This window comes from Thunnus albacares, chromosome 13 (assembly GCF_914725855.1).
Source record: "Thunnus albacares chromosome 13, fThuAlb1.1, whole genome shotgun sequence".
Taxonomy (NCBI): Eukaryota; Metazoa; Chordata; class Actinopteri; order Scombriformes; family Scombridae; genus Thunnus; species Thunnus albacares.
The window spans coordinates 30,264,416-30,405,714 of NC_058118.1; the positions used below are offsets into that span (position 1 = coordinate 30,264,416).

At 39.1% G+C, this 141,299-nt stretch overlaps 25 protein-coding genes and 1 long non-coding RNA gene across 28 annotated transcripts in view; 20 read left to right on the forward strand and 6 right to left on the reverse strand.

Annotated features, from left to right (window-relative positions):
- The window catches only part of LOC122996077 (neuronal acetylcholine receptor subunit alpha-9-like), a 20,030-nt gene extending 14,256 nt beyond the window's left edge, over positions 1-5,774 (forward strand). The window contains exons 2-6 of one of the 2 annotated variants that reach the window (XM_044371614.1): positions 45-190; positions 496-650; positions 749-995; positions 1,065-1,350; positions 3,649-5,774. In XM_044371614.1, coding sequence (XP_044227549.1) covers positions 45-190; positions 496-650; positions 749-995; positions 1,065-1,350; positions 3,649-4,397 — 1,583 coding nt within the window. In that variant the 3' untranslated portion in view covers positions 4,398-5,774. Of the gene's footprint in view, positions 191-495; positions 651-748; positions 996-1,064; positions 1,351-3,648 lie in introns of both variants that reach the window. The other variant, XM_044371613.1, reaches the window with a different exon arrangement.
- Positions 1-7,929, reverse strand: part of LOC122996078 — a 20,198-nt gene extending 12,269 nt beyond the window's left edge. The window contains exon 1 of the long non-coding RNA XR_006406927.1: positions 7,919-7,929. This is a non-coding gene — a long non-coding RNA (uncharacterized LOC122996078). The remainder of the gene's footprint in view (positions 1-7,918) is intronic.
- Positions 7,930-15,394: 7,465 nt separating this feature from the next.
- LOC122995979 (olfactory receptor 2K2-like) lies at positions 15,395-17,802 on the forward strand. The gene is made up of 3 exons (XM_044371456.1): positions 15,395-15,880; positions 16,928-17,154; positions 17,447-17,802. The coding sequence occupies exons 1-3, from the start codon at positions 15,504-15,506 to the stop codon at positions 17,800-17,802; spliced, it is 960 nt and encodes a 319-aa protein (XP_044227391.1). The 5' UTR covers positions 15,395-15,503.
- Positions 17,803-21,046: 3,244 nt separating this feature from the next.
- LOC122995514 (olfactory receptor 2K2-like) lies at positions 21,047-23,201 on the forward strand. Its single transcript, XM_044370800.1, has 3 exons — positions 21,047-21,423; positions 22,072-22,298; positions 22,794-23,201. Exons 1-3 carry the CDS (start codon positions 21,047-21,049, stop codon positions 23,147-23,149), a joined length of 960 nt encoding a protein of 319 aa, XP_044226735.1. The 3' UTR covers positions 23,150-23,201.
- Positions 23,202-26,897: 3,696 nt separating this feature from the next.
- Positions 26,898-27,842, forward strand: LOC122995825 (olfactory receptor 52L1-like). Its single transcript, XM_044371200.1, has 2 exons — positions 26,898-27,249; positions 27,379-27,842. Exons 1-2 carry the CDS (start codon positions 26,898-26,900, stop codon positions 27,840-27,842), a joined length of 816 nt encoding a protein of 271 aa, XP_044227135.1.
- Positions 27,843-30,226: 2,384 nt separating this feature from the next.
- On the forward strand, positions 30,227-31,261 carry LOC122995588 (olfactory receptor 146-like). Its single transcript, XM_044370896.1, has one exon. The coding sequence runs from the start codon at positions 30,230-30,232 to the stop codon at positions 31,172-31,174; it is 945 nt and encodes a 314-aa protein (XP_044226831.1). The 5' UTR covers positions 30,227-30,229; the 3' UTR covers positions 31,175-31,261.
- A 4,408-nt stretch (positions 31,262-35,669) lies between these two features.
- LOC122995585 (olfactory receptor 146-like) lies at positions 35,670-36,617 on the forward strand. The gene has a single exon (XM_044370892.1). It carries the CDS (start codon positions 35,673-35,675, stop codon positions 36,615-36,617), a length of 945 nt encoding a protein of 314 aa, XP_044226827.1. The 5' UTR covers positions 35,670-35,672.
- A 5,209-nt stretch (positions 36,618-41,826) lies between these two features.
- LOC122995565 (olfactory receptor 52K1-like) lies at positions 41,827-42,772 on the forward strand. Its single transcript, XM_044370874.1, has one exon. The coding sequence runs from the start codon at positions 41,830-41,832 to the stop codon at positions 42,766-42,768; it is 939 nt and encodes a 312-aa protein (XP_044226809.1). The 5' UTR covers positions 41,827-41,829; the 3' UTR covers positions 42,769-42,772.
- A 4,888-nt stretch (positions 42,773-47,660) lies between these two features.
- LOC122995541 (olfactory receptor 52K1-like) lies at positions 47,661-49,349 on the forward strand. Its single transcript, XM_044370835.1, has one exon. The coding sequence runs from the start codon at positions 47,664-47,666 to the stop codon at positions 48,600-48,602; it is 939 nt and encodes a 312-aa protein (XP_044226770.1). The 5' UTR covers positions 47,661-47,663; the 3' UTR covers positions 48,603-49,349.
- Positions 49,350-52,051: 2,702 nt separating this feature from the next.
- On the forward strand, positions 52,052-52,999 carry LOC122995483 (olfactory receptor 11-like). The gene has a single exon (XM_044370759.1). The coding sequence runs from the start codon at positions 52,055-52,057 to the stop codon at positions 52,997-52,999; it is 945 nt and encodes a 314-aa protein (XP_044226694.1). The 5' UTR covers positions 52,052-52,054.
- Positions 53,000-56,507: 3,508 nt separating this feature from the next.
- LOC122995561 (olfactory receptor 146-like) lies at positions 56,508-57,452 on the forward strand. The gene has a single exon (XM_044370870.1). The coding sequence runs from the start codon at positions 56,511-56,513 to the stop codon at positions 57,450-57,452; it is 942 nt and encodes a 313-aa protein (XP_044226805.1). The 5' UTR covers positions 56,508-56,510.
- Positions 57,453-60,534: 3,082 nt separating this feature from the next.
- LOC122995593 (olfactory receptor 146-like) lies at positions 60,535-61,479 on the forward strand. The gene has a single exon (XM_044370904.1). It carries the CDS (start codon positions 60,538-60,540, stop codon positions 61,477-61,479), a length of 942 nt encoding a protein of 313 aa, XP_044226839.1. The 5' UTR covers positions 60,535-60,537.
- Positions 61,480-63,417: 1,938 nt separating this feature from the next.
- LOC122995546 (olfactory receptor 146-like) lies at positions 63,418-65,262 on the forward strand. Of its 2 annotated transcripts, XM_044370847.1 has the most exons (2): positions 63,533-64,488; positions 65,220-65,262. In XM_044370847.1, exons 1-2 carry the CDS (start codon positions 63,557-63,559, stop codon positions 65,260-65,262), a joined length of 975 nt encoding a protein of 324 aa, XP_044226782.1. In that variant the 5' UTR covers positions 63,533-63,556. The 2 variants fall into 2 exon arrangements, with proteins under 2 accessions (XP_044226780.1, XP_044226782.1); XM_044370845.1 differs by lacking the exon at positions 65,220-65,262 and having other exon boundaries at positions 63,418-64,498.
- Positions 65,263-66,566: 1,304 nt separating this feature from the next.
- Positions 66,567-70,645, forward strand: LOC122995473 (olfactory receptor 146-like). Its single transcript, XM_044370749.1, has one exon. The coding sequence runs from the start codon at positions 66,570-66,572 to the stop codon at positions 67,506-67,508; it is 939 nt and encodes a 312-aa protein (XP_044226684.1). The 5' UTR covers positions 66,567-66,569; the 3' UTR covers positions 67,509-70,645.
- A 234-nt stretch (positions 70,646-70,879) lies between these two features.
- Positions 70,880-71,836, forward strand: LOC122995562 (olfactory receptor 146-like). The gene has a single exon (XM_044370871.1). The coding sequence runs from the start codon at positions 70,892-70,894 to the stop codon at positions 71,834-71,836; it is 945 nt and encodes a 314-aa protein (XP_044226806.1). The 5' UTR covers positions 70,880-70,891.
- A 7,186-nt stretch (positions 71,837-79,022) lies between these two features.
- LOC122995567 (olfactory receptor 146-like) lies at positions 79,023-80,090 on the forward strand. The gene has a single exon (XM_044370875.1). It carries the CDS (start codon positions 79,035-79,037, stop codon positions 79,977-79,979), a length of 945 nt encoding a protein of 314 aa, XP_044226810.1. The 5' UTR covers positions 79,023-79,034; the 3' UTR covers positions 79,980-80,090.
- A 2,628-nt stretch (positions 80,091-82,718) lies between these two features.
- Positions 82,719-86,331, forward strand: LOC122995826 (putative olfactory receptor 52L2). The gene is made up of 3 exons (XM_044371201.1): positions 82,719-83,296; positions 83,426-83,842; positions 86,183-86,331. Exons 1-3 carry the CDS (start codon positions 82,888-82,890, stop codon positions 86,329-86,331), a joined length of 975 nt encoding a protein of 324 aa, XP_044227136.1. The 5' UTR covers positions 82,719-82,887.
- Positions 86,332-88,318: 1,987 nt separating this feature from the next.
- On the forward strand, positions 88,319-89,263 carry LOC122995827 (putative olfactory receptor 52L2). Its single transcript, XM_044371202.1, has 2 exons — positions 88,319-88,670; positions 88,800-89,263. The coding sequence occupies exons 1-2, from the start codon at positions 88,319-88,321 to the stop codon at positions 89,261-89,263; spliced, it is 816 nt and encodes a 271-aa protein (XP_044227137.1).
- Positions 89,264-94,399: 5,136 nt separating this feature from the next.
- LOC122995592 (putative olfactory receptor 52L2) lies at positions 94,400-95,389 on the forward strand. Its single transcript, XM_044370902.1, has one exon. The coding sequence runs from the start codon at positions 94,400-94,402 to the stop codon at positions 95,342-95,344; it is 945 nt and encodes a 314-aa protein (XP_044226837.1). The 3' UTR covers positions 95,345-95,389.
- A 5,737-nt stretch (positions 95,390-101,126) lies between these two features.
- LOC122996016 (putative olfactory receptor 52L2) lies at positions 101,127-102,075 on the forward strand. The gene has a single exon (XM_044371529.1). The coding sequence runs from the start codon at positions 101,130-101,132 to the stop codon at positions 102,072-102,074; it is 945 nt and encodes a 314-aa protein (XP_044227464.1). The 5' UTR covers positions 101,127-101,129; the 3' UTR covers position 102,075.
- A 4,675-nt stretch (positions 102,076-106,750) lies between these two features.
- On the forward strand, positions 106,751-108,935 carry or6at1 (odorant receptor, family 6, subfamily AT, member 1). Its single transcript, XM_044371528.1, has 2 exons — positions 106,751-107,398; positions 108,307-108,935. The coding sequence occupies exons 1-2, from the start codon at positions 106,766-106,768 to the stop codon at positions 108,469-108,471; spliced, it is 798 nt and encodes a 265-aa protein (XP_044227463.1). The 5' UTR covers positions 106,751-106,765; the 3' UTR covers positions 108,472-108,935.
- A 622-nt stretch (positions 108,936-109,557) lies between these two features.
- On the reverse strand, positions 109,558-111,142 carry LOC122996011 (olfactory receptor 5B17-like). The gene has a single exon (XM_044371525.1). The coding sequence runs from the start codon at positions 110,971-110,973 to the stop codon at positions 109,996-109,998; it is 978 nt and encodes a 325-aa protein (XP_044227460.1). The 5' UTR covers positions 110,974-111,142; the 3' UTR covers positions 109,558-109,995.
- Positions 111,143-115,593: 4,451 nt separating this feature from the next.
- Positions 115,594-118,296, reverse strand: LOC122996014 (olfactory receptor 52N4-like). Its single transcript, XM_044371527.1, has 2 exons — positions 117,992-118,296; positions 115,594-116,590 (listed from the first exon to the last, which is right to left on the reverse strand). Exon 2 carries the CDS (start codon positions 116,571-116,573, stop codon positions 115,644-115,646), a length of 930 nt encoding a protein of 309 aa, XP_044227462.1. The 5' UTR covers positions 116,574-116,590; positions 117,992-118,296; the 3' UTR covers positions 115,594-115,643.
- A 2,634-nt stretch (positions 118,297-120,930) lies between these two features.
- On the reverse strand, positions 120,931-122,067 carry LOC122996012 (olfactory receptor 5B17-like). The gene has a single exon (XM_044371526.1). It carries the CDS (start codon positions 121,879-121,881, stop codon positions 120,931-120,933), a length of 951 nt encoding a protein of 316 aa, XP_044227461.1. The 5' UTR covers positions 121,882-122,067.
- Positions 122,068-127,730: 5,663 nt separating this feature from the next.
- LOC122995829 (olfactory receptor 52N5-like) lies at positions 127,731-128,678 on the reverse strand. The gene has a single exon (XM_044371203.1). It carries the CDS (start codon positions 128,676-128,678, stop codon positions 127,731-127,733), a length of 948 nt encoding a protein of 315 aa, XP_044227138.1.
- Positions 128,679-131,390: 2,712 nt separating this feature from the next.
- Positions 131,391-132,338, reverse strand: LOC122995571 (olfactory receptor 146). The gene has a single exon (XM_044370879.1). The coding sequence runs from the start codon at positions 132,333-132,335 to the stop codon at positions 131,391-131,393; it is 945 nt and encodes a 314-aa protein (XP_044226814.1). The 5' UTR covers positions 132,336-132,338.
- Positions 132,339-141,299: the final 8,961 nt, after the last annotated feature.

Sequence of the window (141,299 nt, forward strand, 5' to 3'; positions counted from 1 at the left end):
CACCACTTCCTGTCACCTCGCCTCTCTCTCTCGTTGTTCTCCAGTATGCTTGGCCGCTCATGGTCGCTACGCTCAGAAGCTGCTGACGGACTTATTCTCCAACTACACCAACGCTTTGCGGCCGGTGGAGGACACCGACCACATCATCAACGTCACGCTGCAGATCACCCTCTCCCAGATCATCGACATGGTAATCACATCCTAACTGCTGATCTAAGTCCATGTCGTGTATAATCATCAAACGCTTTTACTATTTATATCCTATTAATACTTTAGCTATATTGTGGGTACTTGTTGTTGTTATTATTGTTATTAGTAGTTTTATTGTTGCTTGTTTTTTGTTCCCTTGGATTTTATCACACTGCCGTTTTGCACTATGATTTAATGTTTACTTGCATGGACCACAGGAAGAGTAGTTGCTACCTTGGTCGTTGCTAATGGGGATCCAAATAAATAAACATAAATACGTGTATGTGTGTGGCGTTCTTCCTCCAGGATGAGAGGAACCAGATTCTGACCACCTACCTGTGGATCCGCCAGGTGTGGATGGACGCCTACCTCACCTGGAAGAAGGAGGACTACGACGGCCTCGACACCATCCGCATACCCAGCAGCTACGTGTGGAGACCTGATATCGTCCTGTATAACAGGTCGGTGTGACTTCCTGTCAGACTGCAGAACGTTGGCGGGGGAAACACTCTGATTATGTCAGAAATACTGAGTTATCCCTCTACTTTCTCCACCACAGTGCAGACGACGTGTTCTCCAGCTCCATGGAGACCAACGTGGTTCTCCGTAATGATGGCCAGGTCATGTGGGACCAGCCGGCCATCACCAAGAGCTCCTGCTCCGTGGACGTGGCCTTCTTCCCCTTTGATGTGCAGGAGTGTCACTTCACCTTCGGCTCCTGGACTCACAACGGCAACCAGATGGACCTGTCCAACGCCTTGGACAGCGCCGACCTGGCGGACTTTGTTCCCAATGTGGAGTGGGAGGTGAGTTCTTACCTTGTTCTTGTTCTCAGGACAAGGCTTCATTCCTGAACCATTTTTTTTTCAAACCAGGTTCTGGGCATGCCAGCCAAGAAGAACGTCATCCTGTACGGCTGCTGTTCTGACCCATACCCAGACATCACCTTCACCCTCCACCTGAAGAGGCGTGCCTCCTTCTACATCTTCAACCTCCTCATCCCCTGCATGATGATCTCCTTCCTGGCTCCGCTGGGCTTCTACCTGCCGGCTGACTCGGGTGAAAAAGTTTCTCTGGGTGTCACGGTGCTGCTGGCCCTCACCGTGTTTCAGTTGCTGGTGGCTGAGAGCATGCCGCCCTCCGAGAGCGTCCCGCTGATAGGTGAGGAGTCTGGTTTTTAAGTTTTTCATTTTTTGAGTTTCTAAGTCAAGCAGGTGGTGATCGAGGTGGTTTTAGTACATGTAAGATACCCTGTTAAGTAGTTCTATTACAACAAAGGGCTACACCAAGTTCTTTGGAAGTTGAAACCTGAAGGCAATCATTGTTGTGTTTGATTCAGGGACTTACAACAATGCTGTGTCTCAAATCATATACTTCTGTACTTACACTTAACATTTTGAGTGCATAAGTGCGTTCACACTGAGAAGTATGGAAAATGCAGTGCACTGTGAGTACCTGGATGGTGCACTCAAAACGGTCAAAAAGTTGAGTGTGGAACTATGGACACTTCTCGCCCTCAATGGTCGCCATCTTGGCTACGTAGCAGAAGGGGAGGGACCACTTTTCAAACTGGAAATGGCGGCCGGGTACATTGTAACTACGGTGAACATCGCCACATTATAAACATGTAAGTTAAACATGTGTTTTTTAGTTGTCAGATATAAGCCATCAGAATGTTTTTTGGGTTAATTTAGCAGTCTGTAATGATTTGGTAGCGCGAATGCTAACGCTAGCTAATGCTAATTTGCAATCGTCATTTCCGGTAAGTGCACGACGGCCGTGTTTGATTTGAGACAACACTACCCTGTAGAAATTCGCACACTACGCCAGTAAGTACATAGTGTACACAGTGTACTACATGAAAGTGTACTAACAGAAGTGTACGATTTGAGACACAGCTCAAGACTCAGTTCCCATTCAGAACTGTTTCCAAATTGTCAGATTCCTGAGAATCATTTTGTTTGACACAGTTATTGATGGCTGGATGCACAACGCAAATGACATAACAACAGGACGCACACTGTCAGGATCTCCCAGAGTTCTGATGTGGTCGCTGTGCATGGACGCATATACGAAACCATTCAACAAATGCAAGTAATAGGCAGTGATTTGAAGTCAGAATCAGTCTATACCGGCTGTAAACAACAGTACAGACAAACAAAGCATCTTTTATAGCCTGTCCAGTCTAAATAAAGTATACTTGCACCAGCAAGACCAGCTGCACATCAGCTCTACAGTGCTCAGCTGTTAATGAACGAGTTTATTGTACAAAGTGACAACTAAACATAAAGCCAGACAGCAGAGGTGTTAACTTAGACAGAAATCGTTGCTTCAGTAAAAGTCTCTACATTTTACAGAAAACCGCATCCTCACACTCTATTAAATAAAATATTTCTATACCACTTTGATTGGAAGCACCTTGATTTTCCATTCTTGACTGTGCAGGGAGATACCTACAAATTTGGCTGAGAAGGTTGTTTTGCACATAAACCAGCAGGTGATCCGGCGTCAGGCTGACCGGCAGAAAGCTCTGCACCGCCAGGGAGCGAGACGCCGGGCTGATGAGTCTGGTGGACTCAGTCGATGGAGGCGGTGGCGTTTCTTCTTCCTCAACTCTCGCTTTTTTTAAAATAACACATTGTAGCATTAACGTTACATCGCTTGAAAAGCCAGCGAGTCAGTTGGCTGAACCAGAGAACCAGTTGTTTCACTTGTGTGGTGAAAACTTTAAATTGTGTTTTTAGTTCTGGTGGTAAGACGTTGCATAACTGGAAGCCCTGACTGACCAAAAGTTGTTCAATAAAATGCTGAGATACAGTTATAAAGGAGAAGAAAGTTGCCAAGCAAGCAGATTTGTTGTTGTTGTTGTTGTGTGTGTTTGTGTTCTTGTTTGTAACCAACAGATAAACGGAACAGACAGTAAAGACCTCGGTGTGCAGTTTTCGGCTCGGCAGTAAACATCCCGTTTATGTTTGTTGGCTAACAGCACTGTAACGATCAGGAGGGCAGCAGGTCGATGAGACCTGTCAGCGTTTTTTTAAAAATACAACAATCACAGCTCGATGGTCTCTCAGTCATCAGAGCAGCGGTTCAATCTTTGAGTTTCAATGCTGCCAACAGCACCTCAGATTTCAGCCGAGATCCTTCTGTATAAGCACAAGAAACTCAAAAGATTAAACATCAGCCTTATAAACTCAAAGCTTTCAGAATTAAGTTCAAAAAGTTGTGAATACAACATCAGCAGTTCACAATAACTTTTCTTGTAATTCTTGTAAACAGGGACTGTCCTCACAAGAAAAGATAGCATTGGTTATTTGTTCTAATGCTTTAAATGACCTGTATTACCAATGTAAATCCATCACTTCCTGTTTTCTCCACCAATCACCAAGACAGACATTTGCCTTCAATACTACACATGGATTTTGAACTGTAAATTGTTTTCCATTTCCTTTCCAACAGGAAAGTACTACATTGCTACCATGACGATGGTCACTGCATCGACAGCGCTCACCATCTTCATCATGAACATTCACCACTGCGGTGGGGAGGCTTGTCCGGTCCCAGAGTGGGCCGAGCGCTTCATCCTCAACCACCTCGCCCGTATCTGTTTTGTCTACGAGGTCGGTGAGAACTGTTTCAGTACGAATTCATCCAGGAAACAACCTCTGTCACAGGAGCAATCTGACGCCCCGTCGGCCAATGGCGGAAACCCCAAAGAAACAAACTGGGATGTGAATGGGCGGGCATGGGGAGGGAGGGCGGAGGAGGACGGAGAGGGGGAGTCTCTGAAGCCCGGGAAGGATTTCACCAACCAGACGGACTGGAAAGAGGATCTGTTTGTGACCATCGAGCAGTCGGAGGAGGAAGGAGCTGCTGGAGGAAGTGAAGGGCAGGAGGAGGAGTCAAACAGTACCTGTGGAGGAGGAGGAGGGCGAGTTGAAGAAAAGAAAGGTGTAGGAGGTGAAGGAGGAGGCGGAGCCGGGGAGAACAGGAAGAAGATCTTGGTGAGAACCCAGTGTGTTTGCCAGCACCAGGGACTGTGTGGTGCCGTTGAGTACATTGCCAACTCATACAAGGACCAGCGATCCGCACAGATGCGCATCGGGGAGTGGAGGAAGGTCGCCAAGGTCATGGATCGCTTCTTCATGTGGCTCTTCTTCATCATGGCCTTCTTCATGAGCATCCTCATCCTGGGAAAGGCCATCTGATGGAGGCTTCGAAGAATCATGAGAGGGTGAGGGAAGAGAATCTGTTCAACGATGAAATTATTTGTGTAACGTTTTCTTGAAACAAGTGAACATTGATGGTTGTAATACTGTGTGAATTCCAGATTAAAGGCTTGATCCACCATTTTTTTGTACAGCACATCAACCCGCCATAAATGTACTGTATATTCTATCTGGTATGTTTGCAAACAATGATTTCCACCAGAGTTTAAAATATAGATTTGTGGGTTTGAAAGAGGCTCAGCCGCACAGATGGATAAACAGGTGGCTACATCAGAGTTTATGCAAAAAGATCAAAGATAATTTCAAATATTTTAAAAGAATCACATCAAATATGAAGATTTTTTTTAATTCAATAGTATGATCTGTAGCTTTGAAGGTTGCACTACTGTTGTGCCTGCTGTTACCAAGCAACCAAAACCGCTTGCATCTTTTTGGTTTTTAGCGGCGGTTGGCAACCAGCGTTGTCTGACCTTTCAACTGGATATTGTGATGTCCTTGGACAGAAAGGGTGAAGCAAGTCCTGTGGAGCTGATTAATTCATGTCACACACATGACCTGCAGTTTGCTTGCTGCGTTCAAAAAAGTTGAGATTTTTCCATCTTGGTGCGCTGTGGACGCGCCCGAAAAAACAGGCACGTTGCAACAAACACGTGCTGCGACGGCATTGCTTTCAGTTTAGGCGCACTCGTCTCACCTCTCCATTGAAAATAATGAATTTAAAACATCTTAACGGCCACCTAAGCAACACATGCAGCAACTTGACAGGGATCGTCTTGAGTTGATGTCAACTCGCACATCAACTCCGCAGAAAAGCAGCAATTTTGTCACATTTATTCTCCATATTGGCCAAAACTGGCCGCTGTACCCCGACGACTCCTTCTGTCTGGAGGACGTGTTGAAAGCTGGTGGTTGGAACTTGAGAGTTTAGTGCCCAGTCACGTAAAACTTTCAGGGTTTTTTTTGTTTCGCATAAAGAAAAAACCCAAGAATCGTACATAACACGTCCCCAGAAACATCTGCGATAGATTCCTGACATCAAATACTTTATGACAAAGTCAGATTTGCCACAGAAATTAATCAAATTATTAATGATTACAAACCAAACTGTTGGTGTTATTGATTTTACTGTGGATTTTCTTAAAACTGTCTGTTGGGATTCAGAGAAGAAAAGAGCAAACTAATTAGTGTCCTCAGATGCCTTCACATACAATATATATTAATTTAAAGAGCACAGCGTAAGTTAAATTAGCTAAACTCATCTATTTCTAAGGAAATCTCAAATAAACTACTAAAGAAAACAATGTTTTATGCAGCTGGATGCAGGAGTCTATTTTACACACACACACACACAAATATATATATATATATAAATGTGTATATGTACACACACACACACATATATATATATATATTTATATATATATATATAAAACCATCATCATTTTTCACTTGTTTGAAGAAAAGCCTGATTTTAAAGATGAATATTACTGAATGTTTTTAAGCGCCAGATATGATATTAAATGATGCAATGAGCCTCATTTTATGTTTGTGATGATCAAAAGATGAAAAGATTCTATTTGTTTACATGATGAGATGAATGACATCACAGTAAACACACAACTCACACTGTCACAGTTTTTTTTTAAACGTTATGTTCGTCGCACTGTATTTATACATTTTTCAATTTAATAATGAATGCAGGATTTTTTTGAATTGAAATCAGTGATCTGGGACTAATTGATCTTTAATTAATCAAATTATCTTTTAGGCCAGAATATAAAATGTGAGATATAAATACAATTACATTACATTTTACACTACATTTCATTTAGCAGACGCTTTTATCCAAAGCGACGTACATATGAGACTGATACAACAGAAGCAGGGATCTAGTCAGGAGACAATAACACGTGTAAGTATCATAAAGCTTAAGTTTGGGTCCGATAGGACGTAGATGCCAACAGGCAGTGCAACAAGGCAATGATTAGAGAAGAAGTATGGGGGTTTTTTTGTTTTGTTTTTCACCCTACAGTTCATCAAGTGCAGAGGTGTTTGCGAAAGAACTTGGTCTTTAGTCTTTTCTTAAAGATTGAGAGGGACTCTGCAGATCGAACAGAGTTTGGTAACTCGTTCCACCACCGGGGAACTACAGAGGAGAAGAGTCTAGCTGGTGACTTAGGGTCCTGTTGTGGTACCAGGTGCCTTTCGTTGGCAGAGTGTAGTGGGCGGGAGGGAGTGTAGACCTGAATGAGGGAGTTCAGGTAGGCAGGAGCCGTTTTAGTTGCTGTCTTGTAAGCAAGTGTCAGGAGTACAATACAAGTGGAGGCTTGAATCATTTGAAGTTTAGAAATTTAATTTGATGAATGACTTAAACTTCATGGGGGGGGGGGGGGACAGAATAACAACAATAACAACAATCATAACAACAACGACACGGAACATTCAGTCAAATGAGGGAATAATGGGGAGGTAGTGAGGGAACACTGACCTAAAGGTGGCCTGAGTTTTGCTAATTAGAGCTGATTTTCAGCTCAAATCCAATCAACACCAAAATCCAGCCCAATCTGGCAGCCAGAGACGACTCACAGCTGGTCCTCCGCTCGGTGTGACATCACTCAGCCACGATTGGCCAGGAATGTTGGGTTAATTGAATTAAACCAAATAATTTCTTCTAAAGAGATGATAAAACATTGTGATTTAAAAAGTTCACAGGAGCAGCCAAGTGTCTGTCTGAGGTTCTTGTTGCAGTTTAATGATGATTCATTCAGAGAAAATCCTGCATTATTTATCAGTTTTTGAGCCACACATGAGATGTTTACTTTGGTGTAACTCACTGCATGAACGAGTTCTGCAACATATCTGCACACTGAGTGATAATCATGAAGATAATGTGATGATGGTATTGAGTGATTAAGGATTCACAGTAAGAAATTATCTCAATGAGTATTTTCACAAGCCTGTTTAAAGTCATTATTTACTGAAATAAATCAGAAAGAGAACATTGGATTCAATTAGATCTTCTTGCTCCATGCAGTTCATCTGCTTTCACAAGACTTTACATTTTATATGTGATCTTTTTAAAAAGTAGAAACAACCTGAAAAACAGTATTTAAGTTTTACACTGTAAAATGTTTCACTCCATTCATATCCTGGTCACAATTGTTTAATAACCAAATTTAAGGAATTCTCATCAAAAATGCTTGACTGAAGTGGGAGAAGTTCAACTAAATGAAAGTTAAAATGTTTGTCACCTTTTCATTTTTTGCAGTGTTTCACAGTGTAAACAAGAAATGCCAAATGTATCAGTGTAGAACTATTTGTTATATATCCTGTTTGTGTGGTGTTGATCATTTGTCAAAAAAAGACGTATTAACACATGACACACTGTTAAAGCCATGAAATACATTAAAGCTTTCTTATTAAAAACAACTTTGTTTACTGTTGTTGTTTTGTGGAGACATTTTCTGTCAGAAGATGCACAAACCTTCTACCTACCCAACACTTTATTATTGTTATTTTAATTGGAGAGAAGGGGGCTTTGGGAGGGAGGAGGGGTGAATATAGGGGTTTTGGGTAGACAAGAGATTTTATACATAATTTTCCAAAATTGTCTCATACTGTCACAATACTCCTGCTCAATATTTCTTTTCAACAAAGGTAACACTTTTGATTTCATTCATAATCATTCATCGGTTTGTTTTTTTCTTTTGGTGCATATCTGTGCAAATCTTTGGACAATTTGATATTATGTCCATGGATTTACTAAAAATGTTAAAATATCAAGTGTTCATGCTCATCATGTATCACAGTCTGAGGTTTGTATTTGAGCTGCAGTCTGGTTTGTCTGCAGCAGAGGGCGCTGCTGCTGCAGCTGCTGTCTGTAGAAACCTGCTTCACTTGTAAAGCAGCAGTGGATCCAGATGTTTATCTGCCAACATGCTGCTTTGTTTCTCTGCTGCTGCTGCTGCAACAATAACTGCTCACTGATCTGAACTAGGGGTGTGCCCGAATACAAATATGTTATTCAGCAAAGCACAAATAGTGTGTTTTTTTACGAATATTTGTTTCATCTAAATATTTTTAAAAAATATTTGTTCTTGGGAAGAAAAAATAAACATGTCAAATACCAGCACGCAGGTTGGTTACATCACTATCTCAGTGTCTCTCCTCTGCTCTGCTGTTACGTCTATCTATGATCTGGGAGACTCCAGTTTGAGACCCGGTGTGGGGACCTCCTTTGTAAGGTAGTTTATTTATGAACATTTATTGTAACACTTTAATTTTCTAAAATTAAAAGCATAATAAAAACATGATTTTTAAGCCTCTTTCCACTTACAAATACAAATAATTTTGCTGCCTCAACAAATACAGATACAAATACAAATACTGGGCCCTCTGCACATCCCTAATCTGAGCTCAATGTGAAAGCAAAACTGTTTATCAAGAACTGCAGTAGAAAAATATAGATTTGATGAGTTACTGAATCAAAGTTTATTATCACACCTGCAGGAAGAGAAGATTGAACCAGAATGGTCACTGCAGTCTTTGCAAAAAAAAAGAAGATGCATGATTGTATGAGAGGATGTAAGGGAGAGAGAATACATGAAGGAAATAAAAGTTAGGTGGAAGTTTCTACTACAGCTAAAAGTTTTTGATTTGTAAACAAAACTTTTGTATTCTCAAACAGAAGTTTTTTTTAGGTTTTTTTTTCAGGTTAGTAATATAGAAAACTGTAATCATGTAAAAAAAAATCTGTTTCCCCCTTTAGGCATAAATTATATGAAAATGTATTGCTGAAATGTAAATATAATGGACAAATTAAGGGAAATTATTTTTGCACTTGTGACAGTTTCAGCGAGTCATACAACTGAATGGTTGAGTACAACCACAGCACTGGGAGACTGTAGATATGTGACATTAGTATGACTTCAGAAGATGAAATACTATTAAAATGTATGTGATCCATTTTAAGTTCATGGAAAATGTTAAGGGATAAAAGCAAAGCTGTTGTTTTATGGGTACACATTAACAACCTCAACGCATAACTTTTAAATGTAAAGATAATTGCTGATTAAGACAGAAACAAAGTGAGGCTAAATAAAGACTCAACTCCAAAATATGACATTTCTTCCTTCATGCATTTCAATCTGTATTCATTCACACTTTGAAAGCTACATGCAATTGGTTCATTTCTATACAATAATTCTGTTATCGCTTTCGCAGTTTCAAAGCTTTTACAGATTCTATGTATAACTCAAAGAGCAGACAGGACTATCACTGTTAAGACTGTTTGCAGACAGTTCATTCTAAGAAATTAGATATTAAAAAAGCAGCAACACTACGCTGCAGTAGCAGAAAATGAGCAGCAGATGGCGGTAAAGAACTGTAAAATTCAGCAGCAGCATCTCTGCATTGGACCTCTGGAATATATACTATATTTTTTTTTGCTATATTATACTATATGCTATTTTTCCATTTATTAAGTCGATTTGACACAGATAAGGCACATTAACAGACATTCCTGGTAATGTGTCAATGTGTAATGTATCTTCTATGTAATGGTCTACAACTTAAACACTGAAACATTAAGAACATTTTAGAAAATTCACAGTGTTACAATATGAGCATTAAAATAAAAGTCATCCCAGTTAAAATTTCAGATAAATGCCTAAGTCCAATTGCATGTTAAATGTTTGTTCTAACTATGTGTTGTGTCTGTCCTGCATTCACATTGACACAATGATGAAGTATACTATACAAAGCAAGCTTTAAATGGCATTATGCAGACTAAAATCGCACACACACTGTTGTTCCACACTGCAATGCTCAATGGAAACCGAAGCTGTTCACAGAAATAAAAAGGAAAAAAAAAATGTGACTGTTGGTATTGATGATGGTGCCAATGACATCTCAGGAAATTAAAAGTTTTAAAATTTTGGGAATTCTGTGAAGCTTTTAAATGTGCAATTAGCAGTAGTGTTTGAAGACTGACTTCTACCACGAACACCTCAGAACAAAACTACATCACACAAAACTACGGACAGGTGACAAATAAAAGGAAAAACTGGTCCAGGTCTGAATGCTGGACCCCTACAGTGAGGGGATCTGGTGGCTCTAGTATGCTGTGGGGGGCTATTCGCCGGCATGGTTTGGGTCCACTTGTCCTCTTAGAGGGAAGGGTCACTGCTAATCAATACAAAGTTGTTGTGAGTGATCACTTTTATCCTATGATGAAACATTTCTATCCTGATGGGAGTGGTCTCTTCCAGGATGACAATGCCCCCATCCATAGGGCACGAGGGGTCACTGAATGGTTTCATGAGTATGAAAATGATGTGAATCATATGCTATGACCTTCACAGTCACCAGATCTCAACCCAGCTGAACATCTATGGGAGATTTTGGACTGACGTGTTAGACAACGCTCTCCACCACCATCATTAAAACACCAAAAGAGGGAATATCTTTTGGAAGAATGATTTTCATCTCCCCAGTAGAGATCAGAGACTGTAGAATCAATAACAAGGTGTATTTATGCTGTTCTGGCAGCACATGGAGGCCCAACATCTTACTAAGACACTTTATTTTGTTTTTTCCTTTAATTTGTCCCCCATTTATATGTGTCTTGTACAATACCTTCCAAAACTGGGCTGTGAAAACACTAGCATGTAGTGTATACTCGATAGTAGGCTGACATAGTTTTTCAGTTGTTAGCACTGTTGTCTCACAGCAAGAAAGTCCTGCAAAAGCCCCAAAAGCCCCAGATTGGTTATCACCTAATCTTGTGTCAAAATCTAGTTTTAAGACCTTCATTATTTTAGTTTATATTGTGAGTTCATGTGGTGAATTTTCTAAACCCTTATATACTGTTCATATTCTGACCGAATTTTGAACCACAATTGTATTTGGCATTCATAAATACTGTATCAGTCATTAATAAATGGTTGATTAATCCTTCATTCATCTTTCAGAGAGCAGGGTGAGAGTGTATTCTTTAGGTTTGTTTGTGAAGAAAAAAAAAACTATTTTGGACGGTCTGAAAGCAGGACTGGCATAACTCTTTAAACCAGTCAAACATGAGATATGTAGTAGTAATAAGGTAACTGGGCTTTCTGTGTGCGTTTGAATATCAAAGTTTTCTTTTTTAAAACTTTGTTGTAAGCAATAAGCCAAAACAGTTACTAAGAGCTGTAAACTGTTGCATGTTTGGAGCTCAGGGGACTACACTGCCCTCTAATGGCCCACCAGTTTCATCACTGTGTGCTACGGTTGCCACAACAGCCAGTAATGAGTGTTAATGCTTCTGAAACCAATGCAATCATTAATGAGGTCCACTGTGAGCTGATTCCTGACAAAACACTTATCAACAGTTTCTGATGGTAATTAACCCTCTGGGAGCAAAGAGCAATAGATGTTTATCAGTGATTACAGGAGGCGGTAATGAAAGCTCCTGGGATCCACAAGGACTCACCTCACTATCACTGACTGATGATCCACAGAAAGAAAATCAAAAAAATTACTGGCCAGATATGTTGGAAATGTTGGTGACATTTCCTCTAGTGCCATCATTTTCCATTTACACAACACAAACACAAGAAATATCAATGACTCCATGACATTTCCCCTACAAAATACTTTGCATAATGCTTCTGTCTGGGAAAGGTTTGTTTTGTTTTGCTTTAATTCCAATTAAGAGTAGTCTTAATGCTATGACATAAAAACTTGTTTTAGAAAACAGTGTTCTTGGTGATTTTCAACATGACAATCCCCCTGCACAAAGACAGCTCCATAAACACATGGTTTTCCCAGGTGTGGAGGAACTTCACTGACCTGCACAGAGCTCTGACCTCAACCCCATCCAACATCAGCCAGGCCTTATCACCCAACATCAGTGTTGGGCTTCACTAATGCTCCTGTGACTGAAGCCACAAATCCCTGCAGCCAGGTTCCAACATCTGGTAGAAATCCTTTCCAGAACACACACTCTTGCAGGTTCAGAGAAAGCTCAGATAATGACCAAGTATGTGAAGGCCTTTTGTCAGGTTGGAGTCTCTCCAGAGAGACCGAGTGGCTCCCTGTCCGATGCCCCCTGAATGCCTCACTGCAGCTTTTAATTCAATTAACCTGCTGGTCAATGAGAGGACACCTGGGAGCTCTGGGGCCACCAGGACACTCATTACAGCCCAGTGATAACAGGAATACAAGAACCAAAACACACATGTACACAGGTTTCAATCCCGACACACAAACGGAGGCAGAAATGCATCCACTTCAAGTGAAAATATTTTTACTTGATTGAAAAAGTCCACTTCATGAAGAATTAGAAGTCTACCAGTAGTGGAGCTAAAACTTTCATCCTGAGGTTGGCACCACAGGGAGATACTCCAGCTGACATCTCCATCCTCAGAGGCTGCTGTCAGCACGGCAAAACAATGAATTCATGATTCTCCATATACAGTAATAAAAGCATAAACCATACAGGTTATATTTGTTAATATGAATAAATGATTCAAAGGAGTGGCTGATTAATATTAATAATATTATTCATCAATCTATGAGAAATATGAAATATGAAATATGTTAAAGTTACTACTTCCTTAAAGTAAGGCCACCTTCATTGTCATGGCTACTATAATAACTATGGAGTTAAGGTTAGGGGATGATCGTAGTTACGCTTTTTAAAAAGCTGTCCCGACTCCATCCACCCTCCTCCTCTGAATGAGGAAATCTGTCCACATATATATACGTCATCTGAACTGCACTACCGCTCCAGCTCATAATTATTACAGCTGCTAGATGATCTGTCACTCAAACGTAACTACAGGTCGTATTTTGGCGACTGACATTACGACCTGTTGTGTCGTTTTGTTTTGGGAGAACAGATTCAAACATTGAGTGCTAAACAGGAGGTACTGTGTCCTTTGTGTAGCAAGGTGAAAAGTAAGGGTGTGGGGATCAGGGTGGTGATAGACGTGTCGGACTTTAATGCTAGAGATTAGAGCTTCTGTTGAGTAAAGAGTATTTTTCTTCATTTGGCGAAGCTCAGATATCCTTCCACTTCCAGCCCCTGTGCTAAGCTAACTGTTACATCCCCAGTCTAGGGGAAACCTGGACCTAACATGTTTAGAGCCCTCGCTCTTCCCAATCCCAAGAATGGTTAGCCTGTCAACCATCAAAATTCACTGTAGCAGTTTATTTTATAGACTTCGGAGTTGAGCAATGCCCAAAAACAACAAACAAAAGTAAACCAAACCCCCACCCTAAACTTCCCTAACGAAAAATAAAATAGAAACAAAAGACAGAGTATAACCTAACTCCTAATCAAGAAAAAAAGGAGAAAAAGTTTACGCAAAAAAAGGGCTTCTCACTCCTACTAACTACGACTGCCACCCAAATTAGTGCAACTATTTATAATGTAAATGTACACCCTGGAGCAGTCTGTCTACCGAACACACAAAACTCATGATAACCCTGCATGTAACTCTTGGTAAGACAAAAGCAAACAAGCTGATTGTCGTTATCGAATTTCTAATTGTAATCCTTTACACTACATTACTCTAACAACTTAACTCAGTAATGAGGTACTGTCCAAAACTGTCACTGAAACAGACACCTTCTCCCATTGAAGCTTATTCAGCGAAGTTTCAGGCGCAGGACCACACTTCCTTCATAGGGTCCTGAGGGGGTCCGTTGTTGCCCAGGTGCTACGGCAGATTCCCCATAAGCTTCCCCACAATTCAGTCAGAAACTGGAAGAACTATGCACATCAGACGCATCTTGTTGATGGTATGGTCCTTGCTAGTGAATACCTCATTATCTACTTCACAACTGTCGGAGTTAGATACAAAAGTTTGAACTAAATCTATTGTCCTTATGAATATAACTGGATCAACTTTTCAGCTGCTTACAGTTCAGCTGTGTAGCAAAATATTTTTTAGAGACTGTAATCTCAAGTAAAACGAGACAATAGTTTATAAATGACTTACATTTACGTTTAAGTGACAGAGGCCCTCTAGTGACCACAAGAAGTATGACCGGAGCAAGGGACAAAATCAGATGGCGTCAGTATTTAGCGACAAAGTCCGAAGTTGGGAGGCTCAACAAAACTGAGGACTTTGCCATGGGAGACCACTGTTCATTTCCCGTTTCTAACCGCGAGTCAAGACTGTCTTTTAAAAATCATGATAACAGGCTTTGCCTTACCTTAAGGGCTGGGTTGCACCAACAAGGATTCATTTTTGAACCCGAACCGGAAACCGGAGGGTTTACTACTCTATCAATGTGTAAGTGGTGTGTGATAAATCCAAGATAATCAACATCATGGCATGTTGGCCAGCACATGACATATGACACATCTTTGACAATGGTGAGCTCTGTGTCTTACTGGAGAGCGAAACATATGAAGGTTTTCTCTTCGGGGATAATGGTCATCCATGCCGCTCATACCCCATGACTTCACTTTTGACCCCCCAAACACCAGCAGAGAGAAGGTACAACTCCTGTCAGATCACAGCAAGACGATTGATAGTCTTTGGAGTATGGAAAAGAAGATTCCCTGGCAGAGATGGATTAGAAATGTGTCATTCTGCAGTCATATGGTCACATGATGTATTTGGTTGTTTAATTTGTAGGACTTATTGGGCCTAGGCATTAATGCACTGACCAAGGACCCCATTGTCATTTCCCCTCATTTCCAGCTTGAAACTTGAGCTGCAGGAGATTGTTTAGGGTGGGGCTGATGCTGCGATGGTAAAACTGACTGTGGGCAGGGATCAGTGTTACGTGATTGACACTCAGAACACAAAGTAAATTTATATAAAGCTCAACACACTTTCTTCATCAAGTCAGAGCATCATCAGTGCTCTGACGAGAACCTTTACTGTGTTGTGATCATTACCTTTTCATCTGTTTGATGAAACATTGAGTTGAGACTGTCTATTCATTAAGTGTCATTAAGTTTTACTGCAGGTGACACTGTGTGATACATTTAAACTCTGAAATTATAAGCACTTTTCCTGATGCCTGAATAGTAACTTATTTAATGGTTTTGATATACATGTCTTTTACAGAACTGTACAGCCTTGGATGGAGAACGTAACACTGGTAACGCCTCTGAAACAACCTATTGTGTTCGAGTTGGAGGGCTTCTTTGTACCACCAGGCTACAGCTCTTTGCTGTTCTTCCTGGCTCTGTTTAACTACATGGTGGTACTGTTGGGGAATGGTGTGGTGTTGTGTGTCATTGTCATAGATAAGAACCTGCATAGACCCATGTTCCTACTGGTTTGTAACCTGGTAGTCTGTGACCTGCTGGGGGCCACAGCGGTGTTGCCTCGCCTCATGATGCACTTCTTGACCGGGCAGAAGAGGATCCCCTACATCCTCGCCATCGCCCAGGCCTTCTGTGTGCACACCTATGGTGTTGCAGTGCAGACTATTTTGGGTGCGATGGCTTATGACAGGTATAGAAAGGCACCAGTACTTAAACCAACTAAAGCTTTCTTTAATCTTTCCTCATGTTTATACTAGCCATCTAAAGATCACTTCCTAATGCACTGTGAGTTTAAATAAGCAAAAATGTATTAAAATGATATGATGTGTATATATACGAGGCTTCAGTCATCCAAATTAGCCAAATCAAGTGTATATCTTTCAAAGTTAGTCATTTTTGTTGTTTGTTACTATCTGTCCACTCCTGCTCTAACAGGAAAAACTCAAGAGAAACACAAAGAGATAATTTCATCCCAAAAACCCTGTAACTTTGGAAAATATACACTTAATTTGACTAACTCAGACTGCTGAAGCAGATAAATGTTTGAATACATTTTTACACAAAAAGTGCATTAGAAAGGGATCTTTTAATGGTAAGTATGAACATGGGAAATGATTACAGCAAGAAAAACCTTGTCCAATGTACATATGGACACCAGATTGTTGTTTTAAGACTTGGAAAAGGTGAACCTATCCTTTCAGAGAATTAATCACAGATCGAAGCTATACTTTTACTGTTATGCATGAATAGTACAGTTTCTGTTTCCAAATGCTCAGTTTAAAGGAGAATTCAGATGTCTACTGTCATGTCATACTAGATGTTTTTTGATGCTGTTGGTTTGTTACCTTGAAATGAGCTGTGAAAGGTTTTCATTGTGCAGCAGGAGGAGAGGTTTAGATCAAGTCTATACTTTAGTTTCTGAGAAGTTAGGATTTTCCTGGCCAACTATATGACACATCTTGAGATTTTGTAAAATGAAACTTGAGTTGAAACAATTAACTTTTATTTATAAGTTGTCTTTTATCCTAAATAATTAATTTATATTTTTAGTCTTTGCATAAAAACAGTTTTCTGTGTATCCCTTTCCTTTTGTAAAGCCTTCCTCCACCAGTCTGGCAACCTTCTTTGTTGATTTTGCATCCATTATTTTAAAAAGTGTAATTAGGTTTATATGTTTGTGTGTGAAAGAAACCTTAAATTTAATTAATAATGCATAAATGCTGCTCTCCCTTTGCAGGTACATTGCTGTGTGTGAACCGCTCAGGTATCACGCCATCATGACATCAGCTCGACTGCACTTCTGCTGCGCCCTGGCCTGGCTCATCGCTCTGCTGTGTATTGCTGTACTTTTTGCCTTCCACATGAACACACAGCTGTGTGGCAACATCATCCGGCACGTCTACTGCAGCAACCGCTCAATCCTGAACCTGGCCTGCAGTCCCACCCTCTCAAATAACATCTATGGTTAGTACATTGGTGAGAATAAAGCTACAGATCATGTGATGAGACCATTTAAACAGAGTCACAGTATAGTCTTGGTTCATGTTCAAGGGTAGTTTTTAACAGAACAAATTGCCATTTGTGAGCAGTAGTTCTGTAAGGTCAGCTGAGTGTATAATAAAACACATATATTTAATATTTAATCGTTTAAATGAGAGGTCCTTGCAGCAATAACTGTCCTGTTACTAGAGGACAAAATGAGTTAAATGGTTTACATGATACTTGTTAATTGTGATTTTCTAAAATGTTTTTCTAGGTCTGTCCATGACCTGGTCCTTGAGTACAGGCGTCTTCCTCATCATTGCTTTTTCCTACATCAGAATCCTGCATGCTTCCGTTAAACAAGGCCGATCTGACAGTGGCGCTCGAAGCAAGGCCTTTCAGACATGCGCACCGCACCTTGTTGTGTATCTGCTCTTTGAAATTGCTTCAGTGATCATAATTGTGAGTCACCGGTTCCCCTCACTCTCCCAAAACATCAAGAAGTTCTTTAGCATCCTATTTGTCATCATTCCACCAGCCATCAACCCCATCATCTACGGACTGGTCAGTAAAGAGTTACGTGGCAGCATCATCAAGCATTTTACCAGTCAAGCCTGTCGCAAAAAATGAGAGGGGTCAACTTTTTCAGATCATTATATTCTATTTATATATTCTATATTCATTATATATATAGTGTAGAATTTTTAAAGCCTGTTTTCAATAACTTAGTACATCCCCTTGTGGTCTGAGGTGCATACCATATAATCACTGTGTTCTGGTTCAGGACCTTTGCTGCATGTCATCCCCCTTTCTCTCTGCCCTCATCTGTCTGTATCTACTTTCAACTATATGAAAAATAAATATTAGTGCAATATCTTTGTTTTCATTTGTCAGCCTGATATTAAATACAAATAATGAGGGATGGAAAGACTACTGCAGAGTGAAGAAAAAAGAAGAAAAAAATATTTCTCATTCCAGTTGTCTAACAGTTGACAACGTACTTGGAAAGTTACCAATTCTCCAACTTTTTCAAGGTTTCACCTCCTACTGTTCTGAATCACATCTTCAAACTAGCATAATGCAAGCTCTCCACCAGCATGGCAGAAAGCAAGAAGACTAAGACAAAAGCAAGCAGCAGCCCAAAAGAAACAGCATTGAGTCTCAGATAAGATACTGTTTTAAAGTTTCTGTCTGTCCACCCAGAGGGTACATCCTAGCTAATCCCAGGGGTTGCAGAGTTCTGGGAGGGCAGAGTCAGTCCCCTCCTGTCCACAGACAGGCAGGTACAGTTCCTGAATAGGGTTACTCCATTAATCAAAGTATTTACAATTTAACAATTGCATGATTCCTAATTTTGCAATTTCGATAGTAGCTTTAGCATTCTGAAGGTGAAACAAGCAGAATGGTACAAACATGATAGTGTTATCATGGATGATGGGATTATTTTAGTGGTACATTTCTTGGCTTAAAGGCAGTGGAATAAAAGTCTGAAGTACATAACAATACATATTGTGATATACACAAATCAACGTCAACATTGTTGGGCATCAACCATGGGGTTACACAAAAAAAAGGCCTACATGTAAACTCTGAGGCCTGGCCACGAGGCCATGTCCTTCCTTTGTTCCCTTGAAACAAAGGAACAGCGCCAAAATGCTGCTCACAAACTCCATTTCCAATGATGCTTTGCAAAGTTCGCACCTAGGTGCTAAACAGGAAATGGTCTCAACAAACAGTCCCTCATTGGCAGAGACGCTCCTGCACAGAGGAGCGTCATGATGACACAGCCGTGACATCACCGCCCCTTTAAAACTGAATGCACACAGATGAAAAATGCCTTCCAAGTTGAACTGAGCTGGGGGGAAGTGAATTGAGCGGGGGGGGGGAGTTCTGTCCCTCCATGAGCCAGCTTCACTAAAAGGAGGTAACCTCGTATACATGTTTTTCCCCCATCGCCTGGAAGACTCTCCCCTCGCTGGACAAGACAAGACTTTGCCTGTGTTCAACCGAACACCATTACTGGGTCTGAGAGAGACCACTGCTGCAACTAGTGCTCTCATTTCCCTGCAGAGGGAAGAAAAGGATTTCTTCAGGAAGACGTGGATAACTTCTCTGCTCCGCTCTTCAGCCAAGTCGACTCCGCTGCTTTCTCCGCCACACCACTGAGAATCAGCTGCCGTGAGACCCGCCTCTTACACTTTCTGCATCCTTTTTTGTCTTTGTTTCCATGTTTTTCCAACAAGCTTTGAGTTGAGCAACGTCTCTTCTTTCTTTCACTCCAGTTGTTCCATTAAAACATTCTTCCAGCTGCTGCCAGACAGTCTCTTTCCTCCTTATTGAGCTATTTTCCATTTTTTTTACTTTTTATTACTTGGCCATATTGCTCCCTTAATTCGGCCAGCAAATTTTCTCAAAGGTAGAGAACTTAGAGTTTCTCTGCCAAGCCGTCATGAGTAGGCTAACTAACCGTTTAGCTAGCTAGCAAACAATGTAATGTTTTGTTAAGGAATACAGAGCAGCTGAATGTTAATGGTTTCCCCCTCTTTTATACACACTAGGTCCCGAAAGCACACAACTGTATTTATTTTTATTTATTTTTCGGGATTTACTCATTTTAAACCTAGTTTTATCTGATTAGAACTTATCTTAGATTAAATTCAACTTTATTGGTGCAACCTAGCTAAGTAAGTAGTAACCTCAACCCAAACCACTTGGGTTGATTGGGATGTTTCTCTAACCTTAACGAAGTGATCATTTTAACCCAAACCATAATCTTTCCCTAAACTTAACCAAGTGGTTTTTGTGCCTAAACCTAACCAGACCTTAACCACAACGTTGTCACATCAAAAACTACCATTATTATTTAACAGTGATTTGTAACAGTTTTGGCAAGCACAGACAAATTATGTTGTCCTGCTGGTTACTGCCGATAGGGGTGCAAGATTAGAAATGTGTCACTCTGAAGTCACATTGTCACATGACCTATTTCGTTGTTTAATTTGTAGGACTTATTGGGCCTAGGCATCAATGCACTGACCAAGGACCCCATTATTATTTCCCCTCATTTCCTGGCATCTCTATACTTTCATGGTCTACCAAGACAAGGCCTCTATCTTCAAATCAGAACTGAGCAGTAAAATGCAGAAGATGAAAGAATATCTACTAAACATGCAACAACAGTGCTGTCATGCCTTAAGCCGCTGAAACAACTTCCTGAAATGGCTGCATGTGACAGAGTTTACTTCCCCTGCAGGCAGGAATAACCTCACTTCATTACTATAAAGATGGTCATTCGTTCCCATATAATCACTCAGGTGGTAAGAGGATATTCTGCAAAACATTTTAAAACCAAATCCACTGACTTCTGTGGAAATAAATGACATATTCCCAGGAAGTATTCATTATTCATAAAATCACAGCCAAAACTAAGTGCCAGCTTGAAACTTAAGCCACAGGAGATTGTTTAGGGCGGGGCTTATGCAGCGATGGTAAAACTGACTGTGGGCAGGGATCAGTGTTATGTGACTGACACTCAGAACACAAGGTAAATGTATATAAAGCTCAACACACTTTCTTCAACAAGTCAGAGCATCATCAATGCTCTGACGAGAAAACCAGAGGGCAGTGCAGAACACTTCAGGCTTTGTACAAGAACCTTTACTGTGTTGTGATCATTACCTTTTGCTCTTTTCATCTGTTTGATGAAACATTGAGTTGAGACTGTCTGTTCATTAAGTGTCATTAAGTTTTACTGCAGGTGACACTGTGTGATACATTTAAACTCTGAAATTATAAGCACTTTTCCTGATGCCTGAATAGTAACTTATTTAATGGTTTTGATATACATGTCTTATACAGAACTGTACAGCCTTGGATGGAGAACGAAACAATGGTAACGCCTCTGAAACAACCTATTGTGTTCGAGCTGGAGGGCTTCTTTGTACCACCAGGCTACAGCTCTTTGCTGTTCTTCCTGGCTCTGTTTAACTACATGGTGGTGCTGTTGGGGAATGGTGTGGTGTTGTGTGTCATTGTCATAGATAAGAACTTGCATAGACCCATGTTCATATTGGTTTGTAACCTGGTAGTCTGTGACCTGCTGGGGGCCACAGCGGTGCTGCCTCGCCTCATGATGCACTTCTTGACCGGGCAGAAGAGGATCGTCTACACCCTCGCCATCGCCCAGGCCTTCTGTGTGCACACGTATGGTGCTGCAGTGCAGACTATTTTGGGTGCGATGGCTTATGACAGGTATAGAAACGGACCAGCACTTTAAATGATACACTCAGTGTTTTTAAAACTGTAGGCAGGTGCACATGTGAACATTAAACCAATGTAAGCTTCCTTTAATCTTTCCTCCTGTTCATACATTACAAGATCACTTCCTAATGCACTGTGAGTTTAAGTAAGCAAAAATGTATTAAAATGATATGATGTATATATATGAGGCTTCAGTCATCCAAATTAGCCAAATCAAGTGGATATCTTTCAAAGTTAGTCATTTTTGTACAAAATTCCTTCTTTTTTGTTACTATCTGTCCACTCCTGCTCTAACAGGAAAAACTCAAGAGAAACACAAAGAGATAATTTCATCCCAAAAACCCTGTAATCTTGACACATCTTGTGATTTTGTAAAATGAAACTTGAGTTGAAACAATTAACTTTTATTTATAAGTTGTCTTTTATCCTAAATAATTAATTTATATTTTTAGTCTTTGCATAAAAACAGTTTTCTGTGTATCCCTTTCCTTTTGTAAAGCCTTCCTCCACCAGTCTGGCAACCTTCTTTGTTGATTTTGCATCCATTATTTTAAAAAGTGTAATTAGGTTTATATGTTTGTGTGTGAAAGAAACCTTAAATTTAATTAATAATGCATAAATGCTGCTCTCCCTTTGCAGGTACATTGCTGTGTGTGAACCGCTCAGGTATCACACCATCATGACATCAGCTCGACTGCACTTCTGCTGCGCCCTGGCCTGGCTCATCGCTCTGCTGTGTATTGCTGTACTTTTTGCCTTCCACATGAACACACAGCTGTGTGGCAACATCATCCGGCACGTCTACTGCAGCAACCGCTCAATCCTGAGCCTGGCCTGCGGTCCCACCCTCTCAAATAACATCTATGGTTAGTACATTGGTGAGAATAAAGCTACAGATCTACAGCAAAACATGTGGTTTTGGTGGTGTGTCAGGCAGTGTTGGCTGTAGTTAACTTCTCTTTACTCAGTTATTAAGTCATTTTACCCACATTTAGTGCAGTTTCTCTTTAAACTTTTCTTCCTCCACAAACAATACTAGTGTAAAGCAAAGTACAACTTCACACTATAACCGATCAGTTTGTATTCTAATCATGTGATGAGACTATTTAAACAGAGTCACAGTATAGTCTTGGTTCATGTTCAAGGGTAGTTTTTAACAAAACAAATTGCCGTTTGTGAGCTGTAGTTCTGTAAGGTCAGCTGAGTGTATAATAAAACACATATATTTAATATTTAATTGTTTAAATGAGAGGTCCTTGCAGCAATAACTGTCCTGTTACTAGAGGACAAAATGAGTTAAATGGATGATAGAAGGTTTACGTGATACTTGTTAATTGTGATTTTCTAAAATGTTTTTCTAGGTCTGTCCATGACCTGGTCCTTGAGTACAGGTGTCTTCCTCATCATTGCTTTTTCCTACATCAGGATCCTGCATGCTTCCGTTAAACAAGGCCGATCTGACAGTGGCGCCCGAAGCAAGGCCTTTCAGACATGCGCACCGCACCTTGTTGTGTATCTGCTCTTCGAAATTGCTTCAGTGATCATAATTGTGAGTCACCGGTTCCCCTCAGTCTCCCAAAACATCAAGAAGTTCTTTAGCATCATGGTTGTCATCATTCCACCAGCCATCAACCCCATCATCTACGGACTGGTCAGTAAAGAGTTACGTGGCAGCATCATCAAGCATTTTACCAGTCAAGCCTGTCGCAAAAAATGAGAGGGGTCAACTTCTTCAGATCATTATATTCTATTTATATATTCTATATTCATTATATATATAGATATGTGTAGAATTTTTAAAGCCTGTTTCCAATAACTTAGTACATCTCATTGTGATCTGAGGTGCATACCATATAATCACTGTTCTGGTTCAGGACCTTTGCTGCGTGTCATCCCCCTTTCTCTCTGTCCTCGTCTGTCTGTATCTACTTTCAACTATATGAAAAATAAATATTAGTGCAATATCTTTGTTTTCATTTGTCAGCCTGATATTGAATACAAATAATGAGGGATGGAAAGACTACTGCAGAGTGAAGAAAAAAGAAGAATAGAAGACAAATATTTCTCATTCCAGTTGTCCAACAGTTGACACTGTACTTGGAAAGGTACCAATTTGCCAACTTTTTCAAAATAAAGATGATGAGTGATGGACAATATGTGTCTATATCCAAATTAAAATAAAGCCACTTTACTGGAACATAATGGAAGATGAACATGTTCAGGCTGTCAAACAGAACATGGATGAATGAATTAGTCTGGAAAAAAATTATTAAAAGTCATAGTTACCAGTGAGTGCTGAAACAAAAATGTCTGTGGATTATCTTGGTGTAATCCAAGGTGTGATACAGAGTTATCATTATTATTATTATTATGATTACAGTTAAATACAGTTTGATTTTTTGTTGTTCAGGTGGATAGAAAACTACACCTATAACAGCTTCACACTTCAGATGGAAGAGTTAGAGGTCGCAAAGGACTCTACATACCCTGTCTTTTTCTTGTTCTTTGTTTCCTACATAGTTATGAATATAGACATTTCTGTTCTGATTTTCATTGACAAAAACCTTCACCAACCTATGTACAGTATCTCCTGTTTTGCAACTTGTCAGTCAGTGACATAATTGAAAGCACTCATGTTGTGCCCTCTTTGCTTGCAGATATCTTGCTAGCTCCCTCTGAGTGACTCTTTAGTTATTATGAGTCAAAGCTTTTACCTCACCGTTGTTCGGTACCACTTCCCACACTGTACTCATGATTATGGCCTTTGATAAATATGTTGCCATTTCCAATCCCTTGCGCTATGCTGCCATAATGACTAAGTGGCATGTTTGAGTTTCCCTCTGTGAATGTGTTACATGTTTGTGGCTTCAACTTCACTGCGCTGCTTTTTACTGCTTGTAGTCAGTGTAGTCAAACGTGTTCATTTCATCAGTGAAAACCATGATGGAAAATATTTGCTGTTGCTGCTGTCTTTTTTGACATTGAAAAAAGATAACTAAATAAAAAGTAAGCTTTCTAACCAAAAACTATGACTATTGTAGTTTGGGCTGAGGGATTATTAGCAACATTACTCCAAATAAAGTAGTAGCTACTTTGGCAGATATGCCAGCATGTTTACAACTTGTCTGATAGTCTGACTCATGCTTGTTCCCTCATTGGACCTTTTTTTTTTAGAAACGTCTCTGTGCTGAGACTTATATAGCAATAAGTATGTTATCATCAATGATAAAACTGACGGCCGGTTAGGGTTAGGGTTAGTTGTCATGGCTATAGAACAAAGTTTTTCTTTAAGGAATAAAATCTAATAGTCAGCCTGACCCATAGCGTCACAATAGCTACATTTATGGGAAATAAATATGCCAGGCCCCTCTGAGAATCATCACTTTATTGTGGTGGAGGGGTTTGCGTGTCCCTGTGACCCCGGGGTCTGTGTTGGTGTACTCTCTTATTTTCTGGAGTTGCCCAGGGTGAGAGGCGCCCAGCGGGTGTTGGGATACTCACAGGTGAATATCTAAGTAGCTGAGTGCTGTAGTTTTGGAGTTTTCCCTGCGGAGCGAGAGGGTTGCCTCCTTGCAATTATGTGTCACTGGGTGGAAGGCTCTAACTGTTGTTTGTGTGTATCTGGCCTTCTTGGGGTCTCTGGGTGGAGCCCTGTATGGGGTCCTGGATGGGGCACAGCCTGGAGACTCCATAGTTCTGTTGGGGAAATTCAACATTCATGTGGACAAAAATGGAGAATTCTGGAGGAGGAGGGATGAAGGGAATCACTGGATTTAATTCATCAGGTCCAGCTGTGGAGGGGAGCCATGAACTAGCCAATGAGCTAAACCTGTACTTTAACAGATTTGACTCAACCGCCACCATCGGGAGATCAGCAGGATATGTCTCCACTAACACCCCAATCCACAAATCCTCTGCCCCTATCCATTACTCAGTTGCTGTCCTTCCCTTTCCTTTTCCATGCCCCACCACAGCTGCTGCGGAGAATAGTGCAGGAGGCAGAACCACTTCAACACCCCTCTCAACGGAGACAACCTCACCACAAACACTGCACATGATTAAAAAAACCCTCTCTGTTTCCAATCTATGATTCATCTTCTGACACACCCTACAGGACCCCAGCTAGCTGCACAAAAACTTCCAGATCATTTCACTGTCGAATTTCACAATAAAGGCCCTTTCAAAATATCACACTCCAAAATATATGCTAGCAAGCTGGGGTCCTCACAGAAACCTGTCTTGTAAATACTTTTTTTTGTTATTGGTTTTTTTCCACCTCTGCACTGTAAATATTTTTGCCACTCTTGTTTGGGAACTTGGTGTGAATAAAAAAATCACCACACTGAAGTTTTCTCGTCGTCTGAGCCATCATTGGTACCTCCTTGAAGCAAACCCGCGTACATATATACATATCTAGTCTAAGTTACTTTTTTAAGAAAAGATGAGTGGGATGTAAATGCCTCCGTCGTTCTTAATTGTTTGTTGATGTACCTATCTCAATTTCTCTATTACTTTACGAGTAAATCATCCATATTTATTGAATAATGCACTGCATTTTTACCCCCTGATCTACCTGTAGTGGTTTTGGATTAGCCTTACACCTTAACTTTAACCTTAAAGCAGGATAATTTAGACTGCTCATGAAGGTGAGTGAAAAGTTTTGGTAGAAGGGGGGGTGAACAGAGCGACAAACATTACTGACGTAGTAGTAACTGATTCCCCTGAAAGATGAAATCAGGTCTATAAATGTTGCATCAGAGGAGATCTTGATCAATGCTGGTGGATGTTACCAGCAATGAGCAGGGAGACACAAGAAAGAGAAGAGATTAGAAATTAGAGACACTCAAAGTAAGTATTACTGATCTGCAAGTTTCCTCAAAGTTTTCATACTTGAATTATATAATGTCTGATTAAAGTAAAAATATATGTTTAGAACATTCACACCTTCAGCTTTCATTGTTACTACTTTCATGATTTGTGAAACTACCTCTTATGGAAATTCAGGTGTTGCAGCAGCCCCAAAAGGCACAAACATGTAAAAAAAAATTTAATGTAAAACAATTATGAGAATTATGTGAATTACTTGGCTTGCTGATTGCTGTTTGGATGCAATAGCTAACAGGTGATTTTGGTGAGAGAGAGATAGCAAGCGAGAGAACGACAGCTGAGAGACTAAGTGGGAGAGACAGAAGCCTCTAGTTACTGATTACAGTGACAAACACAAGCAGCACTCTGAATTTCATGAGTTTGTTTTGCCTGTCTGTGTATTTTGGTGCCAAGTGCAGCACGCATGGTGCACAGGTGGGAAGAGAGAAACAGGTATTCCAAGCATACCTGGGGTAATCTGTAATTTTCAGTCATGTGTAGTTTAACAATCAGTACTATGTCTTAACATGATCTCTGATATTTAAATAGTCAGGATGTTAATTGTGACATTTACAGTATTATTTTGTTCTTTCAGGTTAATGGAAAACTACACCTACAACAGCCCCACATTACAGCTGGAGGGGTTAAATGTCTCAAAAGGCTCTGTCTACCCTGTGTTTCTCTTCCTCTTTTTCTCCTACTTGTTTATCATTTTTGCAAATGTTGGCATTGCTGTTCTAGTTTTCACTGACAAGAGCCTTCACCAGCCCATGTATCTCCTTTTCTGGAACCTGTCAGTCAATGACATCCTTGGAAACTCTATCTTAGTGCCCCGTTTGCTTATAGACATGTTGAGGCCTCCCTCTGAACGCCTCATTAATTATTATGTGTGTTTAGTTCAAGCTTTTATCTCACACATGTTTGGTACCACCACTCACACTGTGCTCATGATTATGGCCTTTGATAGATATGTTGCCATCTGCAATCCTCTACGCTATGCTGCCATAATGAACAACAAGATGGTGATCAAGCTGACAGTTTCTGCCTGGGGAGTGGCTTTTGTTTTGGTTGGGATTTTGCTCGGTCTGACCATACGGCTGAACCGATGCAGGACTCTCATCACAAGTCCCTATTGTGACAATGCTGCTCTATTTAGGCTCTCCTGTGAGAGTGTATTCATTAATAATGTGTATGGTCTCACTTTCACTGTCGTCCTGTTTACAGGTTCTATAGGCAGCATTGTTCTCACCTATACTAAGATTACAGTAGTTTGTCTAACTAGTAAGAACAAGTCTTTGAACAGTAAAGCCTTTAAAACCTGCAGCACTCATCTGACTGTTTATCTTATCATGCTGATCAGTGGAATATTAATTATTACTCTTCATCGTTTCCCTCAGTACTCACACTACAGGAAACTCTGTAGCATTTTATTTCATGTCATCCCTGGAGGCCTCAACCCCATTATTTATGGTGTGCAGTCCAAAGAGATACGGAAATTCTTCTCAAAATCGTTCAAGCACAAGAAAGTTTTGCCATCATTGTGAAGAGAATTTCCAGAAGGAATGTATGTATCAAATCAAATAACTATGAACTAAGAGTTCCCTACCATGTACTTCAGTTTGTCACTTGTAAATAAAGCTTAATTTATGTTTGATGCAAGGGTTTAATGGGAGTCCTGCTTAGGTTTTGATATGTAGTTCAGCACTAGACTTCACCCACTGATGGCACCACTGTGTTGTAGGGGTGTGCCCAAATACAAATACATTATTTGGCAAAGCACAAATAGTTTTTTTGTTTGTTTGTTTGTTTTTTACAAATATTTGTTTCATACAAATATTCTAAAAATTATTTGTTTTTGAGAAGAAAAAAAAAACATGTCAAATACCAGTGTGCATCTGTCAGCAGGTCTCAACAAGGGGAGTCATATCCACCTGCTACATGATGCACATTTCTTAATTTTGACATCACTTCCAGAGTTGGGGATGTTCCCCAGAGATAAAGCTGAACTACTAACACATGCAAAGTGCTCCCAAGGGACTCTCCCTAACCTGTTGTTCCCCTTCTCCATTCCACAAAGTTAGGTTGTAAAAAATAGGCAATAAATGAAAAGTTCAAATCAATAATTGCCTTTGAAGTTCTTCCCTACACATTACATGGTGTGCTGTCTCTGTGTTATGGGTGTATAAATAGGAAGAGGTCTGTCTGCAATGAGAAGATGAGTAAAGTTTTAGCTCAGTCGTCTGTGATCTGGGAGACTCCAATTAGAGACCTGGTGTGGGGACCTCCTTCGTAAGCTTGTTTATTCATGAACATTTATTGTAACACTTTAATTTTCTAAAATTAAAAGTGTAATAAAAACAAAAACAGGATTTTTAAGTCTCTTTCCACTTTTATTCAAACACAAATACAAATATTTTTTCTGCCTCAACAAATACAAATACAAATACTGGGCTCTCTGCACATCTCTACTGTATTGAGGCCATATCATGCTTGAATTATCCAGCCCACAGTAACAGTTTCACTTCACTTTGTAATACAGCAACAGTGAGATATGCACATACTTATAACTTGAATTACATCCAGGTAGATGATATTTTTCCTCATGACATTACTGAATAGGAGGCAGCAATACATGTGTTTATGTCATTAAGAAAAACCCTTGAATGACGAGGTGTGTCCAAACTTTTGACTGCTGTACATACAGTATATAGTAAATATAAAGTAAGTAAAGCTGTACACCCATTTGACATCATGTCAACTGCTAAATGTAACATAGAGTTAAATGTTTTTTGCAAGGAAAAAGAAGCACAAACTGCTTTATGTACTTACTTTTCTGGTACTTAGTGTACCAGCATAACATGCTAGTGTGCCCTGTTGTTTTCTGGCCTAAATACATAAGCTTACTTTTTTAAATAAAATATGAGTGATATATAAATCCAGCCTTCATTCTTATTTATTTGTTGATGCACCTATCTCAACTTTTCCATTACTTTCTTCCATCACTGAACATTTGCAAACATACTATATGGGTGAGAATAGTAACTTCCAAATTGGAGTTATTCTACAACATCTATTGAATAATGCACTGCATTTTAAAAGTTCCTCCTGATCACCTGTAGTGGATTTGGAGTTGCCTTACACCTTAAGTTTAATCTTAAAGCAGGATAATTTAGTATGCTCATGAAGGTGAGTGGAAACTTTTGGTAGAAGGGGAGGGTGAACAGGGTGACAAACATCTCTTTGTCTCAGAACAAAAAGTTTGCAGCTTGTTGACAGTTAACAGCCTGACATTATCTGACATAATGCTAACTGATTCCCCTAAAGATAAAATCATGTCTATAAAGGTTGCAACAGAGGAGATCTTGATCAGTGCTGGTGGGTATTACAAGCAATGAGCAGGGAGACACAAGACAGAGAAGAAAAGAGATTGAAACCAGAGACACTCAAAGTAAGTATTACTGGTCTGCAAGATTCCTCACAGTAATTTTCATAAATTGTGATCAAAATAAAAACATATGTTATGCACATCACTCAGAACTGGTTCTTACAATGTGCTGTCTGACCATGTTGGAAATCAAATGTGTTTATAGTTTTTCCAAACGGCTTCACTGAAAGGCGAAGAGGAAAGCTGACCATCACAGAGAGGAGAGGGGGACGATAATAATAATAATAATAATACATGATACTTATGTAGTGCTTTTCAAGAACTCTTCAAGAAATTTTCAAGAGCATCCTACCTGCATGCTAGAGCTAAGTGGTGCACTGCCAAAACTATCCGGATGGAAGTCAAGCACTAGAATTATTGTTCTGCATGTCGGAGTGTGTGGATTATTAAACTATTTTGACAGTAATTGTTTGGGTCAGGGAGCATACCGAACTAAACATCTTGTTACACCCATAATTAACAGTATTATTTTGTTCTTTCAGGTTGATGGAAAACTACACCTACAACAGCCCCACGTTACAGCTGGAAGGGTTAAATGTCTCAAAAGGCTCTGTCTACCCTGTGTTTCTCTTTCTCTTGTTCTCCTACCTGTTTATAATTGTTGCAAATGTTGGCATTGCTTTTATGGTTTTCACTGACAAGAGCCTTCATCAGCCCATGTATCTCCTTTTCTGGAACCTGTCAGTCAATGACATCCTTGGAAACTCTATCTTAGAGCCCCGTTTGCTTGTAGACATGTTGAGGCCTCCCTCTGAACGCATCATCAGTTATTATGAGTGTGTGGTCCAAGCTTTTACCACACATATGTTCAGTACCACCGCTCACACTGTGCTCATGATTATGGCCTTTGATAGATATGTTGCCATCTGCAATCCTCTACGCTATGCTGCCATAATGAGTAACAAAATGTTGATCAAGCTGACAGTTTCTGCCTGGGGAGTGGCCTTTGTTTTGGTTGGGATTCTGCTCGGTCTGACCATACGGCTGAACCGATGCAGGACTCTGATCAGGAGCCCTTATTGTGATAATGCTGCATTGTTTAAACTCTCCTGTGAAAGTGTATTCATTAATAATGTCTATGGCCTCACTTTCACTGTAGTCCTGTTTACAGGTTCTATAGGCAGCATGGTTCTCACCTATACTAAGATTACAGTAGTTTGTCTAACCAGTAAGAACAAGTCTTTGAACAGTAAAGCTTTGAAAACCTGTAGCACTCATCTAGTTGTGTATCTGATTATGCTGTTCAGTGGAATGTCTATCATTACTCTGCATCGCTTTCCTAAATATTCATACAGCAGAAAATTTGTTGCCATTTTGTATCATATCATCCCTGGCAGCCTCAACCCCATTATTTATGGCATGCAGTCCAAAGAGATACGAAGATTTTTGTCAAAGTTGTTTGATTCCAAGAAGGTTTTGCCATCATTTTAAGGAGAATATTCTATGTTTATTTGTACATTTATCAACATAAATAACATAAAATGTGACCCAAGAGTAGCCTTATGTATTCCATGTTCATGAGAATGTCCCATGTTCACAGGTGACCGACATGGGCCTGAATGTAATAGATGTTCATTTATATGTAAAAGTTTGCACTGCCAACCCTCCAGTCACAAGCTCACTTCTCTAACCTTTATGCCACCACTGCATATTAGAAAACAGGCACTGGAAGTGAAATCCTAATTGGAATTCTGATCGGTCTGACCATCTAGCTGAACCAATGCAAGACTCTGATCACAAGTCCCCATAGTGACAATGCTGCTCTATTTAGGCTCTCCTGTGAAAGTATATTAATCATTAATGTCGATGGCCTCATTTTCACTGTAGTCCTGTTTACAGGTTCTATAGGCAGCATGGTTCTCACAGTTTACAGTAGTTTGTCTGAGCACTCATCTAGTTGTTTATCTTATCATGCTGATCAGTGGAATATTAATTATTACTCTTCATCGCTTCCCCCAGTACTCAGATTACAGGAAACTCTGCATGAATGAAGGAGCAGTTGCTTCAATTTGCTGAGCATTATGCCGTGGTCATTGGAGACAAACGTTTCAGGAAGAATGGTCCAGGTATCTTTGGATAATTCGTAATTCATTTGTAATTCAAAAACCAAAAAACGGTAAATCTGTTATTTGTTTCAAAACAAAAAAATGTTTTTGGTGTCCGAATTAAATAATGAAAAACCAATCAAACCTGGCCCGTTTTTGGTTTTTGCCGATTCATTTTACCGTTATTCTTTTTTGGATTGAATATCAAGCAGGTCTGCAGACATTCAGCCAATTCGTTTTTGCGTTTGCAACCAAAAACGGAAGTCATGTGGTTTTTTCCTTTTTTCATTTTAAACCAAAGATGAAAAACTAAATCACGTGATCTATTCCTTTTTTGTTTCCCAACGAAAATCCAGAAAACCAAATTCAAAAGCAATTTTGGTTTAGAAATCAAGTATTTCTTGTCAGTTTTGTACGATAGGCGTTTTGTACGATAGGCTATGGTGGTGTCTTCACCATAGCAACGTTCGCTGAGGATCATGGGTAGGCTAATGTAGCCGCTTCCGCTATCGTAAAAAACTGACAAAAATACTTGATTTCTAAACCAAAATTGCCCGGTCTTTTGAATTTGGTTTTCTGGATTTTCATTGGAAAACAAAAAAGGAATAGATCACGTGATTTCATTTTTCGTTTTTGGTTTAAAATGAAAAAAGGAAAAACCACGTGACTTCAGTTTTTGGTTTCAAACACAAAAACGAATTGGCTTGTTGTTGAGCTTACTCATCCTTGAGTACAGATGATAGCTCTAGCTATTCCAAAACGAAGGCTGTGGTGTTTAAGAAAAGAAGGAAGGATGACTGTCATGTGTTGAAGACATACTGACTAACACGCCTCACATTCCAGTTCACTTTAGTTCATTTTCTTTATTATAATAAATCTTAATTTGCTGACATTTTTGATGTGTCCATTCCGGTTCTTTGTCATGGTCTATGCATATGCACCTTCCCATTCACGTAAATTAGAAAGCATGTCCAAACTTTTAATTGACACTGTATATAGTAAAAATAAAGAAAATAAAGCTAAACACACATTTGGCATCATATTAACCACTAAATGTAGCCTAGAGTTTAATGTTTTTTGCATGGAAAACGAGGCATAAATTGCTTTACTGGTACTTAGTGTACCAACATAGCATGTTAGCATGCCCTGTTGTTTCATAGGCTAAATACAAAGGGTTACTTTTTTTTAAAGAAAAGATGAGTAGGGTAAATATGCATCCATCATTCTTAATTATTTGTTGATGTATCGATCTGAACTTTTCTATTACTTTCTTCTGTTGGGCCTCAAACCATGAGGTCACACAGAGAAAGCCTACATGTAACCTGTGAGGCCTGACCACGAGGTGCTTGTTCCTTTGTTTTCCCCGAGACAAAGGAATAGCGCCAAATATGCTGCTTACAGACAATGGGAGTCCATTGCAAACTTAATTTCCAAGGATGCTTTGCGATTTTCACACCTCAGCCGGGAACAGTCAACATACAGTCTCATTGGCGGAGACGCTCCTGCACAGTGGAGCGTCCTGATGACGCAGCCATGACACCACTGCCCCTTTAAAAACTGAACGTGCCCTGAAGCACATGCCTTTCCCATGTCACTGAGCTAGGGCTCACTTCTGTTCCTCTGTGAGTCAGCTGACTAAAGGGGGTACCCCACGCACGTGTTTTCCGCTCATCGAAGATTCACCTCGTCAGACGAGACGAGACTTCGCCCGTGTTCACCCAAACACATTCCTGGATCCGAGAGAGACCGCTGCTGCAACCAGCGTCGTCAAATTCCCTTGAGACGGAAGAAACGCTTCTTCACCGAGTCGACTCTGCTGTTCTCTCTGCCACGCCGCTGAGAGCCAGCTGCCGTGCTTTTTGCCGACCGTGCGAGAACGGCCACCGCCTACATCCGAGCCCAGGACAAAGCCGGACATAACGACGGACTACACACACACCCTGCTCGCTTTCTGAAGTGACCAAGTAAGAGGCATAAGTCTGGGCAGAGGCAGTGTTAGTTGTGTGTTCTTATCAGCATCAGTTGCTGTTGTATAGCATTTAGCTTTTAGCTTTATTGTTGTTGTTTTGTTGTGTTGTTGACGGACCGCCGAGTCCAGTTTTCCTGCTTTACTCTTAGGAGTATTTCAAGTTTGCTGCCTGTTTAGTTGTGTTCACCACGCTAGACTGTTTTGTGTTTGTCCCGCTCGCTGTGTTTGTGCCATCGTGGGCGAGGAAGTAAGTTGCTTTGTCGGTCAGAAACCAGACAACGTGCGTTACAGACTGCCGTCCGTACACACGCTGTCTGTGGACAAAGGAAGCGCTTCTCTTCCTCTCACGATCACTTTCTCTCCCTCTTTCCTCTCCCTTCCGACCTACACATACACACACACACACACATACACGCACCGACATCTTTTGCACATCTGATGGTCAGATAACGTCGGACAAAGCTTCGCTTTGTCTTTCCTTATCCGCCATCAGACACGTGTGTTTTTCCGAGAAGTCGGTGAGTGCGAGACGCTGTCCACCAGGCGGCGCCATCTTGCTTCTGTCTAACCAAGACACCACCATACTCCTGCCATCCGGTTCTCGCGCGACATGACTTCCTCCCATAGTCACGTCCGCGTCGCAGACTGACGACGTTGTCACGTCAGGCCCCGTTGCCATCTTGTCGCACGCACGCACACACACACGCACGCGCACACACATACACCTGCATGTGTCCAACCCTGTACATAGCTGTTTGTGTTTGTTTGGTAGAATTAGATTTTAGGATAGTTGTTTATTGAATGAAGCATTTGTTAACTTTGTTAATTTTGCTAAGTTTAATAAACACTGTTATATCTTTAAAGGGAAGTTCTTCTGTCATTATTGTGTGTAATATTGTGAAAAGTGGCTGATTGAAGGAGTCAGAGCTCGAATTCAACCCTTCTTTGTTCACCCTTGAATATTGATATCTCTCAGATATTAACGTTCTAGGTGAACTCCCATTTATGAGATTACCTTGTTTGGTTATTGGTCCCGGTTTCCGGGTGGCGCCCCGTATTTGTTAATTCATATTAATAATTCTATTAATTGTCATAATTAGTTAATTATCCTTGATGATTGATAAATTGCAAATAATCAACTGTGTTCCTCACAGATCCAACAGTTGGTGCCCAAATTATTGATTAAGGTTAACAATATCTTATTTTCATAATTCATAATTATCTATGATAATTATGAATTATTATCTATGATAATTATCAATTATTGCTAATAACCAAACGCACTACTGCCCGTCCCAACACTTCCATCACTGAGAATTTCGAAACATGTTATGTAGGTGAGAATAGTAAGTACAATATCTATTGAATAACACACTGCATTTTTCATGTGCCTCCTGATCACTTGTAGTGGTTTTGGATTAGCCTTACACCTTAACTTTAACTTTAAAGCAGGATAATTTAGACTGCTCATGAATTAGAGTGAAAGGTTTTGGTGGAAGGGAGGGTGAACAGGGTGACAAACATTACTGACGTGATGATAACCGATTCCCCTAAAGATAAAATCAAGTCTATAAATGTTGCATCAGAGGAGATCTTGATCAGTGCTGGTGGATGTTACCAGCAATGAGCAGGGAGACACAAGAAAGAGAAGACGAGATTGAAACCAGAGACACTCAGGTATTACTGATCTACAAGTTTACTCACAGTTTTCATATCTTCTCAATTGTGATCGAAGTGAAAACATATGTTGCACATTAACTTCTTCAGCTTTCAGTGTTACCATAATGATTTGAAATACTATGAAAGATTTAATGTGATTTGTAATGGAATATTTATATAATAGTGTGACTTAAAACTATCTCTGATAACTTGATTACCAGTCACATTAACAGTATTATTTTGTTCTTTCAGGTTGATGGAAAACTACACCTACAACAGCCCCACATTACAGCTGGAAGGGTTAAATGTCTCAAAGGATTCTACATACCCTGTGCTTCTCTTTCTCTTTTTCTCTTACCTGTTTATAATTGTTGCAAATGCCGGCATTGCTTTTATTGTTTTTGTCGACAAAACCCTTCACCAGCCCATGTATCTCCTTTTCTGGAACCTGTCAATCAATGATATCCTTGGAAACTCTGTCGTAGTGCCACGTTTACTTACAGACATATTGCAGCCTCCCTCTGAACGCATCATCAGTTATTATGAGTGTGTGGTCCAAGCTTTCATCATACATATGTTCAATACTTCTTCCCACACTCTGCTCATGATTATGGCCTTTGACAGATATGTTGCCATCTGCAATCCTCTACGCTATGCTGCCATAATGACCAACAAAATGTTGATCAAACTGACAGTTTCTGCCTGGGGAGTGGCCTTTGTTTTGGTTGGGATTCTGCTCGGTCTGACCATACGGCTGAACCGATGCAGGACTCTGATGAGGAGCATTTATTGTAATAATGCTGCATTGTTTAAACTCTCCTGTGAAAGTGTATTCATTAATAATGTCTATGGCCTCACTTTCACTGTAGTCCTGTTTACAGGTTCTATAGGCAGCATGGTTCTCACCTATACTAAGATTACAGTAGTCTGTCTAACTAGTAAGAACAAGTCTTTGAACAGTAAAGCACTGAAAACCTGTGGCACTCATCTGGTCGTGTATCTGATTATGCTGCTCAGTGGAATGATTGTCATTATTCTGCATCGATTTCCCCAGTTGTCAGATAGCAAAAAAATTGCTGCCGTTTTGTATCATATCATCCCCGGCAGCCTAAACCCCATTATTTATGGCATGCAGTCCAAAGAGATACGAAGATTTTTGTCAAAGTTGTTTGATTCCAAGAAGGTTTTGCCATCATTTTAAGGAGAATATTCTATGTTTATTTGTACATTCATCAACACAAATAACATAACATGTGACCCAAGAGTAGCCTTATGTATTCCATGTTCATGAGAATGTCCCATGTACACAGGTGACCGACATGGGCCTGAATGTAATAGACGTTCATTTATATGTAAAGGTTCTGCACTGCAGGTTTAAAAAACTCAACATATTGGTTGATGTAACTTAAATATCATTTTCCAATTAATCCCTTAAATCAGGTTTTACAGAATTTTGACCAAGACACTAATAATTAACAATTACCATGTTCTGTCTGGTGGACAAACAATGTTTTTAGTTTACTGCTTATTGTATTACTGACAATATCCTCATATACAACATATCAGAGTCGGTCAGGGTTAGAACAATAAAGTCCTGGATTTAACTTTCAGAATTTTGTCACTGGTGTTTTCACAGTGCATGAACCTTTATTAGGACAGACAGGCATGCCATGCCTGAAATTTAGAAATATTACAAAGAGGTTGGATTTGTAGGGATAAAGGACATCTTTGGGTAAAAAGGGCAAGATGTTCATTGAGGCTCAGGGTGAGAGTGTGACTTTGTGTCCTTTTGATTTTAATAACTTGCAATTACTGCTGTTCAGTGAGAGAGACCCAGATACTGTTTTTGTATTGTTTGAGCATGTCTGTAAAGCTGATCTCACTTGGTGTCATTAGATATGATGGGTTAATCCTGAATGGAGACTTGCACATTTATATTATTAAAAAGAATCTGTGGAGCTTGTAAATCTACTGGACAGTTTTGAACTCAAACAACATGTAAATGAAGCCACTCATCAGCATGGTAACACTTTAGATTTAGTCATAACAAAAGGGTTAAATATTGATAATGTCTCAATATTTGAATGACCTATTTCTGATCATCACTGTGTTCTTTGATGCCAACGTAACCTTAACAAAGACTAAAAGGGTTCAGTTCAGCTATACAGCTGTGACTGCTCTTTAAATGACATGTTTGATCATTTCAACAATGGACTGTCATCTACTTTAAATACTGTTGCTCCAGGTTAAAAATAGATCAACTGGCAGATTCTTCCCATGGTTAAACAATAACTGTCTTAATGAGATCAAGAGAATCTGTCAGGCAGCTGAAAGAAAATGGAGGAAAACTAGGCTCACGGTTCACTGTAATATATACAAAGACGCCATGACTGTCTTTCTTTCCCGATGCCTTCAAAACAGCTGTTGTCAAACCCTTACTACAGAAACCCAACCTAGATGGTAATGCACTGACCAGCTATAGGCTGATATCCAACCTTCCATTCATTAGTAAGATACTTGAAAAGATAGTTCCAGTGCAAATAACCTCCTTTCTTAAAGAAAACAATATCCTGGAGGAATTTCAGTCAGGCTTCAGAACCACAGCACTGAAACTGCTCTTACTAAAATAACCAGTGACCTCAGACTAAACTCTGATGAAAATAAGGTCTCAATTATCATCCTCTTAGACCTAAGAGCAGCATTTGATACGATTCACCAGGATATCCTAATCAATCATCTGGAAAAGCAGGTTGGTCTTTCTGACTGTGTGTTAAACTGGTTCAAGACATACATCAAAGGGAGAAAGTTTTACATCAGTCTTGGAGATTATGTGTCTGAGGAACATGACAACTGCTTTGGGGTTCCACAAGGGAGCTGCCTTGGTCCATTATTATTCTCACTGTACATGCTGCCACTTGGTGACATCAACAGAGAGCACAATGTATGTTTCCATAGTTACACGGATGACACACAACTGTACATCTCCGCTGAACCAAATGATGCTGCAGCTATAAACTCCATTACTACCTGTCTTAAGGCAATAAGTAAATGGATGAGCAATAACTTCTTAAAGTTAAATGACAAAACTGACTTCTAGTTGGCTCCAAAACAAAAAGACAAATGCTTTATAATAATCTGGGGAAATTAATTCCCTGGATTAAATCTGAGGTTACAAGTCTTGGTGTTATTTTAGATTCAGATCTAAGCTTTTTACTTGCCGCCCAAAAAGACCCACTGAGAGACTCCAGCTCATTCAAATCTCTGCATCTCAGGTATTAACCAGAACCAAGAGGAGAGAACACATTAGTCCAGCTGTTCTGCATTGGCTTCCTGTAACATTTAGAATTGACTTTAAGGTCCTCCTCCTTACATACAAAGCCCTTAATGGGTTAGGACCAAGCGGCAACCTCTGTGGCTAAAAAATGAAGCCAATGCAGAAATGCCAAAAACCTGCATTCTATCTAATGGCCATCAGGGGACGACTCTACTGGCTGCAAAAGAAGTCTGATTGTATGGAAGCCTATGAGAAAATGACCCTACTTCTCTCTTGATTTATTACCTCAGTAAACTGTTTCCTAATGAGTTTATGGTCTCAATTGCTACTTTCAAGTCTTCTTCAATACAGCATCATGTTCATTTTGTAAATTATGGCCCCATTTAGAGTAAACTAGACGATAAAGCAGTGTATGCTTTAAGGTGTGGCTATGTTGTGATTGACAAGTCCTTACCACAGTGACAGCGTTGCTTATGTAACGTAACCATGGCATATAGGCGTAGTTGCTGCTATTCTACAGTGTGTTTTCAGTTCACTAAAGTTTATTGTAACATTTTGGTCTGCGTAGTCTCTCGGTGCGAAAAGGTGTCAGAAGCGACAACACAATCTTTGCCACAGGCAGTGAGGAGATCCCCTTATTGGCTAAACAGGCCATCTGAGGCCTAGGGAGGCAATATAGCACAGATCTCTCTGACAAGCACCTGGGCAAGGCAGTACGAAACCAACTCTCAGAAGGCCTGGCTAGAATCAACCAGAGCCAGCTCCCTGGCAAGCACAAGGTGTGGTGCTACAACTTCACCCTGTCTCAGTCTGTTTCGCACTAAAGCACTACTGCACTACTGCACTACTACACTTCTTTTAAAATGTTTTATTTTCCATCATATGTACATTCACATGTTTTTATGTTCATTTTATGTGAAAGCACTTGGTGTGTGTAATTTCTTTTGCTGTAAAGCACTTTGAGCTGCATTTTTTTGTATGTAAGGTGCTATACAAATAAAGTTATTATTATTATTATTATGATTATCATTATTATCTCATACTGCCTTGCTTTGATCTGCTCTGCTGGGACTGTCTTCTTAATTTTCTTCCCAGGTACCAGGGTTTTAGAAGGTGGGTTGGAGAATCAGCGAACCAAGCTGCTATGTGTACAGTATGTGTACGCTGTGTTTTTTTATGTGTTTGTGTTTGTGTGTGTGTTTTGGGTTTTTTTTTTTTTTTTTTTTGATAATAAAGTTTTTTGGGTTTATGTGGGGTTGGTAGTATGCCATTATCCCATTGGGTCTTTATGGGGGGTTGACAGCCCCTACTTAGTCTGCCTGTGTGTTTGTGTGTGTGCGTGTGTGTGTGAGATACTGTCTTTTGCATGTGTATTATTGCTTTATTTATTATGCTATCTTTAAGGTGCCTTAGAAGGTTGATTCCAGTTTACTTATGTTCATTTTCTTATACACGGTTCTATCCAGCTACTTCAAAGACCTCCAGGACTTTACAACAGGTTGGCAGCAGTAGGAAGTAGGACTCGCCATGGGGTGTTCTCCCCCATTCTATTTGTAGCGGCCTTTGAAGTCATCCTCTTCTGAGCAAGGCAGACCGCAGGAGGAATAAAACTGCAGACAGGGCAGAGGTTTCCCCCACTTAGGAGCTACATGGACAATGTCACAGTTGTCCTGTAAACAGCTCCATACACAAAAAGGCTTCTAAAGAGGTTAGACGAACTCATGGCAAGAGCATGAATGAAGATCAAGCCTTCCAAGTCGCGTAGTCTCTCGCTACGAAAAGGTGTCAGAAGCGACAACACGGTCTTTGCTGCAGGTGGTGAGGAGATCCCCTATTGGCTAAACAGGCCATCTGAGGCCTAGGGAGGCAATATAGCACAGATCTCTCTGACAAGCACCTGGGCAAGGCAGTACGAAACCAGCTCTCAGAAGGCCTGGCTAGAATCAACCAGAGTCAGCTCCCTGGCAAGTACAAGGTGTGGTGCTACAACTTTACACTGTACAAAAGGGTGATGAGGCCATTGAAGATGTGCGAAATCGTAATGGACAGATTATACAACTTCTACATCCGAAAATGGCTGGGGCTGCCACGGTACTTCTCTGAGACAGGACTCTCTGGGGAAAACTCACTCCAGCTGCAACATCAGGAGATCGTCGGCAGAATGTATGTGGAATTAGCAGGGCTTGGCTGGGGAGAAGCACCACGTCTCTGGTCCAAAGCCACGAAAAAAGAAAGGAAAGTAATGGTTGTGGAAGAGGTGACAAGGGCAGAGCAAGAGCTCTACAAAATCCAACGAGTGGCACAGGGTCGACAGGGATGCTGGACCACATGGGAGGGCACTCTAAATAGATTGGTCAGCTGGGCCGAACTGTGGAAGATCCAACAAGCCAGACTCAATTTCCTGCTTAGTGCAGTGGCCTGTACACTATCAATGAGAAGATTTCAGATTTGAATTATTTATGTATTATTTATCACTGAGAATTTGGAAACATACTATATGGGTGAGAATAGTAACTTCCAAATTGGAGTAAATCTTTTATCTATTGAATAACACACTGCATTTTTTTTTTGATCACCTGTAGTGGTTTTGAATTAGCCTTACACCTTAACATTAATTTTATAACAGGATGATTTAGACTGCTCATGAAGTTGAGTGAAAAGTTAGAAGAAGGGAGAGAGAAAGGGAGGGTGAACAGGGTGACAAACATTACTGACGTGATGATAACCGATTCCCCTAAAGATAAAATCAAGTCTGTAAATGTTGCATCAGAGGAGATTTTGATCAGTGCTGGTGGACATTACCAGCAATGAGCAGGGAGACACAAAAAAGAGAGGACGAGATTGAAACCAGAGACACTCAGGTATTACTGACCTACAAGTTTCCTCACAGTTTTCATATCTTCTCAATTGTGATCGAAGTGAAAACATATGTTGCACATTAACTTCTTCAGCTTTCAGTGTTACCATAATGATTTGAAATACTATGAAAGATTTAATGTGATTTGTAATGGAATATTTATATAATAGTGTTTATATGTATATAGTTAGCTAATGTTGCACTTATTACTGTGACTTAAAACTATCTCTGATAACTTGATTACCAGTCACATTAACAGTATTATTTTGTTCTTTCAGGTTGATGGAAAACTACACCTACAACAGCCCCACATTACAGTTGGAGGGGTTATATGTCTCAAAGGATTCTACGTACCCTGTGCTTCTCTTTCTCTTTTTCTCCTACCTGTTTATAATTGTTGCAAATGCCGGCATTGCTTTTATTGTTTTCGTCGACAAAACCCTTCACCAGCCCATGTATCTCCTTTTCTGGAACCTGTCAATCAATGACATCCTTGGAAACTCTGTCATAGTGCCCCGTTTACTTTTAAACATGTTGCGGCTTCCCTCTGAACGCATCATCAGTTATTATGAGTGTGTGGTCCAAGCTTTCATCACACATATGTTCAGTACCACTTCTCACACCGTGCTCATGATTATGGCCTTTGACAGATATGTGGCCATCTGCAGTCCCTTACGCTATGCTACCATAATGACCAACAAAATGTTGATCAAGCTGACAGTTTCTGCCTGGGGAGTGGCCTTTGTTTTGGTTGGGATTCTGCTCGGTCTGACCATACGGCTGAACCGATGCAGGACTCTGATCAAGAGCCTTTATTGTAGTAATGCTGCATTGTTTAAACTCTCCTGTGAAAGTGTATTCATTAATAATGTCTATGGCCTCACTTTCACTGTAGTCCTGTTTACATGCTCTATAGGCAGCATGGTTCTCACCTATACTAAGATTACAGTAGTCTGTCTAACTAGTAAGAACAAGTCTTTGAACAGTAAAGCTCTGAAAACCTGTAGCACTCATCTGGTTGTGTATCTGATTTTGCTGCTCAGTGGAATGTCTATCATTACTCTGCATCGCTTTCCCGAGTTGTCAGACACCAGAAAATTTGTTGCCATTTTGTATCATATCATCCCCAGCAGCCTCAACCCCATTATTTATGGCATGCAGTCCAAAGAGATACGAAGATTTTTGTCAAAGTTGTTTGATTCCAAGAAGGTTTTGCCATAATTTTAAGGAGAATATTCTATGTTTATTTGTACATTTATCAACATAAATAACATAACATGTGACCCAAGAGTAGCCTTATGTATTCCATGTTCATGAGAATGTCCCATGTTCACAGGTGACCGACATGGGCCTGAATGTAATAGATGTTCATTTATATGTAAAGGTTTGCACTGCCAACCCTCCAGTCACAAGCTCACTTCTCTAACCTTTATGCCACCACTGCATATTAGAAAACAGGCACTGGAAGTGAAATCCTATTTGGAATTCTGATCGGTCTGACCATCTAGCTGAACCAATGCAAGACTCTGATCACAAGTCCCCATAGTGACAATGCTGCTCTATTTAGGCTCTCCTGTGAAAGTATATTAATCATTAATGTCGATGGCCTCATTTTCACTGTAGTCCTGTTTACAGGTTCTATAGGCAGCATGGTTCTCACAGTTTACAGTAGTTTGTCTGAGCACTCATCTAGTTGTTTATCTTATCATGCTGATCAGTGGAATATTAATTATTACTCTTCATCGCTTCCCCCAGTACTCAGATTACAGGAAACTCTGCATGAATGAAGGAGCAGTTGCTTCAATTTGCTGAGCATTATGCCGTGGTCATTGGAGACAAACGTTTCAGGAAGAATGGTCCAGGTATCTTTGGATAATTCGTAATTCATTTGTAATTCAAAAACCAAAAAACGGTAAATCTGTTATTTGTTTCAAAACAAAAAAATGTTTTTGGTGTCAGAATTAAATAATGAAAAACCAATCAAACCTGGCCCGTTTTTGGTTTTTGCCGATTCATTTTACCGTTATTCTTTTTTGGATTGAATATCGAGCAGGTCTGCAGACATTCAGCCAATTCGTTTTTGCGTTTGCAACCAAAAACGGAAGTCACATAGTTTTTTCCTTTTTTCATTTTAAACCAAAGATGAAAAACTAAATCACGTGATCTATTCCTTTTTTGTTTCCCAACGAAAATCCAGAAAACCAAATTCAAAAGCAATTTTGGTTTAGAAATCAAGTATTTTTTGTCAGTTTTGTACGATAGCGGAAGCGGCTACATTAGCCTACCCATGATCCTCAGCGACCATTGCTATGGTGAGGACGCCAGCGACAGCCTTAACATATAGTCAGTATAACATTATGTAGTACTGCAGATTATTGGTTATGATCGGGATCAACGTACTTTACTGTACATTGAATTGTAAAGAAAATAATGTGTGCTATGGACAAAGAAATGAAGTGTATGAAATATAAGAAAGGTGATGAGAGAATAAATTAAACATAAATAATTAATAAATAATTACGTCATGTAACAGTAGAGGTTGAATAAAATGCACAATCTAAAGTCCAGTTTGATGAAAATTACGAAAGTGAAAGTGTAGGGCTTAAATGAGGGATTTGACGTGTAAAGTTCAGTTTCATAACCCCGCCTTCATCCCGTTTACACACACGCGTGGCTGTCGCTGGCGTCTTCACCATAGCAACGGTCGCTAAGGATCATGGGTAGGCTAATGTAGCCGCTTCCGCTATCGTACAAAACTGACAAAAATACTTGATTTCTAAACCAAAATTGCCCGGTCTTTTGAATTTGGTTTTCTGGATTTTCATTGGAAAACAAAAAAGGAATAGATCACGTGATTTCATTTTTCGTTTTTGGTTTAAAATGAAAAAAGGAAAAACCACGTGACTTCAGTTTTTGGTTTCAAACACAAAAACGAATTGGCTTGTTGTTGAGCTTACTCATCCTTGAGTACAGATGATAGCTCTAGCTATTCCAAAACGAAGGCTGTGGTGTTTAAGAAAAGAAGGAAGGATGACTGTCATGTGTTGAAGACATACTGACTAACACGCCTCACATTCCAGTTCACTTTAGTTCATTTTCTTTATTATGATAAATCTTAATTTGCTGACATTTTTGATGTGTCCATTCCGGTTCTTTGTCATGGTCTATGCATATGCACCTTCCCATTCACTTAAATTAGAAAGCATGTCCAAACTTTTAATTGACACTGTATATAGTAAAAATAAAGAAAATAAAGCTAAACACACATTTGGCATCATATTAACCACTAAATGTAGCCTAGAGTTTAATGTTTTTTGCATGGAAAACGAGGCATAAATTGCTTTACTGGTACTTAGTGTACCAACATAGCATGTTAGCATGCCCTGTTGTTTCATAGGCTAAATACAAAGGGTTACTTTTTTTAAAGAAAAGATGAGTAGGGTAAATATGCATCCATCATTCTTAATTATTTGTTGATGTATCTATCTGAACTTTTCTATTACTTTCTTCTGTTGGGCCTCAAACCATGAGGTCACACAGAGAAGGCCTACATGTAACCTGTGAGGCCTGACCACGAGGTGCTTGTTCCTTTGTTTTCCCCGAGACAAAGGAATAGCGCCAAATATGCTGCTTACAGACAATGGGAGTCCATTGCAAACTTCATTTCCAAGGATGCTTTGCGATTTTCACACCTCAGCCGGGAACAGTCAACATACAGTCTCATTGGCGGAGACGCTCCTGCACAGTGGAGGGTCCTGATGACGCAGCCATGACATCACTGCCCCTTTAAAAACTGAACGTGCCCTGAAGCACATGCCTTTCCCATGTCACTGAGCTAGGGCTCACTTCTGTTCCTCTGTGAGTCAGCTGACTAAAGGGCGTACCCTATGCACGTGTTTTCCGCTCATCGAAGACTCACCTCGTCAGACGAGACGAGACTTCGCCCGTGTTCACCCAAACACATTCCTGGATCCGAGAGAGACCGCTGCTGCAACCAGCGTCGTCAAATTCCCTCGAGACGGAAGAAACGCTTCTTCACTGAGTCGACTCTGCTGTTCTCTCCGCCACGCCGCTGAGAGCCAGCTGCCTTGCTTTTTGCCGACCGTGCGAGAACGGCCACCGCCTGCATCCGAGCCCAGGACAAAGCCGGACATAACGACGGACTACACACACACCCTGCTCGCTTTCTGAAGTGACCAAGTAAGAGGCATAAGTCTGGGCAGAGGCAGTGTTAGTTGTGTGTTCTTATCAGCATCAGTTGCTGTTGTATAGCATTTAGCTTTTAGCTTTATTGTTGTTGTTTTGTTGTGTTGTTGACGGACCGCCGAGTCCAGTTTTCCTGCTTTACTCTTAGGGAGTATTTCAAGTTTGCTGCCTTTTTAGTTGTGTTCACCACGCTAGACTGTTTTGTGTTTGTCCCGCTCGGGACTACTGCTGTGTTTGTGCCATCGTGGGCGAGGAAGTAAGTTGCTTTGTCGGTCAGAAACCAGACAACGTGCGTTACGGACTGCCGTCCGTACACACGCTGTCTGTGGACAAAGGAAGCGCTTCTCTTCCTCTCACGATCACTTTCTCTCCTTCTTTCCTCTCCCTTCCGACCTACACATACACACACACACACACACGCACCGACATCTTTTGCACATCTGATGGTCAGATAACGTCGGACAAAGCTTCGCTTTGTCTTTCCTTATCCGCCATCAGACACGTGTGTTTTTCAGAGAAGTCGGTGAGTGCGAGACGCTGTCCACCAGGCGGCGCCATCTTGCTTCTGTCTAACCAAGACACCACCATACTCCTGCCATCCGGTTCTCGCGCGACATGACTTCCTCCCATAGTCACGTCCGCATCGCAGACTGACGACATTGTCACGTCAGGCCCTGTTGCCATCTTGTCGCACGCACGCACGCACGCACACGCACACACATACACCTGCATGTGTCCAACCCTGTACATAGCTGTTTGTGTTTGTTTGGTAGAATTAGATTTTAGGATAGTTGTTTATTGAATGAAGCATTTGTTAACTTTGTTAATTTTGCTAAGTTTAATAAACACTGTTATATCTTTAAAGGGAAGTTCTTCTGTCATTATTGTGTGTAATATTGTGAAAAGTGGCTGATTGAAGGAGTCAGAGCTCGAATTCAACCCTTCTTTGTTCACCCTTGAATATTGATATCTCTCAGATATTAACGTTCTAGGTGAACTCCCATTTATGAGATTACCTTGTTTGGTTATTGGTCCCGGTTTCCGGGTGGCGCCCCGTATTTGTTAATTCATATTAATAATTCTATTGATTATCATAATTAGTTAATTATCCTTGATGATTGATAAATTGCAAATAATCAACTGTGTTCCTCACAGATCCAACAGTTGGTGCCCAAATTATTGATTAAGGTTAACAATATCTTATTTTCATAATTCATAATTATCTATGATAATCATGAATTATTATCTAGGATAATTATGAATTATTGCTAATAACCAAACGCACTACTGCCCGTCCCAACACTTCCATCACTGAGAATTTCGAAACATGCTATGTAGGTGAGAATAGTAAGTACAATATCTATTGAATAACACACTGCATTTTTCATGTGCCTCCTGATCACTTGTAGTGGTTTTGGATTAGCCTTACACCTTAACTTTAACTTTAAAGCAGGATAATTTAGACTGCTCATGAATTAGAGTGAAAAGTTTTGGTGGAAGGGAGGGTGAACAGGGTGACAAACATTACTGACGTAACCGATTCCCCTAAAGATAAAATCAAGTCTATAAATGTTGCATCAGAGGAGATCTTGATCAGTGCTGGTGGATGTTACCAGCAATGAGCAGGGAGACACAAGAAAGAGAAGACGAGATTGAAACCAGAGACACTCAGGTATTACTGATCTGCAAGTTTACTCACAGTTTTCATATCTTCTCAATTGTGATCGAAGTGAAAACATATGTTGCACATTAACTTCTTCAGCTTTCAGTGTTACCATAATGATTTGAAATACTATGAAAGATTTAATGTGATTTGTAATGGAATATTTATATAATAGTGTGACTTAAAACTATCTCTGATAACTTGATTACCAGTCACATTAACAGTATTATTTTGTTCTTTCAGGTTGATGGAAAACTACACCTACAACAGCCCCACATTACAGTTGGATGGGTTATATGTCTCAAAGGATTCTACATACCCTGTGTTTCTCTTTCTCTTTTTCTCCTACCTGTTTATAATTGTTGCAAATGCCGGCATTGCTTTTATTGTTTTTGTCGACAAAACCCTTCACCAGCCCATGTATCTCCTTTTCTGGAACCTGTCAATCAATGATATCCTTGGAAACTCTGTCATAGTGCCCCGTTTACTTTTAAACATGTTTCGGCTTCCCTCTGAACGCATCATCAGTTATTATGAGTGTGTGGTCCAAGCTTTCATCACACATATGTTCAGTACCACTTCTCACACCGTGCTCATGATTATGGCCTTTGACAGATATGTGGCCATCTGCAGTCCCTTACACTATGCTACCATAATGACCAACAAAATGTTGATCAAGCTGACAGTTTCTGCCTGGGGAGTGGCCTTTGTTTTGGTTGGGATTCTGCTCGGTCTGACCATACGGCTGAACCGATGCAGGACTCTGATGAGGAGCCTTTATTGTGATAATGCTGCATTGTTTAAACTCTCCTGTGAAAGTGTATTCATTAATAATGTCTATGGCCTCACTTTCACTGTAGTCCTGCTTACATGCTCTATAGGCAGCATGGTTCTCACCTATACTAAGATTACAGTAGTCTGTCTAACTAGTAAGAACAAGTCTTTGAACAGTAAAGCTCTGAAAACCTGTAGCACTCATCTGGTTGTGTATCTGATTTTGCTGCTCAGTGGAATGTCTATCATTACTCTGCATCGCTTTCCCCAGTTGTCAGACACCAGAAAATTTGTTGCCATTTTGTATCATATCATCCCCAGCAGCCTCAACCCCATTATTTATGGCATGCAGTCCAAAGAGATACGAAGATTTTTGTCAAAGTTGTTTGATTCCAAGAAGGTTTTGCCATAATTTTAAGGAGAATATTCTATGTCTATTTGTACATTCATCAACACAACATAAAATGTGATCCAAGAGTAGCCTTATGTATTCCATGTTCTTGAGAATGTCCCATGTACACAGGTGTAATATTGAGGGAGGGGGTAAGATAATTTACCTGCAACTTAAAGTAAAACATGCATATATTTGTCACTTTAAATTATGTAATTTCTTATCTGGAAACACACATGGTAGTTAATGTGTAAAAACTACAAATCAGCCTTCTGAAATGCATATCCACTTATTTCTACTTACTGTTAGTTTATGGTTATGTTGTGATGTGTTAACCACCATTAAATTGATGCCAATACCAATATCGATATTAGTGAGTTAAAGTTGGAGTGTGGGACTTTTATCTCCCCCTCCTGGCAGTGCGTGAAATTATAAGTTATGGGTATGTTGTGATGTGGTGACAGCCATTAAAAATTAAAAAGTGCCCTATTGACAACTGTGATGAAGACAATACTATTGAACATTTACTTTTAAAATGACAGAGGTCTAGAGATATGTGGGGGGAAATGGCAGGTGTTTAATATTACTGTGAATTATAATGCAGTGATTTATGGTATCTTTCTAGAAAAGATGCCCAGATTGCACCATATATTCTACTGGACAATAATATGTACTGTTGTAACAAAACAAAACAAAACAACAAAACTAACATTGTAAGATTATGTTTTATATTTTGGTTAACACTATTATTCACGGATGTAATATTGTTGACGATGTATTATTATGATTGATGATTAAAACTGATGATTAGTGTATTATTATTGTTAGTGGTGTATTTTATTGAACGTGTCCTTTTTACTTTTATGTATGCAAATTTTCCCTATGCAAAAAATTAATTAAGTATATTTAAAAAGTAACAGCCAGATATTTGAGAATTGACAACATATTGGTTGATGTAACATACATATAGTTTTTGTATGAATCCCTTAAATCAGGTTTTTACAGAACTGTGACCAAGATGGTAATTAGTTAACAGTTCACCTGTGGATAAACAATGCTTTTGGTTGACTGGTTATTACATTACTGACAATATTCTCATATACAACATTCAGACGGGTGACAAATTAAAGCAAAAACCAACATAAAGTCTCTTAGTAAGGTTTTGGGCCACCACATGCTGCCAGAACAGCTTCAATGCACCTTGGCATTGATTCTACAAGTCTGTGAACTCTACTGGGGGGATGAACACCATTCTTCCAAAAGATATTCCCTCATTTGGTGTTTTGATGATGGTGGTGGAGAGCACTGTCTAACAAGTCAGTCCAAAATCTCCCATAGGTGTTCAATTGGGTTGAGATCTGGTGACTGCGAAGGCTGTTCTTGTTTTCCATTGGAACAATTAATAAGAATGCTTCTTGTTTGGCACTGGCACCAAATTACTGCTTTCTGATTGGCTGCTGTTGGTGATCAATAACCAGACCTAAAGCTTGACTGTCAAATACCTAACTGTGCATTTGTTTAACACTCATAGATATAATTTCTATCTATATGGCTTTTTGGCTCCCTGCATGAGAAACTAATGATAATGATATTCCAATTATCCAGTTAAATCAAATCTGTTATTTGGCATCCAATTACATGCTTTTTTACTGATATAACACAGATTAATAATCAACATTAATATTCAGGGGAGACAATTAGCCTACATTTTAATTGATGGGGGCAGTAAAGGACCTGAATAATGGATAGGAGAGCGCTGGCCCAAAAAAGGTTGGGAACCACTGATATAAGATAAAGGTGATCACCAAGGTTGCCAAATTTTGACTTCAGCTTGGATTGAGATTTGTTCTCATGGGGGTGGAGGGTGAGCGTGGGCGGGTTATCCCCCGTATCTCACAGGTCTATCCAAATAAAAGTAAACTAGTCTATGCATGGGTGCCTGGTTATGTTTTAAATTGCTCCATCTGATAAACAGCCTTAGCTGACCTGGTGTGCTGAGCTCAGAATTGCAGTGATTTGAGCCAGTTGTGGCGAAGCAGAGTCTATGATTTGGCAGGAGATTTCAGAAGTTGATCCGAGAGAGATTAGAGCATGTTGGCAGCTGTGTAAAATGTAGAATTGTGTTACTAGATTTCAGCATTGAGGTTTTTTAGACTTCGCATAAGCATACCAACCTAAAAACCTATTATTGGGAATGGCAAGAAAGTTTCAGGGCATCAGAGACACAGTATCCCCGAAATCATAGTAACTCACTCTCACTCCTGCATGGCGTGGGAGGAGAGGGACAGATGCTGTGCTGCTGCCAGAGGAGCCACTGACTGAGATTACTCTGAGCAACATGCATGGGAATACATTATAACATAGATTTGTGTATATTTCTGGCTTTACCCCGATGGTCTGAATAACTTGGGGCTGCATGATGCTGCTGTTGCACTGTGCTGCTCTGTCTTGTCTGTCTGTGTGCTGTCGGTGTCTTCTTTTCGTGCTGCCTCACAGTCAATGTGTGAGAGCTGGCAGCCCTGTGATCACTCAGAACAACTTTGTATTGATTTGCAGAGACCTTCCCTCTAAGGGGACAAGTGGACCCAAACCATGCCAGCAAAATGCCCCCCACAGCAGTTACCAGGTTAAGTACTCTGTTATTGAGAAGGAAGCATTAGTACGTCATTTGGACCCTGCACCATTTTGAGGTGTATGTAGGAGCTGGGGTATCATCTCTAGAGGTTTATAGAGACCACAACCTGCTGACTCAGATGCCCAAATCAGAGACTTGTGAGATGGTCTTTGTTTTTGCAGGCCTATGAACTCAAGCATATTAAATCATATTAAAGGAACAGCTTATGTCATAGCTGATGCGTTGTCAGGATGAACAGGACGTGTACTCTGTGTTTTTCATGTGTGTTTGTGTTTGTGTGCCTTACATCATTTAGATTGCTCATGAAGTTGAGTGAAAAGTTTTGGTAGAAGGGAGGGTGAACAGGGTGACAAACATTACTGACGTAAGGATAACTGATTCCGCTGAAGATAAAATCAAGTCCATAAGACATTACAACAGAGGAGATCTTGATCAGTGCTGGTGGATGTTACCAGCAATGAGGGGGAGACATAAGAAAGAGTGGACAAGAGATTGAAACCAGAGACACTCAGGTATTACTGATCTGCAAGTTTCCTCACAGTTTTCATATCTTCTTTTAATCAGTTATGATTAAAATAAAAACATATGTTATGCACATTAACTTCTTTTAGCTTTCATTGTCCTTAATGATTCATGGAACTATAACTTCTTCAGCTTTCAGGGTTACATAATGATTTGAAATACAATGAAAGATTTAATGTGATATGTAACAGAATTTTTATATAGTTGTGTCTATATGTATATAGTTAGTTAATGCACTTATTACTGTGACTTAAAACTATCTCTGATAACTTGATTACCTGTCACACTAACAGTATCATTTTGTTCTTTCAGGTTGATGGAAAACTACACCTACAACAGCCCCACATTACAGCTGGAGTGGTCAAATGTCTTTAAGGATTTTACGTACCCTGTGTTTCTCTTTCTCTTTTTCTCCTACCTGTTTATAATTGTTGCAAATGCCGGCATTGCTTTTATTGTTTTCATCGACAAAACCCTTCACCAGCCCATGTATCTCCTTTTCTGGAACCTGTCAATCAATGACATCCTTGGAAATTCTATTATAGTTCCTCGTTTACTTATAGACATATTGCGGCCTTCCTCTGAACGCATCATCAGTTATTATGAGTGTGTGGTCCAAGCTTTTACCACACATATGTTCAGTACCACTTCCCACACTGTGCTTATGATTATGGCCTTTGACAGATATGTGGCCATCTGCAGTCCCTTACACTATGCTACCATAATGAGTAACAAAATGTTGATCAAGCTGACAGTTTCTGCCTGGGGAGTGGCCTTTGTTTTGGTTGGGATTCTGCTCGGTCTGACCATACGGCTGAGCCGATGCAGGACTCTGATCAAGAGCCTTTATTGTAGTAATGCTGCATTGTTTAAACTCTCCTGTGAAAGTGTATTCATTAATAATGTCTATGGCCTCACTTTCACTGTAGTCCTGTTTACAGGTTCTATAGGCAGCATGGTTCTCACCTATACTAAGATTACAGTAGTCTGTTTAACTAGTAAGAACAAGTCTTTGAACAGTAAAGCTCTGAAAACCTGTAGCACTCATCTGGTTGTGTATCTGATTTTGCTGCTCAGTGGAATGTCTATCATTACTCTGCATCGCTTTCCCCAGTTGTCAGACACCAGAAAATTTGTTGCCATTTTGTATCATATCATCCCCAGCAGCCTCAACCCCATTATTTATGGCATGCAGTCCAAAGAGATACGAAGATTTTTGTCAAAGTTGTTTGATTCCAAGAGGGTTTTGCCATCATTTTAAGGAGAATATTCTATGTTTATTTGTACATTTATCAACATAAATAACAGAACATGTGAACCAAGAGTAGCCTACTGTATTCCATGTTCATGAGAATGTCCCATGTACACGGTGTATAAGCAAACATAAGGTTGTCCAAAGAAAACCCACATGGGTTCCATTCTTCCAAAAAATATTCCCTCATTTGGTGTTTTGATGATGGTGGTGGAGAGCGCTGTCTAACACGTTGGTCCGAAATCTCCAATATTTGTTGAATTGGGTTGAGATCTTGTGACTGCAAAGGTCATAGCATATGATTCACATCATTTTCATACTCATCAAACCATTCAGTGACCCCTCATGCCATATGGATGGGGGCATTGTCATCCTGGAAGAGACCACTCCCATCCAGATAGAAAAGTTTCATCATAGGATAAAGGTGATCACCAGGGTTGTCAACTTTTCACTTCAGCTTGGAGTGAGATTTCTTCCTGTGGGGGGGTTACACTTTAGTCTCTCAGGTCTATCCAAATAGAAGTAAACAAGTCTATAAATGGGTGCCTGGTGTTTTAAAATGGGGGAACAAACTTGGAAAGATACATAATTGGTGAGGGCGTCTGGGGGTCATAACCCAGAAAAAAAAAAACTAATTTAAAATAAATTTCCTGCATTTCTACACCACCTAATCTCTTGGATTAAGTCAAAAAAACAGCCACCTGCGCTAATCTAGGTTAGTTAGACTGAGGATGCTATGAAAACCAAGAATGCATCAAGAACAGTATATAACTGGGTGGATCATGACATGAAATGATTATTAGAAGAATGGCTGTTTCATATTTGAAATGTTTTTCATTTCAAAAGCCTTAGCTAACCTGATGTGCTGAGCTCAGAGTTGCACTGATTTGAGCCAGTTGTGGTGAATCAGGGTCTCTTATTTGGCAGGAGATTCGAAAGGTTGATTTGAGAGAGATTTGTGCATGTTGGCAGCCATGTAAAATGTAAAATTGTAAAATTGTGGTTCTGTATGGGTGCCCTTCTAGTGAAAAAAAAGTCTAACATATTGAAGTTCAGAATCGGGTGCCCTTTCAATGAAAAAAAGGAATTAAGTGCCCTGTAGGGTGCACCCACGTTTGAGAAAACATGATGCCATGATGAGTGCCCTTTCAGTGAACAAAAAACATGGTAAAGTGCTCTTCAGGGTGCACTGTATGGGAGAAAAACATGGTGAAGTACCCCTCCAGTGAAGAAGATACTGTGCCCTATAAGAAAATTTGAAAACCAGTTATCCATTCTAGTTGACACGATAGCATGTATGGGTTTCTTGCTGCCAGTAAAAGAGAGCATGTCACGAACCAGGTGAAAAAAAACAAGTTACAAACATTACTAATATGATTGTTGAAACTGAAATCAATAACAAAAACATATCAAGATTCCTGACATAGTCTCTAGTTACGAGTCTCTTTGTTGTTATTGGTTTCAAATAATTGAAAGGTTTTATTTCCTACCGTTTCATATCCCAGATAATTTCACATATTTTCAGCTGTTTATGTTTTGTTGGTGATGCCTTTACTTCTGACAATGGCCGTGTGTAATTTTAAATTGCTGTTTACATTGTATTTACATCATTACTTTGTGTGGATTCCAGTAAAATAGCAACCACTTTGTGAAAGTTAATAGAAAAAAAAAATGATGGAAGCAGAGCTAGCCAAGCCAATAAGCAACCTTTGCAGTCCTGTGGCCAGCAGAAGCCCCCCTAGAAAGAGAGGAGGGGAAACATTTCACACAAAAAAAGCAACATAAAAGAATAAAATAAAAAGAATCACAGCTCTCTATATTAAACATCATAATAAGCATAGTGGTTATTAATTTAGTTATTTTTTATGGCAAATCAACAGCCCTTGCAGCTGAGGGTAAGGCTTGCTCCAGCACCCGTATGTGTGTGTGTGTCAGTGACAGTGTGTACATCACCCCTTGTCACAGGGTCAGTCAGAGACTCTTACGATATCTGACAAAAAAAGAAAATATTTGTCTGTACATGAAAAAAGAAAAAACAAGAGGCTCAAAGAAGAGAAGAGGCAAGGAGATACATGTATTTAAGCCTTTAGGCTCCATTTTTGGTGCCTGTATCTTAAGATAATCTGCACTAAACCACAGGAGAGCATTAGCCTCTTATATCAGCCTTAGCCACGCCATCTTGTATTTTGTATATCCACTGTCACTCTGGAGGTCTGTCTCTGTCTCGCTGAGCTGATATTATTATTATTATCATTATAAAGATAAAATGTGATGTGAAACTTTATTTTCTATTTTTTTCCAAGTCATCTGTGTGTTTACTGCCTCCTAATATACATGGAAATTATAAGAGTCAATTATTAAAATGAATAAATTTAATGGTACAAGGGTCTTCTTCAATTTAAGCCATCATCTATCATTATCATTTAAGCCATTATCTATCCATTATCTATCTAACATTATCTATGGAGCTGTGATGTTCACATCTGGTGTTATAAAGCATTTAACAGAACAATACAAGTTTAGGCAGAAATAGGCCCAGTTTGGCCTCTGCACTAAAGGGATAACGTTAATAACTTATTCTTTCCATCCCCTTTCCAGGAGCACTACTAAAGTACATGATTGGAAAAGGGTCACAGTTGCCAGTAAACATACTGTAGCTCCCACTAGTGAGTATAAAAGGGGAGTAAAATGATAGCCTTCTGCATTCTAAAAGTTAAGTCAATGTTTAATTAATTTCTTTATTTCATTGCCTTTCCAATCAGCCACCTCTACTTCTGGTGCGGAACGTGGTCATGTCATCCAAAAGACTGACAATGCTGGTAAGTTATGTGTTTTAGTCAAACCTATAGAAACAGCTACATTATGCTCTTGTTGTGGTGCCTTGTTCATTGCTCATAAATCAAAGGGGCCCCCAACCAAATTTTGATTAGGGCCCCCAAAGGACTAGGGCCAGTTCTGGATGGTGGAACTGAAAGTAGAACAACGTGACTTCTAGTCTAGTCTAGTTGTATATTTCAACTCATTAACAGCTGCGATGCCCAGTGTAATAATCCTTAATATTTCATCAGACATTATCCAAGGTAACAATGATTGATTCCCCAAGAGTTAAAAACATGTCTATAAAACACCGCAACAGAGAACATCTTGTTTGGTGCTGGTGAGTATTACCAGCAGTTAACCAGTAGAAGAAGGAGAAGACAGATTGTAACCCAAGAAGCGCAAATAGGTCTTACAGGTCTACAAAAAACTGTTTCTTCACAATTTTTATATTTTTTTTCATAATGTCTGATAACTTGTGTAAATAATATTTGCTCACTCAGCTTTAACTGTTACAGCAATAGTAAAAGACTATGGATTGTACACGCATTACCTTAGCATTAATTAATATCTGGGAAAAGCTAAAAGATTATGTTGTGTTTAATTGTACAATAAGTTTTGTTCCTAGAAAATTATTTCTCATTGGTAGATTGACTAGACAGTACATGTGACAGTAAGAACATTGTTTTGTTCTTTCAGGTTGATGGAAAACTACACCTACAACAGCTTCACGCTCCAGCTGGAGGGGTTAAATGTTTCAAAAGATTCTGTCTACCCTTTGTATTTCTTCTTCCTTTTCTCCTATCTGTTTATAATGGTTGCAAATGTTGGCATTGCTATACTGGTTTTCACTGACAAGAACCTTCACCAGCCCATGTATCTCCTTTTTTGCAACCTGCCATTTAATGACATCCTTGGAAACTCTATCTTAGTGCCTCGTTTGCTTATAGACATGTTTAGGCCTCCCTCTGAACGCCTCATTAGCTACTATGAGTGTGTGGTCCAAGCTTTTACCTCACACATGTTTGGTACCACCACTCACACTGTGCTCATGATTATGGCCTTTGACAGATATGTTGCCATCTGCAATCCTCTACGCTATGCTGTCATAATGACCAACAACATGGTGATCAAGCTGACAGTTTCTGCCTGGGGAGTGGCCTTTGTTTTGGTTGGGATTCTGCTCGGTCTGACCATTCGGTTGAACAGATGCAGGACTCTGATCACAAGTCCCTATTGTGACAATGCCTCACTTTTTATGCTCTCCTGTGAGAGTGTGTTTATTAATAATGTATATGGCCTTACTTTCACTGTAGTCTTGTTTACAGCTTCAATAGGCAGCATGGTTCTCACCTATATTAAGATTACAGTAGTTTGTCTGACTAGCAAGAACAATTCTTTGAACAGTAAAGCCTTGAAGACCTGCAGCACTCATCTGGTTGTGTATCTGATCATGGTGTTCAGTGGAATGTCCCTCATTGCTCTGCATCGCTTCCCTCAATACTCAGATTACAGAAAACTCAGTAGCATCCTGTTTCATATAATCCCTGGCAGCCTGAACCCCATTATTTATGGTGTGCAGTCTAAAGAGATACGGAAATTTTTGGCAAAGTTGTTTGAGCCCAAGAAAATCTTGCCATCATAATAATTTCCAAGTCTGATTTGTAAATTTTACAACACAAATGATATAAAATGTGAACTAAGAATGGCCTATTGTATTCCATATTCTTGTGTTTGTGCCTTGTAAAAAAAAAAAAATGGACAGGCAACCCATCCTCATTCTTTACATCACAGCACGGTAATAATACATCTTACATCTTTTCCTTCTGCCAAAATCTGAATTGACTGGGCCTGCTCAGCATTTTTATATATGCCACAGAGCATAACTTGATGTTAACTGTGTACTTGTACCATGCAGTGCACGTGTGTGGAAGCATCTGCATTGATTATGCTTCTCCACTCATTTATTCAAGTGCCCACCTGGTGCCCCCGAGGACAAAAACCGTGAAATTGCCCTCTAAGGTGCCCCCACTGTAGAGCAAACATGATAAAATGCTCTTTAAGGTGCCTGCACAAAGGAGAAAACATACCAAAGTTCTGTAATTGCTGACTTAGTTATGGGTAAATCAGGATGAAGTGCCCTATAGAGTGCCTCTATATGTGACAATCTGGAATGAAGTGCCCTCATGGGTTCCCTTTCAGTGGAAGAAAATGTGATACTGTCCTGTAAAGTACCCCACAATGAGTTGCCGTTGTAATGGGGTTCTGTATGGGTGTCCTTCTAGTGAAAAAGAAGTCTAACATACTGAAGTTCAGAATCGGGTGCCCTTTCAATGAAAAAAAGGAATTAAGTGCCCTGTAGGGTGCACCCACGTTTGAGAAAACATGATGCCATGATGAGTGCCCTTTCAGTGAACAAAAAACATGGTAAAGTGCTCTTCAGGGTGCACTGTATGGGAGAAAAACATGGTGAAGTACCCCTCCAGTGAAGAAGATACTGTGCCCTATAAGAAAATTTGAAAACCAGTTATCCATTCTAGTTGACACGATAGCATGTATGGGTTTCTTGCTGCCAGTAAAAGAGAGCATGTCACGAACCAGGTGAAAAAAAACAAGTTACAAACATTACTAATATGATTGTTAAAACTGAAATCAATAACAAAAATAAATCAAGATTCCTGACATAGTCTCTAGTTATGAGTCTCTTTGTTGTTATTGGTTTCAAATAATTGAAAGGTTTTATTTCCTACCGTTTCATATCCCAGATAATTTCACATATTTTCAGCTGTTTATGTTTTGTTGGTCATGCTTTTACTTCTGACAATGGCCGCGTGTAATTTTAAATTGCTGTTTACATTGTATTTACATCATCACTTTGTGTGGATTCCAGGAAACTAGCAACCACTTTGTGAAAGTTAATAGAAAAAAAAAATGATGGCAGCAGAGCCAGCCAAGCGGAGGGGAAAAATTTCACACAAAAAAAGCAACATAAAAGAATAAAATAAAAAGAAACACAGCTCTCTATATTAAACATCATAATAAGCATAGTGGTTATTAATTTAGTTGTTTTTTATGGCAAATCAACAGCCCTTGCAGCTGAGGGTAAGGCTTGTTCCAGCACCCGTATGTGTGTGTGTGTGTGTGTGTGTCAGTGACAGTGTGTACATCACCCCTTGTCACAGGGTCAGTCAGAGACTCTTACGATATCTGACAAAAAAAGAAAATATTTGTCTGTACATGAAAAAAGAAAAAACAAGAGGCTCAAAGAAGAGAAGAGGCAAGGAGATACATGTATTTAAGCCTTTAGGCTCCATTTTTGGTGCCTGTATCTTAAGATAATCTGCACTAAACCACAGGAGAGCATTAGCCTCTTATATCAGCCTTAGCCACGCCATCTTGTATTTTATATATCCACTGTCACTCTGGAGGTCTGTCTCTGTCTCGCTGAGCTGATATTATTATTATTGTCATCATAAAGATAAAATGTGATGTGAAACTTTATTTTCTATTTTTTTCCAAGTCATCTATGTGTTTACTGCCCCCTAATATAGATGGAAATTATAAAAGTCAATTATTAAAATGAATAAATTTAATGGTACAAGGGTCTTCTTCAATTTAAGCCATCATCTATCATTATCATTTAAGCCATTATCTATCCATTATCTATCTAACATTATCTATGGAGCTGTGATGTTCACATCTGGTGTTATAAAGCATTTAACAGAACAATACAAGTTTAGGCAGAAATAGGCCCAGTTTGGCCTCTGCACTAAAGGGATAACGTTAATAACTTATTCTTTCCATCCCCTTTCCAGGAGCACTACTAAAGTACATGATTGGAAAAGGGTCACAGTTGCCAGTAAACATACTGTAGCTCCCACTAGTGAGTATAAAAGGGGAGTAAAATGATAGCCTTCTGCATTCTAAAAGTTAAGTCAATGTTTAATGTTTAATTCCAATCAGCCACCTCTACTTCTGGTGCGGAACGTGGTCATGTCATCCAAAAGACTGACAATGCTGGTAAGTTATGTGTTTTAGTCAAACCTATAGAAACAGCTACATTATGCTCTTGTTGTAGTGCTTTGTTCATTGCTCATAAATCAAAGGGGCCCCCAACCAAATTTTGATTAGGGCCCCCAAAGGACTAGGGCCAGTTCTGGATGGTTGGACTGAAAGTGGAACAATGTGACTTCTAGTCTAGTCTAGTTGTATATTTCAACTCATTAACAGTTGCGATGCCCAGTGTAATAATCCTTAATATTTCATCACACATTATCCAAGGTAACGATGATTGATTCCCCAAGAGTTAAAAACATGTCTATAAAACATCGCAACAGAGAACATCTTGTTTGGTGCTGGTGGGTATTACCAGCAGTTAACCAGTAGAAGAAGGAGAAGACAGATTGTAACCCAAGAAGCGCAAATAGGTCTTACAGGTCTACAAAAAACTGTTTCTTCAGAAATTATGAAAAAAAATATAAAAATTGTGATCAAAGAGAAAACTTGTGTAAATAATATTTGCTCACTCAGCTTTAACTGTTACAGCAATAGTAAAAGACTATGTATTGTACACGCATTACCTTAGCATTAATTAATATCTGGGAAAAGCTAAAAGATTATGTTGTGTTTAATTGTACAATAAGTTTTGTTCCTAGAAAATTATTTCTCATTGGTAGATTGACTAGACAGTACATGTGACAGTAAAAATATTGTTTTGTTCTTTCAGGTTGATGGAAAACTACACCTACAACAGCTTCACGCTCCAGCTGGAGGGGTTAAATGTTTCAAAAGATTCTGTCTACCCTTTGTATTTCTTCTTCCTTTTCTCCTATCTGTTTATAATGGTTGCAAATGTTGGCATTGCTATACTGGTTTTCACTGACAAGAACCTTCACCAGCCCATGTATCTCCTTTTTTGCAACCTGCCATTTAATGACATCCTTGGAAACTCTATCTTAGTGCCTCGTTTGCTTATAGACATGTTTAGGCCTCCCTCTGAACGCCTCATTAGCTACTGTGAGTGTGTCGTCCAAGCTTTTACCTCACACATGTTTGGTACCACCAGTCTCACTGTGCTCATGATTATGGCCTTTGATAGATATGTTGCCATCTGCAATCCTCTACGCTATGCTGTCATAATGACCAACAACATGGTGATCAAGCTGACGGTTTCTGCCTGGGGAGTGGCCTTTGTTTTGGTTGGGATTCTGCTCGGTCTGACCATACGGCTGAACCGATGCAGGACTCTGATCACAAGTCCCTATTGTGACAATGCCTCACTTTTTATGCTCTCCTGTGAGAGTGTGTTTATTAATAATGTCTATGGCCTTACTTTCACTGTAGTCTTGTTTACAGCTTCAATAGGCAGCATGGTTCTCACCTATACTAAGATTACAGTAGTTTGTCTGACTAGCAAGAACAATTCTTTGAACAGTAAAGCTTTGAAAACCTGCAGCACTCATCTGGTTGTGTATCTGATCATGGTGTTCAGTGGAATGTCCCTCATTGCTCTGCATCGCTTCCCTCAATACTCAGATTACAGAAAACTCAGTAGCATCCTGTTTCATATAATCCCTGGCAGCCTGAACCCCATTATTTATGGTGTGCAGTCCAAAGAGATACGGAAATTTTTGGCAAAGTTGTTTGAGCCCAAGAAAATCTTGCCATCATAATAATTTCCAAGTCTGATTTGTAAATTTTACAACACAAATGATATAAAATATGAACTAAGAGTGGCCTATTGTATTCCATATTCTTGTGTTTGTGCCTTGTAAAAAAAAAAAAAAATGGACAGGCAACCCATCCTCATTCTTTACATCACAGCACGGTAATAATAATAAGAAAAGGTAATATCTACCAATAATGTGGTTATACAATGCTAATTATCAAGGCAGTCATTTTCTATAAATGTAATATTTCATGTGGTTAAATGTAGTGATGAAAATAATAACATGCTGTAGTCACATCCCGTAGTTCTCAAGTGTGCATTATAAAAGCTTAATAAAAGTGACTGTGCCCTGAACCTTAACCTATCCTTTAAGAAAGAAAAGTCCAGTTAATGATTTGATGATGGACTATTTGAAAATGATCAGATATTTAGCCAATAAGGTGGCAGGAAAGGTTGTGTGTCCATTGTAACTTATCCTACATCAAGCACATTTCTCTTAATGAATTCCCAAATTATGTGTATTTTGCATCACATGTAAAATGTGCCCAATCTGTTTTTTTTTAACTCAGGGTTTCTGCAGTGTTAACAAAATTAAATGTAAGACTTTAAAAGACCTTAATTCAATCTATACCTCTTTCATAGTCATACCAGTCAAAGGATGATGGAAAACCAGAGACAATATGTCAAGTCAAGTCAAATTTATTTATATAGCACATTTCATACAACAGGCATAAACTCAATTATGTATTAAGTACATTCATTTATTGACCATTATATCTCATTCTTGTCATTACTTGCCAGCTAACAATAATTCCTTGTAATATAACTAATCAATTAAGGTGACCTGGACCTAGATAAGCAGCAGAAAACTGAAAGCTGGATTACCCAATTACCAAATAATTCATTAAACTGTTTTGCTAAAATTGACACTTGTACATTATGAGAGCTTCCTAGATACTGTAGCTGCAGTAGTGACAGTGTTTGCTACCTGTTTGATAGCACTGACTGAAACTCCATAAAATCTAACAGCTATGTGTAGCACAATCGAGTGTCGCACCAGTCTCACTTGTAGTTTATAGATGTAGATCGTCTCCTGACTGCCTGCAAACACATACAAAAAAGTGTTAGTTAATGTTACTGTCTACAGGCAAGAAAAATATTCAAGACTTACCTTCTAAGGCTTTTGTTGAGGGAATTGAATTAAATGATTATCAAGACTTCTCAAAATCTGCAAACACTCTATTACTAAACTGACAAATATTAGACCAGGGACCCCCAGTTGACAGGATTATGTCCCCCATCTGATGAGATTTTTGCTTTTAGATGTTTTATTACAGAAAGTGTATGAAACCCAATAGGCATACATTCTGTCATTGTGTTTACACATGGATGGAATTATAGTGAAGATAATTTATCCCCCTTTCTCCTAGGCACCCCCAGGAATCCCCTCAATGACCCCTGGGGGTCCCCCTGACACCACTCAGAACTGACTCTTCTAGAATATCAAATGATTTTAACTATGTTTTTATTGATTGATAATTTTGATATTCATACGGGTGGATCTTCAGACCTCCTAACAGCTCCTGACCCGCTTTGTGAGAATTAATGAAAGTCTAAATAAAAATAAGGTGATGGTGTAACTGAAGGTAAAACAATGTGAGATAAACATTATAGTCTTAGAGCTACAAGTTGTGTATTTCAACAGCTATGATGGCCAATGTAATAATCCTTCATGTTGCATCAGACATTATCCAAGGTAACAATGATTGATTCCCAGAGAGTTAAAACATGTCTATAAAACACTGCAACAGAGAACATCTTGTTTGGTGCTGATGGGTATTACCAGACACGAGAAAGAGAGGACGGACTGAAACCAGAGACACGCAAACAGGTGTTAATGGTCTACAAGAACTGTTTCTTCACAATTTTTATAACTTTTTCTCATAATTTCTGATCAGAGAGAAAACTTATGTTGATACCATTCACTCAGTCAGTACTGTCTCTAGAAAATGATCTCTCATAGGTAGATTGCCTAGACATTGCATGTGACAATAGGAGCATTGTTTTGTTCTTTCAGGTTGATGGAAAACTACACCTACAACAGCCCCACGTTACAGCTGGAAGGGTTAAATGTCTCAAAGGATTCTATCTACCCTCTCTATCTCTTCTTTTTTTTCTCCTATTTGTTTATAATGGTTGCCAATTTAGGCATCGCTGTAATCATTTTCATAGACAAAAGCCTTCACCAGCCTATGTATCTGCTTTTTTGCAACCTTCCATTCAATGATATCTTTGGAAATTCGATCATGGTGCCCCGGTTGCTTATAGACATGTTTAGGCCTCCCTCTGAACGCCTCATCAGCTACTACGAGTGTGTGGTCCAAGCTTTCACCACACACATGTTTGGCACCACTTCCCACACTGTGCTCATGATTATGGCCTTTGACAGATATGTTGCCATCTGCAATCCTCTACGCTATGCTGCCATAATGACCAACAAGATGGTGATCAAGCTGACAGTTTCTGCCTGGGGAGTGGCCTTTGTTTTGGTTGGGATTCTGCTTGGTCTGACCATACGGCTGAATACATGCAGGGCTCTGATCACGAATCCTTACTGTGACAATGCCTCCTTGTTTAAACTCTCATGTGAGAGTGTGTATATTAATAATGTCTATGGCATCACATTCACTGTCGTCCTGTTTATAGGTTCAGTAGGCAGCATTGTTCTCACCTATACTAAGATTACAGTAGTTTGTCTGACTAGCAAGAACAAGTCTTTGAACAGTAAAGCTTTGAAGACCTGCAGCACTCATCTAGTTGTGTATCTGATCATGATCTTCAATGGAATGTCTATCATTACTCTTCACCGCTTTCCCCAATACTCATTTTACAGAAAACTCAGTAGCATCCTGTTTCATATAATCCCTTGCAGCCTGAACCCCATTATTTATGGTGTGCAGTCCAAAGAGATACAGAAATTTTTGGCAAAGTTGTTTGAGCCCAAGAAAATCTTGCCATCATAATAATTTCCAAGTCTGATTTGTAAATTTTACAACACAAATGATATAAAATATGAACTAAGAGTGGCCTATTGTATTCCATATTCTTGTGTTTGTGCCTTGTTAAAAAAAAAAAAATGGACAGGCAACCCATCCTCATTCTTTACATCACAGCACGGTAATAATAATAAGAAAAGGTAATATCTACCAATAATGTGGTTATACAATGCTAATTATAAAGGCAATCATTTTCTATAAATGTAATATTTCATGTGGTTAAATGTAGTGATGAAAATAATAACATGCTGTAGTCACATCCCGTAGTTCTCAAGTGTGCATTATAAAAGCTTAATAAAAGTGACTGTGCCCTGAACCTTAACCTATCCTTTAAGAAAGAAAAGTCCAGTTAATGATTTGATGATGGACTATTTGAAAATGATCAGATATTTAGCCAATAAGGTGGCAGGAAAGGTTGTGTGTTCATCGTAATTTATCCTACATCAAGCACATTTCTCTTAATGAATTCCCAAATTATGAGTATTTTGCATCACATGTAAAACGTGCCCAATCTTTTTTTTTTTTAACTCAGGGTTTCTGCATTGTTAACAAAAGGAAATGTAAGACTTTAAAAGACCTTAATTCAATTTATACCTCTTTCATAGTCATACCAGTCAAAGGATGATGGAAAACCAGAGACAATATGTCAAGTCAAGTCAAATTTATTTATAAAGCACATATCATACGACAGGCATAAACTCAATTATGTATTAAGTACATTCATTTATTGACCATTATATCTCATTCTTGTCATTACTTGCCAGCTAACAATAATTCCTTGTAATATAACTAATCAATTAAGGTGACCTGGACCTAGATAAGCAGCAGAAAACTGAAAGCTGGATTACCCAATTACCAAATAATTCATTAAACTGTTTTGCTAAAATTGACACTTGTACATTATGAGAGCTTCCTAGATACTGTAGCTGCAGTAGTGACAGTGTTTGCTACCGGTTTGATAGCACTGACTGAAGCTCCATAAAATCTAACAGCTATGTGTAGCACAATGGAGTGTCGCACCAGTCTCACTTGTAGTTTATAGATGTAGATCGTCTCCTGACTGCCTGCAAACACATACAAAAAAGTGTTATTTAATGTTACTGTCTACAGGCAAGAAAAATATTCAAGACTTACCTTCTAAGGCTTTTGTTGAGGGAATTGAATTAAATGATTATCAAGACTTTTCAAAATCTGCAAACACTCTATTACTAAACTGACAAATATTAGACCAGGGACCCCCAGTTGACAGGATTATGTCCCCCATCTGATGAGATTTTTGCTTTTAGATGTTTTATTACAGAAAGTGTATGAAACCCAATAGGCATACATTCTGTCATTGTGTTTACACATGGATGGAATTATAGTGAAGATAATTTATCCCCCTTTCTCCTAGGGACCCCCAGGAGTCCCCTCAACGACCCCTGGGGGTCCCCCTGACACCACTCAGAACGACTGTTCTAGAATATCAAATGATTTTAACTATGTTTTTATTGATTGGTAATTTTGATATTCATACGGGTGGATCTTCAGACCTCCTGACAGCTCCTGACCCGCTTTGTGAGAGTTAATGAAAGTCTAAATAAAAATAAGGTGATGGTGTAACTGAAGGTAAAACAATGTGAGATAAACATTATAGTCTTAGAGCTACAAGTTGTGTATTTCAACAGCTATGATAGCCAATGTAATAATCCTTCATGTTGCATCAGTCATTATCCAAGGTGGATTGATTCCCAGAGAGTTAAAACATGTCTATAAAACACTGCAACAGAGAACATCTTGTTTGGTGCTGATGGGTATTACCAGACACGAGAAAGAGAGGACGGACTGAAACCAGAGACACGCAAACAGGTATTAATGGTCTACAAGAACTGTTTCTTCACAATTTTTATAACTTTTTCTCATAATTTCTGATCAGAGAGAAAACTTATGTTGATACCATTCACTCAGTCAGTACTGTCTCTAGAAAATGATCTCTCATAGGTAGATTGCCTAGACATTGCATGTGACAATAGGAGCATTGTTTTGTTCTTTCAGGTTGATGGAAAACTACACTTACAACAGCCCCACGTTACAGCTGGAAGGGTTAAATGTCTCAAAGGATTCTATCTACCCTCTCTATCTCTTCTTTTTTTTCTCCTATCTGTTTATAATGGTTGCCAATTTAGGCATCGCTGTAATCATTTTTATAGACAAAAGCCTTCACCAGCCTATGTATCTGCTTTTTTGCAACCTTCCATTCAATGATATCCTTGGAAATTCGATCATGGTGCCCCGGTTGCTTATAGACATGTTTAGGCCTCCCTCTGAACGCCTCATTAGCTACTACGAGTGTGTGGTCCAAGCTTTCACCACACACATGTTTGGCACCACTTCCCACACTGTGCTCATGATTATGGCCTTTGACAGATATGTTGCCATCTGCAATCCTCTACGCTATGCTGCCATAATGACCAACAAGATGGTGATCAAGCTGACAGTTTCTGCCTGGGGAGTGGCCTTTGTTTTGGTTGGGATTCTGCTTGGTCTGACCATACGGCTGAATACATGCAGGACTCTGATCACGAATCCTTACTGTGATAATGCCTCGCTGTTTAAACTCTCCTGTGAGAGTGTGTATATTAATAATGTCTATGGCATCACATTCACTGTCGTCCTGTTTATAGGTTCAGTAGGCACCATTGTTGTCACCTATACTAAGATTACAGTAGTCTGTCTCACTAATAAGAACAAGTCTTTGAACAGTAAAGCTTTGAAGACCTGCAGCACTCATCTAGTTGTGTATCTGATCATGATCTTCAATGGAATGTCTATCATTAGTCTTCACCGCTTTCCCCAATACTCGGACTACAGAAAACTCTGTACCATTTTGTTTCATATCATCCCTGGCAGCCTCAACCCTATTATTTATGGTGTGCAGTCCAAAGAAATACAGAAATTATTGTCAAAGTTGATGTCCAAGAAGGTTTTGCCATCATGATAATAGAATTTGCAAGCACAGCCATAATTTCCCATGATATCCCATATATCATATATTTTTATTCATCCCTGTGGATATCAAGACTTTGACAGTTGTCATGCAAAAGTATAAAAGTAAGTGAAATTAATTGTGTTATTGTCAATCTATGATTAGTTTTTATATTGTTCTGATTGAGCAGTTTGTCATTTATTTTTGTTGGTAGTGTATAAATAAATAACCCTAGCTTCCAGCTCCTCAGGTTAGTCTCACTGTTGCCATCTTTACCTACAGTTTAATACAGACACATTAAATTAGAACTAAAAATAAACCCCTGTGTCATTAGTGTTTGGTTATACTGTCCGGTTATTAAAAGTGAATCCACATCTTCCACCCAGTCAGAAACTAATTTTCAGTGACCAGTAGTGTATATTCTTTGCTATTACAGTGGCTGAAATAATTTTAATGAAAGTGAGGGGAATAAGTGGGTATTTTTAAAAAAAGTAGTAATATTACTTTCATGTTTACTTGTGGGATATCAGTATAATACCATCATATTTACAGCACACTTCCAATAAATTACCATCAGTAATTACCAGAAAATAAGGCACACATTTCTACAGATTCCCTCTTTTTTAAGGTGATACCATCAAAATTCAACTAGAAATGACGTGATTTCTCACTTGGAAGCATGAGATTTCTATGTGCAAATGCCCAGGTTATTTATATATTTAACACCTTATGTGTGAATGCACCATCTGGATTGCTACTCAATTTTGTTGTATTCTGTGCAATGAAAATAAAAGAATTCTATTCTACTCTATAACCATGAGTCACGGCTGAAAAATGTTAAACCACCTGTTTATTCTCATGTTATGACTATTTAACACACTTTGTTTTCCTCTGTTCTGTAGGTCCCTCACCTAGATGCTCTAGGTCTCTGTGTTGTGTTCTTGTGTGTTGGGACTGTCTTGTGGGTGAACCAGATGTTGAACACTGGGTTAAATGTCAGTAATATTAGCTGCAAAGACAGATGTTTAAATATGATTGTTGGTAAAACAAATTGACAAAAAGTACACTAATTTTCAAGAATTTCACAATATCCTCGTTAATTTACATTAAAATCCAAATGAAATCATATTTAAACATCCCACTTTGCAATCAAAAATAATGTCAATATATTTTTTCAATGTGTTTCTAATAGTTTTGCATTACTAGAATGAAGAAAAAAAGTTTTTGGAAAAGTATGAGAAATGCACCTTTTTTTCTCAGCCATCAGGAGGGGCATGTCAAAGGCTTGTTTGATTGACATTAGCTGGCAGGCTACTGAGGTTACCATACAGAATGGAGACAAAGTGAACAAACTGCTGTAGTTACAAGTCATGGACAGTGTGACACTAACTTTTGAAGAAAAAACACCAAACCACCAACTAACGGGTCCAAAGTGAGCATTTACATGCTGTTTAACGTGTTGTAGCTGAGCAGATAATTAGCTACAGATGTTTCTCGTTTAATTAGTCTGCTTTACTGCCACATTACCATGTTGCTGCCGCAGCAATAAAAGAGGGGACTGCACTAGATAATTGTGGCCTCTAGGTGGCAGCAGAATGCTTGAGTCCTGCTGACAGGATTTTAGGATAATACCCCCTCCGACCACAGCGTAGTTGCAATGGCGGAGTGGTGCTGTATGTTTTTCTGCTCAATAACTTCACCAGAAGTGAAGCAACTGCAGAAGAAACTGACTGACTGCAGTGAGCTATCTTTCTTTTAGCTTAGCACCACACTTTATGTTTGTCATGTCTTAATTCAAGGCTCCCTTGTCATGTTGTCTGTTTGGAAATGCTCCTGTTACATCTTAAAAGTTATTATAGGTTCATAAAGATCGTTTAGTGTACACATCTAGTAACTGTTTTAAGTTAAATAGTGTAATGCTAGCTCTGCTAGCTTTGCTTTTTTTATGGGATTTACCATTGTATTATTGATAAGTGTCCTGTCATCCAGTTCACTTCCTGATGTTAAGTGTCATGTTGTGAAACAACTTTATTAAAATAAAAGTCCTCTGTTCAAATCGTATGTAACAGTATTAAACAGTATGTAACATTTTATCATTTAAATGTAGTTAAATATCAGATTCTTCCAGAGTCAACAGTCTTCAACTGTTTCCTACTGTTGGAGGAAAACAGTGGTTAGACCAAAAAACTTAACCTGCAGGTAAAACCAGACAAAGCTAGATTAAAATATCAAAGATGATGATTTTGCCTATAATTTGACATCAAAACAGCAGTGATTTGGCGGCTGGCAAATGGCTGACAACAGTGTCTTGTGATGCTCCGCTAATGTTAGCTAACATTAGCTGTGGACGTCTGTGTTGTTACATTCAGTGTTATGGTCACACAGAGACTGCCTGGCTATGTTAGCGGCCGTTAGCCAGCCGCGGAACCACTGCTGTTGATGTCAAAGGATAGGATATCACCATATTCAATATTTTAATAGAGCTTCGTTTTGTCTTACCTTAGGTTAAGTTTTTTGGTCCAAACTCCTGTTACTGATGAAGCTGCTGCTGCTGTCATGCACGTATGCATGGTTAAGCCCATGGCATCAAAATCTCACTTCAGCCAGGCACCAAAGTTGGCAACCCTCAGTTAGGGCTAAAGTCTGCAACTAAAGTTACTAGCATTGTGTAGTTGAGCTTAAACATGGCAATCTAATGGACACAGTTAGTAGCTAACATTACTGATATTTGTTTTGATTTTATCTTAACATGAGATTTGTCATAGTGTGCTGTTTGTGTCCAAAAAAAAAAATCAAATGCTACTGACGTTTTTAATTTGGTCTTAACATTAGATTTGTGATAGCAGCTCAAGCTATTGTCGTTGTATAATTCAGGTTCATTTAGAATTCTGATGCAGCTAAAGTTACCAGCTAATCCAGCAAGTTCACACCTCAACAAAATATATAACATAGGTCTAGTGTTTTGGACATATTAATGCAGGGAAATTACATATTGGGCCATTAAGATAGCCATTATGACTTCATAATGTTGTAATGAATGAATGACCCCCTGGTGATAAAACTAGAGCTATATAAAACCCCAACCAAGGAAGAGATCTTCTTTGCTGGATATCAACTGCCAACAAAGACTCTAGAAAGAAAAGACGAAAGACTGATGAACCAGAGGAGTCAAAGCAGGTATTACTGAATTACAAATAGTCTTTTTCTCTGACAATATATATTATCAATCTCCAATCAAAGTCAAAACGTAGTCATTATCTTTCACTTAAGTTTTTGTTTTGGTTGTTTTAATCTTTTGTGGAACTTCATTATCTGGTAAAAGCAAAATGTTTATATAATTTATCATTAAGTCAGTGACATTATCAGTGATTTCTGATCTTTCTTATTGCAGGTTGATGGAAAACTACACCTACAACAGCTTCACACTCCAACTCGAGGGATTAAATATCTCAAAGGGCTCTATCTATCCTGTCTTTCTCTTCTTTTTTTTCTCCTATGTTTTTCTAATGTTTTTGAATGTAGGCATTACATGTCTGGTTTTTATTGACAAGAATCTTCACCAGCCCATGTATCTCCTTTTTTGCAACCTGCCACTCAATGACATCCTTGGAAATTCAAACATGGTGCCCCGTTTGCTTATGGACATGTTGCTGCCTCCCTCTGAACGCATCATCACTTACTATGAATGTGTGATTCAAGCTTTCACCACACAAATGTTTGGTACCACCGCTCACACTGTGCTCATGATTATGGCCTTTGATAGATATGTTGCCATCTGCAACCCTTTACGCTATGCTGCCATAATGACCAACAAGATGGTGATCAAGCTGACAGTTTCTGCCTGGGGAGTGGGCTTTGTGTTGGTTGGGATTCTGCTCGGTCTGACCATACGGCTGAACCGATGCAGGACTCTGATCATGAATCCTTACTGTGATAATGCCTCGCTGTTTAAACTCTCCTGTGAGAGTGTGTTTATTAATAATGTCTATGGCCTCACTTTCACTGTAGTCTTGCTTACAGCTTCTATAGGCAGTATTGTTCTCACTTATACTAAGATTACAGTAGTTTGTTTGACCAGTAAGAACAAATCTTTGAACAGTAAAGCCTTGAAGACCTGCAGCACTCATCTTGTTGTGTATCTGATAATGCTGCTCAGTGGGATGATTGTCATTCTTCTGCATCGCTTCCCACAGTACTCAGATTACAGGAAACTCTCTGCTATTCTGTTTCATATCATCCCTGGCACCCTGAACCCACTTATATATGGGGTGCAATCTGCAGAAATCTGCAAATCCTTGTCAAAATTATTTCGATCCAAACCAGTTATGCCATTCTTCTGAGTTGAGAAATTCAAATTTAGAGAGTACATGTGGGGACAACACAGTCACAGATTGTGAAAAGTCATCAAATTATAGGGGACCTATTATGCTAATTTTCAGCTCTATATTTTTATTTTGGGACTCCACTAGAGTAGCTTTGCATGATTCATACTTCAGAGAACTCCTTATTTGTCTTATACTGGCCCTCAGTTCAGCCTACGTCTGAAACAGGCTGTTCTATTGTGAAAAATTTATAGGAAATCAAATGTGTTCTTCACCAAATTAGCAGATCTTCACTAGCAGCCCTGAAAACCAGTTGACACAACAAGATATGGAGATATTTGGAGCTATTTGTTCAGTGGATCAGTTAGAAATAATGCAGGGAGGAATAGTACAGGCAGAAACAGCCACAGTGAGATGTTTAATGAAGAGCTGCAGACCACAGAGCAGTCTGAGCCTGAGCTTTTTGCTCACAGTGATTCATTTTACATACGTTTACCTCATTATTTGAAACTATGTTTAATATGAACATCCGACAGTGTAATGTGATATATATATATATATATATATATATATATATATATATATATATATATATATATATATATATATATATATGGCTGAAAATAAGGAAAAGCATAATAGATCCCCTCTAAACCAAACTGCTGTATTGTATTCCACATTATAATAATTGTTTATAGCCATTGTTTTTGGTGAGAATGGTGAATCGTGACAAATGGTTGTTTTCATGAATTCCACTCACTGAAGCTGAATGTTTTCATTTTAATCCAAATTTCAGATATTCATACTTTCTCTTACTTGGTGAATCCAAATAGTGAGATTTTTGTTTGTCAACTTCTAATATTAATTATGATATCTATGTGAAATGTATCATTATCACATTATATTCTGAAATGCTTTTTCAAAGATGCTGCTTTCTCCTCATGCTGTCTTATTGTATTGATCAGTTAGCATACTCAATTGTGAGACGCTAGCAGCTGAGTTCATTGTATCCCAGTTAGTGTAATACAGCATGGAGCCCTGGTTGGAGAAAATAATTTGTTTCTTTGCAAATAAAAGTTAATCTCTGTGAAGTAACATAAAGTCTCAAAACACAAATGATAAGCACCCTAGATATTAATATACATTGCCACAAATTTGCAACGTATACTATAATAAATTGTGTTACTTACTTTGTCCTTATTTACTTCAGCAGTTATAAAGTTTGTACTTATTTACACATATGGATATCTTACACGTGCACAATCATGTCACTACTGAAAACACTGTGAGACATAATTGCATGTATAAGTTTAGTAATTCATTTGTACAAGCAACAACAACAACAACAACAACAATAAAAACACAGGCATCGGTTAAAGAGCTATTGTAATAATATACTGACTACTGATGCAGAACAGGATTCTGTGCCAGTAGTCCACAGGCTGTTGGTCCAGAGTGGTTTTCCGTGCCGATAATAGTTTGTTCTATTGGTATGTAAAGTAGTTTTAACAGGAGGGGGACATTATTCGAGGGGGGAACAGATTTAGACACAACACTGGACCTCTTGTAGACCATTAACTGGACATCCTTTACCATCATATTGGGCATTTTAGTGGCATTAAATGGTTTCATTTTACCATAGGAAGATGAAACATTTGAAAATGATTGGATATGTTGGAGTAAGGTCCTTTTTACACTTGGCATTAACATCCATCTCGGGTGATCCGATCACAAATGGACAGCTTTAAGTAGAGGTGTGAACACAGCCAAGATGCATTGTGGACACATTGAGATCACTCTGGGTGGTCTGGGCCACATGTGGCCACATTCATTTAGCAATGTAAATGCAATGAGTCCTGGTCCACATGGAAGGACCACCTACTCAACTGACATCCTCTATTTTCAGACAAGGCACAGGACCCTCTGTCCAAAGCTGTTCAACTTGTTTGATAAAAGCTAAACAATGCGTTATTTTGTTTTTCCATTTTTCATGGAAATTAAAAAAAACAAAATCCACTTCCCGTTTTTTCTTTTTTTTTCTCATTCCCCTAACCCATTTTCTTCATCAAATCAACAATTGGAATAGAAATTAAAACATTCATTTTCTGCCAGAAAATATTTCAGAAGCTAAATATTGCTGGACAGTTCCCTCTGGACTGTCTAGTTGATAGCTGCGCTGCAGCAAAACTAAAAACGCTGCTGACATAATGAGCTCAGGATTCATCAGGAGGGCCAAACAGTTTCATTGTATGAACCTGTACTGTGTGTGTAACCTTTTGGATATGTAGAACACAGAACATTAATTAACATTAGACCTTGACTGATCCTGTTGGCGTGTTGGAGATTTAAATAATCAGTGAAGTTATGCCGCTGTTTCTCATGTGCACAGCGTCTCTCAATGAGGAGACGCAGCTGTGGGGAGATCGCTACATATAACTATTTCTTAGGCTATATAAATATATATATATATACATATATATATGTTCAGATGCGACTCTAGAGTAAATCAATAGGACAGGCAATTGATTTTCGTTCGGGGGTACACAATGTATTGTTTAAGCCTATTATTAAACAAGTTGACCACAACTTTGGACAAAGGGTACATGGACCTCCGGTCCTCCCGCCAGTTAAAAATAACAATGAATTTGGTCTTTGCAAACGGAAATGATGTCCGTATTTATTTGCATATAGAGCGGTGGAGAAGTGAGATCGATCACAAGTGGTCACTCAAGACGCATGTGGAGACGCATGTTAATGACAGGTGTAAACAGGGCCAAAAGGCCCAAAAGGCAGAGGAACTTTTGGGCCTCTGCCAATAGGGTCTTTGCCCTTAGGCGATTGTAAGGTGTGATGTGGCACTGCAACTTTGAGGGCTTATAAAATCCAAACTGTTCAAGTTATTACAAAGTTTTTAACAACTTTCTCAGCATAGTGTCATAAGTCATGTATTAAAGTTTGAAGCCGATACCATTAATGCCCTCAGAGGAGATAGCATTTGTTCGGGGGCCAAAATTGGGGCAAAGTCTTATTTTGAAAGGCTAATTGTGGACTTCCTGTTGGATTGAAGTCAGGGGTGTCAGTATATGATTTGTAGGTCTTGATGAGACGAATAATTGAGTTTTGGTTTGATGTCTCTATGACATTCCTATGGGCCTTGGCGGCCATTTTAGTTACATAGGTGGTGCTAGAGAGCACATTTTGGCACTTTGGGGGTTGATTTTTACATTTTATCAAAGTTTTCACCAGACCTGCTGTGTGTGCCAAATTTGGTGAGTTTTTGAGCATGTTTAGGGGGTCAAATTTAGGTGTGAAGTCCCGTAATAATTAAAGCTGCAAACAGCATTGAACAGGCCCTCGCGCTCCACACACGTTGGGCCATGACATAAGGCTGACTTGCTCGAAATCGAAATGTGTACTGTCACAGGGGTTCTACAGTGCGAGTATTTCACTCGCATTTGTTGTAACGGGTATAGAATGGACCCAATAGCAGCACAAATGACACTGGTATAAATTTTGCAGTCTTTATTTCACACAATGTCAAGGCAATAGTAGCACGGTCGGAAAAACACAGTTCTGATGAGTATGGCTCCACTGGAAATTGAACCCCGATCTTCCACTCCCACAGCGGACAAAGACCAGGGAACAGGCAGGCAGAACTCAGAGTCAGGGACAGAAGGCTGGTGGCTAACGGAGCATTAGCTGCAGCATGACTAGAAGGAAGCATAACCAGTTAGCCTCCGCTCGGCTCTCAGCTAGCCCCGGCTCTCTGTTTGGATCCAACTGGACCACCGAGCCCCGGTTTGTTATTCAGGTTAAAGTGGGAAGAACCAGGGGGGCTGTCAGTCAGTTAAGTGAAATGAAGCCTGCAGAAGAAACACCAGGACCATCAGGGTGAAACAGTCCGTGGAGGAGTTGCTGTGTTCGGCTGCACAGATAGGAAATCCCTCGGCTGACAGGATGTACCACTCTGTTTGAAAAAACCTCTTATTCTCCTCTTTTTGGGTTATATATATTTATATATAAAACCTACACATCAAAAGAGAACACACATTTTGATTTACATACTCACACACACAAAGCATTTAAATATGTATGTGATAAATTGTTGTCTTTAATTAACAATTACTTGAACATTTTTAAGTGTGCTCCTAAATTTCTGTGTGTGCTCCTAATTTTTTTCATTTAGGAACACATGTACTTCGACAAAAAAGTAAGCATTGAACACTGCTGTCAGATGTGTAGAGACAATAAGTAACTGCATCTGGCCACAGAAAAATACTCATATATTTGAATGGAGAGTGTGAATGAACCGCTAGGTGCTTGGGCCCTAATAAAGGAAAAACTGCAGTACAGAGCTACAAATTTTAGTTTTGATTTTATTTTTCTGCAGCACTTTATCACGAAACTGTCACTCTCACTCCATTTTTTCCCTTCCCCTCATGAACATCCCCACTACTGAATTATACATATAAGACTCATAATTATTGTAAAATAAATGATAATAACACCAAACTTCATACAAAGTTTGTAGACCTTTCTGCTGTATCCTTAAAAAATGACTTCCATTTAACCGTGACACCCATCCCTCTCAGCTGGAGAGAAAGATTTCAGAGTACTCTTCTTGTGAAATATCCTCATAAATCCCATGACTATGGCCAAATCTTACATTAAAAATCGCCTTTGAGTAGGAATTTTCATCGCAAATCCATTGATACAGGTTTGAAAGTGGTCTGACTTACAGTTTAGACGCCAGATGCCTCAGTTTGGTACAAAGTCCATACCCATGGATTGCCTCCCCATTGGTTTACATTGTAAGGTATGATATGGCACTCCAACTTTCGGGGCTTATAAAATCTAAACCGTTCGAGTTATTACAAAGTTTTTAATAACTTTTGTTCAGCACAGTGTGATAAGTCAGGTATTAAAGTTTGAAGCCAATACCATTAACTCCCTAGGAGGAGATAGCGTTTGTTCGGGGTCCAAAACTGGGGAAAAGTCATACTTTCATGTGTGTATGGCGGACTTCCTGTTGGATTTAGGTCAGGGGTGTCAGTTTATGATTTGTAGGTCTTGATGAGATATATAATTGAGTTTTGGTTCGATCTCTCTACGACATTCCTATGGGCTGTGGCGGCCATATTAGATACATAGGTGGCGCTATCAAGCACATTTTGGCACTTTGGGGGAAAATTTTTACATTTTATAAAATTTTTCACCAGACCTGATGTGCGTGGCAAATTTGGTGAGCATGTTTAGGGGGTCAAATTAAGGGTTGAAGTGGCGGAATAATAAAGAAGAAAGAAAGGAAGAAACGCATAAAATACAATAGGGTCTTCGCCCCTTTGGGGCTCAGGCCCTAATTAAAGCTGCAAGCAGCGATGAATGGGCCCTTGCACCCTTGTGCACGTCGGGGCACGGCGCAGTCGAAGGGCTTTTTTTGTAGGCATGCAGATGTGTTCAGAACTGGACTCTTATCGAACATTGCATGAAGGAGTTAAATTTCATTTCCTGTGTCCACTAAATGGTTCTAGAGAACACCTATTAAGTAAACATCATGTTGCCGTATATCAACTGTAGACCACACCTTGAAAATTTCATGTGAATCAGATGATGTTTGTCATATAAGGCTGACCTGTTACACCTGTGTCCTCAAAATCATGCAAGTTTTGGGCCCATTCACTTGAATTTCAATTAGTAAATTGAAAACTCGTGATGAGTTTGTGTGTGAAACAAGTTAATTTCCTAATTTTCATCAAGTCTATTTTTACAAAAGTAAAGACTTTTAAGCCACATGACCTGGTCAAAGTGTGATTGAAATGTGTACTGTCAGGTGTGTAAAGACAATAAGTAACTGCAGCTGGCCACAGAAAAATACTCATATATTTGAATGGAGAGTGTGAGCGAACCGCTAGGTGCTCGGGCCCTAATAAAGGAAAAACTGCAGTACAGAGCTACAAATTTTAGTTTTGATGGTATTTTTCTGCAGCACTTTATCACTAAACTGTCACCCTCACTCAATTTTTTCCCTTCCCCTCATAGGTCATCTCCACTACTGAATTATAAATATAAGACCTATAATTAATGTAAAATAAATGATAATAACATCAAACTTCATACAAAGTTTGTATATAATGTACTGTATGTATATAGGCCTTTCTGCTGTATCCAAAAATGAGCTGCATTCAACCTCCACACCAGTGGCGGCTGGTGACTCAAGAAATTGGGGAGGACAGGAGGAAAACCAACTTACCACATCAAACTATATCATTGTCCCCCACCTGATGAAATCAGAGGGGTGGGGGGCAATTTTATATGCCAATAAAACAATTTGCTTTTAAAAACAAAAACTCCTGAGTGGTGTAAAGGCTGCTTCTTTAAAGACATTTAGCATATACATATTGTTTCTAAACAAAGAAGAGCTCATTTTAGCCATGGACTGGTTCAGATGAGTGATTTTACCAACAAAGTGAAATTCAAATTTATAGTATTGTTCTACTGTGACAGATTTATGTTCTCATCAAAAACAGACAAGATATCACATGATTTACACGTGTTTCCTGTGTATTTTCTTAGTATACAGAAATATATAAAGTACCACAAAGCTTATAATGTGATACAGGAACAGATCAGTGCTGAATACTAGAAAGACTGATTTGTGATGGCAGCTCAAGCTACTGTCGTTGTGTAATTCAGCTTCATTTAGAATTCTGAGTTACCAGCTAATCCAGCAAGTTCACAACTCAACAAAATACATAACATAGGTCTGGTTTTTTGGACATATTAATCCAGAGAAGTTACATATTGGGCCGTTAAGATAGCTATCATGACTTCATAATGTTGCATCATAAATCATCTGAGTATGCAATGAATGAGCCCCCTGGTGATAAAACTAGAACTACATAAAACCACAACCAAGGAAGAGATCTTCTTTGCTGGATATCAACCACCAACAAAGACTCTAGAAAGAAAAGACGAAAGACTGATGAACCAGAGGAGTCAAAGCAGGTATTACTGAATTACAAATAGTCTTCTTCTCTGACAATATATATTATCAATCTCCGATCAAAGTCAAAATGTAGTAATTATCTTTCACTTAAGTTTTTATTTTGGTTGTTTTAATCTTTTGTGGAACTTCATTATCTGATAAAAGCAAAACATTTGTATAATTTATCATTAAGTCAGTGACATTATCAGTGATCTTTCTTATTGCAGGTTGATGGAAAACTACACCTACAACAGCTTCACACTCCAACTCGAGGGATTAAATATCTCAAAGGGCTCTATCTATCCTGTTTTTCTCCTCTTTTTTTTCTCCTATGTCTTTATAATGTTTTTGAATGTAGGCATTACATGTCTGGTTTTTATTGACAAGAATCTTCACCAGCCCATGTATCTCCTTTTTTGCAACCTGCCAGTCAATGATATCCTTGGAAATTCAATCATGGTGCCCCGTTTGCTTATGGACATGTTGCTGCCTCCCTCTGAACGCATCATCACTTACTATGAATGTGTGATTCAAGCTTTCACCACACACATGTTTGGTACCACCACTCACACTGTGCTCATGATTATGGCCTTTGACAGATATGTTGCCATCTGCAATCCTCTACGCTATGCTGCCATAATGACCAACAAGATGGTGATCAAGCTGACAGTTTCTGCCTGGGGAGTGGCTTTTGTTTTGGTTGGGATTCTGCTCGGTCTGACCATACGGCTGAACCGATGCAGGACTCTGATCATGAATCCTTACTGTGATAATGCCTCGCTGTTTAAACTCTCCTGTGAGAGTGTGTTTATTAATAATGTCTATGGCCTCACTTTCACTGTAGTCTTGCTTACAGCTTCTATAGGCAGTATTGTTCTCACTTATACTAAGATTACAGTAGTTTGTTTGACCAGTAAGAACAAATCTTTGAACAGTAAAGCCTTGAAGACCTGCAGCACTCATCTTGTTGTGTATCTGATAATGCTGCTCAGTGGGATAATTGTCATTCTTCTGCATCGCTTCCCACAGTACTCAGACTACAGGAAACTCTCTGCTATTCTGTTTCATATCATCCCTGGCACCCTGAACCCACTTATATATGGGGTGCAATCTGCAGAAATCTGCAAATCCTTGTCAAAATTATTTCGATCCAAACCAGTTATGCCATTATTCTGAGTTGAGAAATTCAAATTTAGAGAGTACATGTGGGGACAACACAATCACAGATTGTGAAAAGTCATCAAATTATAGGGGACCTATTATGCTCATTTCCAGCTCTATATTTTTATTTTGGGACTCCACTAGAGTAGCTTTGCATGATTCATAGTTCAGAGAACTCCTTATTTGTCTTATACTGGCCCTCAGTTCAGCCTACGTCTGAAACAGGCCGTTCTATTGTGAAGAATTTATAGGAAATTAAATGTGTTCATCACTGAATTGGCAGATCTTCATTAGCAGCCCTAAAAACCAGTTGACACAACAAGATATGGAGATATTTGGAGCTATTTGTTCAGTGGATCAGTTAGAAATAATGCAGGGAGGAATAGTACAAGCAGAAACAGCCACAGTGAGATGTTTAATGAAGAGCTGCAGACCACAGAGCCATATATATATATATATATATATATATATATGGCTGAAAATAAGGAAAAGCATAATAGGTCCCCTCTAAACCAAACTGCTGTATTGTATTCCACATTATAATAATTGTTTATAGCTTATTGTTTTTGGTGAGATTGGTAAATCATGACAAATGGTTGTTTTCATGAATTCCACTCACTGAAGCTGAATGTTTTCATTTTAATTTCAGATATTCATACTTTCTCTTACTTGGTGAATCCAAATAGTGAGATTTTTGTTTGTAAACTTCTAATGTTAATTATGATATTTATGTGAAATGTATCATTATCACATTATATTATGAAATGCTTTTTCAAAGATGCTGCTTTCTCCTCATGCTGTCTTATTGTATTGATCAGTTAGCATACTCAATTGTGAGACACTAGCAGCTGAGTTCATTGTATCCCAGTTAGTGTAATACAGCATGGAGCCCTGGATGGAGAAAATAATTTGTTTCTCTGCAAATAAAAGTTAATCTCTGTGAAGTAACTTAAAATCCCAAAACATAAATGAAAAGCACCCTAGATATTAATATACATAGCTATACTATAATAAATTGTGTTACTTATTTTGTCATTATTTACCTCAACAATTATAGAGATTGTGCTTATTTACGTATATGGATATCTTACACGTGCACAATCATGTCACTACTGAAAGCACTGTGAGACATAATTGCATGTATTAGTTTAGTAATTCATTTGCACAAGCAACAACAATAACAACAATAAAAACACAGGCATCGGTTAAAGAGCTGGTGCAATAATAAACTGACTACTGATGCAGAGCAGGATTCTGTGCCAGTAGGCCACAGAATGTTGGTCCAGAGTGGTTTTCCGTGCTGATAATAGTTTGTTCTATTGGTATGTAAAGTAGTTTTAACAGGAGGGGGACATTATTCAAGGGGGGAACAGACTTAGACACAACACTGGACCTCTTGTAGACCATTAACTGGACATCCTTTACCATCATATTGGGCATTTTAGTGGCATTAAATGGTTTCATTTTACCATAGGAAGATGAAACATTTGAAAATGATTGGATATGTTGGAGTAAGGTCCTTTTTACACCTGGCATTAACATCCATCTCGGGTGATCCGATCACAAGCGGACAGCTCTAAGTACAGGTGTGAACACAGCCAAGATGCATTGTGGGCACATTGAGATCACTCTGGGTGGTCTGGGCCACATGTGGCCACATTCATTTAGCAGTGTAAATGCAATGAGTCCTGGTCCACATGGAAGGACCACCTACTCAACTAACATCCTCTATGATATGACATAATAATTAATTTGGTCTTTGCGAATGGAAATGATGTCCATGTTTATTTTCATATAGAGCGGGGAAATGAGATCCGATCACAAGTGGTCACTCAAGACGCATGTGGAGAAACATGTTAATGCCAGGTGTAAACAGGCCCTTTATAATACTAAAAAATAGAGTTGATGACATCTAGAATATGAGATGGCAAAAAAACAAAGTGTTTTTCATGCACTTCCACTTAAAACACTTGTTGACAGTTTTCATTAACCCCCTTAGCATTACATAATGTTTTGTCAGGCAATGATGAAGGTTTCCCCAGAGGAAATAATGCTCATAAAACAGACTCACATGAATAGATTGTTTAGAGAAGGCCTGAAGAAGACCCGAAGACTGTAACACTAAACAGAAAGGTTATTATTATTGGTTTACTGCCCTAACACCACATTTTCCGCAGTACAGCTGGTAACAGAACTGTGTAATTGGAATAGAAGTAGTTTCATTAGGGATTTGTTTTTAAGGATAGAATGATAAGAGTCGGCTTTCAGCCTTATGCTTGCAAGGCAAATTTGACCATAATGACCATATTATTTGAGGGATTCTTATTAGACTGCACATGTCTGAAATATGTTTGGTGGTAAACTAATTTAAATCACAAGATGGGAAATGAAACAAATCAGCAACTGCCTTTTTTTGTGAAACCTGGTTTGTATTGTTGTTCCACTGACTTCAGCTGGAACAGATAGACCCCTAGTGCAGGTAAATGTAATGACTGCAATGATAAAGAAGTTAAATTTCTGTAACCCTACAAAGATGAAGTATTGTGGAACTTATGTCAGGATGAGTTTCCCCTTCAGCATTACTTCTGTCGATGCATCAATAATTTCCCATTTTGTAAGAACTCTTCATTGATTTTACTTTTATGTCCACTCATTTTCTACTAACAGGTGTCTAGTTTTACATAAGTAGTATTTTTATAATTAATGGCAGATTTTTTCATTGTGGTGCCACTATTTATACATATGGAAATGTTGGGTTTGTTGGGTTTTTTTTTGTTTTGTTTATTTTTTCCATTTGTTCATCTAATGTTGAGACTGAAAGCTGTAAAAGAAACCACACTATTCAAGAGTTTCATCTCAAATTCTATGTCTTTCTCTTTTGTTGTAGAATTGAAGTTTGCAGCAGTTTCTGTTTCACTGCGGTATGTATATCATTCATGATTTTTTTTCCTCTCCTCTGTTTTATTTTTGTGTAGCTCAGATGGAAAACTATACGTACAACAGCCTCATTCTTCAGCTCGAGGGGTTAAGGATCACCAAGACTAACAAGCATCCTGTCTTCTTATTTCTGCTCTTGACCTATGTATTCATCTTAATCGCCAATGTGGGCATTGTGTTTTTGATATGGACAGAGAGAAGCCTCCACCAGCCGATGTATCTGCTCTTCTGTAACCTGTCGGTTAATGATGTCATGGGAAACTCTCTACTGGTTCCTCGGGTGCTTGCATACATCCATGTGCCTCCCTCTGAGCGCTTCATCCACTATTATGAGTGTGTGATGCAAGCTTTCACCTCACACATGCATGGCACTAATGCACACACTGTGCTCATGATTATGGCCTTTGACAGATATGTGGCCATCTGTAATCCACTGCAGTATGCTACCATAATGACCGGCAAAATGGTGATCAAGCTGACGGTTTCTGCCTGGGGAGTGGCCTTTGTTTTGGTTGGAATTTTGCTCGGTCTGACCATACGGCTGAACCGATGCAGGACTCTGATCATGAATCCTTATTGTGACAATCCCTCCCTGTTTAAACTCTCCTGTGATAGTGTGTTCATCAATAACGTCTATGGATTCACTTTCACTGTCGTCCTGCTCTCATCCTCTATAGGCAGTATAATTCTTACGTATTCTAAAATCACGGCAGCATGTCTAACTAATAAGAGCAAGTCTTTGAACAGTAAAGCCCTGAAGACCTGCAGTACTCATCTGTGCTTGTATCTGCTCATGCTTCTCAGTGGGATGATTCCCATCATCCTTCATCGCTTCCTGCAGTACACAGAGTACAGGAAGATTTCAGCCATTCTCTTTTACATTGTTCCCGGCAGCCTAAACCCCATCATCTATGGGCTGCAGTCCCAAGAAATACACAGATGTTTGTCAAATATTTTACAGCTTAGAAAAAAATAAAAATAAATTAAAAAAAATAAACTATCCCATGGATGATTCACTATATTTTGTGTCAAAGTCATCTAGTTAATGTAATTCAGCATTTTTCAGAGTCTGCTAATCTTTAGTCTGGTGTAGTGAACACTGCACACTTGGCAAACTCCTCATATTATAGTAATAAAGCACCGTTCTGTCATGCAATACAGAAAATGCAAGTGTATGATTATCTGTGGCTGGCCATCCAAACACAGACCTATAATGTCATTATACAAACAAACCTTAAAAGATAATGGATCAGAGACCAATGAAATGGCATCATTGACATTCTTAAAAAATATAATTTGCTAAGTTTTGACAATTTGATAAAGTTCTGTCATAAAAACAACATTAAAAAACTATGCATAAATAATCATAATCGTGATAGTGATGTTTATTCATTTATTTCACAAGCTTTGCAGTGTGCTGCTCAAAACTTAAATTACTATCAAACTATTGACAAAATTAGGGTCACATATTGTAGCTGTTTATTTGAATGTACGAATACATTCAAATATATGAATGTGTACAAATGTGTTGATCAAATGAATTCAAATATTTGAATGTGTAAAAAATATCTGAATAAATAGATTTAATTTTTGAATCCATGAGGACATCTGAAGTTGTGCATGATGTTTTGTGAAAAAAATAAAAAAAGATTTGCACAAATAATTTCCATCGTGTGACTGCATAAAGAAGATTTGAACTAAGGTTTGCAGTTACACATCTCTCTGTTTTTGGGTGAAAAAAGTTGACACAGAACTCAATTGTATGTGTGAATCCCAAGTTTACAGCTACTAATCAAATGGAACCTACGGGTACTTTTGTCCCACATTTGACGCTTCCTCCTGAAAAGCCAATAGGGATGCTCAGATTAACATATCATTTGACTATCCAATCATGCAGCCAGGGAGGCAAGCCTTTCTAGCAGTGCTGCTAGATGTCATGCTCGCCATTTTGTATTGACTACCCTACAGAGAGACAGACAGACGCTGTAGCTGGACTGCACACATGTACTACCCGGTGGTTGTTGGTGCGCATTGCAACTACTTCTGAATGAATTATGTCATCCCCCTTCGTTATCTGTATACACTGTGTGCAAAAGGTAAAATGTACATAGCAGATGTGCAAAAGACAAGCATTCAGGTTTGTTTAAAAAGTTAAATGTCAACCATAAATTAAACCATTATACTGTGGGTGATAAGGGTAACTGCATTGAGACACGTGGTAACACGGGTTGGTCTTTGCAAGCACACAGAATCCTACATAAATGTTGAATTGAAAGCACATATATTCACACGACCTGCATGCAGACCAAAATACTATAAACCATATACATGCAGCTTGATTTCTGCTCTAAGGAATCAAAAATATTCATGTGCTAGTAGTTGTATAGCACACCAGCCTCCCATTGGTGTGCTAGAGGAGTAAACGTCACCTACATGACTCAGGAGCGGCAGTCTAGCGTATCATTGGCCAAGATGGACTGCCAAAGTCAAGGACCTCAAGTAAGTTTTTTTTTTTTAATGGTGCTATTACTTCCTTCAAATTGAACTGGTTAAGTCATGTATGCAGCACAAGAATACATATATTGATAATATGCTTGGCTTTCAAGTGTAGTACAATACATAAACGTTGTCCTGCCCATCGGACAATATATCGTATGACCTCCTACGGACTATATTGCCAGCACTTAACCCCACAATCACACACATCATCAATTCCTCGCTTACAATGGGTGTTTTCTGAATTCATTCATTGGTCAACACTACACCCGACCTTCTTTTGGTTGAGGAAATTTGACAGGATTATTGCACAAAAAATCTGAGAGCAAAGCAGAAATCTGAGAGCAGGTGTTTCATATGCACATAAAAGCAGCCTGAATGCCAGGTGGAGGGCTGAAGCTGGAGCTGGAGGTGTCATGAGGTAACCCTTCATTAGCCTTCTCCAAGTCCATAGACAGGATAGACAAACTCCCATGATCTCTTCAGTATCCTTACAAGCGTAAAGAGCTAGTCCAATGTTTCATGACCAGGATGGTATCCACATTATTCAACCTGAATCCAGGGTGCGACCTCCTTTCCAGCACTCTGGCATAAGCTTTACCTAGGAGGCTGAGCAGTGTGATCCACCAGTAATTGGACAACACCCTCTGGTCCGCTATTTTAAAAATGGGAATCACCAATCTGGTTTGCCAGTCTACGGGCACTGTCCCCATCCTCCATGCGACATTGAAGAGGCATGTAAGCCAAGACAGCCTGACAAATGTCCAGAGCCTTCAACATTTCAGTGCCAATCTCATTCACACCCAGCGCCTTGCCACTGAGGAGCTTCTTAACTACCTCAAAGACCTCTGCCAAGGATAGGGATAGGGATAGGGCTTCCCTTGAGTCATCCTACCCTGGTTCCTCCACAGAGGGCATGTCGGATTGCCACTGAAGCCACTGCCCATATGGCCCCCTACTGCCAAATTGTAAAAATGCCATTGTCATCTGGGTTGTGGTGGAAGCAGTCAAAGTAGGTAGCCCTGACTCCCTTCGCCACATCCTTGAGAATTGTTGGATCAAGGAAGGGATGTTGCCTCAAAAAAAGATGTAATCATGTTCCTTTTGGGGGGGGGGGGGGGGGCAGATGCCCTCTCTACGTTTAAAAGTAAGCTTAAAACTTTCCATTTTGATAAAGCTTATAGTTAGGGCCTGCCAGGCTCACCTTGGATCTTCCCTTAGTTATGCTGCTATAGGCCTAGACTGCTGGGGGACTTCCCATGATGCACTGAGCTCCTCTCTCCTCCTCCACCTCTCTATCTGTACGCATTCATGTACCATCAATGCATGTTACTAACTTGGCTTCTTCGCCAAAGTTTTTTGTGCTCTCTCATCTCACAGGAAACCCTGGGATGCAGGCTGAGCCTTCGCAGTCCTGTTGGTGTCCTTCCCCGCCTATTTCTGCCCCCCCCCCTTCTTTCTCTCTCAATCTAACCGGTCAAAGCAGATGGCCGCACCCCAAGAGCCAATTATCATAGTGAATTTCTACATGGCATAGAAAATGTAAAAATATTTCACAAGATTGATTTACCAGCCAGTTTCTTTGATGTTTCAGTGACTTCAGCTCAATGGATGACTGCACTCAGACATTACACATTGTAACACTACGCAGCTAAAATGCAGTTCAAGTCTGTGGCATCCAGATGAATGGAAGTTCTGTCATGATGTCGTTGAGTTTTCTCTTTATTATGACTTCTGTAACTTCTGTAACTTTAATATTAATTATAGTACATAGAGTTGACTTTTGACCTACGTGTTAATCTTAATTGCCAACGTGGGCATTGTGGTTTTGATATGGACAAAGAGAAGCCTCCACCAGCTGATGTATCAACTCCTCTGTAACCTCTCTCTTCACTTTACACACTTGTTGACAGTTTTCATTAACCACCTTAGCATTACGTAATGTTTTCTCAGATAATGATGAAGATTTCCCCAGAGGAAATAATGCTCATAAAACAGACTCACATGAATAGATTGTCTAAAGAAGGCCTGAAGAAGACCAGAAGACCGTAGCTCTTAACAGAAAGGTTATTATTATTGGTTTACTGCCCTAACACCACATTTTCCTTAGTACAGCTGGTAAAGGAACTGTGTAATCAGAATAGAAGTAGTTTCATTAGGGATTTGTTTTTAAGGATAGAATGATGAGAGTCGGCTTTCAGCTTTATGCTTGCAAGGCAAATTTGTCATTGTTTAAATGACCATATTATTTGAGGGATTCTTATTAGACTGCACATGTCTGAAATATGTTTGGTGGTAAACTAATTTAAATCACAAGATGGGAAATGAAACAAAAAGCAACTGCCTTTTTTTGTGAAACCTGGTTTGTATTGTTGTTCCACTGACTTCAGCTGGAACAGATAGACCCCTAGTGCAGGTAAATGTAATGACTGCGATGATAAAGAAGTTAAATTTCTGTAACCCTACAAAGATGAAGTACTGTAAAACTTATGTCAGGATGAGTTTCCCCTTCAGCATTACTTCTGTAGATGCATCAATAATTTCCCATTTTTGTAAGGACTCTTCATTGATTTTACTTTTGTGTCCATTCATTTACTACTAACAGGTGTCTAGTTTCACATAGGTAATTCTTTTACAGTTAATGGCAGATTTTTCCATGGTGGTGTCACTATTTCTACGTATGGAAATGTTGGGTTTATTGGGGGGTTTTTGTTTTATTTTTCTTTATTTTTTGTTCATCTAATGTTGAGACTGAAAGGTGTAAGAGAAACCACACTATTCAAGAGTTTCATCTAAAATTCTATGTCTGCCTCTTTTGTTGTAGAAATGAAGTTTTTTTTTAGCAGTTTCTGTTTCACTGCGGTATGTATATCATTCATGATTTTTTTTTCTCTCCTCTGTTTTATTTTTGTGTAGCACAGATGGAAAACTATACGTACAACAGCCTCATTCTTCAACTTGAGGGGTTAAGGATCACCAAGACTAACAAGTACCCTGCCTTCTTATTTCTGCTCCAGACCTACATGTTAATCTTAATTGCCAACATGGGCATTGTGTTTTTGATATGGACAGAGAGAAGCCTCCACCAGCCGATGTATCTGCTCTTCTGTAACCTGTCGGTTAATGATGTCATGGGAAACTCTCTCCTGGTTCCTCGGGTGCTTGCATACATCCATGTGCCTTCTTCTGAGCGCTTCATCCACTATTATGAGTGTGTGATGCAAGCTTTCACCTCACACATGTATGGCACTAATGCACACACTGTGCTCATGATTATGGCCTTTGACAGATATATTGCTATCTGTAATCCACTGCAGTATGCTACCATAATGACCGGCAAAATGGTGATCAAGCTGACGGTTTCTGCCTGGGGAGTGGCCTTTGTTTTGGTTGGAATTCTGCTCGGTCTGACCATACGGCTGAACCGATGCAGGAATCGGATCACAAATCCTTATTGTGACAATGCCTCCCTGTTTAAACTCTCCTGTGAGAGTGTGTTCATCAATAACGTCTATGGCCTCACTTTCACTGTAGTCCTGCTCTCATCCTCTATAGGCAGTATGATTCTTACTTATTCTAAAATCACGGCAGCGTGTCTAACTAATAAGAGCAAGTCTTTGAACAGTAAAGCCCTGAAGACCTGCAGTACTCATCTGTGCTTGTACCTGATCATGCTTCTCAGTGGGATGATTCCCATCATCCTTCATCGCTTCCCCCAGTACACAGAGTACAGGAAGATTTCAGCCATTCTCTTTCACATTGTTCCCGGCAGCCTAAACCCCATCATCTATGGGCTGCAGTCCCAAGAAATACACAGATGTTTGTCAAATATTTTACAGCTCAGAAAAATTAAGCCGTCATTTTAGTTTGTAATTCTGACAAGTAATTTTATGTAAAAACTGGGACCTCCCATCTAATGTAACGGAAAATGACTTTTTTAATCGAAAGAATTAAATAATTTAAAGAGGGAAAAGTGGATATCTTTTTCTTTTTGTGTGAATTCTTATTTTTATATATACACATTATTTTTGAAGTGATTAAATATAAGCGCTGATAATTATTTGGGGAAACTATATCTCAGCTACTGTACATACTGACCCAGGGGATCAAGTATTACTATTATGTTTTAATGTTCTTTTCCTTGCTGAGAATTTTCCCAAAAAAAGATAATCTATGTGCTGTGAAATATAAAGAACATAGAGGGATGTCACATTTGGTTTTAATGTAATAGAAAAACTATTCCACGGATGATTCACTATATTTTGTGTCAAAGTCATCATATCATAGTTAATGTAATTCAGCATTTTTCAGAGTCTGCTAATCTTTAGTCTGGTGTACTGAAAACTGCACACTTGGCAAACTCCTCATATTATAATAATAAAGCACCGTTCTGTCATGCAATACAGAAAATGCAAATGTTGTGTGATTATTTGTGGCCAGCCATCCCAAATACTGATCAGACTTATAATGTCATTATACAAACAAATCTTTAAAAGATAATGGATCAGAGACCATTGAAATGGCACTACTGAAATTCTTCAAAAATATTATTTGCTAAGTTTTGACAATTTGAGAAAGTTCTCAGTCATAAAAACAATAATTCAAAAACTATATGCATAAATAATCATAATCAGTGACTAATAAACCAGCACCCAGGAGATGGGTGGTCATTCCTGTGTATGAGCACAGTAGTGGTGGGGCCAGTTCCTGGAGGTCATGAGGGGGTCTGGTTATTGACCTGGAAAGAGAACTCATTCCTGGGGAAGATACCTCTGTTGTGGGTCCTGGTTCTCTAGGGGACCTTGGGTGGATATGTACCCAGGGGAAGGGTGGTCATTCCTTTGTACAAGCACACTAGTGGTGGGGCTGGTTCCTGGAGGTCCTCGGGGACTCGGCTGGATCTTTACCCAGGGAAAAGGTGCTGATCCCTGGGTAAGGGATCTCCAGTGGTGCCCCTGGAACTCCAGGGAACTTTTTCTGGTTCTTTACACAGATAAGGGTGCTCATTCCTGGGTAAGGGACCTTCAGCAGTGCCACCGGAGCTCTAGGGGACTTGGTCTGGTTCTTTTACCCAGGGGAAAGGTGTTCATTCCCGCATAAAAGACCTCCAGGTGCACTCCTGGGTCCCGGTCCAGGTCCCCTGTCAACTTCCAGCAACATGTCTATGAGGGTTCCATAAAGTCACTGACATCCTTTGTCCGGCCAAAAAATTAGGCAAATTTTAAAGAAAAAGGGCCTAAATGGGAAGGGAAGCACCTGGAGGTCTAAAATTTCAGGTGCCGCTAATAAGTGATTAGTATTTGGGGTATTTTCCACTTTCAGGGTCCGCAAAGGTCACTCATGTAAAAGTCACCCTTCAGAATACTATACCTGTGGCCTCAGGGGCCATACAAGGTCCAACTGACTTGGGGCCGCCCGGGCTTGATAGCTGGTGTCACACTGAATGTGCAAGTGTACACTTGTCCAAAAACATCACTAAATAGGGTCCCAAAAAGCCCCCTAACGTCGGAGGGGTAGTTGTGTGAAAGCCGTCATGGTAAGATTATAGTAATTTTGACCTTACGGAACTGTCCTGTGAGTTTTACCAGACCTTGGTTCAAATCACGAAAAATCAGGTAATCCCCTTATCCCTTCACTGAGATTGATGAGATAAAATGTTCAAAATCTGTTTTTACGGTGACCTTATGGATCTGTCCCATGAGTTTAGCTAAAGAGTAAACTCATAATGACATCTTTCATGCGAGTAAGTTTGTACCATAAACCTCATAAGTATGCTTTGAACACTAGTACTTGTGTACTTGCAGGCCTGCTTCACTACCTTATAATTCTGTCCTGGAAATCTCATGCTCCCATCCCACATCCTTGTAATTCTGGCATCGAATCTCATGTTGATGTATTTACCCCTAGCACTTACGATCCAAGAGACATTGTAATCTTGTCCCACACTTAGTAATTATGGCCTTGTAGACTTGTAATTTCATGATTTTTTTCAAAGTCTGTTTTCAAGGTTTCTTGTAAAGACATACAAGTACCGGGCGGAGCAGTACCTATGGGAGCTGTAATCTCTGGAAAAGTTTCCCAAGAAACCTGACGATCTTGTATGAAGGATCTCTACTGCCCCTAGGGGCCAACATATGAATTACATTTTCCTTGTAAAACACGGTCACGGATACTAGTTAATGCATACAGTGCCCTAACTTTTACTGACACATCCTTTTTAGTTAAATAGTGTAACGCTACCTCTGCTGGCTCTGGCTTTTTTTCTATGGGATTTTCCATTGTATTAATATGTTGTTAGCATCATGCTATGCGGGGATTACTGTCCTGTCAGCCAGTTCAGTTTGTGACGTTAAGTGTCATGTTGTGAAACCACTTTATTAAAGTCCTGCATTCAAAACGTATGTAACAGTAAACATTTTATCAGTTAAATATAATTTAAATATCATCAGATAAAGTCTTCACCTGTTTCCTGCAAAGAACAAATCTTTGACCAGTAAAGCCTTGAAGACCTGAAGCACTCATCTTGTTGTATATCTGATAATGCTGCTCAGTGGAGTGATTGTGCATTGCTTCCCGCACTACTCAGACTACAGGAAACTCTCTGCTATTCTGTTTCATATCATCCCTGGCAGCCTGAATTTATAGGAAATTAAATGTGTTCTTCACCGAATTAGCAGATCTTCATTAGCAGCCCTAGAAACCAGTTGACACAACAAGATATGGAGATATTTGGAGCTATTTGTTCAGTGGATCAGTTATAAATAATGCAAGGAGGAATAGCACAAGCAGAAACAGCTCTTCATGTTTAATGAAGAGCTGCAGACCACAGAGCAGTCTGAAGCCTGGGCTTTTTGCTCACTGTGATTAATTTTACATACGTTTACCTCATTAGTTGAAACTTTGGCCATGTTTAATATGAACATCCGACTGAGTAACATTATATATATGACTGAAAATAAGGAAAAGCATAATAGATCCCCTCTAAACCAAACTGCTGTATTGTATTCCACATTATAATAATTGTTTATAGCCATTGTTTTCGGTGAGATTGGTAAATCATGACAAATGGTTGTTTTCATGAATTCCACTCACTGAAGCTGAATGTTTTCATTTTAATCCAAATTTCAGATATTCATACTTTCTCTTACTTGGTGAATCCAAATAGTGAGATTTTTGTTTGTCAACTCCTAATGTTAATTATGATATCTATGTGAAATGTATTATTATCACATTATATTATGAAATGCTTTTTCAAAGATGCTGCTTTCTCCTCATGCTGTCTTATTGTATTGATCAGTTAGCATACTCAATTGTGAGACACTAGCAGCTGAGTTCATTGTATCCCAGTTAGTGTAATACAGCATGGAGCCCTGGATGGAGAAAATAATTTGTTTCTCTTTACGACAAAAAAGTTAATCTCTGAAAACACAAATGAAAAGCACCGTAAATATTAATATACATTGTCACAAATGTGTAATGTATACCATAATAAATTGTGTCACTTATTTTGTCATTATTTACTTCAGCAGTTATAGAGTTTGTGCTTATTTATGTATATGGATATCTTACACGTGAACAATCATGTCACTACTGAAAACACTGAGTTATAATTGCATGTATTAGTTTAGTTATTCAGTAAGCAACAACAACATCCACAACAATAAAAATGTAGACACCGGCTACAGAACTGGTGCAATAATTTACTGACTACTGATGTGGAATGGGATTCTGTACCAGTAGTCCACAGGCTGTTTGTCCAGAGTGGTTTTCTGTGCCGATAGTAGTTTGTTCTATTGGTACGTAAACACAGTTTTAACAGGAGACTGAGACACAACACTGGACCTCTTGTAGACCATTAACTGGACATTTTCACTGTCATGTTGGGCACTTTAGTGGTTTCATTTTACTGTAGTAAGATGAAACAGTTGAAAATGATTGGATATGTTGGAGTAAATAACACTAAATAATTGAGTTGATGACATCTAGAATATAAGAGCAAAAAACCCAAAGTATTTTTCATGCACTTCCACTTAACACACTTGTTGACAGTTTTCATTAACCCCCTTAGCATTACATAATGTTTTCTCATGTAATGATGAAGGTTTCCCCAGAGGAAATAATGCTCATAAAACAGACTCACATGAATAGATCGTTTAGAGAAGGCCTGAAGAAGACCAGAAGAGGGTAACAATAAACAGAAAGGTTATTATTTTTGGTTTACTGCTCTAACACCACATTTCCCTCAGTACAGCTGTGCAATTGAAATAGAAGTGGTTTCATTAGGGCTTTGTTTTTAAGGATAGAATGATGAGAGTCGGCTTTCAGCCTTATGCTTGCAAGGCAAATTTGACCATAATGACCATATTATTTGAGGGTTTCTTATTAGACTGCACATGTCTGAAATATGTTTGGTGGTAAACTAATTTAAATCACAAGATGGGAAATGAAACAAATCAGCAACTGCCTTTTTTTTTGTGAAACCTGGTTTGTATTGTTGTTCCACTGACTTCAGCTGGAACAGATAGACCCCTAGTGCAGGTAAATGTAATGACTGCGATGATAAAGAAGTTAAATTTCTGTAACCCTGCAAAGATGAAGTATTGTGGAACTTATGTCAGGATGAGTTTCCCCTTCAGCATTACTTCTGTCGATGCATCAATAATTTCCCATTTTTGGAAGGACTATTCATTGAATTTACTTTTGTGTCCATTAATTTACTACTAACAGGTGTCTAGTTTTTAACAATTAATGGCAGATTTTTTCATTATGGTGTCACTATTTATACGTATGGAAATGTTGGGTTGGTTGGGGGTTTTTTGTTGTTGTTTGATTTATTTTTTTCCATTTGTTTATCTAATGTTGAGACTGAAAACTGTAAAAGAAAGAGATTCTATGTCTTTCTCTTTTGTTGTAGAGTTGAAGTTTGTAGCAGTTTCTGTTTCACTGCGGTATGTATATCATGATTTTTTTTTCCTCTCCTGTTTTATTTTTGTGTAGCGCAGATGGAAAACTATACGTACAACAGCCTCATTCTTCAGCTCGAGGGGTTAAGGATCACCAAGACTAACAAGCATCCTGTCTTCTTATTTCTGCTCCTGGCCTATGTATTCATCTTAATTGCCAATGTGGGCATTGTGTTTTTGATATGGACAGAGAGAAGCCTCCACCAGCCGATGTATCTGCTCTTCTGTAACCTGTCGGTTAATGATGTCATGGGAAACTCTCTCCTGGTTCCTCGGGTGCTGGCAGACATCCATGTACCTTCCTCTGAGCGCTTCATCCACTATTATGAGTGTGTGATGCAAGCTTTCACCACACACATGTATGGCACTAATGCACACACTGTGCTCATGATTATGGCCTTTGACAGATATATTGCCATCTGTAATCCACTGCAGTATGCTACCATAATGACTGGCAAAATGGTGATCAAGCTGACGGTTTCTGCCTGGGGAGTGGCCTTTGTTTTGGTTGGGATTCTGCTCGGTCTGACCATACGGCTGAACCGATGCAGGACTCTGATCATGAATCCTTATTGTGACAATCCCTCCCTGTTTAAACTCTCCTGTGATAGTGTGTTCATCAATAACATCTATGGCCTCGCTTTCACTGTCGTCCTGCTCTCATCCTCTATAGGCAGTATAATTCTTACGTATTCTAAAATCACGGCAGCTTGTCTAACTAATAAGAGCAAGTCTTTGAACAGTAAAGCCTTGAAGACCTGCAGCACTCATCTGTGCTTGTATCTGCTCATGCTTCTCAGTGGGATGATTCCCATCATTCTTCATCGCTTCCTGCAGTACACAGAGTACAGGAAGATTTCAGCCCTTCTCTTTCACATTGTTCCCGGCATCCTCAACCCCATCATCTATGGGCTGCAGTCCCAAGAAATACATAAGTGTTTGTCAAATATTTTACAGCTCAGAAAAATTAAGCCGTCATTTTAGTTTGTAATCCTGAAAAGTAATTTCATGGAAAAACTGGGACCTCCCTTCTAATGTGACAGAAAATGACTTTTTTTATTGAAAGAATTAAATAATTTAAAGAGGGAAAGGTGGATGTCTTTTTATTTGTGTGTGAATTTTAAATTTTTTATATACAATGTTTTTTTGAAGTGATTAAATAGAACTGCTCATAATTATTTGGGGAAACTATATCTCAGCTACTGCACATACTGACCCAGGGGATCAAGTATTACTATTATGTTTTAATGTTTTAGTCCTTGCTGAGAATTTTCTAAGAAAAAGATAAACTAAGAGGCTGTGAAATATAAAGAACATAGAGGGATGTCACATTTGTTTTTAATGTAATAGAAAAACTATCCCATGGATGATTCACTATATTTTGTGTCAAAGTCATCATATCATAGTTAATGTAATTCAGCATTTTTCAGAGTCTCCCAATCTTTAGTCTGGTGTAATGAACACTGCACACTTGGCAAACTCCTCATATTATAATAGTAAAGCACCGTTCTGTCATGCAATACAGAAATTGAAAGTGTTGTGTGATTATCTGTGGCCAGCCATCCCACACACTGATCAGACCTATAATGTCATTATACAAACAAATCCTAAGAGATAATGGATTAGAGACCAATGAAATGGCACCATTGAAATTCTTAAAAAAAATACAAGTTCTTATAATCATATAGTATAATCATAAAAACAATTAAAAACACAAAATATGCATAAGCAATCCTAATCATAACAGTGATGTTTATTTATTGATTGCACAAGCTTTGCAGTGTGCTGCTCAAAACTTAAATTACTATCAAACTATTGAATAAAATTAGGGTCATATGTATTGTAGCTGTTTATCACCATATCTGAATGTTGTTATGGAATTTTCCATCTTTAGGGGTTACAAATTGGGTTACATTGGGTCAAACCTGGGCCTTGAGGTCACACTGTAATTCTTAAGCAGGAAGGGGACATTTGTGTACAAATGTTTTGCTCGAATGAATTCAAATATTTGAGAATAACAACAATCATAACAATAACAATAACAATAACAGCAGCAACAGCAGTAGCAATAGCCAGGGAAGGATGCTAACAGGACTGTGAAGGACCGCAAAGGCTCGGCCCAGAACCCAGGGTTTCCTGTGAGATGAGAAAGCATAAAAAAACTCCGGGGAACAAGCAAAGTTAGTGACATGCATCGCTGTTACATGAATGCATACAGATGGAGAGGAGGAGGAGGAGAGAGGAGCTCAGTGCATCATCGGAAGTCCCCCAGCAGTCTAGGCCTATAGCAGCATAACTAAGGGCTGATCCAAGGCGAGCCTGGTCGGCCCTAACTATAAGCTTTATCAAAAAGGAAAGTTTTAAGCCTACTCTTAAACATAGAAAGGGTGTCTGCACCCTCGACCGAGGGAACCATCTGGAAGATGGTTCCACAGGAGAGGAGCCTGATAGCTGAAGGCTCTGCCTCCCATTCTACTTTTAAAGACTGTAGGAACCACCAGTAAGCCTGCATTCTGGGAGTGCAGTGTTCAAGTGGGATAATACGGTATTATGAGCTCTTCAAGATATGATGGTGCCTGACCGTTAAGGGCTTTGTAAGTTAGGAGAAGGATTTTAAATTCTATTCTAGATTTTACAGGAAGCCAATGTAGCGAAGCTAAAATGGGAGAAATGTGATCTCTTTTTCTAGTTTTAGTCAGTACATGTGCAGCTGCATTCTGGACCAGCTGGAGAGTCTTTAGAGACTTGTTAGGGCAGCTTGATAATAAGGAATTACAGTAATCCAGCCTAGAGATAACAAATGCGTGGACTAGTTTTTCTGCATCTTTTTGGGACAGAATGTGCCTGATTTTTGCGATATTACGTAAGTGAAAAAAGGCAGTTTTTCAAATTTGACTTATGTGGGAGTTAAAGGACATATCCTGATCAAAGATAACTCCCAGATTCCTTACGGTGGAGCTGGAGGCCAGGGTAATGCCATCCAGAGTAGCTATATCATTAGATAATGTGTTTCTAAGGTGTTTAGGGTCAAGCACAATAACTTCAGTTTTATCTGAGTTTAGTAGTAGTAAATTGCAGGTCATCCAGGTCTTTATGTCCTTAAGGCATGCTTGGAGTTTGTTTAACTGATTGGTTTCATCTGGCTACATTGATAAATATAATTGGGTATCGTCTGCATAACAATAAAAATTTATGTGTTAAGTGCTTCCTAATAATATTACCTAAAGGAAGCATATACAAGGTGAATAGTATTGGTCCAAGTACAGAACCTTGTGGAACTCCATGTCTAACTTTTGCCCTCATGGATGATTCATCATTAACATGTACAAACTGAAATCGGTCTGAGAAATAGGACTTAAACTAGCTTAGTGCAGTTCCTTTAATGTCAATTAAATGTTCCAGTCTCTGTAATTGTCAGACTCGGGGAAGCAGGAGTGGACCCAAACACAGAGGCTGGAATGCAGATACGACGAAAAACTCTCCTTTAACTGTGGATGGTCATGAACAGGCAAACAGAGCAGAACAGAACTAGCAGATGAAACAACACAAAACGATCCAACAAGGACTGAGCAGAAAACCAGAACTTAAAAAGAAACTGAACTAACAAGGAGATGAGGTGCAGGTGGGGAGATGGGTGGAGAACTCAAGAGAGGGGAGTGAACATACAGGGAGCTGATTGGCCGAGGACACACAGGGAGCAGAGCAGGGCTGACGAGGCTAACACAGGGCAGGTGTGGGGAAAACAGAACAGAGCAGGGCAGGGCTAACGAGTCCAAATGCAAGGCAGGTGTGGAGGAGCACATGAACGCACAAGGGAAACAGAACAAAAACCCAGAAAACAAACTCAATGCCATCTACACTAACCCATCCAAAACCAACCACAAACACAAACCCAAGCACACAACCCAACAAACTAATGATGTAGTCCTCTAAAACCCACCACCCAAATCATACAAGAAAACCCTTATGAACCGAAGGACTAAACAGAAGTGCAAAACCAGGAGACCCCAAAGAACACAACATAAGACCAAAAAACACCCAAAGTCCAGGCAAGATGTGACAGTAATAGGATTTGATGGTCAATTGTGTCGAATGCGGCACTAAGATCTAACAGGACAAGTATAGAGACAAATCCGTTGTCCGATGTAGTAAGGAGGTCATTCGTGACTTTCACCAGTCCTGTCTCTGTGCTATGATGCCTCTAAATCCTGACTGAAAATCCTCAAATAAACTATTGTTATGTAGAAAGTCACATAACTGATTAGAGACTGCTTTCTCAAGGATCTTAGAGAGAAAGGGAAGGTTAGATATAGGTCTATAATTGGCTAAAATGCCTGAATCAAGGGTAGGCCTCTTAAGAGGTGGTTTAATTACAGCTACTTTAAAGGACTGTGGTACATAGCCTGTTACTAAAGACAGATTGATCATATCTAGTAAAGATTTGCTAACTAAGCAACCTAAGCAACCTTTCTTAAGCAACCTAGTTGGGATGGGGTCTAAGAGACAGGTTGATGGTTTAGCTGAACAAATCATTGAATCAACTGGAGAAAAACAGTCTAAATATATGTCAGGATTTACAGCTGTTTCTAAGGTGCCTGTGTTTGGGGAGAGAACGGTGCCTGTTGAGGGCAGGAGGTGGTTAATTTTGCCTCTAATAGTTAGAATTTTATCATTAAAGAAGCTCATAAAGTCATTGCTACTGAGAGCTATAGGAATACATGGATCAATAAAGTTATGACTCTTTGTCAGTCAAAGTGCTGAAAAGGAACCTAGGGCTGTTTTTATTCTCTTCTATTAATGCTGAGTAATAGGCGGCTCTGGCATTACAGAGGGCCTTCGTATATGTTTTAAGACTATCTTGCCAGACTAAGTGAGATTCTTCCATTTTGGTGGAACGCCAAATCCTTTCCAATTTTTGCAATGTTTGCTTTAATTTGCAGGTTTGGGAGTTATACCATGGACCTTACCTCTTATGTTTTATTATCTTCCTTTTTAAGGGGGCGATGGAGTCGAGTATTATTCGTAATGAGCCTGCAGCACTATCAACAAGATTATCAGTTTGGGAGGGACTAAAGTTAACATAAGAGTCCTCTGTAGTATTGAGACATGGTAGTGAATTCAGTACTGATGGAATTGCTTCCTTAAATTTAGCTGCAGCACTATCAGATAGACATCTAGTGAAGACATATTTGTCTAATGGTGTGTAATCCAGTAATAGGAATTCAAAAGTTATTAAAAAAAAAGATCTGATAAAATAGGATTTTGTGGAAAAACTATTAAATATTCAATTTCAATCCCATAAGTCAGAACAAGGTCTAGGGTGTGATTAAGACAGTGAGTGGGATTATTTACACACTGAGAGAAGCCAATTGAGTCTAATAATGAGATAAATGCAGCACTGAGACTATCATTATCGACATCCACATGAATATTAAAATCACCTACTATAATTACTTTATCTGTACTAAGGACTAAGTTTGATAAAAACTCTGAGAATTCAGATACGGACGGTACACTATAACACATAGAACTGGCTGTAAAGTTTTCCAGGTTGGCTGAGAGAGATTAAGAACAAGGCTTTCAAATGAGTTATAATTAAATTTAGGTCTAGGGTTGATGATTAGGCTTGAGTTGAAAATGGCTGCAACTCCTCCTCCACAAGACGGACCCAAAGCTTTGGCACCATGCTCACAGCTGCTTTAGTGATTCTATCCAATTCCGTCAAGCAGAGAGCTCCGCTTATTGTTGTGCACAGGTTGTAAGGGTGAGGCTCCAGTTCGCAAAAGAAACCAATTTCAGTCATTTGTATCATTGATCTCATTATTTCAGTCACTACCCAAAAGCTCATGATTGTAGGTAAAGATTGGAACATAAATTGACTAATAATAAAAAAATGACCAATAACTACTGACTCTCATCCCAACCGGTTCCCACTTTTCCCAAACCATCCCAGGTCGTGGTCTGATGAAGCCAGCAGAAGCCCATCGCAGTGTTTTTTTTATGAAAGCAAGGTGTTTTTCCACTTGATGAGTTTGTTCACACACATCATTAACCTCCTGAACATGACGTAATGTTTTCTTCGGCAATTGTAGAGGCTTCTCCTGAGGACAGTGATGTCCATATAACAGAAGTACATGATTAAACTGTTCAGAGAAAGGAGAAGCCTTCAGGAGAAGCATATCAGTCAACACTGATATGCTAAAGGCAGAAAGGTAATCATTGTTTTTGACTGACCTGACCTGTCTTTTCATACTCCTCAGTATGGAATGATAAAACATTGCTGCAACTTTTATTATCATAGTGGAATTCTACATGGCATAGAAAAAGTAAAAATGCTTAACAAGAGCAAATTATTTTCTTTGCTTGTCCAAGAAGAATTGTGGCTCTATGATTCAGTTTTACACACTTATATTTATATATGTAAAAACACAATACTAATACTAATTTAAATCATGAGATGGGAAATACAATTATTTTGTATGGCCTTTTAAGTGGCTTTTTGAAAATCAAAATGTTTGCCAACCAAAAAGCAGTACAAGTCTGTGGCATCCAGATGAGTGGAAGTTCTGTCATGAGTTTTCTCTTTATTATGACTTCTGTTAGTAGCTAAAAAGAACCTTAATTATAATTATAGTACATAGAGTATAATTCTAGAGGCATCTATGTCTTCTCTTGTATAGATTTGTGACAGTGTCTCTTTCATGACAGTGTGTTTGTTATTCATGTATGTTGTTTGTGATTTTTTTCCCCTCTCTTCTCACTTGCTCAGATGGAAAACTATACATACAACAGCCTCACACTGGAGCTTGAGGGGTTAAAGGTCACCAAGACTTCCAAGTACCCTGTCTTCATCATTCTGCTTTTGACCTATGGGTTTATCTTAATTGCCAACGTGGGCATTATGGTTTTGATATGGACAGAGAGAAGCCTCCAACAGCCGATGTATCTGCTCTTCTGTAACCTGTCAATTAATGATGTCATGGGAAACTCTCTCCTGGTTCCTCGGGTGCTTGCAGATATCCTGGTGCCTTCCTCTGAGCGCTTCATCCACTACTATGAGTGTGTGATGCAAGCTTTCATACTACACATGTTTGGCGCTAATGCACACACTGTGCTCATGATTATGGCCTTTGACAGATATATTGCCATCTGTAATCCACTGCAGTATGCTACCATAATGACTGATAAAATGGTGATCAAGCTGACAGTTTCTGCCTGGGGAGTGGCCTTTGTTTTGGTCGGGATTCTGCTCGGTCTGACCATACGGCTGAACCGATGCAGGACTCGGATCACAAATCCTTATTGTGACAATGCCTCCCTGTTTAAACTCTCCTGTGAGAGTGTGTTCATCAATAACGTCTATGGCCTCACTTTCACTGTCGTCCTGCTCTCATCCTCTATAGGCAGTATAATTCTTACTTATGCTAAAATCACAGCAGCGTGTATAACTAGTAAGAGCAAGTCTTTGAACAGTAAAGCCCTGAAGACCTGCAGTACTCATCTGTGCTTGTACCTGATCATGCTTCTCAGTGGGATGATCCTCATCATCCTTCATCGCTTCCCCCAGTACGCAGATTACGGGAAGATTTCAGCAATTCTCTTTCACGTCATTCCCGGCAGCCTAAACCCCATCATCTATGGGCTGCAGTCCCAAGAAATACATAAGTGTTTGTCAAATATGCGCCACCTGAAAAAAGTTACACCATCATTTTAATGTGTAAATCTGAAGGGGTTTTTTTTTCAACTTGATCTCAGAAAAATTGTCAATTACTGTTTCTGTCTTCATTTTGATCTGACAGGTATAATAAAAGAGTGACCACCAAGTGAAACTGTCATCATTATAGAAATAATTTATCCCTAACCTTGACTCTTAAAACTGCATAAAGTATGTATTTGTGCTAATAATGAATAACAGGACTGTCTCCTGTAAGAGTTTTGCAAGAGAACATGTTTATTCAAAGATTCAATAATATAAAGAGGGAAAGGTGGTCACAACATGTGCACTTTGTTCTCTCTTTGATGGCTGTGAGATTTCATGCACTCCTACCATCCTCCAGTTTTGTGTTTGCCTACAGATTGATACCACTTGAATTGAAAAAAGAAAAACAAATTGACAAATATAAACAAAATGATGTATGGCTTATTTTTATATGAATAAATGAAAGATCTTGTTATTCTGCTGAAAAACTGAAAGATAAACTTCATGAAAACATGATGATTTTGTATAAATCCCCTGATATTTGCCTTAAATGTTTATTAAAATCAAATATTAAAAATGTTAAAAGACGTTTGTCCAAAGTGTGACTCATTTTTGTATCACTTATATACTGTTTTTAGTATATTTGTTTGATAAAACTCTAGTAAAGTATATATATATATATATATATATACTTTACTAGAGTTTGTGTGTGTGTATGTATATGTATAACATAACTTTAACCACATGCACAAGTTATGTTATCTAAAATATATTTTCTAACATAAATAAAACATTTAAGATATAATACTGATGACATATAATTATTATTAATAATTATTAATTATAAAGGCATGTTATTGCAACTTATTAGCCACTTAAGGGTTTCATAAATCCATTGGGCAGAAAGTGACTGTTTAGCAGGAAAATATCCCAGCTAGGATGAATATTTTAACATAACACATCCATAAAATGTAATGTTTCAGCATTAAACCTGATATTCTCATTAGTGATTATATGTTCAGACACAACTAAAGATGGGCAATTTGATTTGATTTTCTTTTTTTTTTCATCTCTGTACAAAGACTGTTCCAGGACATGTGATACTCAGTTCTTCACAACAGCAAACAATAATTTACCTACAAGGAAAATTACATATGGCCCATTTGATTCAATATGTGGTCAGATGGATCCAAGAGGTTGTTATTATGTTATGAACTACATAATCTCATTTTGCAGACAATATACAGTGTACCATGTAGTAGGGGTGTGCATAGAGTCCAGTATTTGTATTTGTCTCTGTATTTGTTGAGGCAGCAAAATTATTTATATTTGTATTTGAATAAAAGTGGAAAGAGGCTTAAAAATCCTGTTTTTACTTTTATTACACTTTTAATTTTAGAAAATTAAAGTGTTACAATAAGTGTTTATGAATAAACTACCTTATGAAGGACGTCCCCCAATCGGGTCTCAGACTCTCTAACTCTCTCTAACTAACAAATATTTTTAAAAATATTTGTATGAAACAAATATTCGTAAAAAAAAAAAAAAAAAAAAAAACCCACTCTTTGTGTGTTGCCGCATAATGTATTTGTATTCAGGCACACCCCTACTATATAGTAGGGATGTGCAGAAAGCTCAGTATTTGTATTTGTATCTGTATTTGTTGAGACAGCAAAATTATTTGTATTAAAACAACAGGAGTTTAACAGACTTCACTGCATTTAACACTGGAGCTTTAGAGCCTCAGAGCTCGGAGCAGAAACACAGTCGCTCTGCATCGCTGCTGTCCTCGGCTTCCATCATCTCACACCAATTCATATTGAAAGAGCAACAGCCAATGAGGAAACTCCAATGCTGAGCCAGTCTAGCCAAAGATATAGATAATATTTAAATCCCTACATGCATTTTGGACTACGGAACAAACTGAACTTGTGCCCCTAGGATGGCCAACAACTACTTTTACAGACATTCATGGTCCCCAGAGGTTGAATCGTTGTTGAACTCCTGACCTGAGAAGAAGGCTTTAGTTGTTTAAACTTCATTAAATAGCAGACAAAATGTCTGGAGACCTGCACTGCTCCAAAACTAGATAAACAAGATTAAAAAATAGATAACTAAAAACAGAGCTGGCCTGTAGTGAAATTACTATAATTTCTATTGATAACTCTCTGTGTATATTAGGGATGTGCAGAAAGCCCAGTATTTGTATTTGTATCTGTATTTGTTGAGGCAGCAAAGTTATTTGTATTTGTATTTGAATAAAAGTGGAAAGAGGCTTAAAAATCCTGTTTTTATTTTTATTACGCTTATAATTTTAGAAAATTGAAGATGAAAATTAAAGTGTTCAAATTAAGAAATATGTGTCATGTAGCAGGTGGATGTGACTCCCCTCATTTAGACCTGCTGACAGACGTAACAGCGGAGCAGAGGAGAGACACTGAGATAGCGACTATAACTGACCTGCGTGCTGGTATTTGACATGTTTTTTTTTCTTCCCAAAAACAAATAATTTTTAAAATATTTGTATGAAACAAATGTTCATTAAAAAAAAACACTATTTGTGCTTTGCCAAATAACGTATTTGTATTTGAGCACACCCCTAGTGTATATCTTTCCTATATGTGTGTTTTAACTCTATGTGTACTGTGTGAGTCATGACAAAGACAATTTTTCATTGTCTTGTGATGACAAAGGTTTTCTGATTTCTGATCGTGACAATGTAGAGCTGAGTCTGAGATGTCTTCCGAGTTATTTCTGGCGCCACCCTCAGGTCAAAATTAACATTTTTTTGATGCCTGCACAGCTGTAGATGTTTAAACTTATTTGTTGTCATTTCTTTTTGTACGCATTTATCCATTTTTCACTTTTTAACTGAAAATTAAGACTGAAACCTTGAAAGAATCTCAAAGCTTTGGCTCAGACTAAACAGTACTGATCAAAGAATTAACAATAAGTAAAACTATTCCCACCACACACACACACACACACACACACACACACATACACACACACACACACACACACAGACAAGCAATTAAAGTGAAGTAAGAGTCTCGATCATAATTCTTTAATGAGGAGGTCCAACAAGATATTTGAAGCAGATGGTTGTTACCTTGGCAACAAAGACAATTATATTTCTTTGTTTTCTTTGTTCTTGTTTATAGCCACAAAGGTAACTAAAAATAGGTCCCTTTGGTATTCTTTTGCTATCCTGTGTATAATTTAAGATTTTATGATGTAACTATGACTAATTAAAGTTGCTTGGTCTCTCATTATAATCCTCATTATAATCAGAAAATAGGCTGGTTGCTCTTTAAAAGGCTAAATGTGGATTTATGATGAAGTTCTGTCTCTGTTTGACTAAACCTGAGTGTGTGCAGTCGGAGTCGTGTCCAGGTATTTGCACTTTAACTTGACTAATATTAAATAGTGGTATTTCAGTATGTGCAGGTGTAGAGCTTCTGAAAACCAAATGACTCATTTTTTGTCTTTGAAATTTGATCTCTCAAAGTGACCCGGTGCACAGATGAAGCCTCGTTCAAAGCGTTTAGTTCTTGCGGTGTAATAATTCTACTGTTGTTGTTTAATGACAGCATATTCGTCTACATCCACCGACCTTTTCATCCATATATCTGTTTGCTGAGGACTGATGGAGCTTCTGCCGTTTGATATTTCACATGAAAGCCCCAAAGGTCAGTGAATGTTTCTGTGTTTTTATGTTGCTGATTGTGTGCTGTGCTGTTTTGTTTTGATGATGTTCAATGTAATCAAACAATGTGATATACAGTGGAATATGTTCCACAAGGATGAAGTTAATACATGTATTACTGCACCAAATGCAATTTATGACTCTTGAAAATAGGGGGACATATCAGAGCATTTTCACCACAATAGTGGTAACTGTTTTCTAATGATTAAAGGAAAAGACACATTATTATTTAGAAATTCTTCCAACAGGTTGAAGTTATTAGAGAAACTCAGCTTTATCTCAGTGTTGACTTGTTTTTAACTTATTCTTTTGTGTAAATATTTGATATTAACTGCTGTTATCTTAGATAAATAACATTCACGCATCTTCTCTGTATATCTAATAAGGTGAATATGTGATTCTGTTTGAATTTAAAGGCAGGGAAGCATATTGGTGCATTTTAGTAATGCATTTAATAACTTTGTGTATGATTTCATTGGCTGGTTGTTTTTGTTTCATTTATATTCACAATCTATTTCTACATCTCCATGAATAATAGGAACATGCAGAGATAAAATGTCATGTTGTACCATGCATCTGTTGAACTATTATCCCTGAGGTGCTCTGACTGTGAATCAACACTGATGCCTCTCTTACTTTACTTCCTACCTAACTTTTTTTCTCCAGATTCATACCTGCCCTTGTCATCCAATCCCAGATCCAGCTTTGTTAACAGCACCTGGGAGCCTGATGGCATCTCTTTTTTCATCATCCAGGGTCTCGCCAACCTCGGCGAAAAAAAGATGATCCTTTTTGTCATCCTGCTGCTGGTTTACATCATCATCCTGGGAGGAAACATCATGATTATCTTTGTGGTACAAAACAAAACCGTCTATTTGTCAGAAATTCAATCAGCATTGCCTCAGTCTGACTAAGACTACTACCAGTATTAGTGTTGTAATAACTATCACTGTCTCTTCTCATGCAGGTGTTGACTGATCCAAAGCTCAACTCTCCCATGTACTTTTTCCTCTGCAACCTCTCCTTTGTGGACATAGTCTACACCACCACCACCATCCCCAACATGCTGTCCGGCTTCCTGACAGACATGAAAACCATTTCCATATTGGGCTGCTTCTTCCAAATGCATTTCTTCATTCAGCTAGCCGTAACCGGCCGTGCCATCCTGACTGTCATGGCATACGACCGCTACGTGGCCATCTGCAACCCTCTGCGCTACTCCACCGTCATGACCCGGCCCGTCCGGCTGCTCCTCATTGCAGGAGCCTGGGGCTTCGGTGCATTCTGCACGCTGCCGGCCACCTCATTGGCCTGGCAGCGGCCTTACTGTGGCCCAAATGTGGTAAGACATGGCTGGTGCGACGTGTCATCTGTAAGGCGGCTGGCGTGCGCTGACACCTCAGTGGACAGCATTGTGTCCATTTCCTTCGCCCTGGTGGCGCTACTGACCACAGCCATCCTCATCCTCACCTCCTATGTGCTGATTGGTGTTTCTATATCAAGGATGAGTGTTGCTCAGCGGTTGAAGGCCGTCGGGACTTGTGCTGCCCACCTGACTGTGGTGTCCATCTCTTACAGCTCGGCCTCCTTTGTATACATCTCCTACCGGGTGGGAAACTTTCCACCAGAGGTACGCAACTCTAATATTGTACCCCAGCCACAACTTTAGTATTGTACCTCATTGGTCTATGCACTCCAGTACAAATCACTGTTTGGATTAAAATTATTACTTTATTAGGGTTAGGAGACCTTAATTGTTATGCTTACAATAATAACAATTAATAGGCTGATATGTTGAACTTGTTAGCAAACAGTTGCTTATTTCCACATCCAGCAGTTACTGAGCAACATGATCCTCCCATTGATAATGTCAATAATTACATGTGGGGTTCCTCAGGGTTCTATTCTTGGTCCTTCATAGTTTCAATCTGGTTAAAGCTGCCTGAACTTGTTTTCAGCAGAATAGTCTGTAAAAACTACTTCTGTCATATTATCAGCATATAAAGTACTTGTGGCTAACATGTTAGCAAACAGTTGTTTATTTCCACATCCAGCAGTTACGGAGCAAAATTATCATTCCTTTTGAATCGTGTTTCTGTCCACCTGGTGAATGTCCAATATTCACTCTCTTTTAGCTCTGTTTTTGCTCTCTACCAACTCCTGAGGGAAATATCTGGCTCTTTAGCTGGTAAATGCTCCACTGTGTTCACCAGCGAGGCACCATCCTGATGATCATAAATATCCACAGTAAATTTAGAGTTTAGAGTTTTGTCCATTTGAATTTCAACTTGCTTGCAACTAAAAAGTTGTTAAAGAGCACTAAACCAAAGGTCTGGTGGTAGATATTCATTTGGGGACCCCAAATGTCCGCGGAAAATTACCTGTAAATCTAAAATTGTCAAGAATGCTTTGGATCAAAGTGTTTGACAGCAGACCGACCACCCTCGTCATCCTCAGGCCCTGCCACCAGTGAGGGAAAATGCCACGTATACTCAATCAATCTTGTGTGTTCAATAAACTATTTTGTTTTTATTTTAGGTTCGAATCATTGTCTCTGTGCTGTACTCTGCCCTGACACCTTTTCTGAACCCGATGATCTACAGTCTGAGGAACAAGGAGCTGCGAGAGTCCATCAGAAGGACTTTAAGCAAGTTCAGACCTGCTGTTGGATCAGCTATGAAGGATATCAACACAGTGTCCTGACGGGCAAAGAAAACCTGCTTCTCTGCTACCTGGATACCCACAAACTGGAAAGACAAACAGGAAATGAACATTCAGGTGTCTTGATGTCTATTTATGATTTAAAAAGTGACTTTCTGACACAAAAAACATTTTTAGACATTATGTGATTTTCTAGGTAGATTTTTGAATTGTATATTGTGCCAATCATATAATATGTTTGCTCAGTGATCTATTTATTACCTTAATCATTAGATTCCCATTTATGGGACACATTTTCATTAAATATATTAATCAACAGTCTTTTCCCATGGATGATTTTGTTTCCCACATATGAGCTGAAATAAATTCTGAAGAGCTGTATGAATATTAATTGCAAGAACTGAGGCTGAATTGCACGAACTGAATGTGGAACTGAAAGTATAGAGACAGTTGAATTATTTATTGGAATTCAGTTCCAAACTAATAAATTCAATGTCAAATTATGCTGTTCAGGCTCAGTTTTTCAGTGTAATTATTCAACATAAATTCCAATTCAGTTTTTGCAATTATTCAAGTTGAGCAATTCGAATTCAAATATAAATGATTCAAATTTAGTTTCTAGTGACATATATTAAGTATTTTAAGATTGTTGTATCGGTATTTTAACTTAAATAAAGGATCTAAGTACTTCTACTGCTGCAATTTCTGACTGACAAGTGTTAACAGTGAGTACCATGGACATACAACTGTTGATTTTTTTGTAAATGTAATTTTTCAATGCTTAGAGAACCACAAATTAAATACAAATGAATCCTGTATTGTGTTGGGGTGACTGCAAAAATCTTGGATACCTCAAAATCTGACCAAAAAATAAAATCCAAACTATCTGCATGGTGAGATACTACGAGAGGGAAGTAAGAACATTTGGGTCATACGCAGGTGAATTTGATTGTACTTTTATATTCAAGAATAGTGATAAAGCTCCATTTAGATTATTTAGAAATGAAGAGATCATTTTAACACATTATTTTTTTTAATTAAAAGCATATTAATAAAACAAAGAAAGACAGTGTGATTTCAAAAATGCAAGGCATAATATCTAATACTTCTGGGAAAGTAGGGTCTTGCACGAAATACAGTAACAATTAACCCGCAATCAAACAAGCTTTATCAACTGAAATCTATGTGAAATATTATTATAACATTTCAATATATGAAAATGTGTCATGAAAATGTGACTGGTAAGTCAAGACTAGACTAGTCAAAACCTTTAAAATTCAGAAAATAGCAATAGAGGTTGATCTCAGTTGTGGCCTTAATAAAATTAGCATAAAAAATGAGGCAATGTAAAGAGCAGAATTATTACTTTAACTAAAATAATGCTGTTTCACACAGTTCTGCAAACATTTCCTCACAGTCCTATCAGCTTTTACAAAATATGTGACCAATGTCTCCAGCAAACACATTTATACCTTAAAATCCTGTCAAATTGTTCATATTTAGCAGAAATATGCATAGAAAACAAAGGTATTCTGCTGATGACACCTCTGCATTAGATGTGTGCAGTTAAGGAGTTATTTGTGGAAGGTTCGTCCCCTTGCATTTCCCATCCATGACTTTATTCTTGTGAAACACAGCAACAATCCTCTGTTTGAGATCTTTACACTGCAGCCCGTAGATAATGGGGTTCAGGACCGGAGGGACGACATGAAACATGACCGACGCCACTTTCCCGTTGTCCGCCCACTCAGGGTGACGGTGCATGATCATGGGGGTGAAGCAGGAAACCAACATGATGAGGTACACAGCCAGGTGGGTGGCGCAGGTCTGCAGCGCCCGGCTGTTCAGCACCTTGTTCTTACTGCTCAAACACACCATGGCGATCCTCAGGTAGGTGAGCGTTATGCTGCCGAGGGAGGATCCCAGGATGACCACGGCGCTGCCAAGGCCGTAGATGTGGTTGATGAGAAGGTTCTGGCAGGACAGTTTGAACAAGGAAGCGTTGTCACAGAAGGGGTTGATTATAACCCGCCTGCAGCGCGTCAAGCGGATAGCGAGGCCAAGAAGAATCGCAACAGAGATGAAGGCCGCCACCCAGGCCCCCACCGACAGCTTCACCACCATCTTGTTGGTCATGATGGTGGCGTATCGCAGGGGGTTGCAGATGGCCACGTAGCGATCAAACGCCATGATCATGAGCACCGTGTGAGAGGTGCCTGCATGAAAGTGAGAAGCAAAAGCCTGAACAACACAGTCTATGTAATGAATGTACCGGTCTGTGATTGGAGTAAAAACATTGCTTAGCAATCTCGGAATGATGGCCGTGGCCCCAAAAACGTCATTAATACTCATGTTGCAGAAGAGCAGATACATGGGCTCATGGAGGCTCCTCTCCATGGTAATCAGGACTACCAGGCCGATGTTGGACACCAAGATGAAGATATAGATGAGTAGGAGGAGGACGAAGGCGGGTATGGAGGACCCGGGGATGACCTTTAACCCCTCAATGAATATAATATCTGCATTGAAGGTTTCGTTCTCCATACTTCAGAGGGAGGATCCTAGAGAGGATCATAGACAGAGAATTCTGACTGTGTTTATTATTAAAACCCAATCTGTCAGACTGATGGTGTTTATAGAGATGACAGCAATAATTCATGAGCTGGTTCATGATTACAACATGTTAAAAAAAAAAAGAAAAAAGAAATACTGACATAAGTGTAAAATAACCTCTAAATATTCTACAGTTTTGATTTCAAAGACAAAGGTCAACCAGAGCCTGAGTGGCAAAATGTAAAGAACAAAAAATGAATAAAATATTTTTTTTGTTATTTTTCCTAACCCTAACCCTAACCATAACCCTAACCATAACCCTATTTTAATTACATTGTCTTTACTTTGTACCTTTTTCTCTCTATAACATTAAATAAATTATGGCTGAAGACGAAATCAAAGTCAATGTTTTGGGGGGAAAAAGTTTATATCAGTTATTTTATATTATGAATGTAAAACTCAAAAATTAACCTAATCTGCTCCACCAGGACTGTGTAGGTGAGGTTTGATCAGATTTGATTAACATTGGCATCTCCATGGCAACACAAGCAAACAATCCCACATCCCTCATTAGATTTTAATTCAAATGATGTAAAATCTAGACTGCAGGTAAGAGACATACTTCAAACCAGTCACATATCATCTATTTTGCTCACCAGAGCAAAGCAGCCTTCACTTTCACACTGCTTTCTAAACTTACATTAGAAAGAAAACAGGCTTTAAATAAACAAATGTTGAAATCAAAACTCAGACACTTTCAACAGAAATCATCAACGCTGCACCTGATGAAGTTATTTTAACTGTATGAACCAAGAGAAAGTCTTATTTTTAGTTTCATCCAGAGTTTTCCTAAACCCACCATGTGTTTTATTCCTTGGTGATGAAAACCTACTTTTGTGTGTAAAGTAAAAGTTTAGGCAACACAAATTATGTTTTCACTTCTTGCTCTTAACACAGAAACACACCTGCAGGTCCACCAGAAGGCCAATTCTCCTGTTCAGAGAATATTAAAAAATAAATGAAATAAATAAAGGCTGAAATAAACATACTGGAACACACAAGACTGACAATAGATCATTTCGGTAGTCATGTAGTCATTACAACCAAGTCACTGCCTCATGTAAATAAATAATATGAATTATTTTTCCCTTTGGTGTTTAAATGTGGTCCATATTTTCAATCATCAAGTTAGATTTCCAACAACACAAAATATTAATATTGTATTTAATGACTATGGATATTTTATACAAAGTAGCTTTAAAGCATTCAGTATGAACTTTCTTGTTTCTGACATTTCATTTTTGGATTTTTGTTTTATTTTCCAATTTGCCATCAGATTACAGTCGCATTTCACTGTTTTAGGTGTTTTTTTCTTCACAAAACATACAACATACATCACACATTCAGCGGACAGTGGAAAACATAGATGTGTATGTGTGAGTGTGTGTCAGGTTTACCTCCGTTGATGTGAACCTCCTCCAACCAGACCATAGGTGGGCTGACAGACGGCTTTATAAGCTGGCAGAGCGGCACCTGTTACTCTGTTCTTTGTTGCGTTGCTCAACAGTTTGTCACCAGGCAACTGTTGCTGTCAACTTGGCATCAGTATGTTGTCAGTGTTTGTATCAGCTCAGCTCTGTTGTTTTATTTATTTACATGTTTGAGATACAACATGTTGGCTCCGTTCTGGATCTGATTCCACTTTGTTAAAACATCTGGATTCACTAAACTCAGAGACATTTTATCTCCTGTCACCATTTTATTAGCAATGACCAATGATGAAAACATTCAAGTTATGATCATTAAGATATGGCTGACTTTTGTAAGCAAGAAGCAACATAATAAAATAAATTAACATTCTGTAATGATGTAAATGTTTTCTTCACCATTGATGGAGTTGATCTTCACCATGTGGGATTCAAATTTTGAACCCATGAGGGATTCATTCAAATGAAACAGTGCAGCACATACTGGATGTGATGAAGACAATAAAGCAATTAAACATAGTAGACGTATTTACCGTGACGTCACCCGTTGGTTTCTGAAGAGCGGTTTTGAAGTTCAAAGCGAGCCGCTCCGGTTCTTCTATGTCGTCAGTTGAAAAATGTTTGACTGACAAAATGCGGATGCTGATTAACCAATAATCGATTTATCATTGACATCCCGACCTATGGCTGTAAATTGTTCTTGCTGGCCTATGCTTTATAGCAACAGTAAAGCCAAGAAAGTGTTTTAAATCCAGACTCCTACAAGGATTTAAACATTTCTTGTTCCTGATGTTTGTTTTTGTCCATAAATTGACTCTTCACACTACTGGCAGTCAGAGGGAAGGATGGTATCAAAAGATTATGGATGGTGGTGTAGTATTTTGGCTTTTTTAAAAGTGTAAGTAATGGATTAAACAGTGCATCTCTCTCAATACAGCAAACACAAAATTCAAATTTGCGTCCTTGTGAGTTTGAGCTTAGCGGAACTTTAACTTTACCTTCAGACAAACTAATTTGATATCAACAAATATCAGGGACAGCACTTTACTGTGACTGATGATGTTTCATGGGTCCATGAGACCACAAGAACAGATAAGAATGTGGATTGATAAACTGTGTTTATTTGCTTTAAGGCATGCTGCTAACATTAGCATGCTTAGCTAACTGACTGCCAACAGTAATAGATGGCTCAGTTCATGGAAATACTTATCTAAGTAAGTTATTGCATGTAAGCATCTGAGCTAAACTACATTAGAAAGAACTAAAGGCTAATTTTAGACACATTTTCCTTATAATACTGTAATATAATGCTATAGCTAACCGGTGCTAACTCAAATGCTGAATACCCTCTTGCAGGATTTTCATTGTCAAAGTCGGTCAGAGGATTGAGTCGACCAATTCACAGCATTAGCGTTAAATAACTAGCCAGCTAGCTAGCCACAACAACCTGTAACTTCAGTTCCTACTTGACATTGAATTAGAGGCAAGTGTACATACATCACTAATTTATACAGTGCAAAATACACAGTAAAAGTCACCAGGTCATGGACAATCTGATGAGCAATTTGATTTAATGCAGTTTTGGACACAAATACATGAACGTTGTGTTATCTCTGACATGCTTTAACCATATGTCATATATATATACATATAACAATATCGTTTGCTGTTTTGTTCATTCATGGCACAAATTATTAATTAAATTCATGGCTATTATTTACATGATAGTAATGTTTGGTATACAACATACTATCTTAAATGTGAGCTTAACTGTACTACAGTACCTTGTACAATTTATTTTAATGTCAAGTTCTCAGTAAAAAATTTTTTAGTCTAAATAGTGAATTTACAGAATATTCAATAAAGGCATCAAATTCAAAATCAGACTGATAAATAATGGTTAAATTCTGTACACAGTGAGTTTCTGTCTTTCAAATTTAAATTGCTTTGTGCAAAATAAATTGATATTTCTTGAGGAGTAATAAAGGTCTTTTAATCAAATAACTAAAAGTTTTTGTTCTTAAACATTAAGTTATAACTTGTGTTATCTATATATTTTAACAGCTAAACTAAGCTAAAGTTAAAATAGATTCAGTAAAGATTGCAGAGATTCTTATTCAATACATGATTTAAAATGTACTTAAAACAATTGCAGGTCTATTCATAATAAATAAAGACAGATAACTGATAGACAAAAGTATAAATATTTTATTCTTTATTATTACACATATTGATAACCTGCTGTAGGAAACAATGAAGTACAGTGATCCTTCCTCTGTTTGAATAATATACAGTGAAGACACATCCATATTGTAATACTTTGGTACAAAGAGGTGTATTACTGTACTTACAACTATTATGACATCTAGTGGATTAATTTCCATTGAGCATTTGTAGCAATGAAATGTTAAAGTAATAAAGTTTATTCCGTTTTTTAAATACTTTTAACATATTAGCATAAACAGAAGCAGTTATCACTCCAAAATGATTGACATCTCTTTTAATAGAGACTATAGGTAGCTGCTCAAGCTAAAGTTTTAATATTTTCCGGCTATGGTTAAGACTTGTTTACATCAGCAATAACACTCTTACAGATAACATGAAAAAAGTGCAAAGAGGTTTTTTTTCTGTAAGTCAGACTCTTACAGGATAAGATCTTACATATAATTGTGACATTTTATAGGTTATTTGTAATTACTATTTATAGTATTAGAAAGTAATTTCAGCACATGCTCCTCATCCAGTTCTTAAAAGAGAAGGTTTGGGTATTATAGCATTTTTGTAAAATAAGTCCTAGTCCTGAAAGATTTTTTTAAAAACCTTGTGTGCACAACATATGTGCTAAGATCCAGATGGTGTTGTGTTGACAAGACAGTAACTCATCCAAAGTCGGTAAGTTGTGTGCACAACATGTGGATCTTTGTGGCTAAAAATGAAAAGTCTGCTGCCTGAATATCTGCACATTGCAAATAAATGGGAGAAAGATGGGGGCGATATTAATTTTTCATTTGGGAACCTGATCAGGAGCAGAAACAGCTACTGAAACTCAACACTAGATAGAGAGAGAGCAGGTATTCTAATCGCATAACTGTACATTTCACTAGTACTTCAGTATTACACCAACATGTATTTACAATTTATTTCATTTTGTCGTTTCACCTCAGCATGTCACAGTCATTTTTTCCCTGTTAATACAATAACAATTCTCTCTCTGAGTGCTTTGATTTGCAGTCCATAGATAATAGCGTTCACTGAAGGAGGAACCACGTGGATCAAGACAGACGCTACCTTCCTGTGGTCTGATAAGTTCGGGAAACGATGGAGGATGATGATGATGTTGCCTGAAAAGAGCAGGAGGATGTACACAGCCAGGTGGGTGGCGCAGGTCTGCAGCGCTTTGCTGTTCAGAGCTTTGTTTTTACTACTCAAACACACCATGGCGATCCTCAAGTAGGAAAGCGTTACGCTGGAAAGAGAGCCGCACATTATGGCCACGCCGGTACCGAGGCCATAAATGTGGTTGATGAGAACATTTTCACAGGACAGCTTGAACAAGGAGGCGTTGTCGCAGAACGGGTTGTGTACAGCCCGTCTGCAGCGTGATAGGCAGACGCTGAGGCTCACGAGGATTACAACCAAAAAGAAAGCCGTCCCCCAGGCCCCCACCGACAGCGACACCACCATCCGCTTGGTCATGATGGTGGCATATCGCAGGGGGTTGCAGATGGCCACGTAGCGATCGAAGGCCATGATAGTGAGTACCGTGTGAGAGATGGCTACATGAAAGTGAGCACAGAAGGCCTGAATGACACACTCATAATAATGAATGTAACGCTGTGCAATAGGTGTAAAAATATATCCCAGTACACTGGGAATGATGGTCGTGGCACCGAATGCATCGTTAATACTCATGTTGCAGAAAAGCAGGTACATGGGCTCATGGAGGCTCGACTCCATGAAGATCAGGATTACCAGGCCGATGTTGGACACCATGATGAAGATGTAGATGAGGAGGAGGAGGACGAAGGCGGGAATGGAGGCCTCGGGGCTGACCTTTAACCCCTCCAGCTGTAGAATATCTAAATTGAAAGTCTCGTTCTCCATAGTGCAGAGGGAGGATCCTAGAGAGGATCAGAGACAGAGAATTCAATCAACACTGGATATGTTACTAAAACCTAATTTGTCAAAGTGATAGTGTTAGTAATGATAATTAGTGAGCTGGTAATTAAGTTAAAAAATACAAAAATACAGCATGAAGTAACCTCTAAATATCTAATCAAACACAATCTTACTATTCTCATCCTGAATATGGTGGAATAATAAATGAACAACTGAACATCATTTTCTTAGTTCAATTCTTTTACATTGATCATATGTGTGTATATATATATTATATTCATCAAATGACAAACATTGGAATTTATACTGAAATCAAACCAAAATATATAAGATAGAAGCAGTGACCTGAAAACAGAGCATACATGTTTTCTCACATTTGTTCTTTTAATGTAAATCTACACATCTGTTTGTTTCCCAAGTTTTGAGACTAACTTATAAATTGTTACTTATTAAATCCATAATATTCACATTTACAGTTCTGTTAACCTCACTGTATCTGATCCCTCCACCAAAAGTCACTCAGTATAAATATAAAGTATGCACTAAAGTCTAAGGTTTGGTCTCAGTACAGTCACTGTGCATGTAAAATCAAAATTATACCATTGAAGCTGATGGTTTAAAATGAAAAGAAAACTGCCTTCACTTTAACATTCAAACCTACACTGGAAATGAAACCGGCTTCAAATATACAAATCTTCGGGTCAAGATCATGAACATATTATTACAAGTTCTACCTGTGTGCTGACAATGTTGTGCAGCTTTTTATCTTTATGAAAGTGATTCACATTGTTCTACTAGAAGGCCAATATTCATGTGCAAACAGTAAATATCAGTAGTTACAGATCAGGCAGCTGTGCCTGCTTCAATGAAAACAAACCTGATATCCTAAAAACAAACTATTACTGACTATTACTACTACGACTCACTTGCAAGACTAAATAAGGTTAAAAACATTTCCATAAACATTCAAACAGTCAACAACATGCTGTTGGTAAAAATGTCTTATAGTAAGGAGTAATATATAATATATACTTCACAGATCTTTGTTTCATGTTGTATGTTTTCATTAATTTTGGCTCAATTTTTCATCAATATTTAGATTGCACTGTTAAAGGTTTTTGCCCTTTTAGCCAAACAGATAATATTCATACTTTTTATGGAACATATATGAACATATAATACAAAGCAGCTGTTACTTCAAACACTCATTATTGCAGTAAAACATTCCTGCTTTCATTCAATTCATTTTGGATTCTTTTCCAAACTACGTTTTAATTAGTTCATCAGTATTAACATTTCATTGCTGTTAGTATTATCAACATATCACATACAGTACATTCAATATTCAGTGAACAGTGGAGAACATGATGGTGAGACGATACGAGTGTATGTGTCAGATTTACCTCTGTTGACGTGAACCTCCTCCAGCCAGAGCGGAGGTCGACTGGCAGACACTTTTTAAAAGGTGATTGAGCGACCATGGTTCTCATGGCAACAACGTTCCTGGTCACTTAGTGCTCTGTGGGCCAATAGACCTTCACTCACTGGTGCCAGAATAGTGGAGACAACAAGACTTTTGTCCCCCCCCCCCCCCCCCCCCTTTCAGGTGTTATGGTAATAAAGTGGTAGTATGTAATCCAGGTATTACGGAAATAGGTGCACTCAGGACTGACCTGCTGTCTGTTTGTATGTTAGAAGGCATATTGGATGTAAGGGACATGAATTTTAATTCTTTTTCAAACCTTATTAAAAAAAAAACACATTGACTGGTTGTTTGGTTGGTTGCTTGGTTACAGTGTTACAGTTCTGTGAAAAACACAAGGGTCTGTATCAACAGGAACCAGGATGCTCCTTTTCAGTTGAACCTTTGGAGCTGCTTGTTGGTGGACCGCTGCTCTAAAAGAACAAAAATTCAGTTTACTTCCATCTAGAAGTAGCCTGATGAGAATGCATTTCTTACAAAAATGACAGGCTGAGATTGAAAGGAAGTTGACGTGAACAAGTTCACAAGTCTATTACATCATCCAAAGCTGGATGTTCTCCCACTTCAACACTTTTTTATCTCTTCAAAGCCAAATAAATTAATGATGTTTTTAAGTTTCATTCAACTTTGTTCAGCTTCAATGAAGTAGAAGTTATGTTCTTCATAGAAGTTAACGCTCCTCAACCACTGTGCACAGTAGTATTCCAGGATGTTAGTCCTGTCTGACTTTGATCACATCCTAAATAAAAATATAAAATATAGAACAGGTTGTTCCGACCAAGCAATCTGATTAGTCAATCAATTGATCAAATCAGCATGAACTGCAACTGATCACACCACAAACCTCCACCCACATCCTCAGATCTACCAGCAGCTTTCTCCTCCAGGCCCCCAGTACCAAGCGCCACACCATGGGGCCCCCAATACCAAGCTCCACATCATCTAACCCCCAGTACCAAACTCCACACCATGGGACCCCCAGTACCAAGCTCCACATCATCTAACCCCCAGTACCAAGCTCTGCACCATGGGACCCCCAGTACCATGCTCCACACCTTCGGATCCCCAGTACCGAGCTATGCACCATGGGACCCCCAGTACCAAGCTCCGCACCATGCGACCCCCAGTACCAAGCTCCACACCATTGGACCCCCAGTACTGAGCTCAACACCATGGGACCCCCAGTACCAAGCTCCACACCATGGGGCCCCCAGTACCAAGCTCCGCACCTTCGGATCCCCAGTACCGAGCTATGCACCATGGGACCCCCAGTACCAAGCTCCGCACCATCGGACCCCCAGTCCGACCCCTCCACTAAAAGTGTCTGAGGCTCATCAACCATAAGTCCTACAACTGAATTCAGTAGGTAGGCTCCTATGGCCCCCCATTACTCAGGCACCAATAATCACCCATGTCAGCCAGATGGTGGCGCTATAACAGCGAACATTACATTTTTTTTTTATGTTATGTTTAAACCGTAAGTCTCAAAAACAAAATTCTATTTTTTCCTGGATTCTGTGGGTCCAGATGAATCTATCCATATAAGCCACACCCATTTGTGCCTAGACAGATTTTTCACCATTTCGAATATTGTCCAAATCTGTTTTTTCGCTACCCCTCCTACAATTTTTGAGCTATCATCACCAAATTTGGCATTCTGCCTTGGAAGACTGAGATCGAATATGTGAATAAACATGAAAAATTAGAAATATTGGTCTAAAAACATGGCCATCATTGATCAAAAAACTTTGTAAAGGGCGGAGTTTAGTAGGAAATTGGCCTCAACTCGTTAATGTTTTATTGAATCAACACGAAACTTTACACATATGTTGAAGAATGTTTATGTTCATTATTGAAGTTGTAGTGGGTGGTGGTGTACTGGAGGGCATTATATTGAATGGTGTTCCTAATATTTTGTCCAATCAATTAACTTACATGAGGGGGGCAAAATATTAGGAACACTTTTCAATATAATGCAGTCCAGTACACCAACACCACCCACTACAACCTTGATAATAAACATAAAGTAGAATTATCACCTTTCTGACAATGTCAACAAAAACTGAAAATGTATAAGTTTCATAAAAGTAGAATTTATGGCAGAGCTGTTGTATTGGATTACATTAGACTGCACAGATGCTCCTAATAAAGTGGCCAGTGAGTAATTTTTGGGGATTTACTGAAAGGCTGATGCTGCTGGTTTTTTTTAGAAGGACAGACAATATTATGGCTCTGAACATTTCAGTACTTGAGTGCTTTTTTACATCATGGGTTTAAATGAGATGGACAGTCAGGAGGCAGGGAGGGTCTCATGAAAGACACAACTATGTTTATCATTGAAGGAAATGTAGGACCCAGCGTTTTTAGAGCCTGACCCACATTAAACACTAAAAGTCATGATATCTTCACCTCTGCTGCACAGATTGTGAGAGTGCTCTTTGAATGTTAACAACATAAATGAGATGGATTCAGCTTGTCAAACACATAAAGTATTTGAAAGAAAAAAGCTAAATTGTAAGATTTTATAGATACATTATGGATATATTACTGAATCCGATCCATATATACCACTCTTATGTGAAATACCACTAATGAGTAAAAAAGTAGGATGAATTTTGTAATGATGCAGTAAGGTTACAGCTTAATTTTTACTTAATTTATTAACAGAATATTATTAATAGGTAGCTTATCACAATGTTATGGACAACAGTGGCTGAATTTTGAAAGCACAAGTAATAGAAGTCATTTCAACATAATATATGCAGACTGTGTTCCTTCCAACTGAGGAAGGATTATTTTTATATTCTTTGAGAATCCTGTGTTTATGTATATTTTGCTCGGCTCTCTGATCAAACTGTATCACTTTACATTCATTAGAGATACTTTATTGTTGTGGAACGCAGCCGTAATCCTCTGCCTGACCTCTTTAATTTGCAACCCGTAGATAACAGCATTCAGGGCAGGTAAGGCAACATGTCCCAGGACAGACGCCACTTTCCTGTGGTCTGACAGCTGAGGGAAACGGTGCAGGATGACAATGATGAAGCCAGACACCAGCAGGATGATGTACACAGCCAGATGGGTGGCACAGGTCTGCAGCGCTTTGCTGTTCAACATCTTGTTCTTGTTGCGCAAACACACCACAGCAATTTTCAAGTAGGTGAGAGTTACGCTGCCGATGGAGGAGCCCAGCAGGACCACCGTGTAGCCGAGGCCGTAGATGTGGTTGATGAGTAAGCTTTCACAGGAGAGGCTGAACAAGGAGGCGTTATCACAGAAAGGGTTGAGTATAACCCGCCTGCAACGTGACAGGCGCACGCTGAGCCCCACAAGGATCGCCACCATGACAAAGGCTACGGCCCACGCCGCAACCGACAGCTTCACCACCATCTTGTTGGTCATGATGGTGGCGTATCGCAGGGGGTTGCAGATGGCGACATAGCGGTCAAAAGCCATGATCATGAGTACAGTGTGAGAGGCGCTTGCATGGAAATGAACACAGAAGGCCTGAATGACACAGCAGAAGTAATGAATGTAACGCTCCGAGTTTGATATTAAAATATCTCTGAGTACATGAGGTATAACTATCGTCGCCCCAAACGCATCATTAATACTCATGTTGCACAAGAGCAGATACATGGGCTGGTGGAGGCTTCTGGTCCTAAAGATCAGGACTACCAGGCCAAGGTTGGATACCATGATGAAGATGTATATGATGAGGAGGAGGGTGAAGGCAGGGATGGAAGACTGGGGGGTGACCTGCAACCTCTCCAGGAGAAGGATATCCTCACTTACAGTCTGGTTTTCCATATCTTATGTCACGTAACAATGAAGACTTTTTTTGAGGATGACATTTCAGCTGCACACAGTTACAGAAAAGCAACAAGATTTCACAAAGACTCTGTTAATACCTTAAAGGATAGATTAATTTTTGCCTAAAAACTATACTCACATGCCCACATTAACATTAACATTTATAGAGAGATCTCTTCACAGCCAGAATAGACAGGAGGAATAATTACAGTGACCTTAAATATACATATGAGCATGTGACTATTGTTTTAAGATACTTGAAAATGTGAACTTATCCTTTAATGAAGGGAATCTGAAATATTTTCAAATTAAAATGACAATAACACATTGATAAAAGAATTGTGTTTCTCTGAACTGAAGTTAATCTGACTTTCTGACTTTTAAGTGTCTCTGCACTCACTTTAAGTGACATTTAAAGAATTTTGGATGTCATTTCTATAAACGAGCACTGTTCTCATCCTGCGTAACAGGGAGACTCTCTACAAAGACACATTGCTGTTAACTTTTTTAAATGTCATTTTTCAATGCTGTGAGCAGCACAAACACAGTTCTGTTCACCCCCAGTGTATTAGACTGAAGTTAGAGATGACAGAGATAGATACACAACATAGCAAATAAAACCTAAACTATCTATATGATGAAGGAGCCTTCAAAAAAAGCTTGAAGATAAGTAATAATAAGTTATTCTCATGGTAGAGGATTGGATTTTTTAAAAACACATCCTCTACTTCAACTAGCACTCATTTGTAAGCTACTCCAGCATTGAAGAATATGTCTTCTTACAACAAACTGTAAATGTTTCTGCTATTTTTGGACAACATACAGCTGAAATACATTCACATAAACACAATGAAACAGCTGCTGAGGGAGTTTCTGTCAACTTTACCGTCCGTGACACGACCCACCCTCCACCCCAGACCTGAACTGAAACAGCAGACACTTTTATTTGGTGCGTCAGTGGCCATCAGCTGCAGCATCACCGCATGCTGGCAGGTCAACCGTTGCTTGGCAACTGTTGATACTGACTTTGTACACAGCAGTATGACGTGTGTCTTTTACAGTGTTAATTCATGATAGCTGCATAAAGAGAGATATTAAACAGATATTATATATGTGTATAGAGAGCGGCTGTGTCTCAGAGGTAGAGCAGGTTGTCCACTGATCAGAATATCGGTGGTTCAATCCCCGGCTCCTCCTGTCTGCATATCAAAGTGTCTTTGGGCAAGATACTGAACCCCAAATTGTGCCTGAAGGCTGTGCCATGAACATTAGGAACATCAGTTTATGACTGTGTGTGTGAATGGGTGAATGTTGGCATGTGGTGTAATGTGCTGTGTGTGAGGTTTGTTTGTGTAAGTTCATGAAACGCTAATTTCATGTAGTGGTTATGCTGATCTGTTAAACATTTTTTGTTTGAGGATATTTTGCACTCATTGATTTCTTGCAATACTCAAACACTGTGCATCCATTTATTTCTTGAAGGAGGCGTAGAGATTGGTATTTTCCCAGAATTTGTGACAGTATTTTTAGCTTTACTAAAAGGGGAACCCTTGTACAGTGAAAGACTGAATTATGCAGGTGCAGACAAGGCTCAAACAAGGTCCGAACACCAAAGGCGGCTGTAGACTCCATCAGACATGCTTGTCATATGGTGGAAATGCCCATGAAGCAACTGGTAGGATGCAGCACAGTCAGGATCATTAGCCTATTAGCGTAGTAGCCTACCGAGTAATCTATAGGTTCTTGTGAATGAACCAAAAATGAATTAATTAGGCCTCTGTGCCCAATAGAACTGCAAGATTAATGAGGTAGATGGACTGAATTGTCGACCAGCACATTGAATTGGTTCTTAAAGTGAATCAGGATTCAAGGGGATGGAGTGTCTGAGGCAGCAGGTGGAGACAGGGGAGGCCTGCAGGACTTGGGAGGTGATGTGGTTCATGCTGATGGATGGAAGCTTCCTCAGCAGACAGGGCGCTATTGATCTGGTAAGACTATGCTGAGCCCACTGATTATTCAAGCTGTCATATTATCCTGGCTGGACTATTGTAATTCACTTTTCACCTGTCTCAGCAAGTCATCTCTGAACCATCTACGAATGGTCCAGAGTGCTGCTGCAGGACGACTCACATCACACCCATTTTAAGTTCTTTACGTTGGCTTCCCATCAAGTTTAGGATTCATTTTAAGGTTCTTGTTTTCACGTACACAAGCCCTGCATGGACAGGCACCTGTGACCTTCTCCATCCCTATATCACCAGTAGGTCACTTAGGTCTTCTGACCAGGGCCTACTGGCTGTCCCTCGTTCTCAACTTAAAACTGAAGGTGATCGTGCCTTTGAAGTCGTGGCTCCAACACTGTGGAACTCTCTTCCTGTAGACAGATGGTCACTGTAGAAGCTTTAAAAAAGCAACTGAAGACTCATTTTTTCAAATTGGCCTTTGTTTCACCTTAAGATGTCTACTGATTGTTCTTTTGTGTACAAATACAGACTGACAGAAGAACAAGGCAAATTCTGGCAGAGAATGAGAGGGAGCAGTCCGCTACTTGTACTGAGAGTTATTTCTAATGATAAACAACTTTCCAGGTAAATGACTGTTAGGTGGGGAACATAAATTTGGCAGTGGCTGCTAGTGGACAGGTGAGGTACATTAGATCTATAATCACAATGAAAAAAACACACCAGACATGGCGAGCTGGGCAGATCCATTTCCTCTTATTCATTTTCTATTGCGCCCACCTGACAATGGTTGTAAATTAAGCGTCAGTCATGGAGAAATACATCTCATTCAAATGTAATTAATCTATGCACCCTGTGAGAGAACCGAAATCTTCCAACGTTGAATACCCAAAAATAAAAAGGTAGCACACACACAGATCCTCAGGACAAAGCTGACTAATCTCAGTTTCACCAGTTTATTCTGGTCATGTCAAACACACATGCTAACATTTCAGCCTAGTGGCCTTCATCAGAGCAGGGAGGTCATGTCATTTGTGTACAGGGGTTGGCAGGTGATTGGCTTTAAGTGTCACATGGTAATCAGCTCCTAATCAGCTCCAGTCCCTTAAACATCTTTTCTTGACGATATGACACTGACTACCAGTACATGCCCACTAATATTCCACTATTATTCCCATATATCAGCATGGATGAAAGAACGCCACCTTCAGCTTAACCTCTCTAAGACCGAGCTCCTTGTCATACCAGCCAGTCCTTCCATACAACAAAACATCAGCATCCAGCTCGAATCAACCCCACTCATGCCCACAAAGTCTGCCCGAAATTTGGGTGTCATGATTGATGACCAACTAACCTTTAAGGTTCGCGTGGCCTCAGTCACTCAATCATGTCGATTTGCCTTGTACAACATCAGGAAGATCAGACCCCACCTGTCTGAGCATGCAGCACGACTCCTGGTTCAGGCTCTCGTTATATCACGCATCGACTACTGCAACTCCTTACTGGCAGGCCTCCCTGCATGTACACTTAAACCTCTGCAGATGATCCAGAACGCGGTAGCGCGTTTGGTCTTCAATCAGCCCAAAACAGCACCTGTCAGCCCGCTGTTGATATCCCTCCACCGGCTCCCAGTTGCTGCCCGCATCAAATTCAAAACCCTAACACTTGCTTACAAGACAGCAACTAAAACGGCTCCTGCCTACCTGAACTCCCTCATTCAGGTCTACACTCCCTCCCGCCCACTACGCTCTGCCAACGAAAGGCACCTGGTACCACAACAGGGCCCTAAGTCACTAGCTAGACTCTTCTCCTCTGTAGTTCCCCGGTGGTGGAACGAGTTACCAAACTCTGTTCAATCTGCAGAGTCCCTCTCAATCTTTAAGAAAAGACTAAAGACCCAGCTCTTTTGCGAACACCTCTGCACTTGATGAACTGTAGGGAGAGAAAAAAAAACAAAAAAACAACAACAACAAAAAAAAACAACAAAACATGCTTCTATGTACTCTAATCATTGCCTTGTTGCACTGCCTGTTGGCATCTACGTCCTATCGGACCCAAACTTAAGCTTTATGGCACTTACTGGTGTCGTTGTCTCCTGACTAGATCCCTGCTTGTGTTGTATCAGTCTCATATGTACGTCGCTTTGGATAAAAGCTAAATGAAAAATGTAAATGTAATGAAAATTAATATGACAACATTCTGAATTTGATACAGGTCATTTAAACAGCATTTTCTGTTTGGATATTCTGAATTCGGCCTTATTACAAATGCAGCATGTTCAGATTAGACACATGGGATATGCTGATATCGTTTGGGTTTGTGGAGTATTCTTTGGACATGTATAAAGTGCATTGGAAATATATATCTCAGTTGGGTTTTTTATGAGTTTGTGACACACAGACTTTAGACTTGAGAAACTCAGATGTTGAGGATATTAAAGCATGGTTGTAGGCTTTGTGTATTACAGATGGATGGTAATTTTTTGTTTCATCTCATCTGTCTCATTTGAATTCATCCAGTTCAGAGCAATTTCACCTTAGTCGGAAAAACTATCCCTTAGTTAATATCTAATAATAATACGTAATAATATCATATATGACACATTATTATACTGTTGTTATGTCATGATGAAATGGTGTATTATATTATTATATGATACTATACTTTGATATTATTACGTATCATAAAATCTGTCTGACTGCTGATGTGCAAATCAGTTTATGGTGAACTATAAAAGCTGATGACACATTCATGTTTAGTGCCTCCTCGTTAACTCTTAGAAGTCTTTCCGTGAGGAATGAACATTATTGTACAGTAGCCGTCAAAAGTTTGGACAGATTTTCTCATTTAAGGGAATGGGAAGGTGTGTCAAAATTTTGTCTAGTACTCTTTATTACATATATTTTACAACAACGCAATGATTTTATTATCAGTATGTCGATATATTTAGTAAAAAGGTACTTTCAATACTGAGCTTTACTTAACTGTAAAAGTTTAAATTGTTTAAACCAGCTAGAAAATGAGCTTTGCTGTGTCAGTTTCCCCACTCAGTGCCCTATATGTCTTTTATCAGTTTTGGCACTCAACGTTTCAGTATTAAATTTACAATCACTTTCAAAAACTCTGCATGAATATCACATTATTTTTGTGCTCTACTTTAAAAACAGTATTGACCAAAATTTTACATCTCTCAGTAGCAGCAAACTGATGTCGTATATGACAATGAAAATAGAGGTCTGTCATTATTTTTAAAACTTCAGAACCTCTTACTCATCTTCTTTTCAGACAGAATTGTTGGATTCATCCTCTCACTTTAACTCAAGTTTTCTGTGATGCATTTTCAATCAAGATATTTTCCCTTTTCCTTTATTTACAACAATAAAACAAATACTATGTAATGATGTTCATGAATCTTTAGATACTTTAGTTATGATTCCTGAAAAAATATTTTAATATTTGAAACAAATAAAATATGAAAGGCATCAATATTTACAGCCCCCGATGGAATATCATTCACCTGTAAGACTAGTCTGAATTCTGTTACTTTTAAAGGTGCAGTGTGTAGAATTTAGTGGCATCTGGTGGAACAGACTTGGCAGAAGTGGATATAACATTCATAAGTATGTTTTAACCAGAATTGTTGTGTTTTTTTTAATTCAGTTGGTTGCAATCTGCAATGTCACCACTAGATGCCACTAAATCTTACACACTGGTCCTTAAAGAGTAACTCATTACTGGAAAATGATTAACACATGCACAGTTATTCCTCTGCAAAAATGTGTGTATAGACTCCTTTTACTGAAGTAAATAATATTTACATATCAATAAAAATGCATTCTGTGGAAAGTGCAAATATATAGATATTTTGTTCACTTAAACTGTGTGTCATTTCCAATTCATTAGACCTCCTTTACTGTGAAACACAGCCATAATTCTCTGTCTAATCACTTTAATCTGCAGACCGTAGATCACAGCATTGAGAGCAGGAAGAACCACTTCACCCACAATGGTCGCCACTTTCCTGTGGTCTGACAGCCGAGGGAAACGGTGCAGGATGACGATGATGAAAGCCGATATCAGCAGGAGGATGTACACAGCCAGATGGGTGGCACAGGTCTGCAGCGCTTTGCTGTTCACCATCTTGTTCTTACTGCGCAAACACACCGCAGCAATCTTCAAGTAGGTGAGAGTTACGCTGCTGACGGAGGAGCCCAGCAGGACCACTGTGTAGCCGAGGCCGTAGATTTGATTGATGAGGACGCTTTCACAGGAGAGGCTGAACAAGGAGGCGTTATCACAGAACAGGTTCGGTATAACCCGCCTGCAACGTGACAGGCGGATAGTCAGACCCAAAAGGATCGCCACCATGATAAAGGCTGCGACCCACGCCGCAACCGACAGCTTCACCACCATCTTGTCGGTCATGATGGTGGCGTATCGCAGAGGGTTGCAGATGGCGACATAGCGATCAAAAGCCATGATCATGAGCACAGTGTGAGAGGTGCTTCCATAGACGTGAACACAGAAAGCCTGAATGACACAGTCCATGTAATGAATGTAACGCTCCGAGTTTGATATAAACATATCTCTGAGTACATGAGGTATAATTATCGTTGCCCCAAAAACATCATTAATACTCATGTTGCAGTAGAGCAGATACATGGGCTGGTGGAGGCTCCTGGTCCTAAAGATCAGCACTACCAGACCAAGGTTGGACACCATGATGAAGATGTAGATGAGGAGAAGGAGGGTGAAGGCAGGGATGGAAGACTTAGGGGTGACCTTTAACCCCTCCAGGAGAAGGATATCCTCACTTAAAGTCCAGTTTTCCATATCTCACTTCAAATACAGCATCTGTCATGTAACAATAAAGACTTTTGTTTGGACGACTGCACTGCACACAGTCACAGAGTTATAGTTATAGAAAAACAACACTTCATGATGATACGGTTCATAAATAATTAACAACTTAATGACAGTGAATCCAATATTTACACATTTTGGCAAATTGTAATTTGACAAAATTTTCCACATGAATTTTGGGCAGAGAGGGCATCAGACTTATTAAATCTTTGGCTTTGCTACTTCAGTATTATTAGGAACAACATATTTAAAAAGCTTGGAAAGTAGTTAAGCTTTACAACAGTAGTGAGTCTTATAATTTGATTTATGAAGAACAAATTCAATTCCCCGATTCAGTGAGCACTCAACAAAGATCTATTCACACCTGTCAACATTATTTTTGTCTGCTTTTTTAAATAAAATGCAGATAGTTCAATTAACATAAACACAGTTTCTGATTTGAAATGAGACAGCTGCTCGGGGTTTGTGTGTGTTTGTCAGCAACACGACCTTCCCTCCACCCCAGACCAAACAGGAAACAGCAGACACTTTTATCCGATGCATCAGCTGCAGCATCACACGTCAACAGGTCAACTGTTGCTTGGCAACTGTTAATAACTCATTGTATGTGTGTCTCTCTACGAGACAAAACAATACACATCAACATCCCTCAGAAACATTAAGTATATACATAGAAAACAGTTTCATCACTTCCACCACTTTGCCCAAGGTTTTTTTTTTAAGATAGTAGAGTTACAGTGTTTCAAGGTTAATCAGATGTTAGTGTGTCTGGCTAGAAATATTTAGACCTGCTTCTCAGTGATTTAACAAGAAACTAATATGGATGCCAATTTCTGCATCCACACTTTTCAGCACCTCAGGAAACGTACTGTATTGGCCAGAATATAAGATTATATTTTATTCTGGAAACTGAAAAACTGGGGGTCGTCTTATACACAACCTTTCAAGCGAAGGGAGTTTGAGTTTTGTCAGTTCTCCTTTGGCTGTGTCTTTCATGTTCTCCCAGTTTGTAGAAGCTCACTGAGGTCAGTGGGTGACGGGGGGGAGAGGCCTACAGAGGCAAACCATCCTCACAGGAAGTGAAGTGAAGGTCCAGAACAGTTTTTGTGATGTTGCATATCCCATGCTTGGGTTCTGTTACATTAGGAGAGGAGTGGGCTAATGCCAAGTGACAGATGACCTAGACTTGTTGCTGGACTGTTGAGCAATATGTTGCCTCATGCCTCACTCCTGCTAGAGTCCTGACAAAGACCAAGATGCCTGAACACATCACAGCGGTTCATTCACTCCCAGTGTGTCAGAGAATAGAGTTTAAAGTACTGCTGCTTGACTAGACTCGCTCCGACTTTGACCATCTTCAAATCCCATAGAACTTCATTTGAAGCTACACCCAGAAAATGTGTATTTTTCTAAATTCTTTGGTTAAAATACACCCTCACTGTGTTTTATTTCAGCACTGACAGATTTTTATCTGTCTTTACATTCAACATTTTGCACCAGAAAACATACGGCTTACGGCCTACAGGAGCAAACATGTTGAATGAATTTCCTGAAATAAATGAAAAGCCTTTTCAGTGACTTGAAACTTGCATTGTTTACAGCTTGCAGTCTTCTTCATCTTCTCTCTTACTGACACATGTTTTTATGGCACGTTAATCAACAGCCATTTCTTCATAACTGTCCTGTTTCACGCCACCTTGGTGCTCATGTGATACGTCTGCATCCTTGTGCTGGTAGAGCAATGATGGGAATAGTGATTAAAACCTGTCAACATTTTTGCAAATGAATCCACTTTGAATTAAAGGTTGAATGATGAAATTCCAAAACAACTCACAAACAATAAGGCCTGTTTTTATTTAGCAATAAAACCTTTTATTATTATTATCATTATTATTATACAGACAGGGGCACCCTGTTTGTTAAAAGGGTTAGCTACTTTATCACAGGGGTGCAAACATGCTTATATGAAGTTAACTCAAGAAAAATAAGATAATAATAATAATATGCACAATGATATGTAATTTCTATCTACAGTATTCATTATAAATTATAAATAGAGTGCATATTTGTATCTATCATTCAATGAAAATGTATTTAATTTCTGTAGATTTCTCTATAGGAAGGAAAATGCACACAGTTACGAAGCAAACGAATGCTCCACAATTAAAACACATGAATCCAGTGATTCATTCAGTGACTGCAGTGACTCAGAAATTTGACCCACTGGAAGTTCATAAATGTGATCAACTTTGTTAATTGTAAAAATGAATAAACTAATCTCCTTTCACAGTGTTGGTTTAAATTTAATTACTTTTTATTTTATTCTATTAACAGCATAACAGAAAAAAGAAAAATGTGGCAGAAGAGGCCGAGAAGCAAAAGGCTTATACAGTAGAACTCACCCCGAATTTAGAATAAAACTGTATATTAGAGAAAGACAATACAAAACACATATTAAAACTTAAATCACAGCATTAAATTGATTAAGGTTGGTAAAAATCTTATACTGGAAGGTCTGGAATCTACTATTAACAACATATTAGTACATACTGAACCATCCACGTCCAGTTCATAATTAAAATAATAATAATAAATATGCAGCCTTCACAAAACAGAAATAGGTTCATGAAAAAGACAAATTTCTTCTAAATTATGATTTTAAAAAACTTGTTTGTATTCACATTATGATGACGACAAAACCTTTGTGGGCTGGAATAATTTTGACAGGAATTTTCGTATCTCTTTTGACTGTACCCCATAAATAATAGGGTTCAAGCTGCCGGGGATGATGTGAAACAAAATGGCAGAGAGTTTTCTGTAGTCTGAGTACTGGGGGAAGCGATGCAGGATGATGATGAACGTTCCACATAAAAACATAATTAGATAAACAAAGAGATGAGTGCTGCAGGTCTTCAAGGCTTTACTGTTCAAAGACTTGTTCTTACTCGTCAAACAAACTACTGCGATTTTAGTATAAGTGAGAACCATGCTGCCTATAGAAGCTGTGAACAGAACGACAGTGAAGGTGAGGCCGTAGATGTTATTAATAAACACATTCTCACAGGAGAGTTTAAACAGCGAGGCATTATCACAGAACGGGTTTGTGATCAGAGTCCTGCATCGGTTCAGCCGTATGGTCAGACCGAGCAGAATCCCAACCAAAACAAAGGCCACTCCCCAGGCAGAGACCGTCAACTTGATCACCATCTTGTTGGTCATTATGGCAGCATAGCGTAGAGGATTGCAGATGGCAACATATCTGTCAAAGGCCATAATCATGAGCACAGTGTGGGAAGTGGTGCCGAACATGTGTGTGGTGAAAGCTTGGACCACACATTCATAATAACTAATGAGGCGTTCAGAGGGAGGCAGCAAGATATCTGAAAGCAAACGGGGCACCATGATCGAATTCCCAACAATGTCATTGACTGGCAGGTTGCAAAAAAGGAGATACATGGGCTGGTGGAGGCTTTTGTCAATGAAAACTAGGACAACAATGCCGACATTGGCTGATATAATAACTATGTAGGACAACAAGAAAAAGAAAAAGACAGGGTACATGGAAACCTGTGTGACCTTTAACCCCTCTAGCTCGAGGGTAAGGCTGTTGAATGTGTAGTTTTCCATCAACCTGAAAGAAAAGAAACAAAAGGGGGAGATGTTGATTTGTCACATGTTTGAAGTTACATCCAATCTAGATATCAGTGATCAATTATATGTTCTAGAAAGTAGTTCAGATAACAATATTCAAAATCAATAAAAACTGAAGACTTTAAATTAGAAACCTTTGAAAACACTTCAGTGATTTAATAATTAAAACATTTGAATATTACCTTTGGTTTCTCTTGTCTGTACCTGCAGTCACCAGATACCCACCAGCCAACCATCTGCCAGAAGATCTCAACCTCAGTCTCAGTTCTTATAAAGAGATTTAGTCATCTGGGGAGGTAATGCGATGGAAGTCATCAAATTGGTGGCCATAGAGACCATCAACAGAAAAGCGTAACCACTGAAGGCTGGCAGTGATTGCAGTTTCATAAATCAAATGTAGAAAATTAACATTCTGTATTATTTTAATAGCACACATAATCAGCAATGCTGAGAAGTTGAAGAAAATCAGTATAGTAGTGATTCACAAGTGGCAGAATTTTCTATGTTCTATGGGTTCTTCCTTCTGACAGGTTTCATTTATGATTAAATCCTCCAAAGCTACTCCTGGGCAACCTGATCAACTTATTATTAACTTAGTATTATCGTGTATTAATGTTACATTCCAGTCACAGAGCTAAGCATCCATTTCTCTAAAAGATGAATACTCTGGGATATTTGAAAAAAACAGAGGGCTGCGTTAGACTTACTGCTATTCTGAAGATATTTCCAGAATCTTCAAAGACTATTTCTATGTGATAAAATACATTGTTGGTCCATGCACTCCAGAACGAATCAGCATCAGAAATATATGAATCACTTTTGTTGTCACTGTTGAAAAATAAATATTGGTTTGGGCTAAAATTACCGACAGTGATTATGGTCATGGTTTAAAAAAAACCCAATGTTGACTGTTGGTTGGAAACAAGAAGTGAACAGTAATCTCCCAACCTCCTCCCTACGCGGACTTTGTTACTCTAGAATAAGATCTCCTGGTCCAGCTACATCCGCAACCACATTTGACAGGCTCTAACCTTGACCAGCCTTTGGTCTGCTCTGCGAGAGCAAGCTGTGTTTAACTGGGACACCTACTGAAGTCCACAAGGACATCTGTTGAGGTGGAGGTGGAGGAAGTTTGTGTGTTCCTGCTGGGTCCTATGAGAGTGTTGAAAACTGTACTCCAGCTGACCAGTGGGATGATGAGCATGGCTCCTGCTGTTTGGGAGTAGCAGAAGGGATCCCCTTCAATACCCCACTGTTAGGGGTGTTTGAGAATACGGAGTAAAAGGCAGCACATCACATCTGTGTGAAGGTCTTATGCTTTCTGGCAGGAATGAAAGTGTAGAGGTGGACCACGTTTTTTGGCCCAGATAAGTCCTTGTACAAGCTGCCTATTGAAAAACATACAGTTGACCTCCAATGGAGGTTGGTTCATGATGGAATAGCTAAGAACAGGCACGTGGCACACCTGGATACAAATCATGCGGGGGGATGTCCTTTTTCTCAAATGAAACTTTACCACATTTATTTTGCAGTGTTTGAAGTTAGAGGGGTTTGTGTATGTTTGTATTGTTTGGAGTATTGGTTTCACAGGGTGGGAGAAGAGCCATCATTTTATCATTTATTTTTGTGACAAAATACTAAGAAGAAAAATGTCCACGTGTTGGTAAATTTCCTGTCTGGGTTGGCCAAGATGGCCATTTGAACAATTATCCTTCTGTCCATTTTCCACTGCTTATCCGGGACCGTGTCACAGTGGCGGCAGAATGAGAAACATAACCCAGACATCCTTCTCACCAACAACGCCTCCAGCTCCTCCTGGGGGATCCAGACCAGAAGAGATAGAGTACTCCTTCCAGGATGTTCTGGGTCTCCTACCAAATTAGACATTCCTGGAACACCTCCAAAGGGAGGTGTCCTGTTGGCATCCTAACCAGATGCCTAGACCACCTCCTTTTGAACTTTAGTAGCAGCAGTACTCTGAGTTCCCTCCGGATGTCCAAGTTCCTCACCCTATCTCTAAGTCTGAGCCCAGACACCCTATGGAGGAAACTCATTTCAGCTGATTGTAACCAAGATCTCATTCTTCTGGTCACTACCCAAAGCTTGTGACCATAGGGTGAGGGTTCAAAAATAGACTGACTTGAGTTTTTGCCTTCCAGCTCATCTCCTTCTTCACCACAATGGTCTGGCACAATGCCCTGGTGTTTTCCTGGCCTCAGACTTGGAGGTGCTGACTGTCATCCCAACTGCCACACACTCAGCTATAAACAGCCCCAGCACATGATGGAGGTCAGGGTTCTGATGAAGCCAACAGAACTACATCTGCAAAAAGCAGTGAAGCAATCCTAGGTCCCCAAACAGGACACTCTCCTCCCCCCACCAATTCCTTGACATCCTGTCCATTAACAGGCCAAACAGAATCAGTGATAAGGGACAGCCAAGGCGGAACTCAACACTCACTGAGAACATATTTGACTTTCTGCTGAGAATATTGACACAGCTCTGACTCCTAATCTAAGGAATGAATGGCTCATAGCAATGGCCCCGGTACCTCTTATTCTTACAGCAACCCCCACAAAGGTACCCCACAAGGAATGCAAATTGAAATTGTTCATCCTGAATCAGAGGTTTGACAATGTACATATGCACAAACACTAGTTTGAGCCTTCCTCCCAGCGACATGTGGTGGCAAGGAGGCCGCTCTCTTGTTCCATGGGGAGAACTTCAACAATGCGGCGCTCAGCCAGGGGCTCATGATTATCTATCCCTACACCAGCCCAACACCCCTCACCCTGGGCAACTCCGGAAAAGACGAGAGTCCAGCTCCTCTCCAGGAGTTTGGCTCCAGAGCCGGTGCTGTGTGTAGGGGGGACCCCAACTATATTTAGTTGGTACCACTCCACCTCCCGCACTAGCTCCGACTCCTTCCCCACGAGGGAGGTGACGTTCCACATCCCTAAAATGTGTTTACGGTGTCCCAGATCCAGTGTAGGTTCAGCGGTGGCTCGTGGCTGTTCGCCTCTGACTGTATGGAGATGTTCAGCTGTAAATGGGCCTTGAGAGGAGTGTTGTGTACAGTGGGAAATGATGGAGGTCTGGATTTGTGCTTCTGAACTACAGTATACTGGATCTAATCAGATTGTTTTTGTTTTCCACTACAATGAATTAAATAAATGTGTGCTTATTGGTAGAAAATCCAAGTAGTTACATAAAGGAGATTTTTAAATTCCATCCATGGACCTGACATAGGGTTTTTTTTACTTAATCTTTACTGTAATTTGTCCAAGCAAAGAACTATTTTTATTTTGCCATCCAGAGGAGAATGATCTCATTCTGTAAGTTTCTGTTGATTTGTTTCATGCAGCTTTAGCAAGAGAGTTATTGAGCAATACATGTGTGACAGTGTTATCTGAGTATTTGAGGAATGTGGTAGTGGATGAAGGGTTGCTACAGCCTTTTCTGTTGAATAGTCAGTAGGCAGCTTTTCCGTGTAATCAAGCCTCAGGGGAATTAGTCAGTTTGGGAGCTGTAGGTGAGGTTCAGTACTGTTTACTGGCAGAGAGAACGATTAAAGGTTTTTCACTTGACATCATCAAGTATTGGCCATCTGATATGAAGTTATTGTTTCATGAGCTGAGAGGAAATTAACTTGTTTTAGCTGCATTAGTGTGGTCTGAGCACCTGTGGGGTCCTATCATGCTGAGTAAAGTAAACATGACCCCGCTGTTCCACCACCATGTTTGTTTGCTGTTGTTACAGCAAGAGTTTGTTAATTAGTACCATGAGGCAGAAAGAAATCTGCAGGGAGGCCTCATCTAACCCCAACCTCCCAGCAGCTGAGCTGAATCATCTCTGTTCAAACTCAACAAATCACATTGAATCACCGGTCGCCCAGAGGGTTTTAAGTGTCCAAATATCATTAACTTGGGAAAATCTTGACCTTCCCTTCAACTTTGTTTATGCAAAATATCAAGGAATGACATAATAGTTATTGGCTTTTTTCCAACCTGCTTTTCATTTGATTTTTGTTTTGATTAATTTATTCTTATTAATTTAAAAATTATGAATCTTTATGCATTCTCACTCCTCGCCTCGCCGTGTACAGAAAGATATTTTGCATGTTACTCGAAGTTGTAATAAGTGGGTACAGAAAGAAGTGTTTTTGTACCATATTTAAAACTATATTTGGACTTTGTACTAGAAGGCATCCAGCTACGACTATATTACCACAAGAGGAAAATCTTTCTGCAGCCAGGCAGTATCAAAACAGAAGAACATGAAACATAAACACAATAAAAACACAATAAGATTATTGAAGTCATTAAAAGATCTGTGACTGTACACACAATTCAGAATAAAATAAAGGATGTATGTTACAAGCAAGAAAAACAGCCACATGAAGAGTAAAAATAAGAAAATAAAGTGCAAAGCTTTGTGAGGAATCAAAAGACGGTTTAACTTATCGCACATTGCATGAATGAAAACTGCTGCACCTAACTTTTGGACACCTCTGTCTCTGAATACATTTAACACGTCATAACTGGACAACTGTGTTAAAGTTCACACTGTCTTGTGTGGTTCTTGTATCACTGGGCTGTAATAAGTGTCTGGTGGTCTCAGAGCTCCCAGGTGTCCTCTCATTGACCAGCAAGTTAATTGAATTAAAAGCTGCAGTGAGGCGTTCAGGGGGCAACAGACAGGGAGCCGCTTGCTCCCTCTGGAGAGACTCCAACCTGGCAAACGGCATTCTGTCTTTACTCTCACACTTGGTCATTATCTCACTTTTCTCTGAACCAGGTAGTTCAGGTATTTCTTACATTCTGCTAAAAATTACGCATTAACATTACTAAAATGATTTCTCAATGATGTTGTGTCTACAAATGTAATCACTGAATAAATTATGTTATGCATCATTGACAGCAGAGAGAGCAAATTTCACACCCTGAGCCCTGTGTTTGTTTAGGTTTAGACCAGGTTAGTTAAAGATGCTGGTTTTGGTTAAATGCTCAACACATTCTGCTTCAAGTCACTGCAGATTCCTTTTGTATGAAACCAAGACCATGATCTTTCTTTAACCTAAGAGTCCAAACAACCACAAAACTGTTTCTGTTGGATATTTTGGCAGAAAAAAACATTTTACTGATATTCTCAATATCAACATTTTAGCTACTTGCCAAATACATTAATTAACATTTTCTTATTAAGTTGACAGAAGACAGGGTTTCACCAAGGTGCATATTTTACAAAGTCATCATGTTTTCTCATCTCTGTGTTTAGCCTAGCTTAGCACAAAGACTGGAAGCAGACTGAAACTGCTAGCTCAACTCCAAACCATGGATGTATTAAGAAGAACTGGATACAAGACTCAAACATGGCACCCTGTTCGTTCCTATGGAAGTTGCTTAGTTGCGCCTAAAGCCAAAAAATCAGCTTCCTGCTGTTAAGAAATTACCCGGATGTTGCTCATGTTTCCTCATTTCTGCTGGCTAACTTCTGTTTGGCTCCTTGTTCACCTGAATGGGGATAAAATCATTTAATCGTGCGGCTCTTCTAGACTTTTCAAATGTCATTGGGCCGAATAATAAAATGAGTCATTTCGAGGGGGTTGTGACGCTCAAATAAATGTAATCACCGTTTTACAGCTGCTCCTTTTTCAATAATTGTGCGCAGGAAACTTTTTGGGCCAGTGTGGTGCATCAGGTGACGGACCCGGAAGCTGTAATTACATGGTTTGGCCACTATGTCAGACTGGCTTCACAGAACGGCGCACTTCATGTGGGGGGGGGGGGGGTTACACTATTTGATATATTTTGATGAACTTCTTCATAACCCTTTGTTATTTTCTAGAGGCGTTTTTGGTGTTTTACTAAACCTTTAGTGATTTTCTATCAGATTGAGCTGTTTCTAGCTTTTTTTTTTGATGCAGTGCAGGTGAGTTTGTCAGAGTTTGTTGTAAAACAGCCAGAGGATCATCAGTCAGTGATAGTGAAGTGAGTCATTGTGGATCCCAGGAGCTTTCACTACCGCCTCCTGTAATCACTGATAAACATCTATTGCTCTTTGCTCCCAGAGGGTTAATTACCATCAGAAACTGTTAATAAGTGTTTTGTTAGGGAGCAGCTCACAGTGGACCTCATTAATGATTACATTCGTTTCAGAAGCATTAACACTCATTACTGGCTGTTGTGGTTAACTGGAACACACAGTGATGAAACTGGTGAAACTGGTGGGCCATTAGAAGGCAGTGTAGTCCCCCGAGCTTCCAACACAAAACAGCTGAAAGAACTTCCAACAACAAACAAACACACTGAACTTCAAAAAACACGAGAATGACACATAAGTTTCCAGAGTTCACTAGTTAACATTTTGTGTGAAATACAGGGTTCTCCCACAGGGCCCCCTGAAGACCTCAAATTCAAAATTTTGAGGGGTTTCACAAATTAAGCTAATTATTTTATTTATCTATACAGAAAATGTAGATATTTGCTTTATTTAGACCAGATTTCAACAGTATTTTCTTTTGATAGTTACTAGTTTCATTATTTGTCTGTTTAGTATATTTAGTTTACTGGTATTTCATTTTTTTTTAGTTTAGTTTTGTGAGAATTACGGTAAGTAACACTATGGGCACCTTATATACTGAAGGTAGGCAGTTAAACGAACAGCATGTACCTGGAGGGTCTATGGAGTAGGGATGTGCAGAGAGCCCAGTATTTGTATTTGTTGAGGCAGCAAAATTATTTGTATTTGTATTCAAATAAAAGTGGAGAGAGGCTTAAAAACCCTTTGTTTTTATTATTATTAAGTGTTACAATAAGTGTCAATGAATAAACTACCTTATGAAGGAGGTCCCCACACCAGGTCTTTAACTGGAGTCTCCCAGATCATAGACGACTGCGCTGATTACTGAGCTAAAACTTTACTCATCGCCTCATTGCAGACAGACCTCTAACTATTTATACACCCATAACACAGAGACAGCACACTGTGTAATGTGTAGGGAAGAACTTCAAAGGCAAATATTGTTTTGCACTTTTCATTTGTTGCCTATTTTTTACAACCTAACTTTGTGTAAAGAAGAAGGGGAACAACAGGTTGTGGAGAATCTCTTGAGAGCACTTAGCATGTGTCAGTAGCTCAGCTTTATCCAAATGTCAAATTAGGAAATGTGCGTCTCGTATTTGACATGGGGTTTTTTTCTTCCCAAAAACAAATAATTTTTAAAAATTAAACTATTCATGCTTTGCCGAACAACGTATTTGTATTCGGGAACATCACTACTCCCTACTATGGAGCCATGAATTATTTGTTCTTGTCTTTTCTTTCATTTGATAAATAAAACTCAAGACCTCAAGGACTTATTTTACCTAGGTATGTTACATCCCCATGATGCATCTATGGCGTCTGTAGAGATGAGTTGTTATCTACAGCTAATAACTGCAGGTAGAACTGATGCTAAGCTAGCTGAATTAACCGACTGACAAAGCCAACATTAACAGGCTAACATCTGAGCCGTACATATATCAGTCAATTGCAATTTTGTGATCGCTAATTAAGACAAATTCAAGAAATCTCCTCAATATTTGTGAGAGCTTGCAATTCCGCTAAATTACAGCAACTTCTCTGCATGAAATGGCCAACGTGGTAACAAACGTCATCGTAGGGCGCAGTGTGAATTCAGACGGAAGGAGCAACAAGCTTCTGCAAGTTATTCAGGTCTGTAAAGCGTTTATTCAAACTACCAGACGAGGTGCTGAAGCAAGACTTTTCTGTCTTTATCAGCAGGTTTTCAGTACCATGTTCCAGATTTGAGGGAGTTCTGGTTTTCACTTAGCAAAGGTTTCCGGATGTCGCAGCAGATGTGGCTACATGTCTGTTTTTTGTGTCCAGGAAGTATAGATCCACTAAATCCTCTGGCATCTCTTTCAGGGTTTCATAGTAGACTGTTGTTATGATTTGTTTGGATGCATACAAAAACACAAACACTGACACAGAAACCCATAATTACTTTTGAGCCTCTTGCACAAGAAGTTGGTTCACTGCAGGCAGATGTGACATCTGGAAACACAAGAGTAGAGATGTGACAACAGACAGATCTGGAGGATTTGACTCCAACATAATGGAATTAAACATTTTTTTGCTTTATATGAGATTTTCTCCTTTCAGCACCAATGAAGCTGGGAGGACTTTGTTTTGTTTTTTGCCATAACTTCTTCATCATATTTATGTTCCATGGAACATCTGAAACTTCCAAGTCGGCTGCAAGTTTTTTCTGTTCTGATCAGAAGAAGAGAAAAGACACAGGAGCAGTTTATTTTACCGGTCAAACTCTTGCACAGATATTAAACCTAAAATCAAATAAAATCAATCACCTGTCTTGTAAGTTTTATTAATATGTAAAGGTCATTTTGTCTTCATTTCTGTGTCAGACCTGTTGTAAATTAACGTGTTGCAAACAACAAACGCACCACAGATCAAAAGAAAAAACAAGAGTATGTGGAAACTGAAAACAGAACATCAGCAAAATGACATTTCAGCCACAAGCGTGTGTGAGTCAGTTGCCGTGATAAAAGTTTTGAAACAGAATCTCCCAGTGAAAGGACTGAATACGTGGTTGGTAAATGATTTCCAGAACAACACATGGAAGTGTTAAGTCGTCCTTGATTGAACGTAAAGTCGTTTCGGGACACTTATTGACCACAGTTGTAAGCTTCACTTATTATAAGTGACTTTAGGCTTGTTTTTGTGTAAAGTCCCTCACAAACATTGGTAGTTGCGGGCTGCGTGTTTTTGGGCTTGTTTCTAAAGCAACCCAGTCGCCAGAAGAAAACGTTGGCATTGAACATTTCTGCAAACCACAGAAACGTTGAATATCTATGTTTCAACACGTGTGATACGTATCATATCAACATTTCTACAAACGTAGCATATTAACATTTC

Coding starts and splice junctions, on each gene's coding strand:
- LOC122995483 (XM_044370759.1), top strand. CDS start 52,055: ATGGAAAACTACACCTACAACAGCCCCACATTACAGCTGGAGTGGTCA.
- LOC122995561 (XM_044370870.1), top strand. CDS start 56,511: ATGGAAAACTACACCTACAACAGCTTCACGCTCCAGCTGGAGGGGTTA.
- LOC122995827 (XM_044371202.1), top strand. CDS start 88,319: ATGGAAAACTATACGTACAACAGCCTCATTCTTCAACTTGAGGGGTTA. Junction 88,671..88,799: donor TGCACACACTGTGCTCATGA/TTATGGCCTTTG, acceptor TTGGAATTCTGC/TCGGTCTGACCATACGGCTG.
- LOC122995825 (XM_044371200.1), top strand. CDS start 26,898: ATGGAAAACTACACCTACAACAGCCCCACATTACAGCTGGAGGGGTTA. Junction 27,250..27,378: donor CACTCACACTGTGCTCATGA/TTATGGCCTTTG, acceptor TTGGGATTTTGC/TCGGTCTGACCATACGGCTG.
- LOC122995585 (XM_044370892.1), top strand. CDS start 35,673: ATGGAAAACTACACCTACAACAGCCCCACATTACAGCTGGAAGGGTTA.
- LOC122995546 (XM_044370847.1), top strand. CDS start 63,557: ATGGAAAACTACACCTACAACAGCCCCACGTTACAGCTGGAAGGGTTA. Junction 64,489..65,219: donor TTTGAGCCCAAGAAAATCTT/GCCATCATAATA, acceptor CATATCATACGA/CAGGCATAAACTCAATTATG.
- LOC122995588 (XM_044370896.1), top strand. CDS start 30,230: ATGGAAAACTACACCTACAACAGCCCCACGTTACAGCTGGAAGGGTTA.
- or6at1 (XM_044371528.1), top strand. CDS start 106,766: ATGTACTTTTTCCTCTGCAACCTCTCCTTTGTGGACATAGTCTACACC. Junction 107,399..108,306: donor TGGGAAACTTTCCACCAGAG/GTACGCAACTCT, acceptor TTTTTATTTTAG/GTTCGAATCATTGTCTCTGT.
- LOC122995593 (XM_044370904.1), top strand. CDS start 60,538: ATGGAAAACTACACCTACAACAGCTTCACGCTCCAGCTGGAGGGGTTA.
- LOC122996016 (XM_044371529.1), top strand. CDS start 101,130: ATGGAAAACTATACATACAACAGCCTCACACTGGAGCTTGAGGGGTTA.
- LOC122995541 (XM_044370835.1), top strand. CDS start 47,664: ATGGAAAACTACACCTACAACAGCCCCACATTACAGTTGGATGGGTTA.
- LOC122995979 (XM_044371456.1), top strand. CDS start 15,504: ATGGAGAACGTAACACTGGTAACGCCTCTGAAACAACCTATTGTGTTC. Junction 15,881..16,927: donor GGTGCGATGGCTTATGACAG/GTATAGAAAGGC, acceptor CTCCCTTTGCAG/GTACATTGCTGTGTGTGAAC. Junction 17,155..17,446: donor CCTCTCAAATAACATCTATG/GTTAGTACATTG, acceptor ATGTTTTTCTAG/GTCTGTCCATGACCTGGTCC.
- LOC122996011 (XM_044371525.1), bottom strand. CDS start 110,973: ATGGAGAACGAAACCTTCAATGCAGATATTATATTCATTGAGGGGTTA.
- LOC122995592 (XM_044370902.1), top strand. CDS start 94,400: ATGGAAAACTATACGTACAACAGCCTCATTCTTCAGCTCGAGGGGTTA.
- LOC122996012 (XM_044371526.1), bottom strand. CDS start 121,881: ATGGAAAACCAGACTGTAAGTGAGGATATCCTTCTCCTGGAGAGGTTG.
- LOC122996014 (XM_044371527.1), bottom strand. CDS start 116,573: ATGGAGAACGAGACTTTCAATTTAGATATTCTACAGCTGGAGGGGTTA.
- LOC122995514 (XM_044370800.1), top strand. CDS start 21,047: ATGGAGAACGAAACAATGGTAACGCCTCTGAAACAACCTATTGTGTTC. Junction 21,424..22,071: donor GGTGCGATGGCTTATGACAG/GTATAGAAACGG, acceptor CTCCCTTTGCAG/GTACATTGCTGTGTGTGAAC. Junction 22,299..22,793: donor CCTCTCAAATAACATCTATG/GTTAGTACATTG, acceptor ATGTTTTTCTAG/GTCTGTCCATGACCTGGTCC.
- LOC122995571 (XM_044370879.1), bottom strand. CDS start 132,335: ATGGAAAACTACACATTCAACAGCCTTACCCTCGAGCTAGAGGGGTTA.
- LOC122995473 (XM_044370749.1), top strand. CDS start 66,570: ATGGAAAACTACACTTACAACAGCCCCACGTTACAGCTGGAAGGGTTA.
- LOC122995567 (XM_044370875.1), top strand. CDS start 79,035: ATGGAAAACTACACCTACAACAGCTTCACACTCCAACTCGAGGGATTA.
- LOC122995829 (XM_044371203.1), bottom strand. CDS start 128,678: ATGGAAAACTGGACTTTAAGTGAGGATATCCTTCTCCTGGAGGGGTTA.
- LOC122995565 (XM_044370874.1), top strand. CDS start 41,830: ATGGAAAACTACACCTACAACAGCCCCACATTACAGTTGGAGGGGTTA.
- LOC122995826 (XM_044371201.1), top strand. CDS start 82,888: ATGTATATCATTCATGATTTTTTTTCCTCTCCTCTGTTTTATTTTTGT. Junction 83,297..83,425: donor TGCACACACTGTGCTCATGA/TTATGGCCTTTG, acceptor TTGGAATTTTGC/TCGGTCTGACCATACGGCTG. Junction 83,843..86,182: donor GTCCCAAGAAATACACAGAT/GTTTGTCAAATA, acceptor TCAACATTTCAG/TGCCAATCTCATTCACACCC.
- LOC122995562 (XM_044370871.1), top strand. CDS start 70,892: ATGGAAAACTACACCTACAACAGCTTCACACTCCAACTCGAGGGATTA.